Raw genomic sequence first — 144,179 nt, forward strand, 5'->3', positions numbered from 1 at the left:
CAGGATGGACCTTTCATCGACACCCATGATATAAAGATAGATTATCTAATCAAAAAAGCTTAAGGCTGTTTTTCATGCTTGTGATGCAAAAGTAATTGTTTCATCTGTGGTATTGAATGCAGTTGTTAAACTCAAGTTAACTCCTTGATGAAATATCATGGATTTAACTCGTCCCTCACACCAGTGCCTTTCATAGTCAGTCCAGCATCAAACAGATATGTTAGTCTAGATGGTAGATAAACTACTTGGAATTTGAAAAAATGTATTTGTGATATTGCTTACAGTTTTGTACTCTAACTATGGCCTTTAACACCCATTTTCATGATTGAATTGTAAGAATAAAGCATAAATCTATGAGTCATTGCACTGCACATCCATCTTCAAACAAAGCTTTGCTTTTCTCCAGCCAGTGCATCCCTCATAGATACTAGTTTGAACTGGCTGACCACTATAAAATATAAATTAAAAAAACTAAAAAATATAACATATATATATATATATATATATATATATATATATATATATATATATATATATAAAGATAAAAAAACAAGTGTTCATGCTTATTATAAAGCTGGATTATCATTTTTATAAATATTTCCAGTCATTAATTGTGATTATGCTTATATCTTTTGATTTTATGCTTATGATTGTGCTTTTTTGCATCGGGATAATTAAAGCACCACCGGGACATAACTAATCAGGAATCAATTTCACAGTGGCTAAAATTGTGCCATGAGTTTCGGATAAGCCAATACATTTGTCTCAGGGCTCTCTGAGGAATAATCAGGACTATTTTTAAATTCTACAAATCATCATAGCATCAGTTCCCCTCAATCATTTTTCTACACTCTCAGAAAAAAAGGTACAAAAGCTGTCACTGGGGCGGTACCTTTTTAAAAGGCACTATGTACCATTTAATATGTACACTTTAGGTACTTATATGTACCTTTAAAGGTACTGATATGCATCCTTAAGAGGTAAATAAGGTATAACAGTGTGCCTTTTGAAAAGGTACAGCCCCAGTGACAGCTTTTGTACCTTTTTTTTCTGAGAGTGTATCATATGTGTGAAACTTTTTTAATCATAATGTGTGTTTTTCTTTTTTTAAAGAAGTACTGAGACGATTAGAAGAAGTATTCTTGTAAAATACAACATACAACATTAAGAATTTGCATAGAAGTAATCAATAGCTCTCAATCATTTTCAAAACTCTTTGAGTTCATATATATATATATATATATATATATACAGTATTACCACTTTTTTTAATTTATGATCATACCCACAGTTCTCGCAAACTCTAATATTTTAGTGACACTCTATGGTTAGGTTTGAAATTATCTAGTGCAACATCAGAAAGTTACATTTTGAATCATCCGAGTTACTGAATTACATCCAATGCACCCCAATCTTTAAAGGCTAATTCATTATAACCTCATGTGAAATCAACGAACAATTAATGCCTTTCTTCATTTATGTAACCTGAGCACTAAATCCACAATAACTCCAGCAGATAAGACATTTATAGGCACTGGCCACAGATAGTAGAAAATTGCCTGGTAATGGCCCATGAACGGAGCAGGTGCTGGGCATTTTGCTGCACCAAAAGTCAGCTCGTTTTCAAAAAATATTTCACAATACTGCCGATATTCCCTCTCAGCTTGAATCGAACACCTCAGAGTACAGTAAATTTCTCCCCAAAGTTAAATGAGGTGTATAGTAACCAGGGATTATGCCCTGTAAAGAGATGCATTGATTTCACTCTATCAATCGATGACACAATTATGAGAGCAAAGTGAAAAATACGTCCCTGTCATTCACAAGACAGAATACAGAAGACATATTACAGCCGTAAAGCCATCATTTTTATGCATCATTTGATGCTTTACACTATTATGCTTTATACTATTATTTTTTTGTATTCTTTGTAAAGTATTGCAGATAAAAGTTGACTAAATAGTTATTTAGATTAAGGTATTCTGCAAACACTTACTTGTCTATTACACACCCATGTTGTTCAAAACCTGTATGACTTTCTTTCAAAAGAAGATATTATACGTTTGGGGTCCAAATAAAACTGAACACCAAAAGAAAGTGATAGAGATTTGGAAGTTTAACCACCATTCTTTTTTTAAAACTTGAATTGCACACTCTAAGTTCCAAAAAATCAGCAATCAGATTTGTGCAAAGTGGCCTGAGTAAATTGATGTGAATCTAAAGTGTTTCTCCCCCCTCAGTCAGCCTACCTGAGCTGTGTGTGGTTCAGGCACCTGTCCTGAGCAGATCTGCTGAAACTGAAGGCGGTTATATTCTCCTATTGCCTGCTTCTGTTTGTTTCCTAAGAGGATGCTGTTGCTCGGTCGTCTTATAGAGACACACCCCTCCCTGTGGTCCAACCCCTCACCCCCTGTTTTACAAGAGTGTGTGTGAGAGAGAGAGAGAGAGAGAGAGAGAGAGAGGACACAGGAAAAGACTGTCTTACGTATTGGGATGGGTGGACGTCAAGACTTATCTTCTACGTCAAGGATTGCAGTCTCTCAGAACAAGCTAGAAAACTAAAAATACAAGCAAAACATTTTCCCAGAATACCCGCACACTCATTCACAGCGTGTCCTTTGTCCATTCATCCTCTGTGCTGCTCTGATGAAGTGATGCTCCAAGACAATGATGCTTTGGGAGCTGCGTGCAAAAAGCGTGACCATTGGCACTGAAATGGATTAAACTTCAATCTGCACAGTTTTCAATATCTCATTTGCAGTCTTAAAAGTTAAAATGAATATTGATCAAGCAATAAACACTTTAAACTATGAATTTTAGGGTAAATGATTAGGGAAATTAGGGAGGTTAAACCAAACAGACTTGTTTTTATAAAATAGAGAGGTTAATAGGATTAGGAATAAATTTTTAAAATTATTGTATGGATAAAGTAGTTCAGATTGTTTGGCCTTCAAAGAATAAGATGAGAAATATTTGGGATTGTACTGAAATCTCTAATCGTTGAATGCAGACTTTGGTGTTTTGGCAGATCTGAGCACAGTTTGAGACATGAAACTCTAGAAGAGATGTCATATACTGTTTTGCTTTGTTTTGTAGGAGAAAAATATAAAGGCATAGGCAAGTCAATTTGTTCTTCATTTAAAGGGTTAGTTCACCCAAAATTTAAAATTCTGTCATTAATTACTCACCCTCATGTCGTTCCACACCCATAAGACCTTCATTCATCTTCAGAACACAATTAAGATATTTTTGATAAAATCCAATGGCTCAGTGAGGCCTCCATAGCCAGCAAGATAATTAACACTTTCAGATGCCCAGAAAGCTACTAAAGACATATTTGAAACAGTTCATGTGACTACAGTGGTTCAACCTTAATATTATGAAGCGAACGATAATTTTTTTTCTGCGCCAAAAAAACTAAATAACGACTTTATTCAACAATATCTAGTGATGGGCGATTTCAAAACACTGCTTTATGAAGCTTCGAAGCTTTACGAATCTTTTGTTTCGAATCAGTGGTTCGGAGCGTGTATCAAACTACCAAAGTCATGTGATTTCAGTAAACGAGGCTTCGTTATGTCATAAGAGTTTTGAAATTTCAGTGGTTCACCACTGGGGGGCGTGATTTTGGTAGTTTGATATGCGCTCCGAACCACTGATTCGAATCAAAAGATTTGTAAAACTTTGAAGCTTCATGAAGCAGTGTTTTGAAATCGACCATCACTAGATATTGTTGAATAAAGTCGTTATTTAGTTTTTTGGCAAACAAAAAGTAATCTCGTCGCTTCATAACATTAAGGTTGAACCACTGTAGTCACATGAACTGTTTTAAATATGTTTTTAGTAGCTTTCTGGGCATTGAAAAAGAAAATGATCTTGCTGGCAACGGAGGCCTCACTGAGCCATCGGATTTTATCAAAAATATCTTAATTTGTGTTCTGAAGATGAATGAAGGTCTTATGGGTGTGGAACGACATAAGGGTGAGTAATAAATGACAGAATTTTCATTTTTGGGTGAACTAACCCTTCAAGATATTTTTGATGAATCCAAGAGGGTTTTTTTTATCCCCAATTGAAAGCAATGTAATTACCATCATTCAAGGTACAAAGAAGTAGTAAAAACATCATTAAAATAGTCAATGCGACTACAGTAGTTCACCCTTAATTTTTTGACGAGACAAGGATACTTTTTGTTCACAAAAACAAAACAAAAATAATGACTTTATTCAAAAATTTCTTTGGGGGATTAAAAAAAACCTCTCAGATTTCATCAAAAATATCTTAATTTGTGTTCTGAAGATGAATGAAGTTCTTATGGGTGTGGAACGACATGAGGGTGAGTAATAAATGACAGAATTTTCATTTTTTGGGTGAACTAACCCTTTAATCATATTTCTGTATAGGGAAAACAGTTGAGATTAAATAAATCTCATTCACAAGTTTTCTTTGGGGAAGTTTCTTTTTAAATAGGATTTCACTTGAGATTGGTAGTTTCTGCAATCTATATTTATCTTATAGACTAAAGAAAAAAATGACCACTATCACATCACACAGAGTTAATTGACATAAGGTGAAATAAAATGTAATTCACAGTTATAAAAAAATCTTTATATTGTCCAATCATACTAATATTTATTCTCATTTAAGAATAAATGTTTGCAGTCAAACAGGCATCAAGAAAACTATACTATACTAAACACAACGTCCCCTGAACAAGTTTTAAAAAAAATCAATCCTTGTTTAAGACATCTCCAATAATGAGTACTGACAGTCACACCAGTGAGGTGAGAAATTCACAGCACTCTGAAGACGAGTGTGTTTTACACAAAATAGCCTGTAGATAAATGTGCCTGACAGATAGCGAAAGCTCCTTTGCATAGTCTCACAATGAATGGCAGTTTTAAAATAAAACTATTTCATGGTGAAACCACAAAATCCAAAATACAATGTAAGGACCTGAAAGTGTTGAGATTGCTTTTCTAACAGTGAGCCGCTTGTGAATTGAAACCCAGTCTTGTCTGGCAAGTCCAAAACAGCCAAATCAGAACAGGCCAGCACTCTGTCCACAGGTGAAGGGACCAGAAAATTGGCCCTCCCAGCTGTGGCCTCCACAGTTGCTTAAGCCAGATCTTATAAAGTGAGTTTAAGCAGTCATGTGTTTGTCCTTGGGCGGGTATATAGAGAACCTCTGATTATGGTGATGGTAAAAACAGCCTCTCGCTGAGATGACCATCTCGTGATGCTAAGAAGGGCTTCTGGCCCAAATGATGTATCATTGTAGCTCTCAGCTGGATGACATGGAGGGGGGAGATCTGATAAGTGTGTTACAGGATGAGTTGTGTTCGCTGATCTGGCTTCAGCGTGTCACCATGCTGAGGAAATGGAGCCAGAGAAGAAACTCATGCTGAGAGAGCAGAAAGCATTTACGAGATATTCTGGGGATCAGCTCTAGGGTGAGTCTGCGATGGGCAGAACTGTTGGTTTGCATCCGCACTGCTTGATGATTATTGTGTTCTGGACTCAGGGCATGATGCATGGAAGATAAAATGTGCATATTAGAGAAGTCCAAGTCCCACGCAATGCAGTGAAAAACAAAGGAAAGCCTTCAAAAGAAACCCTCAGCAGAATATCCAACCTGATTTAAGTGTTGTTTTTTTTCAGTGATCTGATAATTGGTGCCATCACTTGGCACCTTCTATGATTTAGTGCTTTAAAAAGTAACATAAACATAAATGAACTACATAAAACATGCAAGAATGGATAACAGTCTATATCAGTTTATCACAGTGGCACTAGCAGTTTGCAAGAAAATATTGAATACAGTCATTTTTATGTAATAATTTGAGTAACCTGGTTGAATGGTTGAGTTTAACAATTGTTAACAATCCCATTTTCTCAATTTTTTACAAATATTACTGACTTGTCTTTCTCTCATGTCACATTTTGAAATGTTACATTTTTGTTTTGTAATAGGGAAAAATAATGTGGTAATACAGCTGCATGCAAAAAGTGAGATACATGAGCAATATCACATGAGCAGCCATGTGAAATGGCTGTATACCACACTGTAAAATAAATCCCAGTAAAATTTACGGTAAAAAAACGGCAGCTGTGGTTGCCAGAACTTTACCGTAAAAAATACAGTAGCAACGTAAAAAAAAATCTGTTAAATTTACGGTAAAATAATGTATTTCATTAACTGATATAATGTTAATTTACCAACCTAATGAAGTACTAATATCTGTTTTGTACCTTTATAATACACTGACAGTAACCAGTCACAGTGGTGATGAGAGTCACATGATGAATCAAAGTTCATCACAAGCAGATTTTCCACAAGCTGAGAAGAACAACACTAACATATAGAAGGAGCACACAGTGTTATTCACACACACACTAAACACCATCATGGTAACATGCATGAAATTTTAAAAATGCAATAAACATTAATTTAACAACATTAGATGTAACATAAAACCCTAATGTACATAACTGATTAGAAAAAAATGAGAAAAACTAAGAAGAAACAGAGTTATTTCAACGAAAATATATCAAATGTGAAGTGTCACGCAGGGAATTGTGGGAATGTCAATTTACGGTTTTTCACTGTACATTTTTCCAATGAATTGTTATTTTTCACTTCCAAAAACGGTGAATTTAATGGTATTTTACCGTAAAATTACATTAAATGTACCGTTAGATCTATTACAGTTATTCACCGTATATAGTACGGAAACGTTCTGTAAACCAATTGACGGTTTTTCACCGCAACATTTTTACAATATTTTACTGTTAAAATCACGGTCATTTTTTACAGTGCAGCATGGCTGTGATTCGGCTGTAGATAATCACAAATGCTGATATACAGCCATACACTCTAAAAAAATAGTTCTATGTAGTACTAAAAGTGGTTCTTTGGCTTGTAATCATAGAGGAACCACTTTAAGTGCTGTATAACACCAAATCTTGGTGCTTCAGTGGTTCTTCAGCAGTTCTTCACTGGTTCTTTGGGATGACTGAGGTGCAATACAGCACCGCTACCATATACAGAACCTGTTAAGCCCCTGTATGGTTCTTTAGCGGTTCTTCAGTTGTTCTTTGGGGTGGTTAAGGTGATATATAGCACTACTGCCATACAAAGAACCTGTTATGCCCCTTTAAAGGTTCTTTACGAGCCAAAGAACCACTGTTGGTGCGGTTTAGCACCATTTTTGTTGAAGAAATAAAATGCGATATGGCACCTCTTATGGGTTCTACTTAGCACTATTTGACAAAGGTGCTGTGGAGCACCTTTAAAGATATAGTGCTACATAGCACCAAAAGTGTTTCCCCTATGATTACGAGCCAAGAACCACTTTTAGTGCTATATAGCACTTTTTTTTTTAGATATCACACAGCTACGGGTGTGATATTGCATTTATACAACAGTTTGACGGCATGAGTGTGTAAATAAATAACAACAACGGAGTGTCTTTAAAGGTCCCGTTTTTCGTGGTTTTTTGAAGCTTTGATTGTGTTTATAGTGTGCAATATAACATGTGTTCATGTTTCGCGTGTAAAAAAACACAGTATTTTTCACATAATTTACTTATCTGTATACCGCTGTTTCCACTGTCATAAAAACGGGCTGATGACTTCCTTGTTCTATGAAGTCCCTCCTTCAGAAATACGTAACGAGTTCTGATTGTGTCAACGGTTCCTGTGTTGTGATTCGACAGCAGTTTAGCGCATCTTGCCCAGAAAGGTCACGCCTCTTACCATAACGTGGAGATGCACGCGCTCAGTGTTATTGTAAACATGTCTTTAATTTTACCCTATCAATTTGAGCCGGAATCAGACCCGGTGATTGGACTGCGGGATGAAAATAACAGCGTTTCGACGACATGGCGACAAACGCAACTCTTGTGTATTCCTGTGGGCGGAGGTTAGTCAAAAAACTGTTTTAGTGACGTCATTAAAGAAGGAAGTAGAGGGATGTAGTCCAAACTGGCCGTTCCATGTAGGCGACTTCTGTTAAATAAAATATCTCGCTTGGCATTGAACTTTGAGCTTTAAAATTTTACAGATTTTATTTATACTCTAACAACAACATTACACACTAACTAAAGTTTGAAACATGGGATCACGAAGAACGGGACCTTTAAAACCCTCTTTTGTGCAGAACTACTTTCTTCCGCCACTGATTCAAATCTCAAATTGACAGTTTGACCAAGCCTCCGTTACTAATTCTAAAACGTCACTTTTCAATCTAAACTAGTAATGAAGGAATGTTGAGTCGCTCCATTGAAACTCATTGTATTTTTTAGAGTATTATTAAGAGAGAGAGAGAGAGCATTACCTGTGTCTGATATAACATTCATTCTTCAGGTCCATGTTCATAATATTATATCCATTATAAAAATCTGTTTGAATATCCGCTGAGGAAAGCGATCTTTGTATTTTTACAATTAAAGGCAATAAAAACTACCTGGTGCAGCCTGGACCACTTAACATAATAAACATGCTCCAGCCAATAACCGACAAGAATGATTTTAAATGCGCGTTCATAACTGTTTCAGGAAGCACGGAGGGGAGGGGGAGGAGGAGGAGGAGGGAGGGTCTAGCTAGCCTCTGTTTTGTTTGACAACACTTCGAATGTCAACAGGAAGTTACTCCACCCAGGATCGCTTAGAGCACCTTTAAGGGAATTTTCCATAACAGCACTAAAACAACATCCTTTGTTTACAAAAGTCCCTTTCAATTTAAAAGTCTCTCATCTCTCATCTAATGGCGTATTAATGTAGCTTTCACTCAATCCATATTACGCACTAATGGACCCTTTTTCAATAACAAATACAACATTTTATATATTATATATAATATATAAGAATATTTATTGAACAACAATATTTAAATTAACAACAATAGCCATTATAAAGGGCAACAGAAAATAAACACAATTGAACAATTCAGTCAAACGTACCAAAGCAGAGCTCTACAGGATGTAAGTTATAGCCTTAATGTTAAATTATTAAATTTAACATAGCACAATTTGATTTGCTCAGGAACAAGTAATAGATTAATAAGACCAAAGATTACCTGTTTTATGTACCCAAAATTAATTATATCTCATGTTTAACCACTGTAAGGGCCAGCAGCAAATTCCAAAAGCACTGGCCGAGATGAAGCTGTTCTCAGCGGGTACATGAGCACTGAAAGGCCGCTGATGGCCTGGAGCTCGCATCTCTGAAAACCTCTAAACAAATTGTAAAATAGGTGCTATGATTAAATGTGAGTCACATATTTCAGGTCTAAACAACTACATTCTCACCTAAAAAAACTCTTAAAACAACATTCCGTTCCAAAATAACAGTAGTATTTATATAAAATATGGTGGGTTTGCTCGTCCGCCATGACACAGACTGTGAGAATGATTCAAATGGTGAAATGGTTCCTGAGACGATACTGGTAGGATATTGCATGGCTGGAAAGACCTCTGAGCCAATCAAATTCAAGAACCAGAAAGAACTGTCGTATAAAGCTAAATATTATGTTTTTTGGTAAATAAAATGAATAGTTATTAATAGTTTTTACTACAGTTGATTATGAGTTCAGTATATTGTCAAAATGACACTGCATGATTTTATTTGTTTGATACAGGCATAGACCCAAATTACCAGTTTTAATTGGGGACATTTAATGTGTTAAATTTAACTAGCTGCTTTTCATGCTAGGTTAATTTTAATTTTGTAGATAGTAGCTTATTAAATATATAAATATAATTAAATAGGTCTCACATAAAAAATAAAAAAAAATGTAAAAAAATAATGTTTGTGCCTCTAATGCTTTAAAAAATTCATGAGACACTAGAGTGCAACATATTTACATAATGTTCCACAGCGTAACAGGTTCCCTTGTTAATGATGGAGGTGTACTGTGTTAGATCTGTCAGTTTCATAATGATACTACAAACTTGTGTCTGAAGACTCAATCAGCCATTTTGTTGATTCAACACTGGCAATGTCAGAGTGCAATTTCAGAAACACTCCCAAAGGTCCTTGTACAGCTGTATTGCCTTCCTAGCATCATCAGCTTGATTATAAAGTAAACATTCCCAAGTTGTTTCAACCAAAATCAGAGTCATTGATAAAAATGCACCACAGCAATGAATGCAATCAATCAAGGACCCAAGAAATCCCCAGTATCATTAAAACATGAGACAGAAGAGAGATGCATCATATGCAATCAGTTTGATTAATAGAGCTGCACTGCACTGCTAATCCCATGGGATTATTCCTATATGACGTTAACAGAGCAAGACTGTAAATCACTAAACTTAAGTTACTTACATGTGCTCAGAATCATGAACACTGTTATCAAATTAGCTCTTCATAATGCCTGAGACAATGAGTGGGATTTAAATGACATATTTTCTTAACAAGTACTCCGCTTCTCTGATTTATACGCCTTTGCAGTCATTTATTCCTTTGTTCAGTTCTTTTGTTAATTCATAGAAAAATCATTGTAACTGCAAATGGCATACTTTACAAATAACAGATACAAATGAATCATCTTAAGTTCATTATCAACTTCATTGTTCTTCAAAGGTTAAACTGTTCCTGTAGCTCAACTATGTGCAACACCAAGTTTGATTCCCAGACACACATGAAAGCATGTTGCTTTGTATAAAATTAAATTGCTGAAACATTTAAAAGAATCAGAATTTTCTTAAAGATATGTTCACCCTAAAATTAAAGGGATAGTTCACCCATAAATGAAAATGATCCCAACATTTACTCACCCTCAAGCCATCCTAGGTGTATATGACTTTCTTCTTTCAGCACATCCATCCATCATAAAAATAATCCATACGGCTCCAGTGAGGTTAATAAAGGCAGTGAAGTGATGGGTTTTGTAAGAAAAATATCCATATTTATAACTTTATAAACTAGAATCACTAGCTTCCGGTAACAGCCGTCCTCAGTTAATGTTGAAACAATGTTGAGATTTCAACCACAAATCAATGATAATATCATTGAATCAACATTATGAAATGATGTTGGTTCAATATCACGTTTGCACGTTGGCATTAAATGCTTGAAACAATGGTGAACAAAAAAATCAATGGTAATGCTGTTGAATCACCGTTACACTATGATTGATTCTATATCACTGATGCTGAATTCCTGACCTTTTCAGAGTTTGGGAAAAACCTTTTAAAATATAAATTACACCTTTCCAGCTGAGTCAATTTATTTTATTTAACAGTTTAACACAATCAATTTACAAAAAGATATAAAAGATCAGTCTAAAGGTCCAATCAAGGTCATTAGGATCAATGGAAACTTCCAAGGCAGGTGTGTAGGAGCTAAACATGTAGAGTAATAAACACCTCTGAGCTATGGCCATTACTATAAATTATATCTCAGTTCATATTCCATGAAACTACAAAGCATTCAAGTAACACGTTTATCTTGAAGAATAAAAGAGCTTAGGTTTTTTCAATGGATATTTCTTTAAAGGGATAGTTCACCCCGAAATGAAAATTCTGTCATCTTGTTCAACCCTCAAGTTGTTCCAAACCTGAATGAGTTTCTTTCTTCTGTTGATCACAAAAGAAGATATTTCAAAGAATGTTGCTAACCAGACAGCTTGACTGTAGCCATTGATTTCCATAGTATGAAAAAATAATAATGAAGTCAATGGGTCAGAAATTTTAAAAAATGTCCCACTAGCGCTCGTCCATATAATGGCAGTGAATAGCGACCAGCATCAAGATTTAAAAAAAGAATGATCCCATGCAACACATATCATATATTCCAAGTGTTCTGGGGTATTTGATATAAAATTTAACATATTATTTATTGAAATTCTTGACCTTGGCCATTGGTCTTCAGTGCACGGCTATGCAACATGCTCATTTGTGTGATTCCTGTTAGTGCCGCAGTTCACTCCGTCTCGCCCGGTAAAAGCACACAAGTTGTCAGAAATCAAGATTCACAAAAACGTGACACGAAATACAATCCGTGTACCTTCTTCTCTGAATATATCTGTTGTGTTCGTCGTAACAAGAAGTTATCACGTTCCAGTCTGGAGATATTTTACTCAGTGAAGAAAGTACACAGATACTTTTTTGGGGATTTTTAGGCATTGTATTTCGTGTCACAACTGGGGTGCTAATGGAGTCACACATCGAGTAGCCATGCACTAAAGACCAACAGCCAAGGTCAGGTTTTAGTTAAATAATACATTAAATTTCATATTGTGCACCCCTAGAAAACTTAGAATATACAACGTGTCACATGGGATCTTTTTTTTGTGTGTGTGTCTTTTTTAAAAAGCGTAATGCAAACAGCTATTCACTCAAGCGGGACATTTCTAAAACATTCTCCTTTTGTGGTCTCCATATGGCATTATAGAACAACACCAGGGTGAGTAGTTTATGACTTAATTTTCATTTTTGGGTGAACTATCCCTTTAAATTCCATGTATATTATGAAAGTGATTGTTTCATTTAGATGATGTTATTTGTGGAATCCGACAAGTTTGTCTGTGAGTGTCTAGACCAGCTATTTTTAGGATGCACGAATGTGGAACTATTAGAAAGTTCAAGACAGCTCCAATTTGCCCTTGTCACTTAGCATAGCCGAAGTATAACAACGTCATATCAATTTCTATCGCCAAGGGCGAACTGCAAAAGAGTAAAATGGTTTTGGAGTGGTTGTCAATCAAAGAGTATGAGCTTCATGTTAAAATTTAATTGAAAAAATCATCTCATGATATTTATACAGGGTGCCATTGCCAAAGGGCATTTGCAACATCTTAAAGAAGCCAACAAATTAAAAACATTGTTTAGGTATTCATTGTCACATAGTTCCTCAATTAAGAAAAATAATATCTGTTATGCTTTCCACAGCTCAAGATTATTTGCTATTTCACAAGATGTCAAAAACATGTTTTCCAACATGAGGGTTAATAGCTGGACTATAGTGTGGTCAAACATTAAATCCTCTTGCTCATGATGTCCACGCATATGGGTTTCTGGACACTGACCAAATCGACCATTGTACATTTACACAGGAAAGTGACCATGCTGATGTTTAATGACCATGCTTAGTGCTTTAGAAACTGAGAGACAGTGAGAGCTTGAGATCGGGGCAACAGCATGTGCGCTAAAGCCGGCTCCAGACGGAAGGCTAACATTGGTTGACTTACGCTTTGCACTAAACAGGCTGCCACCAGCAGGCATTATACGGCTACTCACTGTGATTCACCACAGCAAACTTCATCTGAATACATCACCAGCTGATTATTTCATCACTGCTCAATAAACAGATGGGGTTACAGTATATTTGGACTCTGCATTGCCTAAGGATGATTAATCAGACTGACTAACAAGTCCCGATTGTACAGGAGTTTCAGTATATACAAACAGGAATTGTTCAAAGACATTTTAAAATATAAAAATCCAGCATAAAATAGTAGAGTATATGAAAGTTGTCAGTTTGCATCTGCTTTGGATGCTGATTATTGTGCAATTATGTTATCCTGCTATGCATGTGGGTGTTCTTGGTGGTTGCTAGGGTGTTACTATGGTGTTCTGGGTGGTTTCTAGGATATTTGTGGTTGTTAGGGAGTTTCTGTGGTGTTACTTTGGTGTTCTGGGTGGTTTCTAGGGTATTTGTGGTTGTTAGGGAGTTTCTGTGGTGTTACTTTGGTGTTCTGGGTGGTTTCTAGGGTATTTGTGGTTGTTAGGGAGTTTCTGTGGTGTTACTTTGGTGTTCTGGGTGGTTGCTTGGTGCTGATTTACTGGCCAAAGTCAAAAGAGCCCTCCTCTAAAGGCGCTTTTCCACCGTCAGGCTGAACGGTTCTAAGAACGGTAAGGAACGCTTCCAGTTATATTTCCACTTGAGCTTGGTTCGGCGTGGCACAATTACAAACTGTTCTTGGCCTGGAATTCTCAGTTGGCAAAATGAAAATTATCCCATAATTTACTCCCCCTCAAGCCATCCTAGGTGTACAGGTGCTGGTCATATAATTAGAATATCATCAAAAAGTTGATTTATTTCACTAATTCCATTCAAAAAGTGAAACTTGTATATTATATTCATTCATTACACACAGACTGATATATTTCAAATGTTTATTTCTTTTAATTTTGATGATTATAACTGACAACTAAGGAAAATCCCAAATTCAGTATGTCAGAAAATTAGAATATTACTTAAGACCAATACAAAGAAAGGATTTTTAGAAATCTTGGCCAACTGAAAAGTATGAACATGAAAAGTATGAGCATGTACAGCACTCAATACATAGTTGGGGCTCCTTTTGCCTGAATTACTGCAGCAATGTGGCATGGCATGGAGTCGATCAGTCTGTGGAACTGCTCAGGTGTTATGAGAGCCCAGATTGCTCTGATAGTGGCCTTCAGCTCTTCTGCATTGTTGGGTCTGGCATATCGCATCTTCCTCTTCACAATATCCCATAGATTTTCTATGGGGTTAAGGTCAGGCGAGTTTGCTGGCCAATTAAGAACAGGGATACCATGGTCCTTAAACCAGGTACTGGTAGCTTTGGCACTGTGTGCAGGTGCCAAGTCCTGTTGGAAAATGAAATCTGCATCTCCATAAAGTTGGTCAGCAGCAAGAAGCATGAAGTGCTGTAAAACTTCCTGGTATACGGCTACGTTGACCTTGGACCTCGGAAAACGCAGTGGACCAACACCAGCAGATGACATGGCACCCCAAACCATCACTGACTGTGGAAACTTTACACTGGACCTCAAGCAACGTGGATTGTGTGCCTCTCCTCTCTTCCTCCAGACTCTGGGACCCTGATTTCCAAAGGAAATGCAACATTTAATTTAATCAGAGAACATAACTTTGGACCACTCAGCAGCAGTCGAGTCCTTTTTGTCTTTAGCCCAGGTGAGACACTTCTGACACTGTCTGTTGTTCAAGAGTGGCTTGACACAAGGAATGCGACAGCTGAAACCCATGTCTTGCATACATCTGTGCGTAGTGGTTCTTGAAGCACTGACTCCAGCTGCAGTCCACTCTTTGTGAATCTCCCCCACATTTTTGAATGGGTTTTGTTTCACAATCCTCTCCAGGGTGCGGTTATCCCTATTGCTTGTACACATTTTTCTACCACATCTTTTCCTTCCCTTCGCCTCTCTATTAATGTGCTTGGACACAGAGCTCTGTGAACAGCCAGCCTCTTTTGCAATGACCTTTTTTTCAGTCAAACACAATCAGATTTATATTAAAAAAATATTCTGGCTCTTCCAAGCTTTATAATGGGAGTGAATAGTAACCAATATTTTGAAGCCCAAAAAAAGCACATCCATCATAAAAGAAATCCATAGGTTCTCCAGGCCTTCTGAAGTGACGTGATGCAATGCATTTTTATAAGAAAAATATCCATATTTATAACTTTATAAACTAGAATCACTAGCTTCCGGTAACAGCTGTATGCTCATTCACGAGAGAGTCGAGTTCTGGTGTAGGACGTAGACGTAACGTATGTCATGTGTTGGGTCAAAGTTCACTCTTCCGCCGGAATCGACTCGCTTAAGGAAGCCAGTGATTCTAGTTTATAAAGTTATAAATATGGATATTTTTCTTACAAAAACGCATAGCTTCACTTCGGAAGGCCTTTATTACCCCCCTGGAGTCGTATGGATTAGTATGGATTACTTTTTTAATGGATGCGCTTTCTTGGGCTTCAAAATATTGGTTACTATTCACTCCTATTGTTAAGCTTGGAAGAGCCAGAATATTTTTTAATATAAATCTGGGGCCGTATTCACAAAACATCTTAAGGCTAAAAGTAGCTCCTAACTTGCCGATTTAGGAGAAACTCTTAAAAATAATGGGCGTGTCAGTCCTAATTTTAAGAGTCCTAAATTTTTGCTCTAAGAGTATTTCTCAAAGCGTTTTAGCACTAAAACTAGCTCCTAAATCTGTGAAATGTTAGGAGTAGTCAAGAGGACTCCTATTCACTAAGACCAAATCACAAACAGTCCTAATCCACCCAAAGACACTGTACACCATTGTGGCAATAGCGATAGAGCCTTGGGTGCTGAACCTTTTCTTCATAAATGCAATACATTTTGATTTATAGATTTGAATCTACGATGAGACGCCAAAAAAAAAAACTTCAACAAATATTGTCTGATTACCTGTGGCAAAGGTTTCACACTTACAAATGATTGAATAGATAAAAAAAATATATATATATAATAAGCGTATTTAGTGTGCTGTCCAAGGGGATGGAGGGCTCTGAGCTTGGAATTTTGCCCAAACCCAAAGTTCTCCCCGTATCCCCAGCCGAGAGTGAGGAGCGGGGTGGAGGAGGGATGCAGAAAACTGTTGAAGTAACTATAGGCGAGTCGGCTCTCGTCTGTGTATATACTCCTCTTCTTGAGCTGATTAGAAAGACTGTTCGAATGTGTTTCTCCCAAACTTTGTTTATAAAACGTAATTTGTCGCTTAAATTCTGCATTCTCTTGAGATGCAGACATCCAAGAGGCGGACAATTAACCTAGTTCAATTAGTGACAATTAGTCTACATTTTAAAACCTTTATGGCAACAATATGGCAACATTTTATTTTGACTTTGGCAACATTTTTATTAAAAAACATTTATTTGAATAGGGCAACATTTGTATTTTAAAACCATTATTTTAATATGGAAAGTGACACCTCATTCTACAATATTTCCACGATTAAATCGCTGACTCCTCCCCCATCAGCCAATCACTGTGTGTATACTCCATAGCAACGAGGTCAACCCCGCCCTTACTCTTAGCTTAAAGGTCCCGTTCTTCGTGATCCCATGTTTCAAACTTTAGTTAGTGTGTAATGTTGTTGTTAGAGTATAAATAAAATCTGTAAAATTTTAAAGCTCAAAGTTCAATGCCAAGCGAGATATTTTATTTAACAGAAGTCGCCTACATCGAACGGCCAGTTTGGACTACATCCCTCTACTTCCTTCTTTAATGACGTCACTAAAACAGTTTTTTGACTAACCTCCGCCCACAGGAATACTTGCCTTAAAAAAGGGGGTGTGGTCTTGTTGCGCTCCACGGAGAAGAGCAAGAGTTGCGTTTGTAGAGTGTGTTTGTCGCCATGTCGTCGAAACGCTGTTATTTTCATCCCGCAGTCCAATCACCTTTGTTTGGCCTTCCCAGGGACGCTGTACTTAGAGATCAATGGTTGCAATTTATGTTTAACTCGGTTCCCGAAAATTATAATCCACATGTAAAACTATGTGCAGCACATGTTTACAAGAACACTGAGCGCGTGCATCTCCACGTTATGGTAAGACTGGCGTGACCTTTCCGGGCAAAATGCGCTAAGCTGCTGTCGAATCACGTGAACACAGGAACCGCTGGCACAATCAGAACTCGGTTACGTACTTTCTGAAGGAGGGACTTCATAGAACAAGGAAGTCATCAGCAACCGTTTTTATGACAGTGGAAACAGCGGTATACAGATAAGTAAATTATGTGAAAAATACTGTGTTTTTTTACACGCGAAACATGAACACATGTTATATTGCACACTATAAACACAATCAAAGCTTCAAAAAACCACGAAAAACGGGACCTTTAAGACTTCAGTCTATTCCTTAGTAAAAGTTTGTCTCAGCAGCTTTGTGAATAGGTTTCACAAGAGACAAACTCCTAGCTAATACTGGCTGCTTTTACTGCTATTTAGGAGAACTCTTAGTGGTAAGATAAAATGTTTTGTGAATACGGCCCCTGATTGTGTTTGACTGAAAGAAGAAAGTCATATACACCTTGGACAGTGTTGCCAAGTCTGCGGGTTCCTGCGGAATTGGGCTACTTTTAAGTTAAGTTAAAAAAAAAAAAAAATTGGGTTGATTTTTACCCCCGCACATATGATTTCAGCGGTCCAACACCCCCAAAACACCCCCCAGACGTACAAATTCAGTGGAGAATTTGGCTGCTCGATGGAGAAAATAGCATTGGGCTACTTTTGTACTGGCAGACTCTTGGCAACCCTTACCTAGGATGGCTTGAGGGTAAGTAAATTAAGGGATAATTTTATTTTTTGGGTGAACTAACCCTTTAATGTAAGTTAATAATAAAATTAAAAGAAATATCTGATCATCCTCCATAACGGTCGCTATTTACATCTCACATCGTCTGTAAACTCTTGCGTTACCAAGGCATCGACTGACGCGTTTGTATTACATTCCAAAGAGCTCCGTTATCAGTCCCACAGTGGAAAATGAATTGGCATGGAATGGAACAGTTAAACAATGAGAACGGTTTGGCCCGACGGTGGAAAAGCAGCTTAAGTCTTTATGATATTCTGGTCTCATTCAATGCAAGTCTACAGGATTTGTTCATCTGTTTTATCATCTACCAGCGAAAATCATGAGTCTGATTTCTTAGAAGCAATAACACACCGCCTCTTCAACAAGCTTCGATTTGAGCCCGATTTGAGTTGAATTACAATTCAAAGTTTAATACAGGGTCAGAGGTTTTGAAAAAATTTGGTGCTTGCTTTAGTAACCTCTACTAATAAAATATATAAAATAAAAGGGAATTTGTCATTAATTGACTAAATTGAACAAAATGACATGATCATATAATAAAACTATGTACTAATGTTGTCAAACTAAGCATTCATAACATTACTGCTCACAATAGGGTACTCATTTAATTAATCATTCAACGTCACAGCAGACTGTTGTCACCAATGATACATCATGGAAGGCAGTCACTCATCGAACAAATTCTCCTTGAAAATGAATCACCATTGTGCAACAAAACCACACATTTTAGTCAGAAAGCGTTTCTGCCAAACGAATGTGACTATCTGTATCAACATTCGGCCTGTTGGAGCCAAAACAGATGCTGCCAGACATGTGAGAAGAACATGATGTTTGGTTAGACCACGTTTTCAGGACTATTGGACCTTTTAATCTGTTTGCATACTGTACATTCCTCAGAAAAAGTTGTAATAGCATTTGATTTTATTATTTATTTAGTATTCAAATTTTTTTTTTAAACATTTACAAAATGTTCTCAAGGAAAAACTTGATCTTGTTCAAATATTTATGTACCCTTAGTTCTTAATAATGTGTGGTGTTTGCATGTTTGCAGCCATTTATTCAAGTTGTTCTTGATAAAATAATCCTCCAAGTCTTGTAAGTTCTTTGGTTTTCCAGCATTCTCTGCATATTTGAGTTCTGATCCAGTAGCTATATGTAACAGGATAATTTGGGTAAATTTAGTTAAATGTTGTATAGAAAATGTATAAAAATGCATTTTGTACAGATTACAATACAGTAAAACATTTGATTTAAAAAAAAAAAAAAAAAAATGCATCTTACAGACTCTGCAAGTGGTATGTAAACTCATAAACACTGTAAATGGTGTAAGTTAATGCATTCATTTGACGGTCAAGCTATGAAAAATCCCTTTCATTATTTCAGTCATTTTAGCCGCTAATTAAATAGTCATTAGGAGTTGCAGCTCATTTATGATTACCCTGAGGAGAAATGACAGAGAGACTTTTCGAAGGGGCACACTTTGCTGCCTCCAGGCTATATTTAAAGAAAACAGCAATAACTAAGCCAGTGATTTTCTTTTTTTCCAGTTTAGTGCACACTGAATCAAACTAATATATATCAACACGAATCTCATCATTGCTTTAGTTGATTTGACAATTTTGATTTGCATTTAATAATGCTGTGACTATAAGAAAATGCTTTGCCAAGCTCTGCGATGCTGTAATTATGACAGTAAACAAGCAATTATATTTTTTATGTGTTTCCCCATAATCCAGTGTGAAAGGATGCGGAAACACCGGGGTTTGGAACATTGCGAAGATAAGTAGCTTATCTCTCTTTCTGCAGGTGTTTGAGACTGCGATCCAATCAGGGAATTTCAGAAGGAATTCATTGACTCCTGAGCTCTTGTAGATCCAGTATGTTTGTGAAAAAATAAAAGGCATTTAATCTTTTTTAGATTCACTAATATGCCAAACTAGGCAGGAAGTCACTTCAGTGTGATTAATAATGTGTAGCATGAGAATTTAACTCAGTTCTTCTGAGAGAGGTATTTGTAAAAAGAATAATGTGCTTATTTTTGACATGATTTGTCTAAATAATTCAATCATTATTACAGTTATGTGGCTATATTCTGAAATGAATAATGAATACTGTGCAGTATACACCATACTCTGGTATTATTTTGTTTATAAATTATCAATGACCTTATCATATCACATGTTTAATTCATCAAGTGCTAGTTATCATATCAGAAACAAATATGCTTTTTAGCATTTTAATACTTAAAACTTATGTAAAAATGCCTTAACTCTTCACTGTAAACCCTAACGCTTAAAATAATTAATTGGTTTGAGTAGGACAAACTTAAATTAAACTAATTAGTTCAGTCAAATGAACTGAGTATCACTTTTTTTTCACAGTTCACAGAACTGACATATTTTAAGTAAACTGAACTGTTTCATTGTTTTGAGTTTTATGAACTCATTTCTTTTAAATTTAGATGAACTTAGATGAACTTAAAGGCGTCATGAACTGCATTGTTTTATTATTTTATAATGTTTCCTGGGGTGCACTTATAATGTTAGTATGCTTTTTACATCCAAAATTGTCATAATTTTTAAATAAAAGACATTTTTTCCTACCCTGATTTTAGCCCTCTGATTTGAATGCTCTGTTTTAAGGGGCGTGTCTGCTGTGAGACTTCAGTGTAAACGCCCACTGCTGTGATTGGCTAACGTCTTTCCATTTGAAATAGAATTGAAGTATTACTCTCTCTTTTAACGTGTTTTCACTATTACAGCTCTCAAGGTTAACTAATTGTGAAAAGTGTTGCATTACATTTAGATCGTGGTATGAAAGGTTGCAGTGATGAACACTGTGTAGCCAATCACATATGTTGAGCTGAAAGCAGTGATCTCATCATTGCAACTCAATTTCTGTACACAAACAAATGCTTTCATCTTCACTAACAGTGAAAACGCAATATAATTAACAGATTCGTTGAATAAAACGGGATTTTTGCGTGTCAGTTACTGATAAACTCGCGCTGTTTGATTGACAGCTTCAGTGCGTGCTGCTCCAATGATTGTAAAGGGAGCTTTCTTTGATCGCTTTCTTTATATAATTTAATCACTGTTAAATAACAGATTATTTTCATCTATTACTGTTTTACAGATATTCTTTCACACACTTTTCTGCTTGTTCTTCCAGTTTTTTCTGTGTTAGTGGAAACTGCAGCACAATTATTTGAATTGATTTTAGATCAACCCTAAATGGCAGGAAAGAGAAACAACGCAAGTTGACATTTAGTCACTGGTTTGATTTACTGACACACAGACAAAGAACATCTGACTGTACATGAATCATTAATATCAGATCAGGCATTAGAATTAACACAGTTACTTACATGTTTGCATTACTGTCGAGTTCCAGGCACTGCACGATATTTTGTAATTGCTTGGTAGCTCGATCTGGTTTAGCACCACGTAGGCCTATGTCTCTTAGGCTACCTATTCTATTGCATGTCGTGCACGAATCGGTGGGCGCGGCTAAACAGGCAGTGATGAAGTAGGCGTTGATCTTCTTCTGTGGAGGCGGTGCTTGCTGCCCTTTTGACGTCATAGATCCCCACTTTGTAAATCCTATCGATTGCTGGGTCTGGTGTCAATAAAAGCTTTTATTGGACTAACAAGGAAGTTTTCAGTTCTGAAACTTACAGGATATTCTTATAGTATGATGACCTTTTATATGTCAAAAGCTCAAGGAAAATTTGATTTCTCAGTTCATCACCCTTTTTAAGTTAAAAGTTGAATGATTCATTATGAATTAGATTACTCAAATATTTCAATTTAAGAACAATTAAAATGTATGAGTACAGTACAAAATAAAAATCTGCCAGTTCTGCCTACTTAAACTTTGAATTTCTTAACTTAAAAATTTTGATGTAATTATTCGGATTTACAGTGTGGCAGTCCAATCAAGCAATGAATCAAGAAATTGATTTTAAAAAATCTGACATTTTAAATCATTTGTCAAAAGGAAAGTAGATAGATAGATAGATAGATAGATAGATAGATAGATAGATAGATAGATAGATAGATAGATAGATAGATAGATAGATAGATAGATAGATAGATAGATAGATAGATAGATAGATAGATAGATAGATAGATAGAAAATGTAATCATTTTAGTGTATTTTTTTTAAATATCACAAATATTTTTTATCATATGTTTTATCAGTAATTGACTTTTTTTAAGCAGAGCTCTTTAAAGCATGAAATGGATTTATGTTTTTTCCCCTGTCTGTTGTCTTTGATGTATTTATGGCTTATCCAAATGTTTTCCTGCAGCTCCAGACTGATTAATCAAATGGCTTTTAGAGCTCAGTTGATTAGTTTAAGAGAAGGGCAGTATCAGTAAAAAAGCACTCATAAACATACATAATTTTTATAGCAATATTAGTATGAGTAGTGTGCTAGTATGCTATTCCATAAGATTTGAAGATTTTTCTTATATGCTGTCACGACTCACGGGTAGTTGTTCTGAACAAAGCGCATGACAGTAATAATCCAGGAATCTTTAATTCAGAAAAACTCACGAAACCGGATTTCACAACATCTCAACATTGACTAGACAAGAACAAGGACTGCAAGAACACAGGGAGTATAATACTAGAACAAATGAGGGAACTACTAAGCTAATTAACTGGACGACAGATGTAATGAATCATAGGAACAGGTAAACGGCAGAACTAAAAACACACTGAAACAAAGTAAAAACAGTATATATGTTACACATCCATTTTCATAATGTTCTTGGCTGTTTAAAGGGCTAGTTCACCCAATAATGAAAATATTTTCTGGTTCAGAGCTTTATGAATCGAATCAGTGGATCGGAGCGCCAAAGTCACGTGATTTCAGCAGTTTAGCTGTTTGATAGGAGATCTGAATCACTAACTCGAAACAAAAGATTCATAAAGCTCAGAAGCTTCATGAAGCAGTGTTTTGAAATCGGCCTATCAATAGATATTGTTGAAAAGTCATTATTTTGTTTGTTTTTTTGGTGCACAAAAAGTATTCTTGTTACTTTATAATACTAAGGTAGAACCACTGAACTCACACAAACTGTTTCAAATATGTTTTTTAGTAGCTTTATGGATCTTGAGAGTTTCAATGTCATTGCTCTCTATGGAGGCCTCACTGAGCCATCGGATTTCATCAAAAATACCTTAATTTGTGTTCAGAAGATGAACGAAGGTCTTACGGGTGTAGAACGACACGAGGGTGAGTAATAAATGACATTATTTTCATTTTTGGGTGAACTAACCCTTTAAGAACACTCAAAAGCTTCAGTGTTTCACAAACCTGTCATTTAAACATTAATCAGAACAAAAGAACAAGATAAACTGTGTTTATTTTTATTATAATAAATCATAGTCATTATAAGTAGGGAACAAATGACATCAGCACTCTTTTAGCACACTTTTGAGCCACAGAAATTTACCAAGCAATGTATAATATGAAAATCCCCAAAGAGGTTTTTTTTTTTTTTTTTTTTTTTTTAAACTGTGGACCAGGAACTGCTTGTGTGTTTTTTTTATGCTGCTAGGCCAACTGTGAAATTTTCTCTGTACATTCTTGATAAGTCCACTTTAAGACGCCTGTCTTTCTCATTTAAGGTGATTCAAGGAAATCCTCCACGTCGGATATGAGGTCCTTGGGTGTTATCTAGCTGGAAAGCTGAGAGCAATTTGGGTGTAATTTCTAAAACAGCAATCTCTGTAAGTGCAACAGAGCGAGGAATTATGGAAGCATGGCTCGTCTGTATGCTTGGTGCGTGGACATTAAAAATGATTAAATAATTATCTGTTCAGAGACAACTCTTCAAAAAGAAGCAATGAACATTAGAATCCTCAAATGGGACAATAACATTGATAAGAACGGTGGTAATTGCGTTTAGAGAATTTTCTATACGAGGCTTGTTGTAATGAAATTGCGTCATTTGGACAATGCCGCTATTCAAAAAAGCCATTGAGTCTTTCTGTGAAACTGAAGCTTACCTTTTAAACAGGAAGTTTCACCAGTGTCAGACTTAAACCCAACATTACAGTTCGATAATGTAGCTGAAAAACTGCACTGATGCCACATTTGGCGGGGGCACAGTGAGACGGGAAGTTTGACTCTGAGGTGTTCAGAGGGAAGAGGCAGTTTTTCATTTTCAGTTGGACCGTGCTTCAAGGAAAAGGGCAACCCTCTCAGCAGAAACCGCACTACAGATGCCATTCATTTAAGAGCTGCTCGAGTGTGTCATCTCATTCCAATAAAAAGCCCAAAGGTTACTGTCCCAGCCCCCTCCTGTCTCTTTAACACACTCCCCATCTATTTTTTTCTTTTCACAACCACCCTCTGTCCATTAAGTTAATGGACCCATCGTGATGTAGCACACATTTCCAGTTCCCCAGTGTTGACAGATATTCTGGGTTACGATGGAAGTGTTTGATTGTGCATCTAAAGTGTACAACTCAATACTTTCGCACTTACAGACCCCTTTCAGCGCTCCACTTCTCCTAAAGTAAAGTTCTTAACGAGATAAGCCAGTAAAGAATAATGGAGGAAATCACAACAGGCTTAGATGGGGATTCCCTCCTTAAAGAGAAAAAAGGCTTTTTGAACACGTCTTCTTAATCAATTCGTTCCGCCACTGATACAGAATCTTAAAAGGAAAAGCCTTTCAGGATTGTGACATAATTACTTTTTTTTTTAATACTCACTTAAAATGCAGATGTTGCCCGCTAACAACGCTGCAGCATCAGAGACGGAAGAAATCTGTGGTTCATGTGGGAATGAATTCAGATGAGAGGAAAGCTCCATTAGACTTGGGCATAATTGATAATTTCCCTGTGTATGCGTTAATACATCTCGTGGGCTAGCGTGGCTATAATTTATCTGCCTTTCCATAATGCCTCCCAGAGGAACTATTCCAGGCAAATTTTTGAAGCGGAAAAAAAAAGAGAAAATGCAACCCCCTATGGACACACTGAAGCTCGAGATGCCATTGGCTAATAAAGTTTTTATTTTACCCACCAGGCTTTTTACATGGAATGCAAGAACTATGCAAATGAAAAAAAATCAAATAAAAATTCTATACAAGTAAAAAGTCTGTAATAAAATAAGAACAAATAATCAAACTACAAGCAATAGCACAAATATAGAACAGATACAAATTAAATAAACATTGTTTTTCAGATAGATCTAACAGTAGTTATACAGATTAGGTAGATTATAGTTATAGACATTGAATAATGTAGGCATATAAATGTAAAATACCACTGTATAATTTAAATAGATATTACAAAAGTTATGATTTTTGCAGTGAGTCTTTTGTTGTTTGATTAACATTAAAAACAGACAGCAGCAGGAATATTAGGCTGCTGTAACGGTTGGTCTGCTGCATGCACGATGATTTCATAAAGTCTTTATTCAGAATAACAAACACTCAGGAGATATCATAGAGGACGTAGAATAATGCAAACAAAATAAACTGAAATGAGAACCAACAAGGGACTGACAATAATGATGATGAAGATGATTGTATACAATATAATCATCACCTATAGTTACATACAAATTGTATGTAAGGTGATGATTATATTGTAACTATAGAAACAAACGAGGAGATCATCAGAAACCAATGAAACCGGAACTAAATGGAGTAGGCAAAACAGGAACTAACAGAACAGAAAAACAAAACAGAAGTCCACAACCATGACAGTCATTGAATTTTGTTCAGAGTTGTGCGAGAGTCAGTCACAGTTTGCGGATACTATAGAAATGAATGAGAAGTGAATCATACCTGTTGTGCAATTGTCTGTGACTTCTTATAATACAGCATTTTTTTTATGTGTAAACTCTAAAAATAGATCAAAGCGAATATTTAAGAGCAAACATTTTGAAGATTAGCCAGTGGGCTGTTGATTCATTAAATTCTAAACTATTTCCTCACAAGTGTAGTGAACCCTCTCCTCCATTAACATCCATTCAAAAAAAAAAAAAAATAATGGCCTCTTGTCTCCCAGCATCTACGCTGGATGTGGTGCAGTGTGGTGCGATGCAACACGACACAACAAATCAACATTCGTGTCCAACGTAGACACGGTGTTAGCAGGCGTTTTGCTTTTTTCAGGTAAGGTTGAAGGCTTGTCTTCAAGTGGCTTTGCTCTAACTCAATCACAGATGAGTGAAATTGTACAATTTACTAGCCATTGGCTAATTAAATACATTTTTTAGTCACCTCGAGTGAAATTTGATTGCATATGCAAGTGACTTACTTGTAGAGGGTTGTTATGAAACCAAAATTAGCCATATTTATTTAATCCTGAAGGACCTCAGTGTTCTTCATAATATTTTTGTGTTCCACTGAAGAAACTTGAGGTTGAGTAAATGATTTCAGAATTTTCATCTTTGGGTGAACTATCCCTTTAAGACATTCCATTTTACAATGGCTCTGAACACCATTGGCTTGGGAATTTGTATTACCAATAACCTCTGTGACCCTGAGAGATGAATATGAACATGCATTGATCCTTCATCACCATTATTTTCTGCAGACATATTGAATAGATATTGAAGACTATCTTGGTTTTATTGCAAATCATATTTCAGGTGGTTAATCGTTTATGGCTTTCATCTTCAAGAGCTGTATGTCATATTGTTTGCGACATGTGGTGCCACAAAAGCAGTAATGGAAGCATAATTGGCTATTGAAAACAAAGAAAATATGAGATGAGAAAAAACAATGGGAAATGAATCACTGCATGTCTCCTACCTATAAACAGCTCGAGAGAAATGGCCTTTGGATACTGGAAGGATTTGGGTATTGTTTGAAATGATTACATATAGAATAATAAAAAGGTGAGTGTTTCTTTGACTTTACAGTTGAAACATGCTGCACTGATCAGATGATATCTGTGTTGTGATGAAACTGAACAAAAAGCTTTGTTTTAACTTGTTCCCATTGACTGAATTTTCCATTTGAGATGTAACATGGGCCTTTCTCTCACTCAGGCAATCATCAGCTCAGTGAACCGAGTGGACTCACCAGTTCTCTTTCCGTCCTGGCCGGGAGACACGGACGTCTTCCGATGACAGAGCTCTGTGGACGCTTGTCCTGAACACTCTGACGTGGTGATAGGCTTTCTATAGATAGAAAGCACCCCCATGATAAATACTCCCAATCGACTGAACTCAGCAGCTGACAGACCTGAAAGCATTTTTATGCATTTTACTGTTATATTACTGCACTGCAGAGGCTAAAAGACGAGGGCTGTGAGGTGAATAAGTCCAAAGAGGAAATAAATGCCCTGTGATGTGTGAGAGAGCGAATGGATTTAAGATAATCAGCAGAAGCCGAAATCAACATCAGCTCCTAAAAGAAACCAGCAGATTGACTAAAGGAGTGGTGATGATGACTACTGATTAATTAAGCAACAAAGTGCATTAATTAGCTTCTTTTTTTTCTTTTTGTTTAGATATTCCACATATCAGAAAATACCTGAATAGTTCAATCATGATACCTCTTGAAATAGTTTTAGCATGATATTGAATATGGCAATGTTAAGATACAGACATGCTGCTGTGAGCTTGTAAGATATGCTGCTGCTGCTGCATAAATAGACAGTGTTGGGAGTGACGCATTACAAAAGTAATGCATTACAGTAACGTATTACTTTTTGCTGTAACGCAGTAGTGTCAGGCATCACTAATCAATTTTCAGTAATATTTTACTCGGTACATGTTCAGTAACACTTGCGTTACAACACACTTTTAGCCCAAAATTTTACTGTTCAAAAAAAAAAAAAAAAAAACAACCCCAGCAATATCGTGAGACAGATTATTCCACTTTCTAATAAAAATGTCCTGATAATTTACTCACCCCCATGTCATCCAAGATGTCCATGTCCTTCTTTCTTCAGTCCTTATAGTGGACTTCAATTGGCCCCAAACGGTTGAAGGTCAAAATTACAGTTTCAGTGCAGCTTCAAAGGGCTTTAAACGATACCAGATGAGGAATAAGGGTCTTATCTAGAGAAACCATCACTCATTTTCTTAAAAAAAAGAAAATGTATATGCTTTATAGACACAAATGATCGCATCACAAGTGCTTACACCAGACCACGATTCCATATTCTTCAAAAAGCTTACGCTGAATGTCCTACACCTTTCCTATTCTACTTGCGGAAAAAACAGAACTGACGCCGAGTTTGTTCTGTAAGTTGAATAGGGAAGGTGTAGGACATTCAACGTAAGCTTTTTGAAGAATACGACCGATCATTTCGCTAGATAAAGCCCCTTGAAGCTGCACTGAAACTGTAATTTTGACCTTCAACCGTTTGGGGCCAATTGAAGTCCACTATAAGGACATGGACATCTTGGATGACATGGGGGTGAGTAAATTATCAGGAAATTTTTATTAGAAAGTGGACTTTAAGGAATGAAAAATGCTGCAAGTAAGTTCTATTACCTGTTCGTGGTCAGTCAACAGCCGCTTGTGGTGTCCAAGTTTGTAAATAAAGACTAAATGACAGCTTCTGATATATTTGTTTAGCGATTTATTTCATTCATCTTCCTCTCACTGGTGTAACTTTGTATTGTGTGACGTAGTCCAGTGAAGGCGTGTTTAGGGCAGGTTTTACAGAAGTGCCGAGAGGCTAATGGGCCGACAGTGGAAATGTGGCATGATTTCGGCCTCTGTGCTTGCACTGGCCAGTGGAAAAGAGGCTAATGGGTGAAGATGGCAGAAGAAGACTGTATATTCGCGAGATGGACGTATGCGCGTTACTTCGAGTTTGTCTGATAATAACTTTATACCTCTACCATACTTGGATCGTTTGTGATTCTGTCTGTCATCCTTTCTTGCATTGTCTTGAGCATTCATTTTGCCAATTATAAGCTATATAGTTAGTAGTCTGGATAGCCCACAGTCATTATGCTACATCATATCGCCCTCTACTGGATGTAAAATGCTCTGCAGTACATTTTGTCATTTTAGAATGTCAAGTTCTACTTCTGTAGATATTTTGGTGAAAGTAACTCAAAAGTAATACAGGAGAAATGTAACGCATTACAATTCTGAGACAGTAAATAATGTAAGGTAAAGAATTACTTTTAAAGGTGCCATAGAACGGCTTTTTAAAAGATGTAATATAAGTCTAAGGTGTCCCCTGAACGTGTCTGTGAAGTTTCAGCTCAAAATACCCCATAGATTTTGGGGCATCATTAAATATGAGCCGATTTAGGCTGCGGCCCCTTTAAATGCTCATGCTCCCCGCCCACGGAGCTCGCGCTTGCCTTAAACAGCATAAACAAAGTTCACACAGTTAATATAACCCTCAAAATGGATCTTTACAAAGTGTTCGTCATGCAACGTCTAATCGCGTAAGTATGGTATTTATTTGGATGTTTACATTTGATTCTGAATGAGTTTGAGGCTATATGCTCCATGGCTAACGGCTAATGCTAACATTACACACTGTTGGAGAGATTTATAAAGAATGAAGTTGTGTTTATGAATTATACAGACTGCAAGTGTTTAAAAATGAAAATAACGACAGTCTTGTCTCCGTGAATACAGTAAGAAACGATGGTAACTTTAACCACATTTAACAGTACATTATCAACATGCTAACGAAACATTTAGAAAGACAATTCACAAATATCACTAAAAATATCATGTTATCATGGATCATTTATCAGTTATTATTGCTCCATCTGCCATTTTTCGCTATTGTTCTTGCTTGCTTACCTAGTCTGATGATTCAGCTGTGATCCAGACGTTAATACTGACTGCCCTTGTCTAATGCCTTGAACATGAGCTGGCATATGTAAATATTGGGGTCATACATATTAATGATCTCGACTGTTACGAAACAGTCGGTGTTATGTTGAGATTCGTTCGTCGGAGGTCTTTTAAACAAATGAGATTTATATAAGATGGAGGAAACAATGGAGTTTGAGACTCACTGTATGTCTTTTCCATGTACTGAACTCTTGTTATTTGCTATGCCAAGATAAATTAAATTTTTAATTCTAGGGCACCTTTAAATAACAGTAACAAGTAATCTATAATGTATTCCAGTTTGGAAGTAACTTGCACAACACTGTAAACAGACATACATGGATCCCATAGCAGACCTAGGCAGGTGGAGCTGGGGGAGGTGGAGGGTTTCAGAGGAACTCTGATTTCGTGCTGCAGGACTAGCCTACAATAAACAATGAACTGGACTATTTATATGTTAATGAAGCAATCTCATTGGCTGCAGGATCAGCAGAGGTCAATCAGTTTGTGTCATACAGTAATGATGTGATTTCTTTCAGATTGCCATGCAAAGGACCTTGTGCCCTCTATAGTTTCATGACTAAACTAGATATTTCACCTAAAAATATTGAATCTCATGTTTAACTTCATTTCTTTCAGAAAAGCATAGAAAAAAAAGAAAATGTTTTCAGTACAAGTTGGTTAAACATTGCTGTCAAGCTCCAAAAAAGGAAAACATAATACATAAAAACCCCACCATAAAAGCAGTCCATATTCCAAAAAAAGGTTAACTTTAAAGGGGACTTGTTATGTAAAATTCACTTTTACATGGTGTTTGAACACATGTTTTCACTTTTTGTACAATGTGATGTCACATACAGGCCCCACCCACGACCGCTGAAGAACTCTGCCGTATTAGCATAGTTTCTGCCCCAAGTGATGCCGGAGCAGCTGTAGCGACAAAAATGTCTCGGAAGTGAATCCGTGGTACTGCTCGGTACGGCACATCTCCGCTCGCTTTACTTTCGGTTTGCTTTTCCATTGCAGTTAGTATTTCTTCAAAGTGTGAGGAATTATAAGCTGATCGTTATAGTTGCGCTGCCTCTACTGCTGTGGACCACTGTAACTAAGCGTCACTCGAAGTGGGATCCATAAGCAGGCTTTATTAAAAATCTTGTCAAACAGGCAAAGGTCAGATACCAGCAAACCCAGCAACGGAGAGCAGACAAAGACGTCGTTGATAAACATGCAGTAGATCAGGGCAGGCATCCGAAATTTCCGCAAGTTAAAAAATAAATACGACCTCACGTTGTGTCAATCACATTTACATACTGCCTCCGAAACTTTCGTCCGTCATAAAAAAATTCGGATCAGGTTCGATTTTCTGCGTTTTTCGCATCTGTTACTGACTATTTAAATCTAGCAGGTTTGGTGTCTCGTATTTCAAATCCAATGACGCTGATAGTGACGATTCTCTCTGACCAATCAGTGATCTGCAGTGTTTACACGTCACATTTAGTATTGGTACGAGGTGGTACTATTTAAGCGATCCATACCGTTCAGTATCGAACCGTCCCATGCAGTGGAAAAGCGCCAAAAAGTGAGCCATATCAAGCCGTATACCGAACCGTACCATGCAGTGGAAAAGCAGCATAAGAGTGAACATAAAAGTCTTCATTTACTCCCAACATCTGACCCACTGAAGACGCAGTGGAATCGTTTTTTTTAGTGTTAGTTTTTGTAAGGAAATGCGCCACAGATCTAATATACACATGCTTTTGAACTTTGTGTTTTTGAGAGAACCTTGTGTGTATTTGACAGTTTAAACACAACAAGACATGAAAGAAAAGTTAGTTTAATACTCAGGAGATGTAGATATCTGACAGCCAGCTTTCTGTGCATGTGCTTTAGATGTTTGTACTCAGAAAACGATGGATTAGAGGTTTAGACTGATATGGCTTTAAAACACATACAGATTATAAACTTTCATGATGAAGAAGAACTGCAATGTCTGTGAGCGTGATTGCGATATAGATGATAATCAAAACCAAGCAGATGTTTAGTTAGTATTTGGCAGAGTATCCGATGCAGGCAGAAGCTTTGTTGAAAAAAGCACTTTCCTGGAAAGGGGGCGGGGAGCAGCAACTCATTTGCATTTAAAGACACATGCATGGAAACAGCATGTTTTTGCATGCAATCAAAAATGGTGTATTTACAACATGGTATAATAAATGATCTGTGAGGGATTTTGAGCAGAAACTTCACAGACACATTCTGAGGACACATGCGACTTAAATTACATCAGAATAAGAGAAAAATGTTTTGTTGTGCCTCTGGATGTTGGAATCGGAATGCAAAAAATATAGTCTTCGTTTTTAAAGAAAATCATCGTTGAAAACGTCCTTTGAAGATAAACAGAGACGTTTCACAGACTGGACTGATGACACCTGCAAGGATTAGTCTACTATTAAAGCAGGAATTTGATGTAAACAGTAAGTCTACATAATTCACATATATGCAGCTTAGAGGACATACATACATAGCAGTTACACGGCATGAAATAATTATAATTAAAATAATTTAAACCTATAATATTTTACATAGATAACTTTTAAACATAATAATTTTTATTTCACAATTCTACTTTTTTTTCTTGCATTTGCGTGTTTATTATTCCCAGTTCGGACTTTATAACTCGCAATTGTGAGTTTATTTCACAATTCTGAGGGGGGAAAAGTCAGAATTGCGGGATAAATTGCAATTCAGAAAAGACAGAATAACGAGTATATCTCACAATTCTGTTTTTCTTTGTAAGAAATGTGAGATGTAAACTCAGATTTGCGAGAAATAAAAGTCAGAATTGTGAGATATAAACTCGAAATTACCTTTTTTTATTCTTTTATTTCGTGGCTTCCATAGACTTCTACTGCTCAACTGTCATTTTCTGCAACCAGCTAGGCTCCGCCCACAAAAAACGTCATCGCTGTTTGCAAACACCAAATTGGTCTATAGGTCCCCTTTAAGGGATGCAAAGAATTATGTTTACATATATTTCAACTGGGTTTAACAAGTGAATCAGTTGTGCATTTCTGTTTCTGCTTACTATGTCTGCGTAAGGAATTCCTCTCAGAAACTTGCAAAAAATGTAATGAGACTGTTCAGATAAAATTCATGCGAGTGGCTGACCTGTGATCCGACAGGCAGTCTATTAACTGGCTTACTAAACACAGTAATGATGGACAGCTGGCGAGGGTCAGGGTGCTGCCTTCAAATTTAAAGAGAGCAAGACAGAAAGCAATACAAAAATAACATGCTTATCAGTGTAAAAACAAGTGAAAAGTGTAGCTACTGAATTTTTATCATAATTGAACAGATGTCACTCAGGACCAGCATATGGTTTTGTGAATGGTCGGCAAGGACAGTAGGCTACAATGGGCTTTTTTCTGGACAATTGAAAAATATTTTTTATTGAATTTTGATTAAACAAAATGATCCATGCAAAATAAATTATAAAAAAAGCTTGTTCTGATCAAAACAAGTCATGTAAATATAAAGGCAGCAATAAGGGGCAAAAGGCCCCCTGGTGGATCATAGTGATGGTGATTGGCACAATACTTGTTGAAAATACTTTTTATTCAGTATATGTAATCATCTGTCTTCAGCAGGTTTAAAGGGATATTTCACCCAAAAATGAAATTTCTGTCTTTAATTACTCACCCTCATGTCGTTCCAAACCGCAAGACGTTCATCTTCAGATCACAAATTAAGATATTTTTGATGAAATCTAAGAATTTTTTTCTCTCCCATAGAAAGCAACGAAATTACCACATTCAGAGTCCAGACAAGTAGTAAAGACATGGTTAAAATAGTCAATGTGACTATAGTGGTTCAACCTTAATGTTATAAAGCGACGAGAATACTTTTTGTGCGTAAAAACAAAACATAAATAACGACTTTATTCAACAATTTTTCCTCTTCGCTGTCATTCTCCTACGCAGTTGGTGCAGTGAACGCAGTGCAGGAAAAAGCAACAAATCCTCAATACTAGGTTTCTTTTCATTTATTTTGAACAGACAGTAGTGCAAATTACAGTTTGCTCCACCTAGTGGCATTTAGTCCAGCAAACCAGTCCAGTTTAGTAAACAGAATTCCTGATTGCTTAAAACCAAAAATTAAGGAACTGTTGATTTGTTACTTTAATTGGTATATTGACCAATGCTGTACGGTAAAAAACGTCTGTTGTGCTTTGTATTCTTCAAAAAGCTTACGCTGTATGTCCAACGCGCTGCATTCGTTCCATAAGTAGAATAGGGAAGGCGTAGGACATACAGCGTAAGCTTTTTGAAGAATACGAAAGTGCGGTTTTGGCGGAAGCACTCGTAAGGCAATCATTTGCGTTTATAAAGCATAAACAGTTGTATTTTTTTCGAAAATGATTGATCGTTTCGCTAGATAAGACCCTTATTCCTCGTCTGGTATCGTTTAAAGACCTTTGAAGCTGCACTGAAACAACTGGAAACCATTGAAGTCCACTATAAGGAGAATAATCCTGGAATTTTTTCATCAAAAACTTTAATTTCTTTTCGACTGAAGAAAGAAAAACATGAACATCTTGGATGACATGGGGGTGAGTAAATTATCAGGAACATTTTATTTGAAAATGAACTAATCCTTTAACATACAGTGACAATGCTGGATGCACAAAGTTCAGTATTATGTTTTTTAAAGAAATCACAAATCGGCACAATGCCAAATGATTTTGTCTAATTATTACAGCGGAAACAACTTACTCCGCCATTTATGGTCATACAGATAAGAGTAAGACATCATTTGAAACTGTAAAGAGCCTATTTTTGTGTGTATACACTCACAATAAAAACAAAACGTGCTTTTGTAAAATAAAGAAAATAAACAGGATACCACTTTCTACTGTCCTGGTTTCCTTTCCGTGAAGTTTGTGCATCACAAAAATTAATCGAAACTCAGTGTATAGGCTACTAGCTAGCTCTTGCGTGTCATCTGAACTTTTGTTTTGGGTTGGTGCATAGATCATCATCTTTTTCTGCTGTCATTCCTGTTGTGGTGGTTAACAAACAGCATTGCATTACCGCACTCGCCCCCCTCTGGATTGGAGTGTGGATCGCCTGTGACTGACAGTATTCGTCATCTGACTGTATGCGCCGTACCGTGACGGTTCGGGACGAATACATGTACCGTTACACCCCTAATATATTAAAAGCTCAGCTGATGACCTCAAACAGTGTTTAACAAATGCTGTGATAATGTTAATTGCTATTTAGTGTTTTGGTAAAAAAGGGCATATTTAACCTTGGGCTTGTTGTACCTACTAACTAGGAAGTAAGTATTTGATCAGACAGTTCAGTGTTCAAAGCTACTTACCTTCAAAGCCTCAGATGTCAGACATTCTTTTTTTGGTAAGAGGAGAGTAATATATTTACCTGTTTGTTAACCATAGCGACTTCACAAGAGTTGTAAAAGCAAGGACCTGTCTGTGTGCGGTGGAGGAGACTGTCATTGAGGTGCAAGGGAGAGACAGGGGAGCTAATTGGGGTCAAAAACATTTCTGCTGGCGACACAGATGGCAGCCGTCTGGGGCCTGCGAGACTCAAACATCATAGTGATTGTGGCCTTGAATTATACTTCTCTAAATGGATTCTACCTCAAGGACTTGCAAATAATAGCGTTTCGTGAATGTTTTTTAAAATGTATTTATTTTTAAACACTTCCCAACAAAACAGAACGCCCATCAGATTGTTATATATGCAAAATATATGCAATATTATATTTTCTAATATTTTCTATTCCTTAACCTTTAACCTAACACACAAACATTTCCGAATTTTTATAAAGACATTATCATGTTAGCATGTTTATTAAGCTGTTTTCCTCATGGTGACTGGTTTCCACAGTGTAGGTGATTTCAAATGTAACTGTCTTTCTGGGGACATTAGGTCTCAACAGTGTAGAAAAATTATAATAATTAAGTTCTGGGGACTGATTTGTCCCCAAACTATAGCTAAGGAAACACACAAAGCTCTCTTTCTGGAAAAGAAATAACTTGATATGCACTAATAATGTGACTTTTAGAGCTATGTCATCGTGTCTTTGTAGTTTAACCTTCAGATGTGCATACACTGTAATCCCAAAATAAATGTATGACTTTTTCAAGTGGTCTCTGCATGACAGTGAAAGTGCAGTCACATGCTCATAGACGTCACTGAACAGATCAGATCACAGCGTTTTCTCTCCTGTTGTGCTGCTCTGACTGTGCTTGAAGCAGTCTGAGCTCTCAATGCGAGTTTCCTTTATTCCATTTATTTACTTTTTTTTTTTTTTACAGTATTCGTTTTGAACACTTACATAAACTTGTGCAATAATTTGGTGTAGAGCAAAATTCTTGTTTTTTTTAATAGATAATGCACAAAACCAACCCAAAAATGCAAAAATAATCATGTAAGATTTATTTGCATGACAAACTTCTCTATAACGATCTTTGGCAATTGTGTTATTTATTAATTATTTTGTTACCCCCATTGCTCTCCAGTGGGCCAGCATGAGCAGAAAGAAGCAGACAGATCCAAAGGTTCCTGTCCCTCTGTGACGCACATGACGGGAGTCAAATCAATGAGATGAGGCTGAATCAATGAGATGTCAATGGCGTCTTATCATTGCCTGTTGCAGCTTGATGATGATCTCGCACGCTGCAGGCAAAGGACGTCCTGGGTGTCTGGCTATTTTCTATCACTCTTTACTCTGATATTTGAAAGAATATTTAAATATGTTTTAGTTTGTTTAGAAAGAAACAAATTCAGTGTTTGCTGATCCTTTCATACTTTTTAAGGGTGAATTCATAGGGCTTTAAACAATTCCCTGGATGTGTCCAACTATCATTCACTTGCCTCTCACACACTTTGGCTTCCTCGTTGCTACGAGTGAGATTGATGGGGTCTGCAAACTGGCCAACGCTTAATGGGATTTCTTTATCACTGCAGTGATTCACAAGAAAGGCAGTTTGAGGTTTGAACTCGGCTGATGGAGAGAGCTGCCCTATTGCTCTGTGCACCTGGTTAAGGGAAGATATTCTAGATAAACTGCTGAAGAAAAGGTGGAGCGTTTGTCCCATGTCCAGGAGAAAAGTGAATTTCCAGAGCTACTCTCAATAGACATGAGGCTCTTGTGGAGTTTGATACTGCATCTGCTTTTGGGTCATTTACAGGAAACGATGGTTTGTGCTCGATGGTCCCCATGACTTATACTGATGTAATTAAGAGGACACTGAACTTTGTGAAGTTATTCAATAAATGTAGAACTCTATTTAGTTATATATATTACTCTATTGTGTTGGTCCCACTTTTGCTGCCAAACCAGCCCTGACCAGTCGAGGCATGGACTCCACTAGACTCCTGAAGGTGTGCTGTGGTATCTGGCACCAAGATGTTAGCAGCAGATCCTTTAAGTCCTGTATGTTGCGGACTTGTTTGTTCAGCACATCCCACAGATGCTCAATTGGATTGAGATCTGGGGAATTTGGAGGCCAAGTCAACACCTCAAACCATTCCGTAACCATTTTTGCTTTGTGGCAGGGCCATTATCCTGCTGAAAGAGGCCACAGCCACCAGGGAATACCATTTCCATGAAAGAGTTTACATGGTCTGCAACAATGCTTAGGTAGGTGGTACGTGTCATGGACGTGATGTCAGGACCCAAGGGTTCACAGCAGAACACTGCCCAAAGCATCACACTTTCTCCGCTTGCTTTGCTTCTTCCCATAGTGCATCCTGGTGCCACGTGTTCCCTAGGTAAGCGACGCACATTCATGTGAAAATGTGATTCATCAGACCAGGCCACCTTCTTCTATTGCTCTGTGGTCCAGTTCTGATGCTCACGTGTCCACTGTTGGCATTTTCGGCGGTGGACAGGGGTCAGCATGGGCACCCTGACTGGTCTGTGTCTATGCAGCCCCATACGCAACAAACTGTGATGCACTGTGTATTCTGACACCTTTCTATCAGAACCAGCATTAACTTCTTGAACAATTTGAGCTACAGTAGCTCGTCACACGTGCATCAATGAGCCTTGGCCGCCCATGACCCTGTCGCCGGTTCACCCCTGTTCCTTCCTTGGACCACTTTTGATAGATACTGACCACTGCAGACCAGGAACACCCCACAAGAGCTGCAGTTTTGGAGATGCTCTGACCCAGTCATCTATCACAATTTGGCCCCGTCAAACTCAAATCCTTATGCTTGCCTATTTTTCCTGCTTCTAACACATCAACTTTGAGGACAAAATGTTCACTTGCTGCCTAATATATCCCACCCACTAACAGGTGCCGTGATGAAGAGATAATCAGTGTTATTCACTTCACCTGTCAGTGCTCATAATGTCATGCTAATGTTATGGTCATATATATTATGTTAATTAAACATTCTATGCATTTTCTGACATTTTCCCCTTTAAAATTAATATAGACTGATTTTTCTAAAATCATCTTTTTGACCACATGGCTGAAACGGAAGTCAGTTGTTGGCTATTTTGCACTAACCTTCAAGCTCAAAAAATTTAGAATGTTTGGTAAAAACTTGTTTCTTGTTTGAAAAAGAAATGACAAGTACTAATTCACTCATTTATTATTATTGTTGCTGGTTTTTTTTTCTTTTTTTCAAATTGTATGAATTCCAAACTTGACATGATGGCAGGGTTTAAATATTTGTGGGAATGCCACACATATTTAAAAAATCTGGTAAATTAAGTGTATTTGGCATTGGAATGACAAAACTTGCTGTTGACTGTACATTTGGTAGCCCAACTCTTATAAGCAAAATATCATTCAAATCACACCATAACCTCTCGATCACCTCATTCAATATCGCCACAATAAGAAAAGTACCCAGAGGGCTACTCACTGATTTTAGTAGAGCTTACATCACCCACAATCTAATTTGAGTCATTTTGCGTATGGTAAAGGCCCAGATGAGGTTCTTCGTCATAGGCAATGACTCCTCCCCATAAACATGCTCAATTCATTTGACTCCTGCATAATGTGAAACAATATTCTGCCACAGGACTCATTAGAAAGGACCATAAAAACACAGCGATACACCTGCACCACTGAGAGCTCCATATGTACGGCTTCTCTTTCGAAATACACTAATGCAGCAGGCGTTTTAATTCACCAAAAACAAACTTAAGAATTTAATCACTATTCAATAATGGAAAACTGAAAGATGATGTGATCACACTAAAGTAAATGTATAGAGGTGAAATTGTAAAATTTCAAATCCATAAAAGATAAATGGGTCAACCAAAGAAATGTATGGGCCATATTGCACCATAAAATAAAATAACAATAATAATAATAATATATATTTGCAGTGACAATAATGTTTTAATTATTTTTATAAAATGGTTAGTTCCTGTCCTTGACTCTGATTGGTCAATAGCTGTTAGCAATGTAAAAATATGTTTGTTCACATATTGATATTGTTCATTGAAGCTTACTGTATTATGTAGAAGAGTATTGTGAGAAAGATATCGCGTGAACGAGTTTATTACCTGCATTCAGATTTAGCATTTTCCTTCAGGTCAGTCCTAAGTTGATAATAAAAAATCTGTTTAAATGTCCGATGTATTATCTTGTCCTTTTAACATTTAATGGGTTTTTCCGTGACTGACAGCGCTAGTCAAAGCATTTGTTAGTTGCGTCTTGTTCCGTGTTCACATAAATTCAGTCTTTTCAATATAAAAGTCTTCACTACTAACTGACACACTCATAAAAACAGTCTTTGCTGCCATCTAATGGCGTAATAATGTAACTTCTGTTGCTGTTCACGGTCAGGGTCCAGTTTTTTTCCGGTGGAAGGAAGGCTTTTAGTGAAAGTTTACTTCATGAAATTTGCACTGATACATACATGTTTTGGCTTTAGTATTTGTATTGTGTGGTAAGTTTTATAAAAGCAATCAGGCACTCGAGGCTAGTGCTGTATCATGAACCGCTTCACGCCCTTCAGCCGTAACTTATTCATGATACAGCACAGCCTCATACCTTATTGCTTACTTAATTATTTTCAACATTAGGCTATATCATAAATTGGATTAGAACAAAATATGAACTAAATTGAGCTGAAAAATGACACTATTGCCCTTAGAGCTGCTTATAGATTTTGAAATGTAACTGAATTTAAACAACATTGAACTATATCTATCTATCGCCTCTTTTGTTTTTAGTCTTTGACCACGCAAAATGAAGCGAGGAAAAAACTTTAGAGAAGACAAAGCTGAGAAATGAAACCTAACGTCGTGCTGAGTGAGAGAAGATGGTTGCTCACCTCCGATTTTCCGGAAACACATTTCCAATCTACTAATCCTGTTCTCGCACAGTATGAGTCATCTAACACACGGAGCAGCGCAGCTCTGTCTGCATTCTCTACGGGGCAAGAAGGGCAGGAGACCGCATTTCATTTGGAGTTTCTTCTTGAAAAACTGCTGATGTATATGTCCACCTTTTTTTACCGCTGGTTTTCAGTTTTATGATTCATACTTACTTCCTTCAGGTCTGTTTTGTGCACGCCATTGTGTTACATTCTGTGTCGACAATCACACAAACAATCGTCAGATGTTCTGCGTTAGATCTTGTCCTCTCTGTAATGTTGTCGACAGGACCATTCATAAGACTGCACTTCTCTGAGCCTGGGGAACAGTTAATTGATTACCCATGCCACCTACCCCCTTTGAGCCCTCTCTGTAAAGATAAGTGTCGTCCCTGAAATCGAACCCTCTGCCTGCCACGCTTCCGTCTGATTAGCTGCCGGAACAATTATCTTAATCGTGTCATCTTAACGAACCCCACGATAAGCCGCCTTGGGGCCAGTAATCCAGAAGACCTTCGCCTACACGGAATATTGTCCCTTATCGCCCTTCATAATAAAGATGAATTAAGTCGAGGAAAAGACAACATAAAGTTCCCATTGCGGGTGTTTACACTTGTTTGTTATTGACAGTTGATGGTTTATATAATTCATAATCAAGCTATTAAGTTAAATCATCATCATGACTGAGCAACATTTAATGTGTGGAAAAACAATGTTAGGAAAAACAAGTTGAGTAAATAACTAGCTTGCATGCAGAAACAAACCACATATATACAGAGAGAGAGAGAGAGAGAGAGAGAGAGAGAGAGATTAAAAATGTTGATTTTGGTGCTCAAGAATAATTTTTTTTTTTTTATCATTATCATGTTGAAAACCATGAAAGATTTTTTAGAATTATTTGAAGAATAAAAAGAACAGCATTTATTTGAAATACAATTTTTTTCTAACATTATACATTTCTTTGCTGTAATTTTTGATCAATTTAATGTCATTCCTGAATAAAAAAATAATAATTTCTTTCAAAAAACAACACTTTTTACTTCAGAATTCAAATTTCCTGATAATTTACTCACCCCCATGTCATCCAAGATGTTTATGTCTTTCTTTCTTCAGTTGAAAAGAAATGAATGTTTTTCAGGAAAACATTCCAGGATTTTTTCTTCATGGGATTCAATAGGGTTCAACAGGTTGAAGGTCCAAATGTCAGTTTTAGTGCAGCTTCAAAGGGCTCTACACGATCCCAGCCGAGGAATAAGGGTCTAATCTAGCGAAACGATCGATCATTTTCAAAAAAAAAAAACCCATTTATAAATTTTTTAACCACAAATGCTTGTCTTGCACTAGTTCTGCGATGCGCCACGCATTACGTAATCAGGTTGGGAAGGTGACTACGTCACGTGTTCGCAGAGCTAGTGCAAGATGAGCATTTGTGGTTAGAAAGTATATAATTAATTTTTTGTTTTAGAAAATGACCGATCGTTTCACTAGATAAGACCTTTATTCCCTGGCTGGGATCGTGTAGAGCGATTTAAAGCTGCACTGAAACTGACATTTTGAAATTCCACCTGTTGTACCCCAGTGAAGTCCACTATATATATCTTTTCGACTGAAGGAAGAAAGACATAAACATCTTGGATGACATGGTGGTGAGTAAATTATCAGAAAAATTTTAATTCTGAAGTGAACTAATCCTTAAATAGTGTATACTGTAAGATTTTTTCACACATTTGTACAATAAACAAATATTTATCCATAATAATGCAATAGAAAGGACGTCATTAATACTGTTGTGAAGTGAATGTGGTTTGCTGATCTTATCTAATAGTATCTTCAGGTCTGATAGGAGGCGAAAGCATAACAGTGGGGTGTAGGCTGCCCGTGTAGTGGGATTCAAAGCAGATGCCCTTTCCCCTGGAAGGCCCCTCCTCTTGTAGCCACACAGATCACAGGAGTTCCCTCTCAGGCCCGTCAGACCCCTCACGCTCTAACATTTACTCTAAATTACCAAGCTTCAAAGTGCACTGTATGTACCCAGACTGCAATGATTTAGTCATAGATCCTGAAAAAAACCACGAGGATTCAATTTCGCTGTGGAATTTTGCTTACATTGTGATTAATGTATGCGATTTATTCAGTAAGCTGATCTAAATCTAATTTAGGTTTTAATAGGGTCTTTGCCAATAATTGCACTTTTGCAGCAACTCTGAATAAATGATACAATCAGCAAATGTCAAACTGTATTTGCATTTCAGCTGTATTAATTGTCTTGGGTTTTCTCCATATTGTGACTCTTTGTTCTTAAGCAGACATGTTTTCACTGCAACACTGATGAATGAACATGTACGAACAACTTTTTCCTTTTACTTAAAGTACAGTCAAATGAAACTCTCTCAACCTTTATGTATAGGGTGGACCATGACATTTCAGTTACAGACAACGTACTCATGTAAGTGCAGTGGGTGTGATTGTACAAGAACAGTGACTCAGCTTCAAGCAAACTGGAGTGACAAATCTTGACCAAACTTTTTTTTTTTTTTTTTTGGCACTTTTTGACAATATAATAATTCTACTCACTTTTCAAAACTTATTCAAAAAACGTATTCAATGTTATTAATATAGATAAATAGTAGCCTAATGTAATAATAATAATAATAATAATAATTTTGTGACTCATTAATTACTACATTAATATCGTTTGGTCTCACGAAATTGAATTTGGGTGGTTTTATATGAGAATTCAGCATCCTCTAGTGGGATTATAACAGTATTACATAACCTCTATTTATCTAATAAAACTCTCTAATAAAATAATTTTAAATTATATTTAAATTATATTATAGAAAAGCATCTTCTGTTGGAATCTGGCATACAAATTCCCCCTTAGTGATCATTAAAAAAAATATAGTAATAATAGTAATTACAAACGACTGTGATTGGTCAATCTCAACAGCGCTGTGAAAAATAACGCACCACGTGACAACACCGCCCTCGTCAGCAGCGGCTCTAAACAGCAATTTACAAATGAATAATGACACTGTAAATATATATGAAGCAAACAAATATATTTATAAAGATATTTAAAATATTCTATATGTTCTTTCTATTTGTATGGGATGTGTGGATCAATGTGCTTAATATGACCAGCAGGTGTCGCACAACATAAACAAATAAGGAATAATAATAGGAACCGTTGTAGTTATTTGTACTAAGTACAACATTGGCAGAATTTACCCTCCTCAAAATATTCAAAGTAATATGGAAGAACCTTCTCTATTTCCAAAGCTATTTTACACTGAGTTTATGCGAGCATTCGGAATATCCAACTTTATATGGATAGGAATATATTAAAAAAATGTCTGTAAATGACGAAGAAGATGGACTTAAATGGGAAAACTACCGAAATATATCTGACCTCATCACAATGGCATGGACTTCCAAACATAATCAGCTCTTCCTCATCTGAGGATGAAAGTCTGTTCCAGGAGATCAGCTGATCGCAAATGATGTAATGGCAGAGATGCTCTTATTATTATTATGGTAATGATTTCAGTTCTCACTGAAACTGAATGGCAGAATTTTTAGGAGCCTCAAAAAATCTAGATGTAATTAAAAAAAGCTTACAGTACGACTAAGCCCACTACTTCTAATGATAATATTAATGATGATGATAATAACAATCACAATAATATTTATTATTATTATTATTATAGGACTGGTGATTTGTTAATTAATTTTATAATAATTATTATAATTATTGGTGGATGTATTATTAATATTTTTTATTTTTGTCGTTATTTTAGGGACTTTTACTTTGAAAGACGAACTTCCGCTGGGCGTCAAATAGATCACCGTTAGCAGCACTGGCTTCACTGCCTCAGTCATGAAATAAAGCGGCTCCTTATTGCGGCCGTAACATCCACGCTGGAGTCTTTAAATCAGTTCAGTCTTCATTTTCGTGGCTTCGCTAATTCTATAAAATACACACGTCTTGTCTCCGTGATATTGGATATTAACCCTGAAGATTTGCCGAGCTGGATGGAAGTGTAGAGCAGCACCATTGTTTTAATCAGCTCGTGAAGTTGGATCCAGCCTGAAAAGAAACTGAAAATTCAACAAATCCGCAACAGATACTTTGGGATCTCCTACCATTTAATCAACACTTTGCGATCAGATTTCGGAAATAACTGCCAGATTAGGATTTTAACGTTTTTCACAGTCGTTGACATTTAAATTCAATGTGTTTTTCTGTCTTAAAACTGATTTGTTTGGCATTTTGTAAAAGTGCTGCATTGACAAATCAGCATTTGACAGCCTAGCATTAGTATAATAGTCCTGTGTATTGCAAACATTATCTTATTTAATATTTTTTTGGATAAACACTATACGGATCTGCCTGTAGTTCAGTTTACCCAGTTGAATACGATTTTAAACCACCATTTAAATCGTTCAGGTATATATTATTTATTTGTTTTTTATTTTTAAAAAATGCAAAACGTCCATATTCAAGCAAAATGTGGTAGTTAGACTGACCCCGCCAGGCATGAATTATTTAAACCCTGCTTACTTATTAGTTGCTTGGTTTCCTGCTGGACAAAAGTCTTGACATTTGCAGTTTGACCCAGTGTGAGTGTGACAGGAATCCAGGAGGGAGTTGGCTTTGCTTTCGACTCTGTTTTTAATCCAAATAAAGCTCCAGCTGTCAAGACATCCCACTAAACTTTTCTTTTACATTATTAAAACGACAATGTTTTTACTGTGCCGTTCAAAACGCAGAAAAACAACCCATTAAGGACGATGCTGACCATTTTTGGACACGACACGCTTCAGATATCACGAATTATCCGGGACTCCGGTGACAGGCATATCTAGATGAGTTTTATTTGATGAACTCGAGGCTGTCAGTAAGCTTTTGTAACACGTCTTCTCGTGGATATATCGACATACAACATGGGCGACTCTAATTTGAACGACTCCAATGTGAAGGTGGCGGTTCGGGTCCGGCCCATGAACCGGAGAGGTGAGTTGAGTTTCAGTTCTGTCTCTTGATATCACATTACACACATACAAACTGTCTTTCAAAACCTGGTTTAGCGGTTCCTAGACGTTCGAGTCTTTTCTGTGGTGCCTTCAAAATGCTGTCTAGTTAGTCAGCTCACTTAGGTTTTGTGACACGGCCTTTAAATCTTGTGGTCAGTAATGGGGTTCGACTGAGAAAGTCCATCAGATAAGGCAATGCCAGCTGTATTCTCTATATACTGTAGGGCTCAGAACTGATGTTTTTGTGTTGGGTCACATGACCATATTGAGTTATCTATCTATCTATCTATCTATCTATCTATCTATCTATCTATCTATCTATCTATCTATCTATCTATCTATCTATCTATCTATCTATCTATCTATCTATCTATCTATCTATCTATCTATCTATCTATCTATCTATCTATCTATCTTCTTCCTTCCTTCCTTCCTTCCTTCCTTCCTTTATATTTGGGTCAGATACCATGTAATGTACTTTAACTTTTTTATTCAACATTAGGATAGTAGCCTGTTTTTGCCATTTTAATTAAATTCTTCCCTTACTAGTTCATTTTAAATGGGCTGCAATGTGACATGTACTGTATTTTTAAATATGTATACATATGTGTATATTCAAAATATGTAATTATAACAAGATGTTTGAGGTGAATTATATACACTGCTTGAAGTTTGAAGTTTTCTATGACATTGGGAAGATGATATGATAAAAATCTTTCTTTCTCTCTCCATCCGTCTATCTGATGACATTCAATTAGTGTCATAGATGCTGTACTTTTTTTCTAATCACTTTTTCTACTTCTCCAACATTATTTGCATGATTAATTGCATGCATGTCTCTCACATGAAAGGCTGGCATTAAAGCAGGTCTTGCCGTGGGAGAACATGTGTCTTGGTAAATCCACCGGAGCGTGAAATATTTGCTACATTGTAGTGACGTGGTCACGTGTCCCGCTGGAGCGTAACATTCAGTCACAAGACTCGAGCACTGATCGTGTGCTGACAGCCAGTGTGAGCTTTCCGACTCACAAATATCCTTTTGAACAATTCCCAGTCTTCATTTGTAATGTTTGAATTGTAATGTGACCTTCATTACTGTATTATTCCAAAACCAAAGATTTTTCAGACCTTATTTCTGTCCTGTGTCATATGACATGGAGAACTTTTGTTTGAAAGACTAAATGACACTTAACTTTCTGTTTTACTTGCACTCTCTCTGTCTCTCTCTCTCTTGCTCTATTTTGGACAAAGGCAGGAAGGGAGTCTGAATGGACTATTTGCCAACGTTGCATAACCGAGCAGGTTCCCATGGCCAAATGAGTTTTTGGGTCCTTCTACGAAAATGTTCATATTCAGTCCGAAGACTATGTAAAGAGACGTCACAAAACCTTTTAGGTGGATAAAGGGACCTGGAGGTTTAAAGGGTTAGTTCACCCAAAAATGAAAATTCAGTCATTAATTACTCATCCTCATGTCGTTCCACACCCGTAAGACCTTCGTTCATCTTCAGAACACAAATTAAGATATTTTTGATAAAAAAGTTGTCTTAGAGAGGCCTTCATTGCCAGCAAGATAATTAACACATTCAGATGCCCAGAAAGGTACTAAAGTTATATTTAAAATGGTTCATGTGACTACAGTGGTCGACCTTAATGTTATGAAGCGATGAGGATACTTTTGTGTGCCAAAAAAACTAAATAATGACTTTTTTCAACAATATCTAGTGATGAACGATTTCAAAACACTGCTTCATGAAGCTTTGAAGCTTTATGAATCTTTTGTTTCGAATCAGTGGTTCAGATTGCATATCAAACTGCCAAAGTCATGTGAGCTATTGAAATTTCGAAACGCAATGAAGCCTCGTTTACTGAAATCAAGTGACTTTGGTACTCCGAACCACTGATTTGAAACAAAAGATTCATGAAGCTTCAAAGCTTAAAGGGTTACTTCAGGATTTAGCATTAAGCTTTGTATTAGTAGAATACCACCAGTATTTTCGAATTACCGTGCTTTCCCCCTTCATATCAGCCCGAGATGAGAGATTTATGCATTTTTATTCTGTAAAAAAGCCTCCGATGACGCAAAAATCGTCATTTTGCGTCATCGGAGGCTTTTTTGGCCAGAGGCTTAAAACTACAGCCAGTAATAGCAAGTAGTTCGGCATTTTTTCGCCACGCCCATAACATATGCGCGTTTGAGGCATAGGTTTGAGGTTACTCACGGACATAGATCAAAGATTTTATCAAAAGTGGGTGTCACAGTTATATTTTTAAGCTTACAGTAACATTATTTTGTTATAGTCTGCACTACATCAGTGGTTCATCTCGCAAATTTATCGGTCTCTGCAGTCATCTCAACCAATACAGCAACAGGCTTTTGTGGTAACGTTAGCATAAATAGATAAATAGACTAACTCAGTTTTACAGAACAGTGGCTTTACTTTGATAACAGTCAACTTATATGCAACTTATATGTAATTGTCTATCTAACGTTACTTTGCTAAGTTTGCAGTTTTACTGCTACCTACAACACTACATATAGGCTACTGTGTTATCAGAAATAAGAGTCTAGTATCAGCGAGTCTTACCTCTAGGCGAATACGCTTAGGCCGTGTGTCCACCAGAGCGTTTTTAGCCAGCTGAAAACGCTAGGCGCTCTGCTTAAAACGTCCGTCTGTGAGCGCGCTGTGAGCCGTGAGAGCGCTTCTGCAGCGCAGCATTTTTTTTCTGTTGAGACGCTTTGTTGCTATGATACGGAATATCCATGTCACTGTTTACTTGTAAATGATTTTGCAGGAATTTGTTTCAGCCTTAGGCCGTGTGTCAATTTAGCACCATTTCGCTGTAAATGTATGAACTAATGCTGCGTTCACGTCACCTCGTATTTACCGGAATCTTGAAATGACAACACGTGACGTTATATTCGGAGCTGTTCACGTCCTTTTGGTCCTTGAACTGGGAATTATGCGTTTCCATGGCAGCACTGTCGACGCCTAAATGAATCTACCGCGGTCAGGTGGTACAGCGCGGCCACGTGGTATATCTGGGAGCTTTCAGAAAACTCCCAGGTTACAAGCTGTAATTACGAGCTCTACGAGGACGTGAACGCTTTTTACAAGCTAGAATCTCGTAACTACAGGAATTACGAGGCCACGTGAACGCACCTTAACTCACGATTGTAACCGATAGGCGTGGTTTGGGCGTGGCCTCGCAAGGGCAGCGAAACAAGTGCATTCTGGGAGTTGTTGTCTTTCATCCACATTAGTCAAAAATACATTTTCTGCCTTTTCTCAGTCTAGAAAGCTCCAAATTCAAAAATAATTTCACATTTCTACTACATAAATGACCAATTTTAAATACACATTCATCTTTCCAGGGGTGAAGTACCCCTTTAATGAAGCAGTGTTTTAAAATCGCCCATCACTAGATATTGTTAAATAAAGTCGTTATTTTGTTTTGTTTTGCATGCAAAATGTATTCTCGTTGCTTAATAACTCTCGTTTTAAATATAACTTTAGCAGCTTTCTGGGCATTGAAAGTTTTAATTATCTTGCTGTCAATGGAGGCCTCACTGAGCCATCAGATTTTATCAAAAATATCTTAATTTGTGTTCCGAAGATGAACGAAGGTCTTACGGGTGTGGAACAACATGAGTAATAAACAACAGAATATTAATTTTTGGGTGAACTAACCCTTTATCTAGTTAATGTTTTACCAGTTCCTCACATTAGTTGAGGACACCAGTTACCTCATTCCCTTCTCACATGGCAGTTTCACGTAACTAACTCAACCATGATGCGTTAATAGTTTTACTTCCATAAACTGAGGCAAATAATTATGGAAATGTGCTTCGGGGCATTGTCACAGCCTTTTGTTCACTTATGGACTTTGTGTTATTGTTCAGTTATTCTGTCAGTCTTTCCAGTTCATCGCTGTTGCCAGCATTACATGTGCTTATCTCTGACACTCATAGTGACATAATGCAGGAAATTCAGATTTTTGGAATGGCTGGATGTGGTAAATCCAGATGGGTCTCCTTATTGGACATTGGCCACCAATGCTAGGAGGAAACCAGTTGTTTCCTGCTCCAACAGGAAGTTGTTATAGCTAGTGTGGATTCGGAGTGCATCCTTTCCAAGGATTTCTGAGTCAGCTACAGATGCTTTCCACTTCCCCGTTGTTGTCAGCAGGAGATATTTGGTGCTTTCAGACATGCTTTAGCCTGCCGTCGAATTGGGTGTGTTACTATTAGGCCATGCCTTGTGTTTGTCATTAGTCAGTGCATCATAAACTTTCAGCTGACTGAACTACAGAACTTTATTTGGTATCCCATTTATTGGACAGGAAGCCGCTTTAGCAACTGTCTGCTGCTGACAGTGTTTGAGGGAATGCTGTTGCAGGTTCCTCCCGCTGTTGCTGTCAGAGGGATGACTCTGGCCAAGCTGAGAGTGAGACATGAGCCAATTCCAAGGCTCAACATTAAGGATGACCCAATGGCACATGGCCAGTGTGAAAGAGTTTCTTGCCAGTTCATGGATGTCATTTGAGCCATACTAGCTCTGTTGTCACTACATCTTTAGTGTTACAAAATAAACATGGTGGTCATACATTATCCCACTTAATACATGGCTACTTTCTAAATAAACAAATAATTTTACATGATAGTTCACCTAAAATGAAAATGATCCCATGATTTACTCACCCTCAAGCCATCCTAGGTGTTTGACTTTCTTCTTTCAGACGAATACAATCAGAGTTATATTAAATAATGCCCTGGCTTTTCCAAGATTTATAATGGCAGAGAATAGAGGATGAGATTTTGAAGCCAAAAATAATGCATCCATCCATCATAAAAGATAACCAACCTCCAGGGGGTTAATAAAGGCCTTCTGAAGTGAAGCGATGTGTTTGTGTAAGAAAAATATCCATATTTAAAAATGTACACACGTTGATTTACTTAAAGAGTAACCCCTGATGCAATGTAGGAGTATCGTAAGCTTAGATGTCTGTCTCTGTTCAAAGAAATAGGGCTGGGCAACAAACTCAAGCTCCTCTTCTCTTATAACGAAATCCTCAGACTTTTCTATATTAAAAAATTCTCATTTTATACTTCTAATTCATGACCGGTGTTTTGTTCTGCACTTCGTCAATAAGTCATGCGTTGGGTCAGAGTTCGCTCTTTCTCTGTAAATCATTGTGTACAGCCATCTGTTGGACGCTAGTTATTTTAGTTTTTAAAGTATTAAATATATATATTTTTCTTACACAAACGCATCACTTCACTTCAGAAGGCTTTTATTATCACCCTGGAGCCGTGTGGATGTCTTTTATTATGGATGGAGGCACTTATTTGGGCTTCAAAATCTCATCCTCTATTTACTGCTATATTTAATATAACTCTGACTGTGTTCATCTGAAAGAAGAAAGTCATATACACTTGGATGGCTTGAGGGTGAGTAAATCATGGGGTAATTTTCATTTTTGGGTTAACTAACTCTAATTTTATTTTAAATTATTTTAGTATGTGAGAACTGTGGAGTCAGAGATATGAAACTAGAATGGGGAAGTATGAAATCACTTATACTATTTAGTGGTTATTTATACACTAATATTTTACTGAAGATTGAAAATAAAAATCAGTAGTAAAATGAATTGTAATAGTTTTTTTTGTGACTATAATCATTTTTTTTGGGGTCTGTATATATATATATATATATATATATATATATATATATATATATATGGTTGCACGACTACTGATTTCTGCTAGTCGATTTCTTATCAAAACAATACTCGAGTTACTCAACTACTTGTGGTTCATGCTACTGTAAATGAAAAGACTTCAAATAGTTCTTATCAATAAATGTTTATTAATTCATAGCCTAATGCAGCAATTATAAGTAAACTCTCAAAACATAATTATCATATTACATATTTTAATTTTCATGTAACCATGAAAATTTTCATGTTTTCAAAGCCAAATAAACCTGTGATAACCCGGGTTGCATCAACAGACGATGATCATGTATCGACAATAGCCAGAGATATTGACAAAAGCGTCAAATATTGGCAATATTAAAGGTGCCATCGAACGTTTTTTTACAAGATGTAATAAGTCTAAGGTGTCCCCTGAATGTGTCTGTGAAGTTTCAGCTCAAAATACCCCATAGATTTTTTTAAATACATTTTTTTAACTGCCTATTTTGGGGCATCATTAAATATGAGCCGATTTATGCTGTGCGGCCCCTTTAAATGCTGACGCTCCCCGCCCACGGTGCTCGCGCTTGCCTTAAACAGTGCCTAAACAAAGTTCACACAGCTAATATAACCCTCAAATGGATCTTTACAAAGTGTTCGTCATGCATGCGTCGGATTATGTGAGTATTGTATACTGTTATATTGTTTACATTGATTATGAATGAATTTGAGGCTGTGCTCCGTGGCTAACGGCTAATGCTACACTGTTAGAGAGATTTATAAAGAATGAAGTTGTGTTTATGCATTATACAGACTGCAAGTGTTTAAAAATGAAAATAGCGACGGCTCTTGTCTCCGTGAATACAGTAAGAAACGATGGTAACTTTAACCACATTTAACAACATTAGCAACATGCTAACGAAACATTTAGAAAGACAGTTTACAAATATCACTAAAAATATCATGATATCATGGATCATGACAGTTATTATTGCCCCATCTGCCATTTTTCGCTATTGTTCTTGCTTGCTTACCTAGTCTGATGATTCAGCTGTGCACATCCAGACGTTAATACTGCCTGCCCTTGTCTAATGCCTTTCATAATGTTGGGAACATGGGCTGGCATATGCAAATATTGGGGGCGTATACCCCGACTGTTACGTAACAGTCGGTATTATGTTGAGATTCGCCTGTTCTTCAGAGGTCGTTTAAACAAATGAGATTTATATAAGAAGGAGGAAACAATGGAGTTTGAAACTCACTGTATGTCATTTCCATGTACTGAACTCTTGTTATTTGACTATGCCAAGATAAATTCAATTTTTCATTCGAGGGCACCTTTAAGAGGATTTGGCATTTCCAATTAATGTAGGCCTGTTACATTCTTCTAGTCTATTATTATTGCTATTAGATTAGGCTACTTTTATTTTTAAATTAATATTAATAAATTTGCCCCGCAATAATTTCATAGCGCATCACTGCATAGGCCTAACTGACATGCTGTCAGGATAATAAAAGATTAGGCTATTAGCTCATCTTTGAAAATGTTTTAAACATTTTATTTAGGTCTATTATACAATGAATTATAGGCCTATAATTAAAATTATTAATAGTCTATAATATTTCCTAACACTGACTGCAGTCATCAATGAAAATTAAGAGCAACTTCAAGCACCGACTTAAAAAATACAACCTGTTTAACACGAAATACTATTATTCTCATTTGTTTCACTATATACGGGCACAAGAAAAATAATGGAATAAATTAAGACAGTTATATATGGTTATCAGCATATTAGGTTGAAATTCATCTCTGAGAGAATATGGTCTGTTAATGCAGCATCAGACGGCTCCGTCACTTTTTACTCTCACTTTGAATAGCCTACTAACCGAGGTTAAGCTTTCACCGGCATAACTCTTGCGCAAAGTTTGAACGTTGCTTCTTGTGTGATATCCATTGGCTACCCTTTTGGTTTAAAACGGAAAGATTTACAATATTGTGACGTAGGCTATCTCTCTCTTTGGTTGAAGTAGTCGATCTCTCGACTAGTCTATGCAAGCCCTAATAAATAAATAAATAAATAAATAAAAATAAAAAAAAAATAAAATAAAATAAATATATATATATATATAATATATATAATATATATATATATATATATATATATAATATAATATATATATATATAATATAATATAATATACACATTGCTGATGAAAATGGATTATTGGGAATGAGTTTATTGCACTTTCACACTGAAGTCATTTCAGTTTTAGATAAATCCAGATTTGGAGCTTTTTGGTAAGCTGGCAATAATTGCTAAAATGCTATTAATAAGATTCCCATATGGCATCTAGCATGTGTAGAATCATAGCTTCAGTTTCACAGAGTGTCTCCCCTGTCAAGGGAGATATAATTTGGTTGTCCTGAAATGGCCTTTAGTGTCTGAAGGCTTGTGTCTCTAAAACTGGTATGCCCTGAACACTTTCCATAGCTGTGAGAATAGTGATGGTTAATATCAAGAAACCTCTGTGTCAGAATGCTGGTCTGAATTCAGTCCTCAAGCATCTTCCCCTGCTGTGAACCCCCTGCTATTGATTTCAGCCATTTGTTCTGCATAATCAGGATAGCTGGGAATCCAATAGGTCATAAGATTGTCTTATTAGAGTCATCTAAGGGCAGAGATGGGACAAACATATTTTGAGCAACAGTTACATAGGATCAGTTTAGTGGCTTTGGATCGTTTTTAATTTTCCAACAACCTGTTTATTTTGAGATGATAAAGCACAAAATAAAATATTTGTTTGTTTCGTATTTGTGGCTGTCTCAAAGTGTTTTTTTTTTTTTTGGTTTTTTCCCAACAGAAAAGGATCTGAACACAAAATGTGTTGTGGAAATGGAGGGGAATCAAACACATCTTTACCCAGCAAACCTGGGAAAAGATTCCAGGTAAGTTGAATTTGAAAGTCATGACTTTGTGTTCATCAAAGAATCCTGAAAAATGTATTACGGTTAACATACCACAACTGTTTTCAACATTGATGATGATGATAAATGTTTCTTGAGCACCACATTAGCATATTAGAATGATTTCTGAAGGAAATGGACTGGAGTGTATTTGGCACAGAAATACTCCATCATACGTCCAACTTTTTTTGAAACTTTTTGAAAGCCATATTTAGTGAGAATTCATCTCTTTAACAGTGTAAATAGGTCAGAATGCATGAAATGGCATTAGACCCCCCCTTTAAATGTACATAGATTTGTGTTGCAGCTCTCCTACAATAGGTTTACATACATCCAAGGTCAAAGAATTTTCTCATAATATACTTTGCACATCACCTCATTTATTAAAGAGTCTGAAAGCAGTTCAAGTTTCTCTAAAATTCAAGTCTCTCTAAACCCTGCTCTGCTCTGATTGGTCCAATGGCCCAATCTGTTGTGATTGGTCTACCACTTACAGTGCATGTCAGAAATGAATCGCCTATTACCATGAAAATCTGAATTTCAGCTCCAGAGGCTTCCTCAGCTCTTGATACATGGTGATGCAAACAGATGAAAATTGTATTTGCATAATAGGGCACTTTAAATTGTAATATTACTGTAATATATTATTGCTGTTTTTACTGTATTTTTGATCAAAGAAATACAGCCTTGGTGAGCATAAGAGACTTCTTTCAAACACATTTAATTAGAAATGTTGCTGACCGCAAACTAGAAAATTTGCTGACATTGTGGCTTTGTTCGAAATGGCATACTACTTACTATTTATGGAGTATGTAGTATGCAGACTTTCTGTATGGAAACAATACCCAATGACCTACAACTATATTTGCATATGGCTATGGTAACTGTATCCCACAATGTTTTTCGCTTGACTTGGCCATTTCCAGAGTAATGAGTGAACCAGAAGTAATATCTGCCGCTGTTTATAACCTCTTTTTCTTGACTTATTTGATCTGATTGAGAGTAACACATTAAACTGAATTGGGATACTCAATTTTGGATTAAAAATGCCTAAGATTATGAAGAATTGAAGCATTTGTGGAATTAAACATCTATGTTTTATTTCCCATATAATAAAAAATATAGCATATACTGTTTAAATATTATGAATGCATAATGGCTATTGCTTCACACACTGTTTTTTTTTTTTTTTTTTAAATGGTAATATTAAGTGTGGAGCATATTGCTTTCTTGTTTCGATTTGTTTAGCTTCTTGTTTTGTTTCGGATATTACGTATTTTGGACCCTTCATTAGATAGCTGAGAGCAGGGTCTTTGAGAACGGATGTATTCTTGTTGGTTTCGGTCGAGCGGCTCGTACGATGGGGGCTGAGGGAGAACAGGAATGTGGACGTGCGGTTCTCTTTAACGTAGCCTGCTGTTCGCTCCGTCCTGCCGTGTGTCGGGGCATAACTCTCCTCCGTCTGACTTCCTCTCTTTTTCTCTGCCCTCCGTTGTCACGGAAACGCAGAAGGAGGGTTAACCCTAGGTCATCCATAGCTGAGGAGCTCTTGTGTCTGGAAAAAGGGGAAAATTCAAGCTAGCTTTAGCATCTGTCAGCCATAAACATTTCCTCTGACTTTTATGGCGGGTACACAAGAGAGCACAATTATTTTTTTTTGCTGCTTTTCTCTTGTCGTGGAGTGCAAACAAAGACAGAGGTTGAACAGGTTTTAAACTTGGAAGTGAATGGACGAGCCGCCTGCTGCCTTCGAACAACAGACAGTTTAATTGCAGCGCTGAGTTCATGTGTCGTGCCGCGCTGAATCGACGGCCCTGTTAATGGCCCCTGCAACGCAGATGCCTCAAATGGCAAGGTTCACATGACCAAAATAGCTTTACTTATGCAGATTATTGCTGGCATCTCATATTAATTATGATCTGTCAGGCGCTACAACACATTCCAGACAATCATTTTTTTGATGGCTACACATGGCGTGTTTATATGTCAGTGTATATTCGTCTTTCGCTCCTTTGTGTGGTCATACCGCTCTCAGCATGTCCGATGGCATCACGTATTCAGGCTGAATGAATCTTAGTGCCTGTCCATTTGCTTTAATGTAATGACATTTGAAAGGTTTTATGTTTGCATGCAGCTCCTAGGGTTGTTTTGGATGGAATGAACATGAGCAAATAAGCTTAAGAGCAGCATCTTTTCCAGAGGCTTGTATATGCCTGACAAATCAATGTATTTATGACTATCTTTATGAATTATGATAGAAAAAAAATCCCTTTCAGGTACTGTAATAGTTATAGAGACAAGTAATTGCTTGTCACTCCCTACTATTTTAGTATTAGAGTATTTTACAGCTGTGCCCTTTTATCTCTATCACAGATTATGTTCTTTTGTTAAGTTAAGGAGTTGCTGGCACATCAAGACTATGACCATCCCACCTGAACTCGAGACAGGGCGTGTTTTGGGCTTGCAGGAAGGCAGTGAGACATATACTCACAGTCAGATTGAGGTCAGATGTGTTGAGGATAGGGATGGGCTGTATGGCAAGAAATATAATCACAATATTTGATCGAAATCTATATTTATCATGATATCATGAAATTACTGAAGCCTGGATAAACCAGAGGGTTCTTTAATTAAATTTTTGACTCTAGTTTAATAACAATTATAAAATGGTTAGTTCCTGTCCTTGACTCTGATTGGTCAATAGCAGTGTCTTATTCATGATAAAACACGGCTATGACCGCTTTAACCAACGGTTCTGTCTATCACCAAACGACACCCTTAGCAACCACTCTTAGCAATGTAAACTGTATGTTCTCAATTGATATTGTTCATTGAAGCTACTGTATGACGTAGAAGAGTATTGTGAGAAAGAGATTGAGTGAGCGAGTTTATTATCTGCATTCAGATTTAGCATTTTCCTTCAGGTCAGTCCTATGTTCATAATAAGCAATCTGTTTAAATGTCCGATGTATTATCTTGTCCTTTTAACAGTTAAGGGGTTTTCCGTGACTGACAGCGCTAAGTCAAAGCATTTGTCAGTTGCGTCTTGTTCCATGTTCACAATAATTCAGTCTTTTCAATTTAAAAGGCATCGCTACTGACTGACAGACTCAAAAGGACAGTCTTTGCTGCCACCTATGGTGTAATAACATATCTTCTGTTGCTGTTCACGGTCAGGGACTATTTTTTCCGCCGGAAGAAAGGCTTTTATTTAGGGCTGCACGATATATCGCAAAATATGAAAAATAGCATTGAACTTGAACGCGATTATCACTTAAACGTGATTCTTAGTGCGATTATGAATTGCAAAGGCTGCGATTTACTTTATGCGTGGCTTGTCAGTGAATTATGGCTCCAAATGCTAATCCATCTGAAAGCACTGCGAGTTTGAGTCGCTTATAATGTACATTTGAAAAAGCAACATGCGTCAAACTTCTTTTCGGACACGAGAAGCATTTATTAACATCTTGTCCAACAAAAGACAACATTTAATAACATGTTTTTACTCCAAACTCACTTCATAACGGCAGTTGAACGTCCTTCTGTGAGATGATGTGGCTTCTTACACAGAATAAGGCAGTCGTGTGTTTATTAGTCATGTTTAATTAATCAAAGCATTTCAATCTTCTGTTTATTCAGCTACAGCGATATGATGCGTGTTATCTTCTTCTGCTGCAGGTCATATTTTGAGTTTCGCGTCTTCGTCGCGTTTAAGCAACCCAAACCACTTCCATATAATTAGTTGTTACCTTTTTTTTCCCAAAAAGAGCTTATCATTGTTTTAGCGCCCAGCCCTAGTTGAGGACTCGGAATTGTTTCTAAGAGCAAACGGCAAACCCTTGTCACATTTTGTGTCATTTGTGCAGAAACATATTAAGTCTGATTTAGATAGTTGCCCATCCCTGATTTAGACTTCAGTCCTGCAGGGCCATTGTTCTGCACAGTTTAGCTCCAACCATGGTAAAACTCTCCTGCCTGTAGCTTTACAGTAATCCTGTAGTCCTTGATTGGCTTGTTAAGGTGTTTGATTAGGGTTGGGGCTAAACTCTGCAGGACAGTGACCCTCCAGGACCAATGTTGCCCATCCCTGGTCTAAATCATAAATGTCATAAATGCTGTAACATCTGAATGCTATTTTAACATTTGATTTTTTTTTTTTTTTTTAGTTTTTTAATGCACTAGTTGAATAGGCGTCAGAGGTTGGTAAGTAGGTGGTAGTTATCGTAAGATTACGATTTCGACGTTGCTGGTTGGTGGTTGGTTCTGCTGGCTATTAAAGGTGCCCTAGATTCAAAAATTGAATTTACCTCGGCATAGTTAAATAACAAGAGTTCAGTACATGGAAATGACATACAGTGAGTCTCAAACTCAATTGTTTCCTCCTTCTTATATAAATCTCATTTGTCTAAAAGACCTCCGAAGAACAGGCAAATCTCAACATAACACCAACTGTTACGTAACAGTCGGGGTGTACACCCCCAATATTTGCATATGCCAGCCCATGTTCCCAACATTATGAAAGGCATTACACAAGGGCAGCCAGTATAAACGTCTGGATGTGCACAGCCGAATCATCAGACTAGGTAAGCAAGCAAGGACATGATCCATGATATCATGATATTTTTAGTGATATTTGTAATTTGTCTTTCTAAATGTTTCGTTAGCATGTTGCTAATGTACTGTTAAATGTGGTTAAAGTTACCATCGTTTCTTACTGTATTCACGGAGACAAGACTGTCGTTATTTTCATTTTTTAAACACTTGCAGTCTGTATAATTCATAAACACAACTTCATTCTTTATAAATCTCTCCAACAGTGTAGCATTAGCCGTTAGCCACGGAGCACAATCAAACAGAATCATGCAGAATCAAATGTAAACATCCAATTAAATACTCTACTTACGCGATTAGACATGTTGCATGACGAACACTTTGTAAAGATCCATTGTTGAGTGTTGTATTAGCTGTGTGAACTTTGTTTATAGCTGTTTAAGGCAAGCACGAGCTCCGTGGGCGGGGAGCTCGAGATTTAAAGGGGCCGCGCTGCATAAATCGGCGCGTTTATAATGATGCCGCCAAATAGGCAGTTAAAAAAATTAATGAAAAAAAAAACTATGGGGTATTTTGAGCTGACACTTCACAGACACATTCAGGGGACACCTAAGACTTATATTACATCTTTTGAAAACATGTTCTGGGGCAGATTTAAAGGTTTTGGAATGACAGGAGGGTGAGTTTCTTGTTTTAAAGGGGACCTATTATGCAAAATTCACTTTTGCATGGTGTTTGCACATAAATGTGTGTTGACAAGTGCGTACACAACCACCCTATAATGATAAAAATCCAACCACTCCTTTTTTTTAATCCCCATAAATCATAAGCAGTGTCTCAGAACAAGCCGTTTCCAGATCCCTGGCAGTGTGACGTCACTTTAGCCACAGGACCTGCCCATGAATGTTGACAGACACTGCCGTTTTAACATAGAACCGCCCTGAGCGAGTTCACAGCGAGTTGTACACAGTCCGCCATTGCTGCACTAACGAGAACGTCTCCCAAGAGTTTTAGGTGTTCTGTAGCTGGATGGATGAATCCACATAGCTCTCTCCATTTACTCCCTAAATCTGAGCCTCTGAAGATGAGGTGGATTCATTTTGTTTTTGAAGAAAATGCTCCCTCAACTTTACCTAAATTCGTTTGTCTGCGCGACTCATTTCGCACCGGACTGCTTTGTGAACAAATGTCAATACAAAGGTACAATACAAAACAGAGGTTGTGCTAAAAATTTCTTACTCAAGGATAGATCAGTGAACTGTTCATGATCCAGCTTACAGCCTCCAGAGTGATATTGGATACGCCAGTAATGAAGGTGAGAGCACGGATATATATCGGAGATTTACGGATATAAAGTTTACCAGTTTATTAAGCACCACCCGAAAAGGCATAAGGTCTTTATATATTTGTTTACTGTTAAGGCTGATTTATACTTCTGCGTCGGACCTACGCCGTAGGCTCTGCGCCATAGGCTATGCGTCTGTTTTCATTTATACTTCTGCGTCGTTATCCGCGTTGACGTGCATGCAGACCACTAGTAGGCAGTGTCCGCGGTCATGTTGAGTATCAAAACAAAAGCTGAAGAAGAAGCAGCTCGTCATGTATGTTGTCAGAGACGCTTACAAATAGAAGCGGCAGTGAAGCGGCAAAAAGGTAATGACTTTTGTTGCAGTTTGCCTGTATGTGTCCGTTAAAACAGTGTTTTTTTCATTCATATGGAAGTGGTAAACGCTCGATCTTCTCTGATTGCTCTGTGCCAGTTTTTTGACCTGACGGAGGGGTTCTAGCAGACCAATTACAGCGCTTGCGGTCCGCATAGAATTGACGCGCTGTTACATTTTTGAAGAGGTGCACGTCAGGCTACGTCGTATGCTATGCACAGCCTGCGCCGTAGCTAAGACGTACACTCGACACAGAAGTATAAATCAGCCTTTAGTTGTAACAAGTATTTCTGTGTACTTCGCTATGAATGTTGACAATAATGCAAGGGAGAGAGAGAGTTTATGGATAATATTTTTATGTACACTTGCACTGTTTTATTAAGCTCTTACAGTGATTTTCTAGAGCGAAAACAGGCGCTTCATATTTTGTGTGAAGTACAATAAACATCATAAAACTCATCGGTAAACAGGCTTGTACTTATATATTGGATAAAAACAAGAAGTCAATAAAAGTTATAACTAATTATACTAAACTATACCTGTTCTATCTCCATGCAGCATATATTCACAGTTTCTGACATTTATAGTGCGTCCTGACACCGGAGATAAGCTCTTGAAGCCCCGCCCTCTTAGGCTGAGCACAGCAGCTCATTTGCATTTAAAGGGCCCACACTGAAACGCTGTGTTTTTGCTCACCCTCAAAAAGTGGCAATTTTAACATGCTGTGAAAAATTATCTGTGGGGTATTTTGAGCTAAAACTTCACATACACACTCTGGGGACATCAGAGACTTATTTTACAACTTGTAAAAGGGGGCATAATAGGTCCCCTTTAATTACCAGAACCTTAATTTACAGTTGTGCTGCTTCAGCTGAGGAAAATCATCTCTGTGTCATGTGTAAAACAGGGCCTAGAGTGCATTGTGTTGCCCTCGGCCTGCTTGAGTGCATTAAGTTCATTCACGAGGCCATGTCTGTTGGTGCGCATACATTTATTAAGAAAAAACTAGTGGATCATAATTTAGGTCAAAAGCACAGAACGTCATCTATCCCAGTCACGGGCTGTGCATTTGCAAGCAACCGAAGCGGAATCACATTTTTTAAATTACTCTACCTCAGACCTCAAGAGCTGAAGGGTAGTTCATGTGGGTCTGGGTGCACGTTCAGGTTGCCTTTCTGACCAGTCTGTCATGCCAACGCTGACCACGAGGTGTTAGACTGTATTGGGCACAACCCTCAATCTCTGGCATACTCGCACTGACAGCTGTCACCGTAGCGTACGTCACTATCCCATGAAAAAGCTGCAGTGGACCATAATCAAGGCTCATTCCTTCCTCCCCGTTGTTCTCAGACTTGAGCCCCTGCAAGAATGCAGACAAAGACATAGGGATTTACAGTCCTGGCCTTGCGTCGACACTTTACTTCGGAGGGGTCGATACACTCTCGAAGGAGAGATTTAAACTGTTCTCCGTAGAAAATGCTTTCCTGAAGCATTCGGACCTATTAGGAATATTAAGATGGTCTGATGAGGCAATGAGTGAATCCATTAACTTGCACGAAATGGAATCGCAAGCATGTTTCTGGAATGCTCCCTGAGTTTGCATGAAAGCCTGATTGAATACGGCAGAATTAAATGTGTGTTTGATGCCATTCAAAGACAGATTGAGGCCAGTGGCTTGTTTGTTAGTCTGCAGATTCAAATCAACCACCACTTCTTAGCTTGTATGTAAAGGATTTTCCCTCCAGTGGTTTCAGTGTGGTTTTTATATTCTGCCTGTGGTGCTTTGGTCTAGGTTTCATTTGTATACTATTATAGCACCAAGGCAGAGTGGTGATTTCCTCATTGTTTCCAGCGCCAATGGAGTGATACAGAAAGTGGGGGAAGGGACGACACTGTTGACACAGTCTTTCATTGCAGCCTCCTCCCCTATAGACAGTTCCTTGGATAATAAAAGTGCATCTATTAAAAGTAGTAACCATTTGTGGTGAATTTCCTGTTATTATGTGGTAAATGTGTTGCAAATAAAGTCTTTATTTTTTAGCCACTGTATATTCTTGTAAGGGTGGTAAACATTTAATTATTCATTTTGTCATTTGACATATCACTTCATTGCTCACGCAGAAAAGATTTACTAAACTGGTATGCAGTTTTGTTTATAGATTTACAGAGTTAACCAAGATCATGATTATTGCATTGTTTTAAGTTCTTTTTATTTGGCAATTATATTTCCAGAAGACCACACCACTAGTTTAGTTTCTACCTATATCTAGGGCCCTATGATTTCCGCAGAAATCCACGGACAGAATCGCAGAATCCAGTCATAAAAACGGAATTTACTATATAACGCGGAACGTCACGTAATTTATCATATTTTTGATGAATGAATTAAATGCAGGTCAGTACACTTAAATGAAATCACGATATAGACTAGTGTCTGTGAATATTAAACCGCAAAAAGACTATTTAAATATGAATCCTGCATGCCTGTATGCCTCTGAAATTAATGGCGCAGAAGCGCGGTTTCATTTACCACACGCACTGAAGCACGTGTTACACTCGCGGTGTTTTCATCCTCTGTTACCTCACCATATGAGGACATGAATGCACAAAATTCATCTCCAGAGCTGCTCTGATTGATTTCATCAGCATTTTACTGCTTTAAGAAAATCTATTGCCATAAACACACAGAAACTCAAAGCTCTTGGCAACCTGTCAAAATAAAAGTTCGATTTAACTTGATAGAAACATATTACTGTTGTACAGTAGAATTTAGATACGTTTCAATGTAATAATAATACTAACACTAACACTAATAGACTTAATAATAATAATAATAATAATAATAAATTATTCAAACTATATTTTTAAGGAACAATCTCAGTTTTTCTTCCATGTTTTAATTTTAACAGTAATGCTCTGTTGTGCAGCACTTTGTTTGATAAAGAAAGTTTAATTGCACGATTAAAAGATAAATTAAATTAATGTTATCCATTTATTTGATTGCCAGAAAAATTAAAATACGCAACAGAATTTCTGAAAAAACAAAACAAATCATAAAAATACATTTTTTTTTAATTAATAAATTTGTGACATTCCTTTTTGATTTATTAAAATTTAATTTAACCATTAATATCAAGTCCAAAAAATTTAAATGGAAAAAAACGGAATCCAGAAAAATGAATCATTTCTTTGCACAGTCAGTGATTTGGTTCGAAAGTGATTCAGTAATTCATTCACTTATTGTTCATGTGAAATCTGTGTGTGGCATTTTACATGCTTTAAAATCTGTAATTACTTCAGTCTTCAGTGTCACATGATCCTTTAAAAATCATTCTAATATGCTGATTTGCTGCTCAAGTAACATTTCTTATTATCAGTGTTAAAAACAAATGTGCCGCTTAATATTTTTGTGTAAACAAAAATTCTTTGAATAGAAAGTTCAAAAGAACACAATTTGTTTGAAATACATTTTTTTTGTAATAATGTGAAAGTTTTAAACTTTTTTTTTTTTTTTTTTTTTTTAAATGTATCCTTGCTAAAGAAAAAGTCTATTTCTGTTAAAAAATCCCAAAAATCTTACTGACTTTGAATGGTAGTGTATTAAAATATTAGTTAGTAGTATATTAAGTAGGCTGATCTTTTTAGTATTCTGTTTTGTGAAAAGCATTTTTCTGGACTTTACTCGTTTCTTTAAACATTGTTACTTTAAACATTCTGTATTTATGTTCAGTAATAATTTTGTTAATGCTCGTCCAGCCCTAACTGCAAGACTTGTGGTTTGGGGGAAGGGTCTCGAGAGCTCAGAGTCTGTGCTGCATGCTGCCAAACCGTCACTTTCTAAATGAATGTTTTTGTGTGTGCGATTTGCTAAAAAAAGTGAGAGTTTGTGTCTTCCCCAGCAGCTGTGGACTCTGCTCAGTCAGTGCTGCCTCATATCAGGAACCCTCTGACTCACTCCGACGAAAAACAATGTCATAAAGCAACGTACAGGATTACTCGCGAGGCTACTCGATGACATCATGAGAGAACTCGTGTGATTAACCGCACCGCAGCGCTGATCCCAGTTCTAGCTTGGGTATCTCTCAGCGATTGGTCTCACCTGTCACTAAGGCATTTTTGTGTAATAACAACCACATGCCTCTGTCTCCTGTAGGGAAGCAGGCACAGGCGTAGAGACAGAGTATTCGCATTTTTCATTTGTACAGTTGGCTCAGGGACGATTCCAATCGGTGCAGATGTACAGGACAGCCGTGTTAGGAAAACACAGAGTGATGCATTGTGGGTTTATTCGAGCACTGTTTGGAAACCAGACTGGGAACTTGGGAGCAGCTGCCAGCTTTCCTGAGGTTGTCATTGGGTTGTCATGGCCGCCGTCATTGGACAATCAAAAACATGGATCTAACTTTGCTCTCTTAACAAAGCACCCATTTTATTTTCTCCAGCCTAAACACATGAACTGTTTATTTTTATTTTTAATTTTATTTTATTTTATATACATTTTCTTTTATTTCATTTTCTTTTATATTTTTTATTTTATTTCTTTTTATTTTATATTTTTTATTTTATTTTAATTGTTCTTTTTTTTTTTTTTGCAAATTTTATTTTAGTTGATTTCTTTTTTTTATTTGCTTCATTTGATTTTATATTTATTATGTCAGAGTTAGTGCTGTGAAAAAATAAAAGTTTGTGTTTACATAATATGTGTATTGTGTATATTTACATTCATGTATTTATATATATGTATATACATGAATGTGTGTGTGTATTTATATATAGATAATAAATATACACAGAACATACATTATAAACAAACTTTTATTTTGGATGCGCATAAAATTTAACGCATACATTTACACTAAATTAAAGTAGGTACGGAAGAGGATTAGGGCCATCTCGAGATTAAAGTTGTTAAATTTCGAGAAAAAAGTCGAGATAAAATGTTGAGAATAAACTCGTTAAATTACGCGAAAAAACTCGTTAAATTTCGAGAAAAAAGTCGAGATAAAATGTTGAGAATAAACTCGTTAAATTACGCGAAAAAACTCGTTAAATTTCGTGAAAAAAGTCGAGATAAAATGTTGAGAATAAAGTCATTAAATTACGAGAACAAATTCGTTAAATTATGAGGAAAAATGTCATTAAATTTCGAGAAAAAAGTCGAAAAAAGACGTTAAATTACGAATTTGTTCTCATAATTTAACTACTTTTTTCTCGTAATTTAATGACTTTATTCTCGTAATTTTAAAGAGTTTATTCTCAACATTTTATCTCGACTTTTTTTCGAAATTTAACGACATTTTCTCATAATTTAACGAATTTGTTCTCGTAATTTAACGACTTTTTTCTCGTAATTTAATTACTTTATTCTCAACATTTTATCTTGACTTTTTTTCTCGAAATTTAACGACTTTTTTTCTCGTAATTTAATGAGTTTATTCTCAACATTTTATTTTGACTTTTTTCTCGAAATTTAACAACTTTAATCTCGAGATGGTTTTATTTTTTTATTATTGCTTGGCCCTAATCCTCTTCCGTAAGTAGGAAACACCCTAATTTACATAAATTAGTCAAAAACGAAGTCCTGAACAGCAGCTTTTAACTAAATATTTTGCTCCAAATAAGACAGTGCAGATACTCATTTATTTGAACTTATTCCTTCAAACAAACCAACCAAATAAACAATTCACTAAAATGATTTTGACTTCTCAATCCTACATTAACAAGAGTAGACTGTTTAGCAGAGTGGGTTTAACATTGCATGTGCAAAACTATACAACTGTGTTCAGAATGATGATGGATGGTATCATTTAATATGATTAATTTCCATCTTTGTCCATTCCGTCAGAGCCTATATGTCATTGTATTTGTCAAGTTGACGAATCAGATATGATAAAATGTGACCAGAGATATGGTTGGTATAGGCTATGCCAGATAGTACAAGGTCAAAGTCACTAGGGCTTGTAATGGCTGTTTGGAAAAGGAGGTGCCACCGGCGGGAGCTGCGAACATGAGCAGTCTGGGTGTAGCACACAACCCAGTGAACTCCTTTATGATTACACGCATACCTACTACAAGCTGCACCCTTGGCTGTAGAGGTTTGGTGGAGACCTCCTTCTTTAGAATAAGTAATCTGTCCTTTAGGTGTCTTGGAAAACATGCAATATTTCCCTGCAATGCTTGAAATTTGATTTGTTATACCCTGAAAGTCATCACATACAGTTTATGCCCTGCAGTGATAGATGAAAGGATAGGGAGAGAAGATTTTGGGAAACTGATAGCATGGAGAGACAGGATAATTTTCTAAGAATATCCACATCTTTATTTCAAGGTCAGAATTGAGGGACTGTCACTCAGAAATGTTATTTTCAGTGATACAGATGTACAGCTGCTGTGTGTTTGTCCACCCTGTTTGCTCAAACCTCCTCCGGGAATTCAAGATGAAGCTCATCCTGACACATCCTTCAAGGGCCAACAGTTCTCAGTTCTCAGCATGGTGTGACGGGGGGACGTCATCGTGCAACTTATTATACCACAAGTGTGGCATGGCCTGATTTTAAACGACAAGCTGAGCCTGGGGTCGTTGGAACTGAATCTAGGCATATTTTGCCCCAGCTTTCCATCCCTCGCTTTTTCATTTGCTCACTGTGTACTGCATGGCTGTACACGCTTCGGTGATTTCCATATGCTGTCATGGATGTAGATTTACTAGATTGGGATTATAAAAAGGGTCGCCGTTGCTGAAGATTTTGTTATATGTGCAGAGGGCATGAATAAATAGGGAATAATTGCTCATCATGGAATATATCTTTAGTTATGAGATTCTTAAAGTCAGCTTGAAATTGTAATTGACGCTATTAACGTTTTATACACGTTTTTGACTTATTGATTCATCGGTGCATTTAGTCAGCCCATTATGGTTTGGAACGGAGTTTGCATTTTGCATTAGTGATTTTTCATTACCCATAGAACAACATCAGAATTGAATTAATTGGCCCTGGAAAGGCACAGTGCTCTGTGAGTGATTAGGATCATTCAGTATGCTCCCATAGTCTGTCATTGATCCTTATATAGGTCATTGTGTTCACAGAGTGCTGTGCAAAGCCATTGAGGTGCCCTCTACAGATAACACAACATTTGAGTCAGGGCTCCAAATGCGTATTTACCCTGTAAACGGCAGGGCTTTCTCAGTGAGAGACGGTCTGTTTGTGTTCAGGTCCACTGAGCAAAGTACAACTGATGACATGGATTCGCTCAGGATGTGTGATTGTGTGCAGAGCCGGCAGTTCCTAGTTCCCGTTTGAGTGCGCTCAGGGTGTTGACATGTTATTTTGGTCAGCTGTGAGTCAGTGGGTCCACTGAATTTGGACTTTTTTTTTTTTTTTTTTTTTTTTTGTCGGAACGTTCTGGGATAATTCATATATATTATAGTATTCCAGTGTACTATAAGAATACAATGGTACTGAATCCTGGTATATGTACAACATGGTGTTAGTTGTATTATCATGATATCACATTAAAAAAACATGTTCTTTCATTATTTTATTTTATTTTAATTTATTCTATTCTATATTTAATTTTATATACAGTAGTCAACATTTAAAGTGGATCAAAACCTTTTATCAAAGTTGTCCTTGAACTTTTTTGATCCACTTTAAATGTTGACTACTATATTTATTATATATTTATTTTACATTTTACATATTTCTTCTGAAATGATGATTTGTTTTTTAACAAACTCTATTTTTCGTCTTTTTTCTCATGTGAACCCTCTCCTTGGATCATCTTGCAGCAGGGGTCAGCCAAAGGTACAGCACTTATTTCTCTTTGAAACGAACATGAATGCATCATAAAAATATGAGTTTGATATGAGTATAACAAATGGAAACTCAAAGTAACCATATTTCTGTCTTTTTTTAAGACCTTCGCCTATGACTACTGTTTTTGGTCGATGGATGAGTCGGAGACAGAGAAGTTTGCTGGTCAGTTTCTGAAAACATTTCTTGAAGAAGCCACTTTGTTTGTTTCTTGGTTCAGGATCAAGTATCTCATCTGTATCATCTTGTTATGATGGTGCTTGTGCTGCTGGTGCTAGTGAAGATAAGGTTTTGTTTACACATCAAGATCATCTGTACTAACAAGGTTTTTCCAGAAAATCTATGTGTCACCTTGAAGTATACAATACAATACAGATAAAGTTTTGGCACTTTTTCTTTGGGGACAAAGTGATTCCATACAAAGGAATTTGGCTTTAAGACAAAGGCCAGGCCCTTTTTATTTATTTATTTATTTATTTATTTTTTTATAAATGCATCTGCGTAAAACATAAGCAAAGTTTTGTTTACAGTCTGCTGTATTTTGTTGCTATATGATCTTTTAGCAAAATTATATTGAACCATGTACAATGAATCCTATTGGTTAGTGACATTATTATTTTATATAATATAATAAAATATAATAAATATATATATATATATATATATATATATATATATATATATATATATATATATATATATATATATGCCTGTTTTAGGACCATGACCTTAATTTAGCTTAATTGTCATTTTAGGGTAAAATATTACTTTGATATGTTCTTGGCAGGTTTTGTGAGATTCACCCCTAAAGACTTAATCTTAACTGTCATTCATATTTTTACAGGTCAAGATGTAGTGTTTCAGTGCCTTGGGGAGAGTCTTTTGCACAATGCTTTTCAGGGTTACAACGCCTGTATTTTTGCTTATGGGCAGACTGGTGAGTAATATTTTGTACACAGTGACCTTTGCTCACGTTTTAAAAACACTCTGAACATAACCATTCATTTTTTTGTAATCCATTTAAGTAATTATTATTTATATTAAGTAGCATGAGATCATTTCTTGTCTGCTGTGATCTCATTTCCCTCAGGCTCGGGAAAGTCGTACACCATGATGGGTTCGGTGGACCAGCCCGGTTTGATCCCCAGACTCTGCAGTTCTCTGTTTGAGCGGACCATACAACACCAGCGAGAGGAAGAGAGCTTCACCGTGGAAGTCTCTTATATGGAAATATATAACGAGAAAGTCCGGGACCTGTTGGACCCCAAAGGGTGAAGCCTTTTGTGTTATGTTCAATCTCTGAGCTGTACTCTGCTGTAGATGTCGATCTTACACAATATATGTTTGCTTTGTTCCCACAGTAGTCGACAGGCCTTGAGAGTGAGAGAACATAAAGTTTTGGGGCCTTATGTCGACGGTCTGTCCAGGCTTGCGGTTGAAAGTTACAAGGTAACAAAATCTTTAATGGGAGAATGACATGCCCTTCACACAATCATTGACCTTTCACCTCTTTTTTTTATTTTATTTATTTATTTGTATTATTATTATATACAATAGACTGTCATTCGTTTGGTCATCATGTGGTTAATTTATCCCCTCTTTGGGTCTGTAGTTGATGCTGAGCAAATCCTGCTTTAGGAATGTTTGTAGCCAGCTCACGAGATGGCATGTGTCACTGCTGAAATTTTTGCTATTATGGAACTCTTAGTCATTTAAAAGCCTGCACAGAATTTCCTGAAAGCAGATTTCCACAGATTTTTGCAGAATTTGATGAATGGAATGTTTTCATTCAAAGTGTTTTTTTGCATATCCCTCACCTGTACACCTGTGAAAATTTGATGTTTATCTGCTTACCCCCAACGCATCCAAGATGTAGGCTACTTTTATTCTTCAGTAGAACACAAATGATGATTTTTAACTCCAACCGTTGCCATCTGTCAATCAAATAATGGGAGTGAATGGGAACTTGGATCAATAAGAGTTGAAAAACCTTGCATAGACAAATTCAAATTAAAGCCTGCGGCTCGTGATGACACATTGATGTCCTAAGACACGAAACGATCCGTTTGTGCGAGAAACCGAACAGTATTTATATCATTTTTTACCTCTAAAACACCACTATGTCCAACTGCGTTCAGCACTCGCTTAGTGAGGTCTGATCGCGCTCTGACAGCAGAAGTGATGTCTCGCTCTCATTGAAGTATATGCACGAGACATCACTGCCGTTGTCAGAGCGCGGTTGGAGTTAAAAATCATCATTTGTGTTCTGCTGAAGAAACAAAGTCACCTACATCTCGGATATGCTGGGGGTAAGCAGATAAACATCAAATTTTTATTTTTGGGTGAACTATCCCTTTAAATATACTGAAGTATACTGAGTTTAATTGGATTTGATGTGTTAAATATTTTGGATTAACATATTTTTCCAAATCTAAATCCATTCTGTAGAATTCCACAGATTCCAGTGTAGAAGTCAGTTCAAAACCTAAAAACAGGTTACTTTGCAGTAACCATATTTCATTAGCATTGTGTCGGCCTTATTTTTAGAGGCCATATTCAGGACATCTTCCTGCTTTTTTTTTCTTTTGCTTTTTTTTTTTGGAACAAAAATAATTGTGTACATAAGTGTGCAGTTGTTCTGACCTTTCAAATACGTCTGAGATTCTAATCATGTCCCTTTTCCTACCCAAAGGACATAGAGTCCTTGATGTCTGAGGGGAATAAATCCCGCACTGTGGCGGCCACCAATATGAATGAGGAGAGCAGTCGCTCCCATGCGGTTTTCAATATCATCCTCACACACACACTGAAGGACCTACAGTCAGGGGTAAGAACACACTTAAACACACTGTTCTGAAGCTCAGAACTGATTTACATAGATTAAGATTTAGATACAAGATAAGACACTTAAATGGGTCAAACTCTACACGTTTCAAGCATTGTCTAACTTTCTTGCACTATAAAACTCATTAATCATGATAATTTTACACCTTTTTCCATAATGACATACAGAAAATTTTCCAGAATTTTATGTTTTTGGTACGGTTCCTTTTCAGACTTCTGCATGTAAATTACATCTTTTCCAAATCCATGATTGGCTTTGCTTACCAGCATAGTTGGTTCAAGTTTCTGAATACTGAATGAAACATTGATATGCAAATGTAGGTGGTCATATGTTAATATATTCTTAACTTTACAATCATAATCTCTAATTTACTTGTTTTTGCAGCTCCTTATTGTAAATAGTCTGGGTGGCCTGCCTTGGGAACATTGTTTTGTTAGCATCAGAGTCTGTCCTCAAACTCTCTTATTTTAAAAGAGCCAGGAAACTGTTTTCCCTGATGTCTTATTTAATTTATGAATAGTCCTGCTCCTGCTGTTTGCTGATAAAACTCAGATCTTGAATGTTCTTGCAAGGTCCTTGTGAAATAAAGCTAAGTACTGCAGGAAGGGGAAGGTTGAGAGATGAGTCATCATGTCCAGCCCTGATGATCTCATTGATGGATGTATTTGATTACCTTTTGTCCGCTGATGTGGACCTGTGCCGGCGCAGTCCAGTGTAAAGTCTGAAATGTTCCTCTTAGATTTATATGACGCAGCCCTTGCTTTTGTTTCGTTCACTTTAGATCATTACAGGTCGTTTCCTATTTATAATATTGCATAAGTCGTTTAATTCATTCAGCTCCAAAGATCTCAGCGACTATAGCTGTCAATCAAAGCATACAGCTTTGGAACGAGTAAACTGTGTGAACTTTACCAGTAAGTGCACTCTCAGCCCACGGTAAGCTTCTCTTATCGGCTTGATCGTGAGCATGGGAGAGCTCATGCAAATGGCAGGAAAATTGATGAATAAATTATAAAACGTCCGAGTTTAGATGTCAACTGATCTCCTCTGGCGCTGTCCTGGTGTCACTGCGCTTTTCTTTTGTGGCGTATGTCATGATCACCTGACTCGACTCGTGTCCAGTCCCTAATCTATAATTCATCAGAGCCTTGACTGCACTGGTCACTTAACAGGTGCAAGACTACAGCAGAGATCTAAACTTAGCATGTTGTCACTAAAACAGAGCCATGATAAAGTTTTAGCCTGCATATACACACAAACCGGGCCCAGCCCTTATGTATGTGGTGTTTGTCAGCTCAGCCATCGATAAGTAATGATGTGTGTATTTTTCCAGCGCAGTCATCAGTGCTTACTTTTGCATGCTGTGGTTTCCCATGCAAACAGCTCTGTGGGGAAGAAAGAAGGGCAATGGATTATCTCTGATTTCCATATTCTTTTGTTTTAAATATTTAACATATCATGGAAAACTTTTTTTACATTGTCTTTGCCTGGTCATGCAAACTTGCCACTGTCCAATGCTAGCAGTTCTACCAGGGTGTTGCTATGCAGTTTCTAAGGTGATTTGAGGGGTTAAGGCCCCAACATACTTCAAACGAAATCGAAGAACGAACTGATGTGACGTCATTTAGAACAAAATCAGGCCAAAACGAAGTTTGTTTTTGTTCTTTTTGGAAGTTCGAAATGGCTTGCCAAAGCGAACTTTCAGGAAAAGTTTGCTCCAGCTGCAAAACACCTTCGTACTACCATTGGTCCGTGACGATAACGTAATAGGAGGTGTGCGCCGAGGCTCCGCCTTCATTTACGTGGAACTCTTCTCTCTAAATCATTTCATTACTCGAGTTCGTTGAGGTAAGATCTCCACGGGTGAAAACATGAACACACTGGATAGCCGCTTTTATAGTACAAAATGAAGTTGTGCTTCTGATGAAATGAGGCACGGACACTGTTTTTCATGTTTGATACTGTAAAGTTGTTTGCTTTTAAGCAATCTATTGAATAAAGTGCTATATAAATAAACATGACGTGACTGGAGTGCTCATTTGCAGAGCTCGTGCTAACATACCAATGTTATGATCAGACGCTTTTCTTATGCTTTCTATAAAAATGCTTGCTGTTTTCTCATTTTTGTTGTGATTACTGAGAAGAAAGTGTACAGCACATATGGTATTTACATATTCATCTAACCATCACTCTCAGCAGTGTGGGTGACGTCAGATGTTCGATTACAGTACATCGCTGGTCACGCATTTCGAACTTTGTTTTACTCCTAAACGAAGAACGAAAAAGAACTTTGTTTGAAGTATATTGTGCCTTTAGTGCATAGTATGCGTTTGCTGAGTTTTTCTGGTTGGTTGTCAGGGCGTTGCAATGCAGTTGCTAATATGTTCTGAGGGGTTCATGTGTAGCAGTGTAGATTGTAGGGTGTTCTGGGTGGTTGTCTGGGCATTGCTATGCTTTTGCTATGGTGTTCTGAGTGGCTACCCTGTAGCTATGCTGTTGCCAGAATGTTCTAAATGTTTTTATGGCAGTTTCTAAGGTGTTCTGAGGAGTTAAAGCATAGTTATATAGTTGCTGGAGTGTCCTGGGTGGTTGTTAGGGTGTTGCCATGTAGTTTCTAAGGTGTTCTGAGGGGTTATGCATGGCTATGTGGTTACTAGGGCATGGGTGCTTGTCAGGGCTGGTGTTTTGAGGGGTTAATGCAAAGCTATATGGTTGCTAGAGTGTCCTGGGAGGTTGTCAGGGTGTTGCCATATAGTTTCTAAGTTGTTCTGAGGTGTAAACACATGGTTGCTAGGATGTTCTGGGTAGTTGTCAGGGCATTGTTATGCAAGTGTTAAGGTATTCCGAGGAGTTAATTCATAGCTACACAGTTGCTACAGTGTTTTGGGTGGTTGTCAGGGTTTTGCTATGTGTTTTCTAAGTTCTGAAGGGTTAAACGTATAGCTTTGTGGTTGCTAGGTTGTTCTGAGGAGTTAATTCTTAGCTACACAGTTGCTACGGTGTTTTGGGTGGTTGTCAGGGTGTTGCTATGCAGTTTCTAAGTTGGTCTGAGGGGTAAACACATAGATGTATGATTGCTAGGGTGTTCTGGGTGGTTGTCCAGGCATTGCTATGCAAGTGTTAAGGTGTTCTGAGGATTAATTCATAGCTACACAGTTGCTAAGGTATTTTGGGGTGTTGTCAGGGTGTTGCTATGCAAGTGCTAAGGTGTTCTGAGGATTAATTCATAGCTACACAGTTGCTAAGGTATTTTGGGTGGTTGTCAGGGTGTTGCTATGCAGTTTTTAAGTTGTTCTGAGGTGTAAGCACATAGACGTATGGTTGCTAGGGTGTTCTGGGTTGTTGTCAGGGCATTGCTATGCAAGTGCTAAAGTGTTCTGAGGAGTTCACATGCAGAGGTCATTAAAATATATAGAAATCTTAAAGTTACAGTAGCAAGAAGAGCCTGTTAATTCTAAAGGTCAACAAGAAGGTGGAAATGGGTCATTAAAAAGTAACTTGAGGCAATGTAAGTGGACTCAGTGGGTAATAAAATAATAAAATGCTACAAAAGTACAGAATATGCCTGCTTTAAATAGTTGATTACAGATTAACGAAATGAACTCCAGCTCTATATGATTCTGTATTCTCAGCCAATGTGCATGTGGAGCCTGGAGCTTTTGCAGCACAAGGGCTCTCTTTGTTGTTGTAATGCACTGTAATCTCGGTCCAGCTCCCAGCCCCCCTCACGACTTCCCACATCCCTTATGCCTCCCGCTCGCATCTCTCTGCCTCTCCTCTTAATTAAACCTCATCTCTGATGCTCAAACAGGGGGATTGTGTACAGTAAGGTCTGATGCTGGGGTATATAAAGGAGCTCCACCCCACATACTGGTCCAATGCTGTGCAATAGAGAGGAGAACAATGGATGCTTGTCCATGGCCCGCCATAGCCTCCCTTGCCATTGTTCCTGCGTAATATAGGACAGCTCACCAGAATTTGTCCAGCATGGTCATTCATACACAAATTTAACGTTTGAAGCTGTTTCCCTGGATTTCTAGGGAGGACAGACAGGCTTGACAGCCATGGAAATGTTCAGTAGTGAGGGATTATTATGTTGCTTTTTCCTTTAATTATTAGTTCCCGCCACTGTTAGTTTGCTATTTATTTCCAGTATAACTAGGTGGCATTCATGGAAAGATACACATAATAAGGTCATGTGACATACTATTTAAAAAAAAACAGTAGGCGGTGTATACTGCGCAGTATGCTAGTATTACAGTATGCTAGTATTACATTTTGAACATACTGTTTCTCATTTCTTTTTTTGGATTCTCTTTCTACAGACGAGTGGGGAAAAGGTGAGTAAGCTAAGTTTGGTGGACCTGGCAGGAAGTGAGAGAGCTGCAAAGACAGGCGCTGCAGGCGAGCGGCTTAAGGAAGGCAGCAACATCAACAAGTGTGTGAACTCTTGTCTTATTCTGCATGATTACCTTCTTTGTCCTTTTTCGTTTAGTCTGTTTTGTCTTGGTACTTTTTTTTTTACTTAATGCACAAACCTACAGAAGGTTTGCATGAATCTTACAGAACCTGTCAAGAACAAGCCTAGTCATATTGGATCCTAAAAAAATAACTTTTATTTAACTAAGAAATTAACCTAAAGAGGCCTAAAAAAAGACATTAGGGTTTTTTTGCATTAGGAAATAATTTTAGGACATAATATTTTTATTTTTATTTTTATTTTTATTTTATTTTATTTTATTTTATTTTATTTTATTTTATTTTATTTTATTTTATTTTATTTGTACAGTTATTATTAATTAATTAAAATGTAATCAATTTAATTTCAGTATAATATATTTAGTAGATTTAAAAAATAAAATTATATAATTCAGTAATTCAGTTAATAATTAAAGATTATATTGTTTTGTATATTATATTGTATTATAATATATTATATTATATTATATTATATTAATTGTACAATAATTATTAATATTTAATAATAATAATTGGTAATATTTTATTACTTAAGTGTATTACTTTGATATATTAATTAATTAGGAATATAATAATTAGAAGGTCAAAAAATCTTCATTTTCTTTATGCATAACTTTTGGGGTAAAATGCAACCCAGATATGTTTTTGTGAGATTCTTTTGCTTGAGTCTCTGAATGTCTGAGTCACCTCAGAATATTTTCCTATGGCACTGAGTTGAGGCGTTTCCTTTTCTGTTGGACGGGTGCTTTGCTTTTTAAAGGGCACATGCAGTATCATGGAAAATAACTGTTTTGAAATACGTCTGATCTTTTATGTACTCTTCATTTACAGTGTGACGCTCCTCTCTAATACTGTGTCTGGACATTTTAGTCACCTAAGAATGTTTTTTGTAACATTGATTTGTGGCGTTCTTTTTTCTGTGGCTGAGAGAGGACTTTTCTAATGTGGAGAATCAGTCTTGTTAAAATGGTTACATCGAAGGGCACCGTTTGTTCTGAGGAAGGTTTATAAATCTGGTGAAGGATTTTTGGCCTGCCGGTGCATATTTCTGTGTGATGTGTGTCTCGGTCTGTTTCTCTCTCACTTATTTTTTTTTTCTTTCCAATTCTATCTTCCTTTTCCACACTGGACAGGTCTTTAACCACTCTGGGTTTGGTGATCTCAGCCTTGGCAGACCAGGGGGCTGGAAAGAACAAGAACAAGTTTGTGCCCTACAGAGATTCAGTGCTGACATGGCTGCTCAAGGTACGAACACTCATTCTGTCCAGTAAACACTAGGAGGGGGAATTTCCACAGTATTTTTTTTACTTTTTCCAATCCACTGTCTCTCACACACACACACACCTTTAAATGTCTAATGTCCGTCCTTCTGGTGTAACCGCAGGACAGTCTGGGTGGAAACAGTCGGACTGCCATGGTTGCCACCGTGAGCCCTGCGGCAGATAATTACGATGAGACGCTGTCAACGTTACGCTATGCAGACCGAGCAAAGAGCATCGTCAACCACGCCGTGGTCAACGAAGACCCCAATGCCAGGATCATCCGGGAACTGCGAGAGGAAGTGGAGAAATTGCGAGATCAGCTGACGCAGGCTGAGGTAGGCACTTTTTATCGTTTTTTTTTTTTTTTTTTTTTTTTTAAGTGTTGTTGCAAAAGGTCAAAAACAATGTGTTTAAGAACCTGTCATGTTCCTCCTCAGTCTATGAAGGCACCAGAGCTTAAGGAGAGACTGGAGGAATCTGAAAAATTGATACAGGAGATGACGGTCACCTGGGAAGAGAAGCTGAGGAAGACTGAGGAAATTGCACAAGTAACGGCCACAACATTTTGCACTGTTTTGTCTGGATCATAATTTTGTTTATGTCTGGTTACTCTGTTATTCATGTGCCATAACACCAACAGAAGTGGACACTCATGTTCTTCTTGCATTGGGTTTTGTTCTGCATAGGAGAGACAAAAACAGCTGGAGAGCCTTGGCATCTCTCTGCAGTCTTCTGGTATCAAGGTTGGAGAAGATAAGTGCTTCCTGGTCAATCTCAACGCTGACCCTGCCCTTAATGAACTACTGGTTTATTATCTAAAGGTAATGCACAAGCAGGACGTTTTTGTGTAAGGTACTGATGGTAGTTTTGTATATTGCTGGACAAGTTTAAAGGGTTAGTTCACTCAAAAATGAAATTTCTGTCACTAATTGCTCACCCTCATGTCATTCCAAACCCATAAGACCTTTGTTCATCTTTGGAAGACAAATAAAGATATTTTGATGAAAGCTCTCAGATTTCTGACCTCCCTATATACAGCAAAGTCCTAACCAATTTCAAGGCCCAGAAAGGTAGTAAAGACAATTCAAGTTAAAATGGCACCAAATCAGCCTACTAGAAGAATAGTTCAGTCTTGCCATCACACTTTTTTTGGTGCCTAATATCATGAACATCATGGTATAATAATATAATGACACCTTGCCAAAGGCTTTTTGCCGAAACATTGGTGAATAAACTGTCTGCAAGTGAGTGTGCAGTCATATTTTTCATATACGTTTGGATTTATCCTTCTTGGCTTGCACCTCAGATGGAGTGCATTCGTTTTTTCTTTTAGAATAATATAATGTACCTGGAGCCTGTCTTGGTACATTTGGTGCTTGAAATATGGCATCCATTAAGTTTTTGTAATTGTGCCATAATGGATGTGGTCTGTGTGGTAGTAACAGTGGTTAATGCTGGGATGTTTTGCAGGAACACACTAAGGTTGGATCAGCAGATTCCCAGGACATCCAGCTGTGTGGAATGGGGATCCAAGCAGAGCATTGTGTCATTAACATCACACCTGAGGGAGCTGTCTTTATCAACCCTTACAGAAACTCAAGGTAATGCTTTGAGTGTTATAAATGTTTGAGATGGGTAAACCAAAAGTAGGGATGCACCGATACTACTTTTTCCAGAATGAGTCAGATACCGATACTTTCATTTTTGGTACTTGCCGATACAGAGTACCGATACCTGTATATCCATTGCATTTTGTAATTTTTTTAAAATATTGGGTGGAGAAACCAAAAGAATATGAATCAAATTAGTTTCCTTGTTTCATTTAGCAAATAGATATTTTCTTCAGTTATTTTCATGGCTAATTATGACTGTTAAAATGTATTGTAGGAGCTTCTGTTACTTTAACTTTTCATTCTATTCTATTGCCCTATCTTATTTTCTCTTTCATTTAATAGCACAGTGAATATTTAGAGCTCCAGCAGGGCTCAATACTTAGGATTTGTTTTTGCTGTTGGCCCAGTTGGGCCAGTGGTTCAGATTTTTAGATACCAGTGAAACATCACAATTTTCAGGTGCAAAAATTGAATAAAGTAATCAAATGTAAAATAACACTGCATAGTCTTCACTGTATAAATTAAATATAGATTAATCCTTATCAAAGTTACCAAAGTTATTCACTCAAGAGCAGTAGGTGATTTTCTTTTTGTTTTTTGTTATTTGAACATTGACGGTGCAATATGTAATATTTTTGCAGTAAAATATCCAAAAACCACTAGGCCAGTGTTATATATTTTGTTCACTTGAGTACTTATGATATCCCAAATGTTTCCAACTATTTGTAAATCGTGAGAATATTGCAATTTTAACCAAGGCTCTGGGACGTGTGAGGAGTCGCCTGTCAATTGCGTTATACCTGCGCTACCCTCGGTTACCCTCGGTTTCCGGTTTTATTTTGTAGAAACCATGGAAACACCAAAGACGCTTTAATATATTACACATTTTAATAGACAAGGGAACAACTGTTTTGATATATTTATAGACAGAAAACTAATTGTTGTTATATAGCTCAACACGTTTAGTCTTATTGTTTAAATCTAATTTTCTTGATTTTTTTTTTTTTTTTTGCGAGTAACGTTACCATGCTTTACCATGCCTCAGAGAAAAACACTATTTTGTCAAATAGCTAACATAACATAATCAGATGCAGCTTTATTTTTAGTAACAGTAATACAGCATTTTCTCCATCATACAATGTTTTAAAATTAATTGCATGACAAGCCATCCAGCATTAATATGATATTCTAAAATCGATCAGTTTACTGCAGTGTGCAACAAGTGTTTCATAGCATCCACTGAGCGAACGCACAGAGTAACGTTATAAAATCATTTTCAACACACTCAAATGTATCATATGATAAAAGAGCTTGTTACCTCATACTCATGACCTGAAAAGCGGAAGCGGCGCAGGCGACTGTGGCATAATAAAAGTTCGGCTGCTCGTGAGGCGTGAGTTGCGCAGTCCCACCAGCGGCCTCGTTCAACTCCCACAACACTCGGTCCTGCTCTGCTTCATACTACAGTAATGTTAATAATCGCATCCATGAACATGTTTTCTTCCCGAGTCCTATCCCTATTCTTTTGCACCGTCCGTTGAGGTCGAGACCACATGTCCCAAGATTCCGCGCTCAAACTTGACGTCATCAAGCTACGCCATTGTTTTGAATAGACCTCTAGCGGACAGATATCCAACATACTGCACCTTTAAGGACAAAGTCAGCAGTAGGTTTATTAGGCTGCTGTTACTTTAAGAGCTGCATGTATCCATCCTACTGTTACACACACGTTTTCTTTCTCAACTGTTTATGATTACCAACTATGTTTCACAAGGACACTGGCCGATGCGGGCATTTTGAAATAATTCTGTGTGAATTTGTCCATTCAAGCGCAAGAAGACTCGATTTAATAGGCTATTCACGCGCTGCCTGAGAGGCAGCTTTCTTGGCACGTGCTTTGGATGTTTGTGCTCAGAAAACATCATGTGATTACTGTATCGCCTTCCTGTAATAATGTAGGAAAGCACTCGTTTTACATAAATCATGTAACAGTTCATGTTTCACTTACAAATACAATTTAGTTTTAATCCAAATGACTCATGTGTGCTGAGTGAGTGATCAGCAATCAAGAGCATGCAACAGAAATGTGCTTCTCTCTCTCTCTCTCTCTCTCTCTCTCTCTCTCTCTCTCTCTCTCTCTACACACTGTACACTCTGCATGGTATCAGTTTTTGGTATCGGAGTATATTAAGGAGTACGAGCACAAGTACACAAGCACAGTATCAGTATCTGTATTGCTTCATCCCTAATCAAAAGGTCATAGGTTCAAAGCCCAGAGGGGGCCAGTCCATGAACTGGAGAGTGTTTAACCAAAGGCTTTCTCTGCACTATGCATGCATACTGCATTTGACAAGTGCTTTTATCCAAAATAATAAGTTAGTACTATAAATGAAAGGATAAAAAAAAGTGATGAAATACAAGCAAATCTTCATCTCGGTTTAGGTAAATGTTAAATATTAAGTTATATAAAAGAACCTGATGTTGCCTCTGTTGCAGAACCTGTGTGAACGGATCTCCAGTCACCAGCCGGCAGCAGCTTCACCATGGTGACCGTATTCTTTGGGGAAACAATCACTTTTTCAGGTCAGTTAGAGTTGTTATTACCCCAGACTGAAGAATGTCACACTGCGGCTTTCTGTATTTGTAAATGAAAGTGCATTAAGGTTATTTTCTTTAACGAAGACTCTTTATATTTGTGTCTTGTTCAGAATAAACCTACCGAAGCGGCGCTTACGGGGTGAGGAAGAGGAGGGTGAGGGAGGGATCATGAAGAACAGTAACAGCAGTGAGCAGCTGGACGGAGAGGGAGACACCGCCAGTGAGGTGTCCAGTGAGGTCAGCTTCAGCTACGAGTTTGCTCAGACTGAAGTCATGATGAAGGCTTTGGGCAGCAACGGTGAGTTTTAGCCATTAAGCTATATTATGAACAAAATGCGTATGAAATATATGACTTCATGTTAAATCTTTTATCTACACAACCATTCAAAAGTTTAAAGTCAGTAAGATTTGATAATGATTTTGAAAGTCTCTTATGCTCACCAAGGCTGATCAAAAATACTGTAAAAGCAGTAATATTGTGAAATTATTTAAACTGTTTTTCTCTTTTAATATATTTTAAAGCTTTTTTCACCTCTGACTGCAAAGCTGAATTTTCAGCTTCATTACTCCAGTCTTCAGTGTCACATGATCCTTCAGAAATCATTCTAATATGCTGATTTGGTGATGAAGAAACATTTATTATTATTATCATTGTTGAAAACATTGTTTGCTACTTAATGTTTTTGTGGAAACTGTGATACACGAAAGTCAAAAGAACAGCATTTATTTCAAATGGTAAATATATTTGTAATTTTACTAAATATTTCAGTCAATTTTGATTTAATGCATCCTTGCTGAATAAAAATATTAATTTCTTTAAAAAAAATATTACTGACTCTAAACTTTTGAAAAGTAGTGTAAAACATAATGCTGCTATTGAAAATATGGGCACTTATTTTGCATTTAAGGGAGGAATGTTTCTCATTTTACATGTGAAAAGTTTAGCCAATCAAAACCGAGGTAATTTGCATAAAGTCTTAAAGGTACAGTAGCAAAAACAAAATGGTGTAAAACATTACTGTTTTTGTTATCTAACAGATCCCATGCAGGCTGTTTTACAGTCTCTGGAGCGCCAACATGAGGAGGAGAAGCGGACTGCTCTGGAGCGTCAGCGGCAGATGTACGAGCAGGAGCTGCAGCAGCTGCGCAGACAGCTGACTCCAGACAGGCAGAGCATGCAGATACCGCAGTCGCAGCCCTTGCAGCCGCACTACCGCAGCTTGGAGAGACTGAGCCAGGGAGGAATGTCATCGTCACCCAACGCCCAGAACCGCCTGCGCCAGTGGAGTGAGGAAAGGTGAGCTTTACCTTTTCGTTGGAAAACGAATGTGTTTTGCCCTCACACGGAGAAATTCGTTACATGGTGGGTTTGTTGTAATGCTCTTTTTGTGATGATGTTAGGGAGGTGGTGCTGACACGGAGCTTCCGGAAACTGAGGGAGCAGATCGTACGGGCTAATCTGTTGGTGCAGGAGGCAAGCTTCATTGCTGAGGAGCTGGACAAAAGAACAGAGTACAGAGTTACTCTACAGATCCCTGCTGCAAACCTCAATGCCAACAGGAAGGTCAGGCACCTTTTAAAGCAGTGCACAGGAGAAACACAGCATGGAGGGTGTGACAGTCTGTTTAATTCTTTTGTTTGTGCATGCAGCGAGATGCTGTCCTGAGTGAACCCGCCATTCAAGTGAGGAGGAAAGGCAAAGGGAAGCAAATCTGGGCCCTTGAGAAGATGGAAAACCGGCTGGTGGACATGAGAGAGCTTTACCAGGAGTGGAAAGACTTTGACGAGGACAACCCCGTAAGCTCTTTTTCGTCAAAGAAGTTTTGCAGTCTCATAAAAATGAAAAGGTGACACTATAGATGTGGTCTTGCTCTCCATCTCATAGGTGATGCGCTCATACTTCAAGAGAGCCGACCCTTTCTTCGATGAGCAGGTGAACCACAGTTTAATCGGGGTGGCCAACGTTTTCCTCTCCTGCCTGTTCTATGATGTAAAGCTACAATATGCAGTTCCCATCATCAATCAGAAAGGGGAGGTGAGGATGATGCATTCAGATCTGCCAGCAAATATGATCAGTGGCTTGACTCGCTATGGATAATTCATGATAACTGACTCGATTCATTTCTGAAGGAAATTTCTTCTGGATTATGAAGTGGGATGTAAATTAAATCAAGTGTGAATTGATCTGTGAAATTGAATCTAATCGAGTCATCATATCAAGCATGAGACACAGTTCATCTCCAGCGGGCCACTGATGTGTTGTTCACACTTGTTGCTGGTGTCAGGTTGCCGGGCGACTGCATGTGGAGGTGATGAGGATGGGTGGAGGGTTTGATGACAGCGTAGCTGGAGGAGATGACAGTGACGGAAGCCCGGATGGAGATGTACAGGAACGCAAGCTGGTCTGTATGGTGAGTAGTGAAAGTTCACAAAAACAGTGCGGTTAAGGTTTGAGAAATTTAAGTCACTGAAGATTTTGGTTTAAATTATATTTTAAAGTAATTATTATATTATATTATATTATATTATATTATATTATATTATATTATATTATATTATATTATATTATATTATATTATATTATACCATGCAAAAGTTTAGGGGACAATTTTTTAAAAGAAGTCTCTTATGCTTACCAAGTCTGTATTATTTTGACATTTGTGTTGTGAAATAATATTACAATTTAAAATAACTGTTATTTTATTTGAATATGTTTTAAAATGTAATTTATTCCTCTTATGGCAAAGCTGAATTTTCAGCATCATTATCCAGTCTTCACTGTCACATGATCCTTCAGAAATCATTCTAATATGCTTAATTGGTGCTCAAGATACATTTCTTAATATTATCAATATTGAAATCAGTTGTGCTGCTTAATATTTTTGTGTACATTATTATTTTTTTAGGATTCTTTAATGAATAGAAAGTTCAAAATAACAGCATTTATTTGAAATAGAAATCTTTTATAACATGATAAATGTTGTTATAAATGTTTATTGTCACCTTTGATCACTTTGTGTCCTTTCTGAAATATATTAATTTCTTTTAAAAAAAAAAACATATTGACCCCGTAATTATTTTACTCCTGTCTCTCAAACAGATTAAGATCCTGCAGGCTACAGGTCTCCCACAGTACCTGTCCAATTTTGTCTTCTGTCAGTACTCTTTCTGGGACCAAGCAGAGCCTGTTATTGTTGCCCCAGAAGTAGATCCATCTGCCTCCTTCTCCAGCAGCAAAGACCCCCACTGCATGGTGGTGTTTGACAGCTGTAAGGTACGAGTCAAGACGTGTCCTTTTACAAAGCAGATAGTAAATTAGGTACAATGTGTTTTATTCCTAGGTATCCTATCAACAAATTGTATCTCTAATCAGGGCCAGGCCAAGCCTTTATGGGGCCCTAAGCAGAATTTTGTTTGGGGGCCCCTCTGTGCCACCAATTCAATTGACTAGTGTCAATGCTTGATTATTCGCGCACTATACAGTGCTTCCCACAGGTTTGAAATATACTTGCGGTGGTAGCCGGGTGAAAAATCCTCCTATTACCCACGACACAAAAATGGTCTACTACATGTGACAAACAAATAATGTGTGATTTTTAACAGTATTTTTATTTATTGAAATTAATTTTAATTACATAGCATACTATTACATTTAATTACATACTAATATTATGCATTATTATGCATTGTAAATTATGCAAAATTACAACATTTAAATGGTTATCCTTTTCCTATGTTCTCCTTGCTATGTCATATAGTGTCTCTCTCAGTGAATGGGACACAGAGTTTACTAGTAAAATTTATATAATGAATGTTATGTGTCAAATAATGTTCTTAGTCTTAGTTCTTAGTTCCTGTGGAGGAGACTACAATAATTTACAATGAATTAAATGGAAATCAAATTAAATATAATTTATTGTGTAACCAAAATACCAATAATGCCCAAAAGAAAAAGAAAAAACTTAGCGTGTGACTTAATTATAAACAAGCCCAAAATACACCGGGACTCTTATTTTGAAATGTCTGTACTATATTGTATTGCAGGCTGATCCTTCAGATTCTTACAACCGTATAAAACATTTTATATAAAGGCCATAAAGTAGACATTCATTGTAGTAATTCATCAACTTGAGTTCATTAGCAATCGCTTGGCATAAATCTGTGCTTTTCATTGATTGAGAATCACTTTGAAGCAGTCTGAAGCGCTGTTGCACGTTCTACATGCTTGTGCAACAGCGCTTCAGACTGCTTCAAAGTGCCTTGTGACTTTGCAAAATGCAGCGCCTGTGGGAATGTTAGCAGGAGTAAACTGTTCTGACGCACACATAACGAGCAGGTACGGAACGACTAGTTAATCGATCGCGGATGGTTTCATTATCTTGGGTGGATATAAATGTATAAGAGGATAAAAAATAATAAAAACGAAAATGTGTCTCCAAATATACTTGGGCGGCGGTTAATATACCTGGGCGGCCCGCCCAAGTAAAGTCTATGTGTGGGAATCACTGCTATAAATCTAACACACCCATTATCAATTTTAGTAGGAACAACATGAAAAGTGAGTAAATAATGACACAATTTTAATTTTTGGGTGAACTATCCCTTTAAGGACAAGGGCAGCATGTTTACTATTAGGCTGCTGTCGCTTTAAGACCTGCACGCATCTAATATACAGATGCGCATCCGATTTTTCTCTCAGCTGATTACTTTCACTTTAGATGTAAACCTTGTGTGTATTTGACAGTATTAGCGCAATCAGACGTGAAAGATAAAGCTAATCGGGCGCTGTTTGACAGGCTTTATTTGCACATGCAAATAATGAACTTTTGTGATTGCGAGTAAGTTCAGTGTCCTATGAGTGTAACTCTATTGCTGCATTAACATGTGATGCAAATGTACGTCGAGTTGTACTGTATTGGGACGCCAGAACTGCCACTGATAGAATGCGTGCTGTAAAAATCAAGCTGTCATTTCATGTGCTCTTGGGGGCCCCCTGGTGGCCACTTAGTTCACTTACGCCTTGGGCCATCTCTGTCTCTAATGGTGATCCTGGAAAATGTTGCTTGAATGAATCTTGTACATTTTTTTTTGAACTATTATTACCTTCAGCTTTTAAAACTGGTTAATTGTGCATCTCTTTCTTAGTTTGTTAACAAAGGATTAATCAAGAAAATATTAACATGCATTTACTTTTGTTATACTGTCTGTACTGTAGGAGCATGCTGTGACTGTGACAGAGGATTTTATAGAGTATCTAACAGAGGGTGCCGTGGCCATCGAGGTATTCGGACACAGACAGGCTGATCCAGGCAGGAACCCTGCTTTGTGGGACCTTAGCATAATCCAGGCCAAAACACGCACATTACGTGACAGGTGAACACAAAATTGTACTGTAATTGTCCAATTATGCTAATACAAACTTAAGAAATGGTAGAGAACATTGTGTGCATTAGGCATCTAGTATCTGATGTTCTGCTTCCTTCTTTTTGGACTTGGTTTGACTCTTATTTGTCCTCAGGTGGAGTGAGGTAACGCGCAAGTTGGAGATGTGGGTGCAGATTCTGGAGCTGAATGAGAACGGAGAGTACATGCCCGTGGAGGTGGTGCCAGCAAGAGATGTTCGCACGGGTGGAATCTTCCAGCTCAAACAGGTCAGACACCTCATGTTCCTGCAGGCTTATAAATTATATTACAATCAGAATAAAGCACAGCATTATTTATATTTGTTTTTTCATACCTTATGACTCAGTTTTGGGGCTTTTTTTAGTCACATGCTCAATATAGATGGTAACGAGGTGTTTTTGAATGCTTGCCTTGAGCAAACTCTGTATTGCTTTTTTATTTTTGTAGATTTATTTATGATTCCTAGGCATGTGTACTTTGTATTTTGCTTATGCTCTGTTATTCTATCAACACTGTGTTTAACATTTCACTTTAAGGTTTTTGCCATGGGGTAATAACAGTTTTTATGTGTCTTTCTCAGGGCCAGTCTCGGCGGATTCAGGTGGAGGTACGTTCAGTGCAGGACTCCGGCACAATGCCTTTGATATCAGAGATCATTCTGGGAGTGTCTATCGGCTGTGTGGAGATCAGGCAGGTGCGGATGACCAAAAACAATGAGCCACAAGAGGTACATGTGCTTTTTTTCACTAGAGCTTTTAACATTTACAGATTCTCGGATATCTCTGACATATTCAGACATGCTCTTGCTAATGTTTATATTGTTTTTCTTTGTAGCCTGAGGGTGATGAAATGGATAGTTATCAGGTATGTTTGGTTGTGATGCAATACATCTATGACATTGACTTTCAATTGCTAATAAATATCATAAATAAATTATTATATTATATTATATTATATTATATTATATTATATTATATTATATTATATTATATTATATTATATTATATTATATTCAAATATTAAGTAGCACAACTGTTTTCAACATGAATAATTAGAAATATGTTTACTAAATCAGCATATTAAAATTATTTCTAAAGGAATATGTGACACTGGAGCAATGCTGCTGTAAATTCAGCTTTACCATCACACAAATAAATTGAATTTTAACATATATTTCAATAGAAAATGAGTTTTCGTGGTGTGAGGTGCAGTTTTGAATCTGGTCTGCATCATTTCCTGATCCCGTTCCTGTCTCTCCCTCCCACTTGTTTCCTGTCTCTTCTCCACTGTCCTGCCCATTAAAGGCATGAAAGGTCTATTAATTAGCAAAAAAAGATGCCAGGCAAAAGCAACTTTTGTAATTATGCATTTGTCCATCATCCTGTAGGAGCGTGATTTAGAGCGTCTGCGACGTCAGTGGCTCACCGCCCTCACTAAGAGACAAGAATATCTGGACCAACATCTTCAGACTTTGGTCAGCAAAACAGGTAAAAACCAGACACACATTTACTGTTTTGTAGTCTCAGCTCAGTAATGGACTACAAAAGGGTGCTTCCTCTATTTAAAGGCACAATATGTAAGTTTTGTTTTTCTGATTTAAAGGTCCCGTTCTTCGTGTTTTTTTGAAGCTTTGATTGTGTTTATAGTGTGCAATATAACATGTGTTCATGTTTCGCGTGTAAAAAAACACAGTATTTTTCACATAATTTACTTATCTGTATACCGCTGTTTCCACTGTCATAAAAACGGGCTGATGACTTCCTTGTTCTATGAAGTCCCTCCTTCAGAAATACGTAACGAGTTCTGATTGTGCCAGCGGTTCCTGTGTTGTGATTCGACAGCAGCTTAGCGAACCTTGACCCGGAAAGGTCACGCCTCTTACCATAACGTGGAGATGCACGCGCTCAGTGTTATTGTAAACATGTCTTTAATTTTACCCTATCAATTTGAGCCGGAATCAGACCCGGAGAACATAGATGAAGAAGATCGAGTAGAACCTGTGCAAACACGTCTTTTGCAGGATGTGTCACAATGGTAAGCTGTTTATTTACAGTAGGTAACGTTACATAGGCCTAAACATAGAACAATGATTCGCGTGGCTGCAGCTAAAGCCAGCATGTGGTTAAACCGTAAACAACAGATATAATCAACAAATAATTTAAACTGATCATAACAAACACAAACAATCGATGGTGGCCGGTTGAATTACTACACTTTTTAAAAGTTTTGGTCGGATAAGTTTCAATTGCCATCTAGTTAACAAAGCTAAACAGCGTTGCCCTTTGTGTGATAAGTTACAGAAACTGTTAAACGCACCAACGTAAATAATAAAATACACTTACCGGTTGTGGTCCACAAACAACGCCTTCTCCAGACAAAGAGGGAACTGCTCCATCTTTCAAAAATAATCTTTGTGCGAATCCGGCATTAAACTGACTGAGATTGAGGAAGCTGTCCTCAGTAAAATGTGCTGCACATAGTTTAACATGTGGATTATAATTTTCGGGAACCGAGTTAAACATAAATTGTAACCACTGATTTCTAAGTACAGCGTCCCTGGGAAGGCCAAACAAAGGTGATTGGACTGCGGGATGAAAATAGCAGCGTTTCGACGACATGGCGACAAACACACTTTACAAACGCAACTCTTGCTCTTCTCCGTGGGAGCGCAACAAGACCACGCCCCCTTTTTTGTGTATTCCTGTGGGCGGAGGTTAGTCAAAACACAGTTTTAGTGACGTCATTAAAGAAGGAAGTAGAGGGATGTAGTCCAAACAGGCCGTTCGTTGTAGGCTATTTCTGTTAAATAAAATATCTCGCTTGGCATTGAACTTTGAGCTTTAAAATTTTACAGATTTTATTTATACTCTAACAACAACATTACACACTAACTAAAGTTGGAAACATGGGATCACGAAGAATGGGACCTTTAATGTTTGTACCATGCCTCAGAGACAACACTGTTTTTTTCAGGTGGCTAACATGGCAAAATCAGAAAGTGCTTTATTTGTAGTAACAGTAATACAGCAAGTAATATTTTCTCTGCCATACAATACATTTAAAATGAATTGCATGCCATTTAGCAACAAATTCATCCAGCTTTTATTAATATGACATTCTAATATTGATCTATGTTACTGCAGTGTGTGCAACAAGTGTCTCATAGCAGCCACCAAGCGAACGCACAGAGTAATTTTATAACATAACTTTCAACACACTATTACACAACTATTAATACACAAACGTATTAAGTATGATTGTTTTAAACAAGTGAAAAAGCTCTGCGTTACCACACCATTTTTTTTTTGTCAAATAAAGTGACAAAAAAGGCACTCAAGGCTGTTTTATTAGAATGAAATAAAATAATGTGATTTTAAGAGATCAAACGTAACCGTAACAAAGTTCAAGTTCTGGGACGAAGGAGGCGAACATTAAATGTGACTTTAATCGTAAAATAAAAAAAAAAAAATGAAAGGAGCGGCACTAGTGGACGACTGCTGTGTATAAGCATAATAAAACGTAAAATGTCCCAGGTTCTTGGCCCTTCCCTGCTTCATACCACAATAAAGTTAATAAAACTTTAATACATTAGCTGACCCATGAACATGATTTCTGCCTGAGTCCTGTCGGATTGCTTTCCATCATCTGTGGATGTGAAGATGACAACTTCCATGATTCCACGCTCATTCACAGGGTCATCAAGCTACGCCTTTGTTATTTTTTTGAAAAAGCGACCTCTAGCGGCGAGACTTGCATGCTGTGCCTTTAATTTGATGCTAATTAGCTTTGTTCTGTCCTTGTTTGGGAAGCTTTTGTGTTTGTTTGTTACTATTTGTATCACATCATGCATTGGTCTAAAATCCCACTCCACATATTGTTGTTCCTTTGCCGATCAAAATGTTGCATAATGCATACTCAAAAGCGGGTGGAAAATATTTGACATTTGCCTGAATCAGAGCTACATTGGGCAGCATTGTGTCTCTGCATGTCCATTTTTTCTTTTCTTTCCTTTTTTTTTTTTAAGCATAAAGCTAAAGCTGTGAGAAATCTTGTTAGCAGAAGGTTTCAAGCTCTTGGTTTCTTGACAGCTCTGCTTATAGTGTATTTATCATGATCCAACAAATGTTACTCAACAGAACAAGTCATCTTCAATTTTTCAATAAAGTTTTCTCAAATAAATTATAGTGTACAATGTTATTATAATATTAAATAATTCTTTTATAGAGAGATGGAAGGACTAGAGCTGAATATAAATATTTAATTGGGATGGGCACTGACTCATTTTACGATTCTATTTGATTTTGATTCACAAGCTTGTGATTCGATTCAATTTCAATTTTATTCAATATCGGTTAATTAGGGACTGTCAGGTACAGTACATGGCAAATTTTCTCAAGGAAAAAATATCTCACAACTAATGCTGTAAACTACAGGGAACCCCAGTTGGAACTAATTATAATATTACAGGTTAAAATTATCTGATTTGTAGGCTACTTACATTTAAATGACACATAAGGAAGGTTTTGTAATAACATTACAATACATTTTGAAAGACAATTATGTTTCTACTTTTTTTTTTTTTTTTAATATAAACATTTATATTTTACGGAAGAGGATTAGGGCCAAGCAATAATAAAAAAATAAAACCATCTCGAGATTAAAGTTGTTAAATTTCGAGAAAAAAATCGAGATAAAATGTTGAGAATAAAGTCATTAAATTACGAGAAAAAACTCGTTACATTTTGAGAAGTCAATAAAATGTTGAGAATAAACTAGTTAAATTACGAGAAAAAACTCGTTAAATTTGAAGAAAAAAGTCGAGATAAAATGTTCAGAATAAAGTCATTAAATTACGTGAAAAAACTCGTTAAATTTTGAGAAGTCAATAAAATGTTGAGAATAAACTAGTTAAATTACGAGAAAAAACTCGTTAAATTTTGAGAAAAAAGTCGAGATAAAATGTTGAGAATAAAGTCATTAAATTATGAGAATAGTCATGAAATTACGTGAAAAAACTCGTTAAATTTTGAGAAGTCAATAAAATGTTGAGAATAAACTAGTTAAATTACGAGAAAAAACTCGTTAAATTTTGAGAAAAAAGTCGAGATAAAATGTTGAGAATGAAATAATTAAATTACGAGAAAAAAGTCGTTAAATTACGAGAACAAATTCTTTAAATTATGAGAAAAATGTTAAATTTCGAGAAAAAGTCGAGATAAAATGTTGAAAATAAACTCATTAAATTATGTATTTAACGTAATTTAACGAATTTGTTCTTGTAATTTAACGACATTTTATCTCGACTTTTTTCTCGAAATTTAACAAGTTTTTTTCTCGTAATTTAACAAGTTTATTCTCAACATTTTATCTCGACTTTTTTCTTGAAATTTAACGAGCTTTTTCTCAAAATTTAACAACTTTAATCTCGAGATGGTTTTATTTTTTTTATTATTGCTGGGCCCTAATCCTCTTCCGTAATCTTTGGTGGCTGTCATAAAAACATGCTTCATTGCATGACTTATTCAAACATTGAATGTTGAAGAATATTAAGCTTAAAATATAAAGTAAAAATACAATGACTATGCAGTATACTGCTTTTATTTAGCAAAATGCTCCTCCTTAATTTTTATTCATTTTTCAAATCAATGTGATAAACGAGTTAGGTCAAAAAGTAGTCAGATTATGTTGCCTTTAATGTGTAAAGTAATGGATTACGTTACTAACTACAATTTTTGTCATGTAATTTAGAATCAGTAACCGACTACAATTTGTAAGTAATCTACCCAGCACTGTATATACATATATACATACACACAAATATATTTATTTTATAAATTTGTGTATATACATTGATGAAGGGACTTCTGTGCAGGAATGGCTTTTTTAAGTATGAAATAGAAATTAGCGGAAACATTGTTGACTCTCTCTTTGACCAGATAAGTCCGAGGATGACGTGGAGAGGGAGGCCCAGCTGCTTGAGTGGCGTCTGACGCTCACAGAGGAGAGAAATGCAGTGTTGGTGCCCTCTGCTGGCAGTGGAATACCAGGAGCTCCTGCTGAGTGGTACGACACTGCTACAACCATACTGAACAATTTGCATTGAAACTGAAGAGTTAAATGCAGTGTTATAGATAGCTGGTATACACATGTTGTCTGTCAGAGAAGGTTTGAATGAAATTTAATGTAAAATCAGCTTAGTTTTATGCAGCTTGCTTTTTAGGGAGGTTGTTATAATCCTTAAACGATGTGTTTTGACAGATTTATATTTGGATTTGAGGCTTTGTTTGCTAAATGAATGTCAGTATCAGTTAAACAGTTTTTACAAATGTGTAGTCATGAGTATTTGGGCCATGTGTTGGATTTTATGTCTGTCTTGGCAGGGTACCAGTACCTGGGATGGAAACTCACATTCCAGTGCTCTTCCTCGACTTGAGCGGTATGTTTTCCCTGCCTGCTGAAGAACAGCAATGTTCTCTGCAGAAATGCAATGTCCTCTGTGACCTTTCTTCTATTACTCCCAATTGCAAGCCTTATTTATCTTAATACCCATTTTCACACTTGTTTCTCCTTTGTTTCTGTTCTCCGTCCCTCCAGCTGATGACTTCAGCTCTCAGGAGAACCTAGACGTTCCTGAGGCGGGCGGCTGGGACGCTATGCTCAGCTCAGAAGATGAAGATGAATTTTTTGACCTTCAGATTGTCAAACACTATGACGGAGAGGTGAGAATGTGACCCACGTACCCTCGGGGCTCTCGCAGGCTCCCTAGTTGTTTTTGAAGGAACATATTAAAACCTGTTTTACTTCCAGGTGAAAGCCGAAGCCACTTGGGATTCCACGGTTCACGAATGTCCGCAGCTGAGTCGAGGGGCCGCCCCAGATCAGAGAGTATACTTGATCGTCCGCACCGTGGTACAGCTCAGCCACCCAGCAGAGATGCAGCTAGTCCTGCGCAAACGCATCTGTGTGAACCTCGCTGGACGACCGGTGCGGCACAGTCCAATTTATATGACCTACAACATTATCAGAACTGTAGAAAAGTCCTCTCACTTTTTTGCCATTAATTAAACTTAACATACAACATGTTTTTGGTGCTCAGAAATCCAGTACATTTAAATAAACTGATAGTTTTTCATACCTATCTCTGCATATTTGTTTTTGTTTAAACAGGGTTTTGCCCAAAATTTCTTGAGAAGAATGTCCACCAGGAGCACTATTCCCGGCTGTGGTGTGACCTTTGAGGTTGTCTCCAACATCCCAGGGGTAGGCATAACAAATCTCCTGGTTTTTGTGTGTGTGTGTATAATGCATTAGTAGCTTAATTATATGTTTTTTTGTTGTTGTTTTTTTTTTGTTTTTTGTGACCAATGATAATATACATTCTCTTCAAATTCAGAGCAGTGTTGTTATTGCGAACTGAAACTAAAACTATTAAAAATCAATTTTCATTAACTAAAATAAATCTGAATTCAAAAAAAAATATAAATGATGCCTTGGCAAATAACTGAAACATGTTAAATATAAATTAAAGCTAAATACAAATAGTACAAAAAAAAAAAAAAAAAAATGACAAAAGCACATAACAAAATTACCAAAACTTAAAATGAAAATATACTGAAAATATAAAAATGAAAGCTAATTCAAGTTAAAGCCTCCCTGTAGTCAATAATTCTATCCTTTAAAACTCATCTTTGACACATTTAAACATTATTTTTCCTGTGAAAACAATTTCTTCATACCTTAAAATAGCTTGAATGAAACTCTACACCCTTGCTTCATTTAGTATACGTGGATCTATGAATATGCTAATTAGCTCCGCCTACACTCATTCGCACAAGCTCAGAGATCCACTCGGTCAACTTATTGAGGTAAAGTTGCACAATGGTATCGTTTTTTACAACATTGGACACAAACATATTTAATTAATACGATTAGCCTTTTGCTTGACTACAGCTAATAATGTGTTGCTAATGTTACACAAACAATGTTCCTGTTTGCGATTTCAGAGTCAGATGCCTTCTAATAATCAGCATCCTTACAAACTCTTTGAACAACTCAGAACGTTGGTAGAGAAAGGCATATAGTTCATCATAACATCGTAATGTACATCATGCACCTGCTATATTGCTAAATCTACCCGATTTTTCATAACAATAGAACAACAGAAAAATAACCTGGCTTCTCGAGACTCTCCCTTTTTCAGAGCGCTCATAGTTAATGATATGATATACCAAAGCCTGCCGGCACGTTGACGTGATTGGTTACAAGGCAGATTGTGACATCAGAAACACCAGCGATTTCAAACCGTTTTTGAAACTGTCTTTAGGTCTCTGCAGTTTTAAAGAGAAAATACTCGGCAATGGTGTTGGCATATGAATTTGCACATGGTATGTTTTAAATTTTATTAAAAACACCTAGACATAGACATATTAACAACATTAAAGGGTTAGTTCACCCAAAAATAAAAATTCTGTCATTTATTACTTACCCTCATGCCGTTCCACACCTGTGAGACCTTCGTTAATCTTCAGAACACAAATTAAGATATTTTAGTTGAAATCCGATAGGCTCCGTGAGGCCTCCATAGGGAGCAATGGACACTTCCTCTCTCAAGATCCATAAAGGTACTAAAAACATATTTAAATCGGTTCATGTGAGTACAGTGGTTCAATATTAATATTATAAAGTGATGAGAATATTTTTGGAGCGCCAAAAAAAAACTAAATAACGACTTATTTAGTGATGGACGATTTCAAAACACTGCTTCAGGAAGCTTTGGATCATAAATGAATCAATGTGTTGAATCTGCTGTTCGGAGCGCCAAAGTCACGTGATTTCAACCGTTGGCAGTTTGACACGCGATCTGAATCATGATTCGACACACCGATTCATTTATGCTCCGATGCTTCATAAAGCAGTGTTTTGAAATACCTAAATAAGTCGTTATTTTGTTTAAATGGCGCTCAAAAATATTCTCGTTGCTTTATGATATTAATATTAAACCACTGTACTCACATGAACCGATTTAAATATGTTTTTAGTACCTTTATGGATCTCGAGAGAGGAAGTGTCCATTGCTCCCTTTAGAGGCCTCACGGACCTATCGGATTTCAACTAAAATACCTTAATTTGTGTTCTGAAGATTAATGAAAGGTCTTACAGGGTGTGGAACGGCATGAGGGTAAGTAATAAATGACAGAATTTTCATTTTTGGGTGAACTAACCCTTTAAAAACTTGATTTTCACCACAGGGGGACTTTAAATACTATAATAGTATATGAATAGTACTAAAATTCTAAAACACTGATTCAGAAAAAAATGTCAGTAGATTTCAGAATTGAAGCAAGGAGAAACTTCAGTGTTCTTAATTTATCAATAATCTTAAAACAGTCTATTTATAAGCTCATATGTATCACTTCCAAACTCTTGGCAACAACTAAAGGCCATGTTTGTTGGCCATTACCCACAAGAAATATACTTGAATCAGGTAAAAATGGACACCTGGTTTCTTGAGCCAGTTTGTTTACGAGCACCTGTCTTTTCTTGGCTGTGTACGTCAGCAGGACAGTCAGAGCTCAGAGGACAGGGAGATGCTGGCACGTGTGGCCGCCAGTGCTGAGAACCCCAAATCCTCAGACAATGAAGCTGCCATAGAGAAGTACCTGCGGAGCGTCCTGGCTGTGGAGAACATCCTCACACTGGACCGTCTGAGACAGGTCACCCAGCTACCTCCACTAATATTTTTGAACTGATAAATCTGCATTTTATCATCTCTTTCTAATGTTATAATCATTTGTGTGTGTTTTTTTTTTAATCTGAATTTATCAGGAATACTTGGTTCAGTAAGGCAGAAAACCACCCTTAGTAATAATATTTAGATCTAATTCGTATTTTGTCTTTGATGAATCAGTCAAACTGATTCACAAAGTGTTTGTAAATCACTGTACTTTGGGAATAAAACAGAAGGTGAGTAATATGTTAAAAGCACAAGATTGAACTTGTTCTGTATAACCTTATCATAGTGATAAATAGCAGTATTTTAATTAAAAAATATATTTATTGGGGTTGTAATGGTACACCAACATGGTGGTTCGTGGTTCAGTACGTACCTCGGTATTAAAGTCACAGTTCAGAACGGGTTTAGTACAGCAAGGGGGAGAAAACTAAACACACAAATAGCTTTTTTTCCTTCTTTTTTATTAAACAGTGGTTTATTAAAGAAATTGTGTCTCTTTATATAAATTCAATTATAATTAACATTTTCTGAAGGATAAAAAAAATCTATCTCCACTAATGCTGTAAACTATGTAAAGGGAACCCTTTCTTGCACATTACTGTAATATTAAAGGTTACAATTAACAACAGAGCCCAAACTATTCAATTCAGTTGCTCCCCTATGGAGTTCATTTCTCTAGTGAACTAACATGTTGTGGACACTAAATTACTTGCCTGAGGTAAATGTAATGCTATATGAGAGATTATTCTCAAGCTGTTTTATTGATGTCATTCTGCAGTTTGAAACGCTGGTTGAGACTTGAGAGATTACACGTAAACATATCTATGCATATGTAAGGCCCGCCCAATCGGCCCAATGGCGGTTTCCCACAGGACGGGGAAGGTTTCTTGCGCATTCCGTCTTTTCAGCGTGGCAAAGTAGTTTAATTCCAAGTAATCTTTTATCTGACTCCATTTTATTATGACCTCGAATTTAGTTTAGAATGTCAATTGATTATTGGTCATTTGTATAATAATTTGGCTTTACATTTGAATATTCTATTTAACTCTTTACACTTATTGTACTCGTTCATTCGGTTCTCAGTGTCGCACAGGGTCCTCGCACTGGCCATTCATTAATATGCGGGCCCACGATCACAAACTTGCCAGTCTTGGTCACTAGACAGAGGTAATTGACTGTACTAATAGAGTGCCGCTCTCATGCTTGTTTTCTCTAAAAGTATTTGGTTTAGTCACCCATAGATCTGTATACACTTGAATTAAAGTAACACTAACTCTAGTCAGAGGTCACAACCACTACTACAGATAAGCCGACCAATATTACTTCTCTTATAGCAGCTCCTGGTTTGGTTATGCCATGGTTTCCCAGATAAAGCTCACTCTATTTAGGTTGGTCGATCAACATTTTGTTGTCCTAAACGGAAATTCCATTTTAGCCTTTACAGTCTAAGTACACTTGAACTAATGCCAAGCATTAGTCGGAGCTCTAAAATCACAGTTGGTGTGCCCTATGCTCCACTCAACTGGGCTTTAGTCCGTTACTAACCTGACGCAGATTTGCGGTAACAATGGATACATCGTAATCTACTGAAGTCAATATTTTCAGAGTAAGTCAGAATACAATCAAATGTGACAATTTATTAGTCAGGTAAATGTATCATGCCAATTACATAATCAGTTCAAAGGTGATCAATACAAAACATCAAATGCTCAGAAATAGAGTAAGATGCATACCTGACATGAAAAATACACATTGCTGAGTGTCCTGGACACTCAGCAATGTGGGCTTCATCTGAATACAGAGTCGCCCCGAGCCTTTTGCAACATTTCTTTAAATACTCAGACCAACCCCCAATGTGGGGCATGAACTTACAATCAGAATTTGCATTTACTAGGGCCACAGACCTAGGGGCTTCGCACCTTGCTGTGGAACAGGAGGTAGTTTGGATGAAAGACCCTGGAAAAGGGGCACACCCACAGTTGCAACCAAAGTATCCCTAAACTCTTAAAACTTTTAATACCTTTGGTTTACTTCCATGTAGACGAGACCATTGTACCAGTTGCACTGAGACATTTCAGACGATACCAAACATTGTATAGCATTCTTTGATGATTGTTCACATTAAACCAGATAGATTTTGGGTGAATTTTAGGTCATCTCTGCATGTAGAGAGAAGAGATGGGGGAAGAGGGTGAAGGAACTGAAATGTAGATTAAGGCAAATGCTGAGGTGTGATTGACTCAGTGTGATTGCGTCCGGAAGGGGATGCTAATTTTGCAAGAGAGAGTTCAAATGTTAATTTACTTTGTTTTCTCAAAGAGTAGACCTTTTAAGACATCAGTCTTACACATAGATTGTCTGTTCTTCTGCGCTTTTTCCTGTTGTGGCGGTTAGCAAACAGCATTGCATTACCGTGCACGCCTCCTCCTGGATTGGAGTGTGGATCGCCTGTGATTGACTGTATTCATCATCTGACTGTATGCACCAAACCGGGACATCTGTACTGTGACAGTTTAGGACGAATACATGTACTGTTACACCCCTAATATTTATACATGAATGCTACCCAGGGACTTCTTTGAACAAATAGTTGAACCAATTAAAAAAACAAAACAGAAAAAAAAAACTGTTAATTAAAATGAACAGTCCTGTGAATCAGTCCACTAAAATGAATGGCGACTTCCCAGTGCTGTCCAGTCTTCTCTAGTTCAGGTCATGATGTTGTTTTCATCATGTAAATCAGATTTTCTATCATGTGCTGCAGGAGGTGGCAGTGAAGGAGCATTTGGCAGGTAAAGGCAAGGGCAGCAGACGCAGTCTCAGCTCTCCTAGTGTGCACAGGGTAAGTGCATCTGGAGCCTTAAATTAATCTCAACAGAGAGAAATGTTAAGTACACTCAGCATCATCAGAGTCTGGCACATTGTGTATTCACACATCATCTCTTCCTCTAGTTATCTGGAAGCAGACAGGATCTGTCACTAAACTCAGTGCTGGATGACAACAAGGTAAGTTTCTAGGGTGAAAAAGGACATATGGTCCACCACAGGAAACAGTTTTTATGTAACCTCTGATATCCAATTTGCTTATGTAAGAATCGATGGGAAAGTCAGCAGGATATCTTCGGTACATCCTCCCAGTTTAGCAAAACACTGCCACGACCATCCAGACCTCCGACACCTCCTACACAGAATCAGGACCCTGAGCAAGGTACGACATAGCGATCACTCTTGAAGTGAGCGGTTCACAATTTTCCTGCAATAAAATAATCGCCCTTTTTCCAGCATGACCCATTCTTTATTTGTCTTTTCTTTCAACTTTCAACTCTCTGTTCTCTACTGCAAGTGTTTCTCATTTCTGCCTGAACATTTCTAACCTGGTTTATGAACTAGTAATTTAACTTTTATCTAAATCAACTTCAGGTACGCTTATTAGAGGGAAAATATTAGACCACCTTTTGGTTACCACTGAATCTCTGTCTTGTCCAACTACAGCTTCTTTTTTCACTTGTCTTTGTGATCTGTCATAAAATGTCAATGTGACATTTTTGTATCAGTGTGACATTATTTTCCAGCTTCATGCACTCCTTTTATATATTTTCTACATCTGTCTTTGTTTCACCATCGTTGTTGTCTCTCTCCACACCTCTACCTTGCTGTTTGCCTCCTTCCCAACCTGCCCACAGGTTTTTCAGGGCTTGCTGCTTCTTATATCTCCCCAGTCAAGGCCCTTGTCCCTCAGATGCCCAAGCTGCTCAAGTCCCTGTTCCCTGTGCGTGACGACAAGAAAGATTTGAGACCCTCTCCACAGTCACAACAGGTCTGTACTAATTTACTTTTCAGTCATCTTTTTTTTTCTTTTTTTTTTGACATTACAAAGTGAAGTGAGTGATATGGCGTATAGCCAAGTATGGTAGTGAGTACTGAACACACACACTGTGAACACACACCCAGAGCAGTAGGCGGCCATTTTTGCTGCAGCGCCCAGGGAGTGATTGGGGGATAGGCGCACCTCAGTTGTGGGTAATGAGAGTTGAAGAGAGTGCTTTTACTTTACTCCCCCAACCTACATTTCCTGCCGATACTGAGACTTGAACCCGCGACCTTCGGGTTACAAGTCCACCTCTATAACCATTAGTTCCACATCTGCCCCATTTCAGACATTTTAATGAGTAAACCATGCCCAAACCTCGCTTTGGCTGCCTGGGTGAGTCTCATGTTACCTGTCAATAAATTTCCAGGTCATATTTCACCCTAAACCAGAAGAAAAAAATATTTAAAAAATTATAATAAATAAATATGCAGAAATATTTATGCATAAATAGTGATATATTACATTTTGAAATCAAATTATGCATAGATCATGTGGTATTTGTTGTAGTGCATTTCATTTATGCTGATATTACAGTAGTTTTACAAAAATGAGAATTTGGTGGTAAAATGTGCTTAATTGGCATAAGTTTGAAAATACAAAAAAACGTAATGGTCCTAAAACTAGGCTTTTTTTTTTTCATATGTTCCCTTTACAAATCTCTCAAATTGTTGAATTTATTCAAAAGACAAGCGGGATCTATGCTTATAAACATTTCTGCATGCAAATTTCAGTCAACAGTACCCTCCATGGGTACATGATTCATGCATAAATGTAAAAAACTGATGTGAAGCATCCGTCATAAAAATAGCCAAATTAGCGCTTGCAAAGCCTTTCAGAAATATGCTGCATTTAGATGAGTAAATCATATGTGGTAATCAAAAAGGGATGTGAATGCTCTTGACCGATTTAATTTGAGTCAATTTTAGATTCTAGTATAATGTCGTTCTGTCTTCATGCCTCCTCATTTCCATATAGACAGAAATTCCATACGCTACTACATTGCCAATATATCCGTGATATATTATCCTTCTTGTATTAGGCAAATTAAGTCTTTAACTTAAGCCTCATTGCTTGGTGGTGGATTTTTTTGTGAGAAAAACAGGCTTTTTTGGTTTTCCTTGATTAAAACTGTGTCCTCATTTTGTCAAAGTAAATCATGTCAGAGAAACCTGATTATATGTTAGGCAGAAGTCCATAGATAAACTCCAGTGTTTAATTTCCCCAAGATTAATTGTCAAGCCATAGCCTTTCATCACATCTCCTAGCATGCCTTCAACGGAGGCGTAGAGGGAAAAAAATATGACAGTAATATTTCATCGTGTACACCACTCCTCCCCTGCACGGAGACTTTTGATCTGTCAGTACTTTAGATCAAACGTAATCCAAAGGCTCCCAACATAAAAAATGAACACGTGACACTTAAATCAAGCTTTGTGCCGCCTCTTTGAAAACCATTACTGAAATCGTAAAAACAAATTTAATACGTTCCATTCATCTCTCCAGCATATGCCACGAATAATGATGCAAACGGCCAACAACCCTGATGAAGGAAGAGTAAGAATAGAACCAGTAAGTATATCTCCACTGTGATCTCATGCTCTGTCTTTGGCAAAATTAAATAAATATGAATGATGAATTGGCTTACAGACTTGTATTTTGTGAAAATATAGCCTAGGAAGATATTTTAAGACCCCAATCTTTCTCTCCTGCATGTGATGTAAATTGCATGCTATTAAGTCTGTGGTTTTCCTAGCATGTGCTCTCTGTGTGAGAGTCAGATGATAGGTTGAGGTGTAGTTAAATATTCCTTGTGGTTTTGGATGTGATTCCCAATAGGTCGCAGTAATGGGGAAGAGTCCTGCTTCAGACAGACATTCAGATGCTCCTGATGCCCCGTCCTCTATGCATGATCCGCATGACCTGCCCCTGAGCCCCATCAGTGAGGCCTCCAGTGGCTATTTCTCTACTAGCGTCTCCACTGCCACCCTTTCCGATGTCTCCATAGCTTGCGGGGACCTTACCCCTACTCCCAATACCCAAGCTGGCCCCGTAGCATCCAGGCAAAAAGGAGATGACATTGAAGACTGTCTACTCACCCGTGTTAATGCCTCTGCTCCTGTAGAAGCTGGGCTAAGATCTGACAGGCTTAGAAAAGAGGAAGATACCCAGGCGGCCCACAGAAATGGCGTCACCACCTCTCAGCAGGAAGTACAGCTAAACGCAAACCCTCCCCTGATGTTGAGTACCTCCACAGACAACCCTTTCTCCTTCCAGAAGGTCAAAGCCAATGAACTCAGGTCTTTCAGTAACATTCTTGCAGACGGTGGCGGAAAAGCAACTACAATGCAAACGCAGCAAATTAACAGCCTGGAGAAGCTGGAGATAACCTTTGAGGATGTAGAACCCAAGGAACTTGCTTGGCTCAAGGTGGGAGGGAGAGTGACTGTCGGAACCAGTAAGTCCGGCACGGTCCGCTACATTGGCCCAACGCACTTCTCTGAGGGCGTCTGGGTCGGCGTTGAGCTGGACACTCCCTCAGGTTTGTCAAGTTTTCCATATCCGACAAGTTTTCTGAGATTTCTTCTCCAGTTTCAAATTGCCAGCTTTCAAGGCCTGCTGCAACTAGTCATTCTTTAAGTATTAATTAAAAGGGAATAAAATAGATTGAATGCCTTTTGGAATGACAAGTCTTAACTACGTTTAGAATACAATTTTAACAGTAACACTTAAAATGCTTGTAGGAATTTGATGGTTCATTGGTTTGAACCTAATATGTGTTACTTGTCACTAAGAAAGGAGAAATCAAGTCAAGTCTTCTGTTAGTCTTCCAAGTTTTCTAAGATGCTGACACCTTCTTGGTGAAGCCAATTCACAGACCTTGTTCCTCTTGTATCCTTTGTCCACCAGGTAAGAATGATGGTTCCATTGAAGGCCACCAGTACTTCCAATGCAACCCTGGTTACGGGGTGCTAGTCCGTCCAGATCGGCTGACTCAAAGGGAAGCTTCCAAAAGGCACACCGAAAATCGTCGCAGCGGGGAGTTCAGTCAGCAACTGAGGGGAGGAGCTGGCACTGCCATTCAGAAAAGAGAAAATCGCAAATCCTGGACCAGCTAATTGACATTGAGCTGAGCAGGACCGAACCTCCATAACTGAGCTACACTTCCACCATCAGAATCTAACGGAGGAGGTCACCTCCATCCATCACTGTTCTTGGGCTTTCCATGGAGGTGGTACAACATTCCCTTACAAACCCCTCAATCAGTTTCGGTGCTATGCTAATGTGTAGCATGTGGGAGTGCTATGTATTTTAACATGCTGCTTCAGCTATGTTCCTTGAGATTTGTTGGTTTGGTAACTCAAGAAAGCCTCCACGAGTTGACCGTAAATTAATCTTCCAGGTCTTTGGGATCAACCCATCATTCTTGTTTGTGCCCTGGTTTTATCAAGAGTCCATTTTTGGACTTGATACTGCAAATTATGCTTGATTTATCTTCTCTGTGCAGTCGGTAATCGATTTTGTAGTTTCCTGAATGTGCCTTTTAAGTCAACCCATTTCTTGTTTGTCATCCCTCATTGCACCTTTGTAACACTAGTATAAACGTGGTAAATGGTAGACAAGTAAGAGATTATCTCAGGGATTCGATCAGAGTTATTGGATATGTGTTCATCTCTAAGCCACTATCAAGGGGGGTTGCATATATTTCAAGATGGGTGTTGCCCTGAGCAGGTCAATGCAGGTAATTGATGTCAGTTTTGTCATTTCGTGAAGTACTACTATTACTTGGCCAGTGATTGGATGACTAAATCCACAAGATTGAATATTTTATTTGGTTTGGTGCCATTTGAAGGCTTGCCTATCAGTATTTAAGAAGGAAACTGCCCACTTGGTGTGTATCCTTGATTGCACGTGGAGAATTTTTAGACTTGACTGAATTGGCACATTCAGGCTTAATTGACTGGCTTAATTAGTCTCTCTCTTAATGGTTTTGATGATTGGACTGAAAGAAAAAAAAGTATTTTAGAGGGCTTATTTACAATCTGATGGGTTGGGGCACGTTTTAGTAAGCAGCCTTTTAATTGGAACTGGGTTATTGAAACTACTTCAACATAAAATTACTTTGTGCTGCAATTTAGTGACAATTTAACATAGCTCAGTTTGATTGGTTTCTAAAGGACTGTCTTCCACAAGAAGGTCACGGTAAAAGCACATTCCAGTTTTGTGTATTGGACCAACTACTGGCAATACCTACATATTTATTCAAATTAAAAGATCTAAAAGTGATTTCATTAAATATTTTTAGCATACTGTATACTGCATACTGTGGGCACATTTATATAGTTTTTAATAAGGAGCATTATACCATACAGATATGATGCTCATTCACATCATGATGGAGAGAAAAGACGTGTTATTTCGTTCCTTTTATACTCTATTTTCGTGGAAATCCTTGTGATTTCTGAAGTCTAATGCAATATCAAATTATTAAAATATATTTTAATGGTTGTAGGTATGTATATTGAATTTATAAAGTGTAAAAATCCCATGAATGGAAAATTAATTTGCACATTTGATTTATAATAGATAGCTTATGTGCCCAAAGGGTACTTAGTTTTGTTGTAAATTAACTTAAACTAACCAATGATCCACTGTAAATCTGCTTTTCACTGGATTTGGTGCTCGTGTCAAAAGCATTTCAAAATTTTGATCCGAGAAAAGATGATTTCTCCAGTTTCAAGTTGCCTTGAATTTGTTTTCCTGTAGAGTGATGTCTTGATGTTTGTGTTCAGTCATAAAAAATTGGGTTGAGATCTTCCCCTTTTTTTCTTTTTTCTTTTTTTCTTTTAAATGTATCTTGACCTGTGCCTCATTCATCATGAGAAAAAACAAACGCACACATGGAGCATGACTTTGTTGCTGTGATTATCACCCCAGTGATTTTAAGGTCTGTTGGGTCATATTAGCAACTAGTCATTCTTGAGTATTAATTTAAAGGTAATACAAGAACAGATTGATTACCTTTGGAATGACAAGTCTCAACTAAGTTTATTTTAATAGATTTTCTATTTTAGCAATAACGCTCATGACGCTTGTAGGAATTTGATGGTTCATTGGTTTGAACCTAATGTGTTACTTGTCACTAGAAAGGGGAAATGAACTTATTGAAGAATTTTCAATGAGCTGATCCCCTTCCACAGCCCCATATTTCAGTCATAGAAACTTTAAAGTTGGTGTATACTGGTGTACTAGGTGTTTATTTCATTTCCAAGTGCAATTTACCATTTTTAATTTTTATCATTAAAAAGGTTGAATGCATTCTGCATCCATTCTGGTCAAAGTCAGCAAGTCTTCAGTAGCAATGACACCTTGATCTGTCATAAAGTGGCATAGAACCAGAGCCATATCCGAGCAACCCCACAGTGGCCTTTTGAAGTCAAATACTAAATACTAAATACAGGTGTGGATATTCATGCTCTCCTGCTGTTTAAAATCCTTCCCATTAAGGGCACCAGGAGAAAAAGGTTTTGAAGGAAGCTTTGGGCCGTGCTGTTTACACAGATGTCAGACGAAGCTCTTGGCAGGAAGTTGCTGCTCTACTTTTGTAGTTTTTTTTTTTCTTTTCTTCCCCTCCCTCTTTCTGAGCAGTAAGTGTACGGCTCCATCTTTCACCACTAGTCTGTGCCTCTTCCTGAGGTTTGATTTTATGTCATGAAAGTTGTCCTGCACATGGAGTGTTTGTCCCCAAGTATACGAGTGTATGTGTGTTTTGTATATAGTTGCATCTTGAGAGTTCAATCTGAGCACAAGGCTGGGTTTGATTAATTTAATTATCTGCAATTCTATGCTGATATCCAAAGAATAATCATGTATAATAATTCATTTATAATTTCTTTTATATTGACTGTACAATAATCTGGCTGTAAAGGTAAAAATAAAAAGTGAATTGATTTACACAGTTGTCTTATCATTATAGTTATTGTTATCATTGTCATCTTATAATTTAGGTGGCCTCGTTTGCAGTTTTAGGCCATATCTAGTTGGTCCGGGGTCATTTTTTCTCACATTTATGGCATGTATATGAACTTTTTTTTTCTTTTTCTAAATGTTATCTGCCTTCAGCATTTTGAAACCATAACACAACACATTTTGAGGATGTCAAATTTTCACTCCTACCAACTAAAAGAGGCAAAAGTTGTCTGATGTAACTATTTTAAAGTTACATAAGATAGGTAGGGAAGGAATTTGTCATTAACAGCTTTTTTATACTATGCTGAAATAAAGTATGTTTTTGTGAGACTGGGGTCTTGAGGTATGGTCCCCTGCAAAGAAAGTTAAATTCATCAATCTGGTGCACTTTGAGAGTTCAATACCTCTATATTCAATATTCTCCTACCCATGTTCAGTGTGCAAATTGAACAAAGAAAAGCATTGAGCATTGACTTGTACCTGAACTTTAAAGTGGGCTCAAACCTCTTTTTAGCATCTACATTACATTCACACTGGTGTTTTAGGATGCCAAAAAATTAGAATATAATAATTTTGTCCTAGTTTCTTCACTTCCAAGAGATGAACCCATAGCTTTTATTTTGACGGAAATTTGAAAATTACATTTGCAAGTGTGATACACACAAAGTATGTATACAATTGTTTGTTTTTCCCTCTTTCTCTGAATCTGTATATTGTTATAAGTTCAATGATTGCATTGTTTTCTTATGCAGTGCTGATATGCAAATTAATAAATGTATATTGATTTATGTGGACAGAAAAAAAGGACCCTTATTTTGATATTCTGGCTCGGGAGTCGCGAACGGACTGGTGAACTGCGCATGCTCCCTCATTATCAACAGACGAGCTGTGAAAGAGCAGATGGGACTCTTGCGTTCTTTTCATTTTATGCTGTTTTACAGGTAAACAGTAATCTGTTATCTGTTAATAATAAACCTCACAATAATAATCGGAAATGGGCTAATTTCCCGTAGACTGGAGTGAGACGTCTCGAGCTGTCGAAATCTTGTTTTTGCCGCTTGCTTTTGTGGCGTGAAGGGTCGCTCTTCCGGTTTACAGCACGAAATAAACAAGAATGAACATCAGAAGGTATGCTGAAAGATACAGAACAACTTACCAAAGTCCGTATCATGTCACATGTAATCGCTTAATCACTTCTTCAATCACGGAAAGACGTCAGTAAAACCGCTTTTAAACATATAACGTCACATTTACCTCAGAAAAGCCATTCGGTGTCTACAAACTCCTTAGCTTGAAAAATGAACTTTAGAAAGGAGCATTTTGCTAAATATATGCTCTATATTGCATATTCTTTGTATTTGTACTTAACCTGTTCTTCAATATTTAATGTCTGATTAAATCCATTTAAATCCATTTCACCATTTAAATATGTATATATATTTTTAAAAAAGTAGTAATTGTCATTGAAAATTTATTATAACATTATTATAAATTTCTTGTGTGTAATTTAAATGTTAGTAGCCTACAAATCAATTAATTTTAAACTTTAATATTATAATTATGTACCAACTGGAGTTCCCTGTATAGTTTACAGCATTAGTTGATTTTCTTTCTTTTTTTTTTTTTTTTGATGAAATTTGCTATGTAGGCTGCTGTACCTGACAGGCCCCAAATTAATCAATATTGAATTGAATATTCAAATTGAATAATATACAAATTGAATCAAATTGTCAAATTTGTGTCAATGTCCATTTATAGCAGGGGTGGGGAACGTTGATCCTGGAAGGCCATTGTCCTGCAAAGTTAGTGTCAAATGTTTTTTTTTTTTTTTTTTTACTTGAATCAAATTGTGTTTTTCCCAGAGTGCACCAGAATGCTTTGTTTACGGGTTAAAATCACAAAAAGTTTCTTCTGAGGTAGGATGTCCCCAGACCCTCCTCCGTGGATTTATTTCATAAACGTTACCTCAGTGCTCAATGCTAAGGATTTTTTCTACTGGCCTGGTTGGGCTAGTTATTCAAATGTTTACTTCTCCTGCCAAATATTTGAATGGCCCCACCAAAAAAAAAAAAAAAAAAATAAAAATAATAAATAAAATAAAATAGGCCTAGTTTTTGTTTTAGTTGTTTTTGATCCATGTGAACTTAATAAATAAGGTTATGACACCAAAAACTATTGGCCTAACTCACATTTATATTGTTAAAGACAGTAATAAAATAAGAACAAATAATCAAATTACAAGCAATAGCACATAAATACAACAGAGCAAACATACAAGTACAGAAATAGTATGTCAAATGTAAAATACCACTGCATAGTCTTCACTGTGTAAATACAGATTAACCCTTATTAAAGTTATTCAGTCAAGAGCAGTCTTTTCTCTTTTGTTTGATTAACATAAAAACAGACAGCAGCTGGAATATTAGGCTGCTGTCACTCTCAATATACTGTTACACATGCATCTCATCTCACGTTTACATTCACTTAAGACATAACTATGTTTACGATGATACGCGACAAGACGGGCAATTTTTGTGTGAATATAGCCGTGCAAGCTCAGAGAGATGTATTCGCGTGCTGTGAGACGCGGTGTTCTGGACACGCACTTTGGTTGCACACACAAAACTTATCACAAAGCGCGCAAATACCAAACTGAGAGACGTGGGTGCATGTGCTTGAATATTTAAGTTGGCAAGGCTTAAAAACGTGCAGATTATCAACTTCCATGAAGGCACAGCACTGGCCCGATCGGGCAAATGACAGATTCGTCAGCTTGCCTGGGTGTCTTTCACGTTGGCAGTCCTTGTTGAGCCCTGCACTTTTTCACCACTTGTGAGTTTGCAGGTCTGTTATTAAGGACCCATGTTCAAATTCTGACTTTGTGTCTGATTTTTTGACAAACAACATTGCAATTGAACTTGACAGCCAGTGATCATGTTATTCAACTGCACACATTTTGATATATAAATGCCTCACATTACTTTATCATCTTCAAATAACAATCCAGTTACAACTTCAGACTTTTTAATATAATTGATATTTTGCATATAAACATATAAAATAATATAAAAAGTACAATTAGCCAGTGTTTTTCAGCTCATTAAGTCTTTATTCTCTAGAAGGTACAGTTCTAAATAAAAACAACTTAAAAACAAAGTTTGAAAACGAACCAAAAAAAGTGTCAAAACAAAACTTAAAAAAGTAACAAAGCATATGCGTTTTATACTACATATTAATTACAGAACAGTCTACTGTCCAAAAAAGGCACTAAATTCTGTAATAAGAGATACATGATTAGACTATTTCAAGTTAATACAACAGTGATATATTTTTAATTTTTTATACTCATAGAATATATTTATACATTTTTAATATATTCACATATTGAACATGGACAGATTAAAAACACAGTCAAAGTGTTCCCTCATTCTTTCACGACAGACTTCTGTTCCAAACACATTCCAACACTAGCTTAATAAAGACTTCTGGGTAACTCACTGGGCACAAGTCCATCACACTGTGCCTCAGTACTGTTTCTAAGAAAGCGTTTAATGAGGGACTCTGTCTGTATCCTAGAATAAAATATACAAGACTACATGATTGCTGTGTAAGCTCGATACATCACGTTCGAATTTAGGTTGGCAATGACTTAAAAGCACATTTCAGGGACAATTCTAACTTTTTCTTAGCTGAATGTATGATTGGCAGTTTGCAATACTGTTCATTGTCTGGCTATAATAGCATCTAATATTTTAATGGACGTTCAGTGAACTAAAGAAAATAAAAGATCTTTGAAATGTGAAACCGAGACCAGGGCTAGTTGTCACATTGGGGAGTTATCACAACTACTGCATTTCAGAAAATAAAACATTTTGAGTCAAAATTGCTTAATTGCTACAGTGATGCTCCATGCTGGATTCAAACCATCCAACCATTCCATCACATTTGTCTTTAACAGCCACTTAACACACTTAAACCACATTTGCATACATTCAGACTACAGTCAGTTATATAATGAAAGTCAATTTAAAGGTACAGTACTATGTAACTTTTTTCTTTTCTTTCAAAATTAACAAAATTTAAACCAATACATCAAAGCCATCATAGCCATCCATATGACTTTCTTCTTTTTGATGAACACAATTGGAGTTATATTAATAAATATCCTGATGCATCCAAGTTTTATAATGGCAGTGAATGGGGGCAACGAGTTTGAAGCTCAAGAAAGTGCATCTATCCATTATAAACATACTCCACACTGCTCCGGGGGGTTAATAACGGCCTTCTGAAGCGATGCGTTTGTGTAAGAAAAATATCCATATTTAACAAGTTATAAAGTAAAATATATAGCTTCCGCCAGATCGCCTTCTGTATTCAACTTACGAAGAAAATGTAACGCCTCTCGCAGTTCAAAACACTTACACTACATCTTACACCTTCTCTATTCAACTTACGAACAAAGCGTAACCGGCGCGACGTCAGTTACGCTTTTTTTGTAAGTTGAAATGGAAGCTTAGATATTTTATTTTTTGTGGAGTACGTTTATGATGGATGGATGCACTTTTTTTGAGCTTCATACTTGTTTCATGTTCACTGCCATTATAAAGCTTGGACACGTCGGGCTATTTATTAATATAACTCCGATTGTGTTTATCAGAAAGAAGAAAGTCATATACACCTAGGATGGCTTGAGGGTGAGTATAGCTTGGGGTAATTTTCATTTTAAAATAAACTAATCCTTTAAGCCTAGAATGTTTTGTGAGCAGTAGGATAAACGTATTCATCCGCACAGTCATGCAGAGCCAAAGCACAACTAAAACAATGTTCTTCCGCAAAATAAATGCAGGTTTGTTTTTAACCACTAAAAGGCCAAAAATTACATAGTGTACCTTTTTTAACTTTTTCAGGTTCAAAATTCAGGTTGGGGCAAGTTTTATAGTTTGTAATTTTATTACAATTTCTGTTAGCCAAAACATTAACATTAATTTAAAAATTTTGCTTGATATTATACTTTTTACAGATTACATTTTTTCTGAAAAGCCATTAAGCGGTTTATAATAATATAATTCATATAATATAAACACAAATATGCTGTGTTAATACACAGCAGGTTGCCATTGTGACAACTTACCCCACATAGTGTCACAACAAGCACTAGTCTGTAAGGTTTGCGTCTTAACTTTCAACAATAATCTCACGCTAACAAATAGTCATGGAGTAAAAAGTGTGTCAACTAGCCCCGGTCACCTCTATAAAGGAAAACATATTTGAACCTTTCAACCAAATTACAAGGCATAACTAGAAAAACAAAGTCTCATTTGATGATTTTTTTTTTCTGCTTGGCAGAATTTAAGATGAGAAATTACATTTTCAATTAATATTCTCTCTGAACATAAAATATTCCTCTGATACATATTTTACTCTTGGTACATTTATGTTAAACTTATGCAGATTTATGGAATAAATGTATCTAGGAACATTAGCGTTAAATTAAACAGCATCACCCACAGTTAATTTTCACAGAAATTATGTGTTGACAGATTTGCCATATTCTGTCATTTAAGTGCTTAGAAATACTTGCATTAAGGCTGAAGCCCAATATAAATTTTCAAGATTCACGTTCAGCTGCAACTGGCGTTTTAATTACGAGCTCATTTGTTAGCTAGTGGCGATCTCATCTATATAAATCTGCTCAATAAAAACAAAGGCGTGTTTATGAGTTGAAATGGTGTTTCAGACATTCTGAGAGAACTTTTGAAGCAGCTGATACTTTTCACAGGTTTGTCATCTGATAGCTATTTTGATAAGTCTAAAAAAAGCTTATTTGTGACTGCAATGATATGCATTACACACAGAAAGCAGCTTCCTAAAAGGCAGAGAAAAGACAGTAAAAGGTGGGAGAGGGCCTGTGGTTAGTATCTCCTTTCCTTTTTTAAAACAAGCACCATAATTCTGAAGCACAAATGAAAATAACCTGAATTAGTCATCCCTCTTACCTTTCTTTGAAACAGTACCAGATAAAAGAAAGAAAAAAAAAAAAAAGTATGTTGGGGTAAAGAACCCAAAGCACCATAACCCTCCCCCTTAAAGTGACAATTTATGATTATTAAAACAAAAAACAAATAAGCAATTACATGGGATATTTATTAGAGTGGTTAAATCCACTTTAATTTCGGAAATAACTGTTATTAATCCCCATGGAGGGGGAGTTATCATCACTTTCCAGAGAAACCCCATATTTGGACACGAGGGCAAACACCAACAGGTTTTTGTACTGGAACGTCGTCATCCTGATTGTCAAGTGTTTTCCCGTTCGCTGAGACAAAGAAATTCCCAATGCTACAACATTTTCCAGCCGTGTGCTGCTGAAACGTTTGCACAGTTATTGGCTGAGTAGAACACTTTGAGGTTATATACGTTCAAATAAACGGCTGTTGTCTGATTGCTTTTAGAGAGGCCTGCAGAAGAGCCCAACTGATTTTCTAGTCTGCTAATGCTGAAATATAATGGCACAATCTTCACGAGTAGGCTTCAGTTTCCAGGCGGCCCTCGATGCCTCCCTGCAGAGATGCACAGTTGTGTAGCGGCAGGAACATAAATAAGCTGCCGCCAGTAATTAAAAGTGCAATACGTAATTGCTGAAGCCAGCAGGCCGGTTATGGTATGCAACTATACAGTCCTGTGCAACTTCTACGGTGACAACCAGGGTCCAGAATTAACGTTAGGCCAATTTTATGGAAACAAATACTTAATTCTGGTCATAAAACGGTATTTTGTTTTACTTAAAACATTCTTACCTCAATTATAATTAAATTATTTAGTAGTTTTCCCCCATATTAGTGACAAACAGCGCCATCATCCCAGAAAAACTTTAGAATTTTTCAAGACCACAAGTCGCAACAGATACCGTTGACTGAAATCGCTTACATGTTCAGTTATGAGTTACGACTAGGGCTGCACAATTTATCGCACGATACGAAAAATAACATTGAACACGATTATCGCATAAACACAATTCTTAGTGTGATTATTTTTTATGCGCAGCTTGTCAATGATGTATGACTCCAAATGCTAATCCATCTGAAAGCGTTGCGAGTTTGAGTCGCTTATAATCTACATTTGAAAAAGCGACACGCGCAAAACATCTTTCCAGACATGAGAAGCATTTATTAACGTCTTGTCCAACAAAAGACAACATTTAATAACATGTTTTTACTCCATACTCACTTCATAACGACAGTTGAGCGTCCTTCTGTGAGATGATGTGGCTTCTTACACAGAATAAGGCAGTCGTGTGTTTATTAGTCATGTTTAATCAATCAAAGCGTTTCAATCTTCTGTTTATTCAGCTACAGTGATATGACGCATGTTATCTTCTTCTGCGGCAGGGCATATTTAGTGTTTCTGTGTGAGAGCGCCCTCTGGCTTTCAGATGAAGCAGCATTTAATACTGATCACAGAGCCGTACAGCTCTGACAAGCTGCGCATAAAATAATCGCAGCCTTTGCCAAATCGCATGCGGTTTAATCGTGATAAATCGTGCAGCCCTAGTTACGACCAATCGTCCAACAACTGATTTTTTACTTTATTTATTTATTTATTTATTTTTGCTTTTAGTTTAGATATTTTAGCGGTGATGCTACAGTTAGCATTCTACACCTTGGCTCGTAAGACATTTTGCATGATGAAACCTTTTCCAGAAAAGTTGCGTCTTTAAATTCATCTTGTTTAAAGACCATCACCACAGCAATATACATATTCAGAAAGATTTGCACCGTGTATCGCACTGTTTGTTTGTTTTTTGAGCATTTTAACCATTTTTAAGATGACATATGAAGGTAAAATAACTTTTTTAAAGTTATTTAAACGTAAAAACTTTTAAAACATTTTTAAAACCACGTCTTAAGACCCCTTGTGTTCTATACAATTCCAATGCGCTTCATCTAGAGCTGTTTTTGAATTTCGCATTTTATGCAAACGGCCAAAACAGCGTGTTTAAAATCTACCTAATTATACAGGACTGATTAATAAACTAGTCAATTTTGGAAAAATGTGGTTTTACACATAAACTATGTTGCATTTCTTAACAACTACCCAGTAACTTTGTTTTATTAACTTGAAAAAGCCGCTGGTATGCATTTGGTGGTAGGCGAGTGTTAATTTTGGACCCTGGTGACAAGTGTACAAGTTCAAACGCAACTTCAGCAATGCTGGACTGCACATACATAAAGAAATAAGTTAAGAAGTGAGAGAGAATATGCTTCCCAACACACTTTCCCTGGAGAGGCTGAGGCAGTGAACATTTAGTATGATACTGACCTCTTAAATCCTGCAAAGAAGACTTCCTGAAAGAAGGAAAAACTGAGAGACGAAATTCACTATCCAAGTGTGATATGGCAGGGTGATATGTCGCATGAAGTTTTTAGTGAACGTGTTTCATCAACAGTTTAAACGCAGCGCCTCCCCGACCTGCTGCGTGTATGAGAACGATATTAACGAAAAGACTACTGAGGCGTCACATGTAGAAGGGAGGTGGAAGGAAGGAACGTTGGGTTAACAGTCTTTATAACCTCCGCATTCACTTTGGTCATCCACGACCTGGCCATATTCCTCAATCACAGTTCAACTGTCTGGCTTTATTTTCGTAACCCCACATTTCTCCTTCGGCTTCCCTCCGTGCTCCACGTCGAAGGGAAGATTCTCACTCGTCATCCAGCACCTCTGTCTTGATGTCACTGGTGGCTCCGCCCTGCCTCGCTAGTGCCAGGATGCTGTGATTGACAGCGGCCATCTCCACTGCCAAAGCTATAGGGTCCTGGTGTTCGTTTGGGCCGGCGTTGTCGTCCTATAAGGGAGTAGAGAACCAGAGATTGGTCTGAAGCCCTCTGCTTTTGCCCCGAAAACCTGTTTGAATGACTCTGTATCATTAAAAGAAAAAGGAGCATGAAATTGTTCATACAAACCACAATATATCGGCCGATATTAGAGGATAATAATTTAATAACACTGTTAAAGGGGTCATGAACTGCATTGTTTAATTTTTTTATAATGGTTCCTGTGGTGCACATTTTTACATAAAAATTATCATAATTTAGAAAAAAGGGCATTTTTCCTACCCTGATTTGAACACTGTTTTAAGGGACGTGTCTGCTGTGAGACTTCAGTTTAAACGCCCACTGCTGTGATTGGCTGACATCTTTGCATATGAAATAGCTAAGTATTACATGTTTAACTCTCGGTTAACTAATCGTGTAAGATGTTAATTATATTTAGATCTATGGCATTATATTTAGATCGTGGGATGAAAGGTTGCAGTGATGAGCATGTAGCTGATCACAGACATGTTGTTGAGCGCACGAATTTAGGGATCTCATCATTGCAACTCGATTTTTGCACACTAACGGATGCTTTCATAACTAACAGTGTAAACACGCTGTAAATAAGAGATTTGTTGATTATTATGGGAACCTTGGCAAGAATGCAGAATTCAGTCACTGATAAACTCGCTCTGTTTGATTGACAGCTCCAGCGACTGGAAAGGGAGCGTTCTTTGATCGCTTTCTATTTATAATTTAATCGCCGTTTAAATAACAGATTATTTTCATCCTACTAAGAGAAACAATGTGAAGTTGACTTAAGTCATCACTGGTTTGATTTACTGACACACAGACAAAGAACATCTGACTGTACATGAATCATTATAAATCAGAAATCACTGGTCACAGATCAGACATTAGAATAAACACGATTACTTACATGTTGTCGCATTACTGTCAAGTCCTTAGCATAAACGTATTTTTGCAAAGCCTGCTCCAAAATTGTGACTGATTTACCAAAGAATCCACAGTGAAATGTACCCCATAAAAAATAAATAATGTGATCCTGTGCTCTTCTCTCTTCCTCATCTCACTAACGCCAGTGGGCGGGGCCAAAGTTGCAATGGTGAAATAGGTGTTTATTTTCTTCTGCAGAGGCCATCTATCTATTACGTCATAAATAGGCACATTCCAGGACGAGTCATTCGCTGGGCTTGGTAACATTAAAGCTACAATATGTAAATTTTTCGCCACTAAAGATCACTTAATCAAAACAAAGGCGTAGCTTGATGATGTCTTTATTTCGCGGAATCATGGGATGTGTTGTTTTCACATCTACAGCCAGTGGAAAAGAATAATTTTTTTTGTCGATGAATGTATTCATTCAAACAGTCTAATAAAACACATAATATATTAAAGCGTCTTTGGCGTTTCCATGGTTTCTACAAAATGAAACCGGAAACCGAGGGCAACGCGGGTATGATGTCATTGATAAGCGACACACGGACACGCCCCGAGTCCTGGTTAAAATTGCTTATTTCTGGATTTAAACATTCTTGGACACAAGTAAACAAAATATATAACATTGTTCTAGTGGTTTTTGGATATTTTAATCTAAACATTTTACATATTGTGTCTTTAAAAGCTGTTTTTGGACTTACAAGGAAGTTTCCAGTTCCGAAACTTACAGGATATTCTTATAGTATAATGACTTCTTCAAAAAGCTCAAGGAAAATTGGTTTTCTCAGTTCATAACCCCTTTAAATGTTATCTTTAGCAAATCTCAAAATTATTAAACATTTTTTATACTGTACATTATAATGCTGTGATTCCGTAATTTCTTTAAAGCTTTTAAAATGTTTAGTTTTAGTTTTTAGTAATTATTAGCCTTAACATGACAATAATCTTTAGGTAATTTTGTCCATTTTTCTTCAATTTTGGCCATTTTTCTTGGCCATTAAATTAAAAAGATTTTAAGATAAAAAATTACCGTTTTATCTTTTTTTTTTAAATATAGGCAGTCCAAGCAAAATCATGATTTATATATATATAAAAAAGGTAACACTTTATTTTACAGTGCCATAGTTATGTTACATGTACTTATTATAGTAATAACAGTAAATTATGCATAATTATCCAACCCTAAACCTAACTGTAACTATAGTAAGTACATGTAGTTAATTCATAGTACTCAGTACTTATTTGAGTAATTACATTGTAACTATGGCACTGTAAAATAAAGTGTAACCAAAAAAAATAAATAATCCCTTACCATTCCCAAAACTTGGTCAGCAGCTACTGGCTCACCGTAGTCATTTCCATCAATCTCATCGCTGTTGGAATGACCTCCCGGGCTTTGGACATCAATCCCATGACTCTCCAGGATTGCTGCTTCTTAGAAAAAAACAGACCTTGCCATAACATATCTGAGCCCATTAGGATGTACCTAACATGATGGAAGTTTTCTGAAAGGCATTTTTCTGTAAATTCAATATTTCTGATGAATGCATATTTTGAATGAGACAGCTGCAGCACAGTGATAACAATGCAATGGAAATAATTACATTGTCCATATTCAAAATGCATTGTTGCGTGTAATTCGAGCTTGGTCTGTCCCCAGAGGGCTTCAACATTACCTATGTTGGCTCTTCTCTTAATTTCCTTCCGTCTGTTGGCAAACCAGTTGTAAACTTTCAGAGACGTGACCCTCTCAAGATCTGAAAGCTTCTTCCCTTAATCAAATCACAGCAGAGCTCATCAATAATGTCTGGGGCCACGATAACAGGCATTTACACATGCATTCATCTTCTTTATGGGGGCTGTGTTTATCCTACCTGGTTTTTGAATAACTGCATTGCAGGCGTTGGCAATTTCCTCACGTTTAGCTTCGTCGGGGTACTGGTTGTCATTGAAATAACTTGAGCAATAACATAAGACAGCAAAAGCAGATAACATGAAATTATCACACAATTCACACATTTGATAGCTTTATTTAAAGTATTAATTATTAATAAAATGTTAACTAATTGAAATAAAACAATGGCATGTAGCCTTAGAGTATCTGTCAATTGAGAAAACTTTTCAAGTAATTAATGAAATAAAGTCAATAACAAAAAATGAATTAAAAGATAAATTAACACTAAATAATGCTAATGAATAGAACTTTTTATTTGTTAATGTTAATTTTGACATTTACTAATTCATTAACAAAGTGTGCTTTATAATTATTTTTCATTTTTAGTTCATGTTAACTTGTGTAGTTCACTAATGTTAACCAATGGAACCTTATTGTAAAAATAAAACCTACAAAAATGTACTTTCATTGGATGACCCACAGTAACCTGTCCTGGCCATTCACACAATTTACCACATCCTCTCACCTTTCCATCACCGCCAGACACTCTTTCCTCCAGGTGAAGCGGCTTCCACGCCGCAGACGAAAGCTGCCCTGGGTGCTGCTAATGGGAGGGGGTGTTTGACGCCACTCCACAATGTCCTCCAGGGCCATCGGGGTGGGCCGCATCGCTAGTGTTGCACCTGGGACACAAACATGACATGTCATCTCAGATGAAGTGTCATAAGGAAAACAGTCTGTGTGCTTCTGAGGACAGACTTTCTGGTAGCCTGTTCACTGTGTCCGGAAGCAAATGATAATGAGAAACTGGTGTTCTGGGGTTTGGGTCATGATCTTCTAATCTATTCACTGAAAGTCTGATATCTTCCCTCAGATCTGCCTGGATGAAACTGACAGAGCACAAGATCACAATAATTATTCATGTTATGGCTGTTAAACAATACATAGCTGATATTACATATCTTGTGTATATAAATTCAAAATAAAACTAAATATATAATATTATATAATAATTCTAAAAACAATCAAATAAATAATTTTGAATGCTTCAAGTGAATTTAGGCATCACAACATTATAACGTAAGTATGGAAAATAGATATTCATTTCGACTGCAAAAGATTACATTTAACAGTGTTAAATTATTAGCGTTTTGAATGATTATTTTTAGGGGACCATTAGGTGATGACTATAGAGGCTTGTTTTCGCTATGAAAATTTTGACTTGACATTTTTCCTCAGAACTGCATGATATAAACTCGCAATTCTGACTTTTTTTTCCTCAGAACTGCATGATAAACTCGCAATTCTGACTTTTTTTCCCCTCAGAACTGCATGATAAACTCGCAATTCTGACATTTTTTTCCTCAGAACTGCATGATAAAGTTGCAATTCTGACTTTTTTTCCCTCAGAACTGCATGATAAACTCGCAATTCTGACTTTTTTTTCCTCAGAACTGCATGATAAACTCGCAATTCTGACTTTTTTTCCTCAGAACTGCATGATAAACTCGCAATTCTGACTTTTTTTCCTCAGAACTGCATGATATAAACTCGCAAATCTTTTTTCCCTCAGAACTGCATGATAAACTCGCAATTCTGACTTTTTTTCCCCTCAGAACTGCATGATAAACTCGCAATTCTTTTTTCCCTCAGAACTGCATGATAAACTCGCAATTCTGACTTTTTTCCTCAGAACTGCATGATAAACTCGCAATTCTGACTTTTTTTCCTCAGAACTGCATGATATAAACTCGCAATTCTTTTTTTCCTCAGAACTGCATGATAAACTCGCAATTCTGACTTTTTTTTCCTCAGAACTGCATGATAAACTCGCAATTCTGACTTTTTTTTCCTCAGAACTGCATGATAAACTCGCAATTCTGAAATTTTTTTCCTCAGAACTGCATGATAAAGTTGCAATTCTGACATTTTTTTCCTCAGAACTGCATGATATAAACTCGCAATTCTTTTTTTCCTCAGAACTGCATGATAAAGTTGCAATTCTGACTTTTTTTCCTCAGAACTGCATGATAAAGTTGCAATTCTGACTTTTTTTTCCCTCAGAACTGCATGATAAACTCGCAATTCTGACATTTTTTTCCTCAGAACTGCATGATAAAGTTGCAATTCTGACTTCTTTTTCCCTCAGAACTGCATGATAATGTTGCAATTCTGACTTTTTTTTCCCTCAGAACTGCCTGATAAACTCGCAATTCTGACATTTTTTTCCTCAGAACTGCATGATAAAGTTGCCATTCTGAGTTTTTTTCCTCAGAACTGCATGATAATGTTGCCATTCTGACTTTTTTTTCCTCAGAACTGCATGATAAACTCGCAATTCTGACATTTTTTCCTCAGAACTGCATGATAAACTCGCAATTCTGACATTTTTTTCCTCAGAACTGCATGATAAACTCGCAATTCTGACATTTTTTTCCTCAGAACTGCATGATAAACTCGCAATTCTGACATTTTTTTTCCTCAGAACTGCATGATAAACTCGCAATTCTGACTTTTTTTCCTCAGAACTGCATGATAAACTCACAATTCTGACTTTTTTTCCCTCAGAACTGCATGATAAACTCGCAATTATGACTTTTTTTTCCTCAGAACTGCATGATAAACTCGCAATTCTGACTTTTTTTCCCCTCAGAACTGCATGATAAACTCGCAATTCTGACTTTTTTTTCCTCAGAACTGCATGATAAACTCGCAATTCTGACTTTTTTTCCTCAGAACTGCATGATATAAACTCGCAATTCTTTTTTCCCTCAGAACTGCATGATAAACTCGCAATTCTGACTTTTTTTCCCCTCAGAACTGCATGATATAAACTCGCAATTCTTTTTTCCCTCAGAACTGCATGATAAACTCGCAATTCTGACTTTTTTTTCCTCAGAACTGCATGATAAACTCGCAATTCTGACTTTTTTTTCCTCATAACTGCATGATAAACTTGCAATTCTGACTTTTTTTCCTCAGAACTGCATGATATAAACTCGCAATTCTTTTTTCCCTCAGAACTGCATGATAAACTCGCAATTCTGAAATTTTTTTCCTCAGAACTGCATGATAAAGTTGCAATTCTGACATTTTTTTCCTCAGAACTGCATGATATAAACTCACAATTCTTTTTTTCCTCAGAACTGCATGATAAAGTTGCAATTCTGACTTTTTTTTCCTCAGAACTGCATGATAAAGTTGCAATTCTGACTTTTTTTCCCCTCAGAACTGCATGATAAACTCGCAATTCTGACATTTTTTTCCTCAGAACTGCATGATAAAGTTGCAATTCTGACTTCTTTTTCCCTCAGAACTGCATGATAAACTCGCAATTCTGACATTTTTTTCCTCAGAACTGCATGATAAAGTTGCAATTCTGACTTCTTTTTCCCTCAGAACTGCATGATAATGTTGCAATTCTGACTTTTTTTTCCCTCAGAACTGCCTGATAAACTCGCAATTCTGACATTTTTTTCCTCAGAACTGCATGATAAAGTTGCCATTCTGAGTTTTTTTCCTCAGAACTGCATGATAATGTTGCCATTCTGACTTTTTTTTCCTCAGAACTGCATGATAAACTCGCAATTCTGACATTTTTTCCTCAGAACTGCATGATAAACTCGCAATTCTGACATTTTTTCCTCAGAACTGCATGATAAACTCGCAATTCTGACATTTTTTTCCTCAGAACTGCATGATAAACTCGCAATTCTGACTTTTTTTCCTCAGAACTGCATGATAAACTCGCAATTCTGACTTTTTCCTCAGAACTGCATGATAAACTCGCAATTCTGACTTTTTTTTCCCCTCAGAACTGCATGATAAACTCGCAATTCTGACTTTTTTTCCTCAGAACTGCATGATAAACTCGCAATTCTGACTTTTTTTCCCCTCAGAACTGCATGATAAACTCGCAATTCTGACTTTTTTTTCCTCAGAACTGCATGATAAACTCGCAATTCTGACTTTTTTTCCTCAGAACTGCATGATAAACTCGCAATTCTGACTTTTTTTCCTCAGAACTGCATGATAAACTTGCAATTCTGACTTTTTTTTCCTCAGAACTGCATGATAAACTCACAATTCTGACTTTTTTCCCCTCAGAACTGCATGATAAAGTTGCAATTCTGACATTTTTTCCTCAGAACTGCATGATTAACTCGCGATTTGACTTTTTTTTTCTCAGAACTGCATGATAAACTCACAATTCTGACTTTTTTCCCCTCAGAACTGCATGATAAAGTTGCAATTCTGACATTTTTTCCTCAGAACTGCATGATTAACTCGCGATTTGACTTTTTTTTCCTCAGAACTGCATGATATTAAACTCGCAATTCTGACTTTTTGTTGAAGTTGAAGTCAGAATTGTAAGATATTCAGGAGATATAATTGTGAGATATATATTCTTCATATAATGCAATTTTGACTTTATAACTCACAATTGTTGCTTTTTATACTCCCAATTGCAAGAAAAAAATTGTCTGAATTGTGAGAAAAAGTCGCAATTATCTTTTATTTATTTTTTTCCGTGGCAGAAACAAGCTTCTATATGACAGAGGTAATGTAAATAGGGGAAATTAACATGCACACAATCAATAAATTAAATTAAATTAAACATATCCAAAAATAGGATACATTGTTATCAACCAATAATATCTTTTGATTTTAGGGGTATGCTTAGAGTTAAAGTTAAAATGACTGATAGAAATGTTAGAACGATATTGTACGTCCTGCAATAATAAATGACATTGGTGTTGGGTATTACCAGGTGTAGTTTTCTCTAGTTGGTACCAGCGGTAGAAGGCTCTTTTCTTCTGCTCGCTGAGATCTGAGCCCTGCTGGAGCAGCCAATGAGAGATCCGGCTCTGACTGATACCTGCAGAGAAAGACACACAGCATATAAGGGCAAAATCTGACTTGCATATGTCTCTCTAAGGCCGGCCTTGACAAATCCCTCAACCTTAATAAAAGGCAGCCATACAGCTGATATTTCTTTCATAACAAAATATCATGGTGTGCTTTAACTGCTCTCTTTTTCATTATACAAAATAAAAAGGAAAAGTCACCTTATATATCACAATATATTTGTTTTTCAATTTGGAAAACAAAAAGCCAAAGCACACTAACCTGTAACTTGGGCAACTACTGCCTGTGATATTCGCCGATTCCCCAAGAATGCTTTAATCTCTTCTTTAATTATAGCACTGTCCATTCTACAACAGAGAGAGAGAGAGAGAGAGAGAGAGAGAGACACTGAGACTAAAAAATGACATCAAATGGAAAACAGCTATACTATTTTTGGTAACATTTTTTTATATAACCATTTATTACAACAAAATGTCCCTAATGCATATCTTTAAAATCACCATGAACTTCAAATAGAAAATACCTTATTTATATGGAATATTTTAGTATTTATTATAGTAATATTTATTCATAATAACTTCTACCACCTGCAGAGACATCTCTTCTCTGATGATGCATTTACTGACATGAGGAGTCATGCAGAGGACAACCTGTCACTCACATGACATCACAGCAATAGCAAACCACAAAGATAGACATAATTAAAGTGTTAGTTCACCCAAAAATGAAAATAATGTCATTTATTGCTCACCCTCATGTCGTCCCACACCCATAAGACCTTTGTTCATCTTTGGAACACAAATTAAGATATTTTTGATAAAAATCCGATGGCTCAGTGAGGCCTGCATAGCCAGCAATGACATTTCCTTTTTCAGAATGCCCAGAAAGCTATTAAAGACATATTTAAAACAGTTCATGTGACTACAGTGGTTCATCTTTAATATTATAAAGCGACGAGAATACTTTTTGTGCGCCAAAAAAACAAAATAATGACTTTATTCAACAATATCTAATGATGGGCAATTTCAAAACACTTCTTCATGAAGCTTCGAAGCTTTACAAATTATTTGTTTCGAATCAGTGGTTCAGAGCACCAAAATCACATGAATTCAGTAAATGAGGCTTTGTTACATCGTAAGTGTTATGAAATTTCAATAGTTCATGTGATTCGAAACAAAAGATTCGTAAAGCTTCGAAGCTTCATGAAGCAGTGTTTTGAAATCACCCATCACTAGATATTGTTGAATAAAGTCACTATTTTGTTTTTTTGGCGCACAAAAAGTATTCTCATCACTTTATAATATTAAAGTTGAACCACTGTAGTCACATGAACTGTTTTAAATATCTTTTTAGTAGCTTTCTGGGCATTGAAAAAGAGAGTGTTATTGCTGCAGGTGCAGGCCTCACTGAGCCATCGGATTTTATCAAAAATATCTTAACTTGTGTTCAAAAGATGAACAAAGGTCTTATGGGTGTGGAACGACATGAGGGTGAGTAATAAATGACATAATTTTCATTTTTGGGTGAACTAACCCTTTAAGTCCCACCCAACATTTTTTTCTTGTTTCTTGTTCGAGAAGCCGTTTTACTCATATATATATATATATATATATATATATATATATATATATATATATATATATATATATATAAGACTATTGTTACTATTGTAACTTCGGTTTCATGCCTACTTTAACTATATGTTGTCATATGAACAACGAGTCAGTACTAATAAAACTAATCTAAGTCTCACGAACCACAAATATACAGTTTATTTCAGTTCAGATACGACCAAAGTTAATGAGTGAGTCAGATTCAGTATTAATGACTGAGTCATTTTAGCCTGAGTTCATTTGTGATTCATGTAAAAGAACTGTTCATAAGAGTCAATTGTTGAAACATTGAGTTTCAACATTTCTTCTTTTTCAAGTTCAACACATTCACATGAGAATACAATGAGTGTTTTTTGTAAACAAAACTGAACCAGCACTCGATTCCCTACCATGATTTCACTTTCCCCCTTATGAGTTTATCACCCATCTGAAGAGTTTTCCACTGACCTCATGAGCTCCTCAACTTTGTCATCGATGTCCACTTCCTCATCGGGGTTCTCGATCGCAAAGGCCCTCGAGGAAGCATTGCTAACAGCGAAGCGGGGCGGGGAGAGCTTCCCGTTGGGCATAGAGGCGAGGCCTTCCCGTCCGTTTTGGACCATAGGTGCTACTACTGGCATGGGTGTGGGGACCATTGGGGGCGGGGAGGTGTCATAGCTGTTGCTAGGAGATGGTGAGAGGCCGTTGCCACGGTAACCGGTCTGCGTGGCCGTAGAGGTCGTCGAAGAAGAGGCTGCGAGGTTGTTAGTGGAGGTAGTGCAGGAGTTGGAAGAGGTGGTGGCGTTGCTGCTGTTGCCGTGGTTGACGCCGGCCGCCCCGTTTCCGCCATGGGCGTGCCGGTGGCCGAACTTCTCCACGTGCTCGCGGTCCAGCCGGTCGAGGGTGTCCAGGGCGTGCAAGATCTCTTGCTTTGTCATGCCGCTTCGACGTAGCCGCTGCAGCAAGTCGATCTGCTCAATGGTAAAACGAGGCTCATCTGTATAATGGGACATTCTGCCAAGAAAAAGAGAGGGCTGCTGTATTAGATAATTGATGTTGGAGGAAATCCTCAAACCCGTGCTGATAAAACACGACACATGGCTGCATAATGTATAAACGTCATAATAACATAGCCTAGACTAAAAAAAAACAATGCTTTAGTTTAAGAAATGCAGCGGAGGAGGTGTAGCAGGGGCCGCATGCGCTTGAGCTCTAACTAAAGTGTTATTTATCCAAGAAAATGTCAAAGTCACCACACCTTTATCGACCAATCATTGCAACAGAAGTGCGGAGCCTGTCTGAGGTCAAGGCAAAGACACTGCATGCATTACCACAGAATTTTTAATAGACTTTAAACAGCAGAAAGCTGGGACACGTGAGGAGGGGGAAGGAGGTTAACTTTAGGGAAAACTGCCAAGAAAAATTCCATCTGAGGCGGCCAACCTACTTTCAGTCAAGAAGCTGAGAATGAATCTCCGTACAGGCATTTGTCTGAGAATAGTCCTCCCAATGCCAGGCATTTGACTGTTGCCCACACACACATGCTTTGCTGAATTGTTATCACGTAACACATTGTATTTCAATTCATTTGCTCAATGCCTGAGTTTTGAAAGGAAGCTACAACTTATGACGCAGCAAATGCAAAACTCGTGCCAATGCAATATGCATTCCATATGGCAGAGCGCAATCAAGTAAAGGAGAAAATGGCAGGCTCCTTTTAACAAAATGAAGATTTCAACTTCCCTGCGACATGTTCTTTAAGAATAAATTCTGCTGATAAGCGAGTACGACTGTCTCCTGGTGTCTGCGCTGCATAAAATGAATAAAAAAAGATTTCTGCTCACCCAAGCACCCTTAAAAAGCTTCAAAAGGTTTAATTATCCAGAGACATCAGATACAGCAAATCAGCAAAAACAACAATAAACCCAACCAGGAGTGTTGTTGAGGATTCATTCGGTATCAGATCAGTCTGTAATTTTTATGTATCTCCTAAAGAACAATACATTAATCCTGTAACAAACAAGCATTTAGTGGAAGCCAAACAATGTCAAACACAGTCATAAAACAACTATTGTCCCATCAATGTGTGCACCACAGGCTGACAAAATCTTTCTTATATGAGAATAAAAAACATCCCAAATCTAAAAATGTCACCTTAGACATCAAATCTGGTTTTGAAATAATCATCACCAAGCTAGCCGATAAACCACAGTGACACAAGAATTCAGAATAGCCCATATGGAGACGAGTTCAACCACAGGCACGCACAACCGCTTCTTCTGAGATTAAACTGTCACTTGATGACAAACCAACTCGGTTAACTGGCCTTCCCACATGCAGTTATGTAGGACTAGTAAGACAAATAAATGTTAAATAAATGCAGCACTACTTACAACATTCATTAAGAAGGATGCAATCTTGCTATATCAAGCATTAAAATGCAAGGCTACTGGTGTGCATGCAATTTTAATAACGTTTTAATGCACAGAGGAGTTTTAGAGTTTAGGTTGCTCATTGTTTCTTTTTTTATTTGCATAGTCTTATCATAGTCATAGTCTTATCGGACATATGCATGGAAGCATAAAAGCATCTATAGATTATAGTTATTAAAACTATAGCAGTTTTCGGAAACTCATCTGTTTTGCAGCAGCTCAAGATCAAAGTTGATTTTGTCCATATGCCCTGGTTCCCTTCATCAGCACGGCATCCAAAATAGCCCAAATCTCACTTTACTTCTATTCTCCACAATTTTAAACACTTCTTACAGCCCATTTGTTTCATTTGTAACTTGCGGCGATCTTTAAAGTATCAGTTTCCCTCTATAGACAGCTGGTAATTATTAGACGTTCATGCCCACTGATCAATGCAAATAAAGCCCTTCCAGAGAACTATCGTCTGTAGTACCTGATGCCCACTGTGGTTTTAAAATTAAAATTATATTTATAAACATTCTGTAGATGCTTATCATTAAGCACAAATTAAGATATTTATGATGAAATCAGAGAGCTTTTTATCTTCCATTGAAAGCAACGAAACTAGTAAAGACATTGTTAAAAGTAGTAAAGACAGTGGTTTAACCTTAATGCTATAAAGCAACGAGAATACTTTTTGTGCGCAAAAACAAAACAAAGACTTTATTCAATTTCCTCTCTACCCTGTCAGTCTCCTACGCAGTTTACGTTGAAGACCCATTGCAGAGCTTCCAGGTTCTACATCAGAACGCCGGCTCTGTATTGGCCGGCTCCTGCGTCAGCATCACACGCATGCGTCATGCTGCTCACGTGAACAAGAGTCTGCGTTTGGACGAAAACACGGAAGCGCTGCACTGCGTAGGAGACTGACAGGGTAGAGAAGAAATTTAATAAAGTTGTTATTTTTGTTTTGTTTTTGTGCACAAAAAGTATTCTCGTCACTTCATATCATTAAGGTTGAACCACTGTAGTCACGTTGACTATTTTAACGATGTCTTTACTACTTTTCTGGACCTTGAATGTGGTGATTTCATTGCTTTCTATGGGAGATTAAAAAAAAAACCTCTCAGATTTAATCAAAAATATCTTAATTTGTGTTCTGAAGATGAACGAAGGTCTTGCAGGTTTGGAACGGCATGAGGGTAAGTAATAAATGACAGAAATTTAATTTTTGGGTGAACTATCCCTTTAACGTGACACAAATAAGATGAATATTTAAGTCACACAAAACTTCTGTTTGAAAAAAAAAAAGGTGTTTGAGATGCCATTTAAAGTTTTTAGGTTCAGCTGCATATTGATAACATTTTTTATTTTTAAATTAAGATATTAATAAACCTTAACTACTATGTACTTACATTTAAATGAATCATTCGATAGGCCTATTGATAAAATGCACTTATATTTCTGTAATTACATTTATTATTACACTGTTGATGTTGATTCATCCCTTACACCTTAACCCACCCTTAAACCTACCCATACCACCAAGCCTGTCCCTAACCTTACCCATGTCCCACCTCAATAGCAGCAAAAGTGTTTTGCAATACAGTATGAACACAATAAGTACATTGAACTTATTTTTTGATGTAAGTACATAGTAGTTAAGGCCACCTATTATAAAGTGGGACCAAAAGTAATATAATCCATAAACGTGTTTTTGTCAAGTGGGCTTATAAAGAATTCTTATAATGTAACCCCTATTCCCTGCTCCTACTTAGCCTACTAAGCCAATTAAACCTCATATAATCCTCATTTAAAGCATTAACTGCTCAAACACATTCTTTTATTTTATATATATATATATTTTTTTTTATATATCATTTTACTTTACCCCACATTATTTTCATTGTGGGGACAAACTGGGCACTGAGAAAATGAATTGATACGGCATAAAAAAGGGAAGTCTCACAAGCTTGCTGCACTGGGAAAAATATGGAGTTGATAGAAAGAAACTAGTGCAGAAAGACGCTCAGCCAGTGAAAATGCAAGCTGTCCTAAGGTAAGATATAAGAACAGGTTGGATGGACCACGGTAAGACTAGAGGAACATCCAGACTGACTTTGGTTGTTGTTAGATGGATGCTGAAAAGTGTCAAATACTAAAACCGTAATCCACATTTTAGCTTGATCAGCAGTTATTGCAGTTTGTTAGGTTGGTAAATCAAAAATTATTCGAAATTGATGTAATGTATTTACTCATTTTAATGTAATGTTAAGACTTTACAATAAAAAACAAATCATGATGAGGATCCACATGTATTATACTTTCACTCTGGATTAACAGTGTTTGCAAGTAAATTTAAGCTATTTAATTTTGAGACAAAAATAAAAATTGGTGCTTTACTATGGATTAATTGTACATTGCAAGCACTATAAGACTATTAAACCACTCACATACAGTAACTATAAGAAAACATGGACAATTTAGTGTGTTAAGAGTGACATTTTCCTTAAATAAAAATAATTGCAATTAAAAAATAAATAAAAAAATCACTGCATGAACTATCGAATCAAAATTTACTATACGTCACCTTAACCCATAAATATATATATATATATATATATATATATATATATATATATATATATACACCCTATACCAAAATGATATAAGATGCTGACAGCACTTTCTTAAAACACAAAACATAATAATAATAATATAGAAATACACAATACATAGTCATACTAATATATGAAATGAGATAAGCATCAACACAACACACCAATGTCAACACAGTGTCAGTTGTTGCACAGTTGCAAGCATTTCTTTTCTAAACCCCTATCCCACCACAGAATGAGAGCAGATGTGACTTCGCATGCGATGCGAACCAGCAGTCGAACCGCGCTCGTTTCCAGCCCGGGTGTCATTTGCTCGTCAATGCATGTTTCATGTCTCCAGACATATTTAACAAATGACGCCTTTCTTATAATTTGGCATCTCAGACTTACCTGATTCTGATTGTGCGCGTGCGGGGCCTCCGTGCACCACAGCATTTATTCAACTCAACTGACAGTGTTTCCGTCCCTTTTAATCCCCGTCGCCAGACATGTACCAGCAAAATAGGACGATGTCCGACTCTCCCGCTACCTTTCCCTAATTTGATTTCATTTCAAGGCAAAAACTGATTCGCCTTTGTCTGACTGACAGAAGCCATATTGATATTAACAGAAGCGCTGCGGTGGTTTCATGGGAGTTGTAGTTCATCTCGGCGGGCGGGAAAGTGACACTCAATGGGAGTTCGCCGAGCGCCGGACTACAAATCCAGTGGAATATGGTACAGTTTCATCCTCGCTCATTTTTCACCAACTGCTGCAGGAACAAAAATGTTATTTCTGACTTTTTATTCGCTTAAGACATGACGACAGGATGTGGGATTTTCTGCTTATATTTTTCAAATTTATTTTCTGAAATATGATTTTATTAAAAGCTATTCATGCTGATGTATGCATATTTTTCCAAAAATATTTATAATCTGGAGTCTATATATTTATTATTTGTTCCACGTAATAATTTATTTATTTATTTATTTAAGAAAGACTCACTTTAATTCCATCAGCTATTCAATCATTTTGTGGAAAAACTGTCGGGGGAAAAAACAAAAACAAAAAACTCAAAGATAAAAACGTTTGATTGTACTTGATAAAATCAAATTTCTGTTAACACCTGCATAAGGGATCTTCAGGGTTTTTTTTAACATCCTGGCGCCCTCTAGTGGACATTTATCGCAATTGCCATGAGTTGACCTAGCATAGAAATACCTCTTACAAGAGTATCCACCAAAATAGCAATAATAATTATAGGCTAATTATTATTACTATTAATAATAATAATAATTTATAGTAATAATAAAAATGACAACTGTAGTTATATGGTGTTATGGTTGAAAATATAAGCTATCGTAACCTCGTGTGAGAAATACACACCAAAGGGTTTTGTCCATATATATATATATATATATATATATATATATATATATATATATATATATATACAGTCCAAAAGTTTGGAACCACTAAGATTTTTAATGTTTTTAAAAGAAGTTTCGTCTGCTCACCAAGGCTACATTTATTTAATTAAAAATACAGTAAAAAACAGTAATATTGTGAAATATTATTACAATTTAAAATAACTGTGTACTATTTAAATATATTTGACAAAGTAATTTATTCCTGTGATGCAAAGCTGAATTTTCAGCATCGTTACTCCAGTCTTCAGTGTCACATGATCCTTCAGAAATCATTCTAATATGCTGATTTGCTGCTCAATAAACATTTATGATTATTTTCAATGTTGAAAACAGTTGTGTACTTTTTTTTTCAGGATTCCTTGATGAATAGAAAGTTCAAAAGAACAGCATTTATCTGAAATACAAAGCTTCTGTAGCATTATACACTACCGTTCAAAAGTTTGGGGTCAGTAAGAATTTTTATTTTTATTTTTTGAAAAGAAATTAAAGAAATTAATACTTTTATTCAGCAAGGATGCATTAAATCAATCAAAAGTGGCAGTAAAGACATTTATAATGTTACAAAAGATTAGATTTCAGATAAACACTGTTCTTTTGAACTTTCTATTCATCAAATAATCCTGAAAAAAAATATTGTACACAAATATTTTGTACAATTGTACACATTAAATGTTTCTTGAGCAGCAGATCAGCATATTAGAATGATTTCTGAAGGATCATGTGACACTGAAGACTGGAGTAATGATGCTGAAAATTCAGCTTTGCCATCACAGGAATAAATTACTTTGTGAAATATATTCAAATAGAAAACAGTTATTTTAAATTGTAATAATATTTCACAATATTACTGTTTTTTACTGTATTTTTAATTAAATAAATGTAGCTTTGGTGAGCAGACGAAACTTCTTTTAAAAACATTAAAAATCTTAGTGGTTCCAAACTTTTGGACTGTACTGTGTGTATATATATTTGTGTGTGTGTGTGTGTGTGTGTGTGTGTTGTCACAAGAAATATCCCAGTATAAAGTACAGTTACACAAATGAGTGTTTTTATATATTGGTTGAGTTCAGTAAATTTTGTGAATTTGTCTAATGCAAAGTAAATGTACAACATCATATTTTTGTACTGTTAAACACGTGACTACTGTAAAGGAATTCAGCCAAAAGTTAATTATATAATGAAGGTATATTTTAAAAGTTAAACAAGGGTATTTTTCATAAAAATCAGGCAGATTTTGTTGGAGCAAGTCGTCACATTGTTTTTAATACAATTTTATTTTAATTTTTTAAGAAGAGAAAAAAATGTATGGTCACGGTCAGTGAGTTTGTGTTCAATGAACAGTAGGCCTATTCATTGAATAAAGCTTATATGGAGCTTTATGTAGCCTATGACACACATACACAGACATGACAGGCCTGTGTTTTAAAATCAACTCACAGACAAATAATAACTCAGGTGTTCTGGAGTCGATTATATGTGCAACAATATGGCTGTTTTGGATCATTGACTTTGCATTGATCCACTCACTAATTTTGACAGCACAGAATGCTCAAACGAACAAATACGAGATTATGCTAGAAAACATCTATTTTTCTGTTTGGAAATCCATTAAATTACTTGCTGGCTTTCACATCACCTCTGATATCCCCTGATGTGAGCTCAGGATCTGACTCTATCAACACTAGTGGGTGTGAAAGCTGGCGAGGGCCGCAGGTCTGCTGGTGACAGATAGAGGGAATGTCATGACATACTCTGACATGACAGGCCTCTGTAAGGAAAGCAGATCAGTTTAGCTCAAAGGTAATTAATAATTGTATTTATAGCAAATTTTGACAGAACTGAATCAGTTTTATGGCTGATCAAATGAAATTGTCCAGCAATCAATTGCAGAGTATAATTTAGTCATGATTTCTATAAAGAGAATATGATACAGTTTTACTTGATTTGATTAATATCAAAATTTGGGAAATTAATTATCATTCACACACAATATACCAAATATCACTTCCTATAAATATTCAGTAGTTACAAAATGGCATAAATAATAATGGCATAATAATGGAAGCGCAGTGTTGCCAAGTCTTCAGTTTTCCCGCGGCATTGGGCTACTTTTACACTGTAGCTGCGGGTTGTATTTTTCAGTCCGCGGGTTAAAGCGACACCCCCCTCCCCTGGAGCTCCATTTTTACCGCCTTCCTGGAACTCGGACAATCGCAACTTCCACTTCATGTCCGACTTTAACTGGAAACACTTCAGGATTTTCAAAGTCGTCATCTGGTTGGTTGAATCATAGACATATAATAAACATTATATTTTTTATTAAAAATAATTATTTATTATAATGTCTGTGGGTTGAATTCTACAGGATGTCCAGGAGACGTGTGTCGCGTTCTTTAAAGGGATAGTTCACCCAAAAATGAAAATTTGATGTTTATTTGCTTACCCCCAGGGCATCCAAGATGTAGGTGACTTTGTTTCTTCAGTAGAACACAAATGATGATTTTTAACTCCAACCGTTGCGGTCTGTCAGTCGTATAATGAATGGCAATGGTAACAAAATCTATGAGAGTCACAAAAAAAAAAAAAAAAAAACATGCACAGACAAATCCAAATTAAACCCTGCGGCTCGTGCCGACACATTGATGTCCTAAGACACGAAATGATTGGTTTGTGCGAGAAACCGAACAGTATTTATATCATTTTTACCTCTAATACACCACTATGTCCAACTGCACTGAGCGCGCGCACGGCATCCGCTGCGTGAGGTGTGTGTACGCGCTCTGTAGGAAGTGATCTCTCGCGCGTATTCGTCACTCATTGTTTACACAGTGCACACACATTGTAGGTACAAAATGATACTTGCGCTTATCCGGATTGTTCAAACCGACTTAAAACTAAAAGATTACGTTCTCTCGCGCGAACTCATTCAGGAGTGGTGACTTTCCACGTATTCCCAACTTCTGAGCCTCCTCGTCTGAAGTTATGGTTGATTGCTCTTCGGCTGGATATCAACACATCCATTAACGTACTAAAGTTGTTGAGGGTCTGCAGCGATCATTTTCACCCTGATACAGGAGAGGATCACTTACGACTTAAACCATCAGCTGTGCCTATGTTTTCCCACATCCAACTGAGGTATGTGAACAAGATCTTTGTATGTGTCCTTTTTATTTGTAAAGCTGCCCTTATGAAAAGTAACAAAATAAAATAAAGTTTTGATGTAATAAAACCATGTTTTTTAATGGTTTACTTCTATTTGTATAAAAACTGTTGTAGCCTACTACAGGCTCCATGTTTAAACTATGCCAGAGCGCGTACACACCTCACGCAGCGGATGCCGTGCGCGCGCTCAATGCAGTTGGACATAGTGGTGTACATTTATATTAAAAATGATATAAATACTGTTCGGTTTCTCGCACAAACCGATCATTTAGTGTCTTAGGACATCAATGTGTCGTCCCGAGCCGCAGGGTTTAATTTGGATTTGTCTGTGCATTTTTTTTTTTTTTACTCTCTTAGATTTTGTTACAATTGCCATGCCATTATACGACTGACAGACTGCAATGGATGGAGATAAAAATCATCATTTGTGTTCTACTGAAGAAACAAAGTCACCTACATCTTAGATGCCCTGTTGGTAAGCAGTGGTCACATTAGGTAATGTGACCACTGAATGTTACGATCATAGGTTGCGATAGAACACAAAGAATTACAAAGAGTAAATAAAATAAAGTAAATAAAAATTTCACATCACACACATTTACAAGATTTCCCAGCAAAACTGGCAAAGCATATTTTATTATAATTGCTCATGCATTACACCTATACATACAGTCATTCATTTCAAAATAAACAAAGCAGGTTTCAAAGTTCAAGATACAAAGTGCTGGAGAAAATGATCTGATGTCCTGCATCATACCCATTTTGGCATTGCACATATTTCATGGACAGTTCAAAACGATATTGTTCGTTTTGTTCTGTGCACTTCTCAAACGTTTCAGTTCATCTGAAATACCTGATAAGCAATTCAAGCAATCAATAGGCTGTTGAGTCATGAATTTTATACAGCTGTTTAGACAGTCTGAAGTGTCTGCAGTACAACATCAGGAAGCAGATGGCATGCGAGCTGTCTGGCTCTCATAACTGTCATACCTTATTCCTCTTGCCCATATCTACATACCTGCACAGTGAAGAGGATAGTAAGCTACTGGTGGATGAATGTAATTTGCATCACCTTATCACTTGGTTCAGCAGACCTTCAAAAGAAATGCTCCATTCAGAAGCTATCAAAGACCAAATGTCTGAGACCACAATGAAAATATATTTTATATGTATGTAACCATAGGGTCAGTACGATTTTCACTTATGCTCACCAAGGCTGCATATATTTGATTAAAAATACAGTAAAAACAGTAATATTCTGAAAGAATTTTCAGCATCATCATTTTTCAGTGTCACAAGACCCTTCAGAAATCATTCCAATATGCTGATTTGGTGCTCAAGAAACATTTCTTATTATTATCAATGATGAAAACAATTGCTTAATTTTTTTTTTTTTTTGTGGAAACTGTGATACATTTAATAAAAACATTTGCAACATAAATGTCTTTACTGTCAGTTGTGTAAGGAATAATTGAGGACGGGCCGTTGAAATCTTAGAAAATAATACACACCCAAGGTGGTAATGCGGCCAGGATGTGAAGTTACACTTCGGGTGTGCATTATTTTTTAAGAATTCAGTGGCCTGGACTCAATTATTCCGCTTATACTACGGTTACCACACCTCACTGTTCCGTTGTTGTATTTCAAGACATTTGTCAGGTTTTTGTCCTTAAAACACTCTTGTGTGTGGGACTAAATTTCTTATGCATCGCATCCCAAGCCTCCGTTGCTAAATCAAAAAGAACATTTCAGAACTAGTAACAAAGGCTTGAGCCAGTGATAGCAGAATAATACCACTGATATATTAGGGATTTTAAAGGGTTAGATTCATTTGTGCTTCGAATCTTCCTGAAGCAGTGTTTTGAAATCGGCCATTACTAAATAAGTCGTTATTTTGTTTTGTTTTTTGGCGCACCAAAAATATTCTCGTCGCTTTATAATATTAATATTGAACCACTGTACTCACATGAACCGATTTAAATATGTTTTTAGTACCTGTATGGATCTTGAGAGAGGAAATGTCATTGCTCCCTATGCAGGCCTCACGGAGCCATCGGATTTCAAATAAAATATCTTAATTTGTTACTTCTGGTCGCTGTTGACTGGAACGACTGTTGCTTAAAGTCCCTATTAACACAGTTGAGAGAGAGAGAGAGAGAGAGAGAGAGAGAGAGAGAGAATAAGCAGCAAATATGAATTAGCCTAACTTGAGTCTGTAGGCCTAACGTTACGTCTCTAACGGCAGCAGTGTCTCTACTAATAGCGAAACTAAAAGTTTATCTATCTCAAGAACTGCACCGTTATTACCTCGCTGGTGAGTCATGTATCTTTTAAGTTGCTAAATTATTTTACTGATTAATAGGTTGTTTGCAATCACGTGGTTCTGGTGACACGCGAAATACCGGTGGAGGGCAAGCCGTGAAAATTAGAATGGAAGAGATGGAGAAAAGTCCTTTCTGTGCTGGTTTAGAAAGGTATAAACAGAAAATCACAACATATGTTGGACGTGATCTTTATGTTATGAAGATGAGCTACTTTTCCACTGAATTGAAAGACTTGATTGCCATCGAGGAGGTAGATATAGAGAATGTGAAGCTGCCGTCACGCCGCGTTCAGTTCTAGTCTGGGTTTGTTTATATCGCGCTGCCTTTCTACTAGTGAAATTAGGGCAGTATTTTGATTTTCTGTCGTGATTGTGAAAAATGTCGCCATTGTAGGTCATTTATGCTGAATCGAGAATTGCAACAGGAGCTCACATCATTGCCTTTTATATGTGTAAAACACACTAAGGGAAGCAGGTTGAGGAGGTGACGGGGAGACGCCTTATATCAAATCTAATAACGTCACTGATTTAACCCACTCCCTATTACTCAAAATAATTACATAGTTGAGTGTTTTTGAAAGTGTTGTCTTTGTTGTTGAATCGACTTCTGTCAGCTTGTTAAACATTTATTTATTTGGATATTTCTACCATAAGATGGCTGAAGCAGCAGCGCGCGACACTGTTCTCATGGTAACCAGATCAACATTGTGAACGGAATACTACAAAACTTAAGTGAAAACATCAAATTATCATTCAGTGGTTTAAAATAGCTTCTCTTCCCTGCAAACGATACCATGAAGAATGTGAATATTTAACCAAGTTAAAAACAAATAAGGTAAGCAGGTATCCATATTCATTTCAGTATCAGCAGACGCAAAACGCTATTAAAGGTGACAACTTTTAAAGTTAAAAAACGATATAAGTTATAAAAAACGGTATAAGTTATGTAAGTTATGTAAAACATACGAATTTCGAGTTTTTGATAGGATTCCTATATAGAAAAATCACCCCCTGCCCTCCAGACTCATTCGCGCTGCTGCTGTGACGTCATGTGCAAACAACCTATTCGTCAGAGCAGTGCCGACCAAACATTTCTGTGCGAGTGTGTGTCCGTGTGTAACGTTACGTTTGAAAGAGGGAGAGAGCGCGAGAGTATGCGCTTTCAGGACACAATAAAATGTATTTTGTGGCAATAACCATGACAATAAAGTTTTCATCTTATTGTTTACTATATTTATTTGCTTGATCAGTGTCATTGTGGGTTGTTTCATTTGCGGTTGTAGGCTGTAGGACCTATTGAAATAACTGAAAACATTTGGCGAAGTGATATGGAACTGCAATGCGGTCCTAGAACTACTTTAGTCGTGCATTTCCCCGAAAATAACTGCACACCTTAGAACGTTGGTCAACCAATCAGATTCGAGCATTCAACTGCCCCGTAGATCAATTTAAATGCATCCTTGCTGAATAAAGCATTCATTTCTTCACATAATAATAATAATAATAATAGTAATAATAAAAAATACTGACCCCAAACTTTTGAATGGTATATGTATACTTAAAGGGTTAGTTCACCCAAAAATGAAAATAATGTTAATTATTATTAAATATTATTAAAACACTGCTTCAATTAAGCTTCGGAGCGTTATGAATCTTTTGTGTCGAATCATGAATTCAGTTCGCGTGTCAAACCACAAAACTGCTGAAATCACGTGACTTTGGCGCTCCGAACCGCTGATTCGACACAAGATTCATAACGCTCCGAAGCTTCATGAAGCAGTGTTTTGAAATCGGCCATCACTATATAAGTCGTTTTGTTGTTTTTTTTGGTGCACAAAAAATATTCTTGTTGCTTTATAATATTAATATTGAACCACTGTACTCACATGAAACGATTTAGATATGTTTTAAGTACATTTATGGATCTTGAGAGAGGAAATGTCATTGCTCCCTATGCAGGCCTCACGGAGTCATCGGATTTCAACTAAAATATCTTAATTTGTGTTCTGAAGATGAAAAACGGGTGTCTTACGGTTGTGGAATGACATGAGGGTGAATTACATTTTTTTCATTTTTGGGTGAACTAACCCTTTAAGATTCAGGACTATTTCTAGGTCACTAATCAAATTAGTAAATGTGTGACTGATCATGTGACTCTTTGTACAGTACAGATGTTAACAAAATGCTCTTACACTCATAGTTTAACATATTTATGTATGAATGCTAATTATATATTCACACTAGTGGTCTCAGACTTTGTAGATTAGACTTTGTAGACCCAACTGTAGATCTACGAATATGGCATCTGTGCAGTTTTATTTTTATTTTGGCATATAAAGTGCTAGTTTGGCCAGAAAAAAAAACAGATTATAACATCCTCCAATCATATAAAAAAAGAAAAAAAAGTTTGAATCAAAAGATGGTGCAGCAAAACCTTTCTCGGCACCTCAATCTTAGAAACAGACCTGAGCTTCAGTTCTCCATTTTCATTACCTTTAGAGCAGCAATGGATATTTCAACTAGCATTCAACACCTTAGAGACTATGTACAAGCCTACATCTGTATTATAAAAGTAACAGTAGCTAAACTATAGGCAGTGCAATCTGGCTTTTTCATAAAGTCATTGTGATAGTTTGTTTGTCAAGGTAATATTTATCTGTCCGCACTGGTTTCTGCAAGCCTATTATTCATTATGCCCAAGGCTCCGACGCCACCAGAGAATCCGTTGTGCCTGTTTGTTGACCCGCCTGGCCGGGGATGACCGTTGGCAGTCTCAGACAATTGTTTCTGCATGATCGCCAAGTTGACCTTATTAGCAGCCAGGAAGTCTCTCATGGAGATCATCTCTCCAGACATCCTGCGTCCATCCGTCTCGCTATCATTCACTGCATCCGTGTCTATGGATATGTTACGAACACGTGTTCGGAGATGGCCCGGCATGACTGCATTCCTACGGGGCCGGAGAGGCCTCCCGGGACAGTTACGGCATGGTAACTTAAGCTTTTTCAGGAGCCAGTTGAGCACCTGTTTGATAACAATGGAAATGACATTGAATAGCGAGTAAATGCAGCAAACGCCCATTAAAATGAAGAAAAAATTGACGATTCTGTAGATGGTCTGGTTCTCGTAATTGGCCCGCTGGCTGCTGACCATATCCCCGAAACCAATAGTGCTGAATGCTACAAAGCAGAAGTACAGTGAATCCAAGTATCCCCATCCCTCGATTGAGGAGTACATGGCCGAAGCACAACAAGAAATGATTATTGCTGCCAAGCAAAGAATCAACATCACACAATACACCGAGGGCTTCCATCCTGAAAGACTGTCTTCGCGATTTATCCTCGCATTGCTCGAGTCTTGTCTGCTGTCGTGAGGTAAAACTCCTTTGCGTCGCCGTTGGACTTCATGGCAGGACTTGAGCACAAAAGCCAACACGGTTATTATTCTTTCCAAGAACAGATTGAAAAATAAAATGGTGGCTGCACAGCCAATGAGGCCATAAAAGATCAGGAAGATTTTGCCACCGAACTGTGGCAGGTGTGGTCATTCCAAACCCTGTAGGAAATATGAGAGGAAGAAATGTTAATTTATACCCATACATAACAGAATAAACAATATTTGCCACAGGCTGTTTATTGAGCTGATGTTTTCTTCTTCCTCAAAGCTGGAGAAGAAAGTGTTGCTATTGGTGACAGATCCTGAAACATCTCCCACCTTTCGCTTGTCACGCTGATTGAAATGCAAATAACAAGTGGATTGCATTATTATTCTCATAGATGTTTTCCCCCTGCACATAAGAGCCACCATTGAGATGGACATTGTGAAGACAAGCACATCCTCAGCTCAGGTCTGAAGACTTTGTTATCACATGAATTTCATAAGGTGCTTCATGGTGTAATTTGTTCACTGAGAAATGAAACGAAACCAAACTAAACAGTTAGATGAACTCCATTTGACAAAATAGCAAGACAATGAGCTTTAAAGGTCTTCATGGTTTGGATGATGTTTGGCAATATAATGGCTTATAACTCTACAATAAAACAAGGTCATTAAATCACATAATACATGGTCTCATTTGATAGAAAACCTAGAAGAAAATTGATCATGTTTGGAGGTTCTTATGTAAAAACATTTGCTGAGAAAACTCCAGAAAACTGCTCTGCAATTTATTGATTTATTTTGTTATTATTCATGCTTGACATGTTAACTATTAGAAATGGCAGGTCATAAAATCCTATTTGGGCTTGTTTACAATCATGTCAAGTGCATCTGGGTCAAATTTTGTGATGATATCTCAAAGCAATCAAAAGTCATGGCGCCATGGTAGCTCTTTTATCAAAAGTCCTAAAACCTCTCCATACAAGTTTTTACTGAACATAGAACTAGTTGCATGTGTAAATGCCACAAAGCATAAAAATACTTATAATTACATAGAACATGAGTGATGATCCTTCCAGCGCTGTTTCAGCTGTGTGCTCCTATTCTACGCCAAGACCTGTCAACCTGAGCGATAAATCGAGCACGCTACAGAAGTAAAACGGTGTCTAAATGTTCTAGACACATCGCCCATACCCACCATATTGGCGCAGCCATTTGCATGCTAGATAACCAGTGTGGTGAGAATAACATGGTTCATAAACTAGTATATAACCTAACTGAAGCTATAGGTTGTGAAATAGTTAGCTTATGTACAAGCATAGCATACATCTACCCAATTAGCCTCCTAGCTTAGCTTATATTATATTAGGTATGTTTTTTGCTTCCAATATCTGTTTCCAGTTTGTTTTATTATGCAATACGTAGGCATTCATTTTATAATTTAAGCATGTTGTTTCTGCACTTAATGTAATAAACATCATACAAAAGTGAAATGATAGTTATAATTAGTCAAGACATCAAGATAACTTTTAATCAGGCATCACTGCCTGGGTCCTAAAGGAGACCTGATTCCTGAGGGGGACTGGATTTCTCATGACACCGGTATATTAAATTTTGCAGAGGAAAGTGCACACAAATCACTCGGTTTCTCTGTCGAATCGGAACCTCTTTATTTTATTTCATATTCATTTACGGATAACCGTGATGTGATAGTATGAGTGCACACGTTTAGTATTTGGTTGTGTTGTGAGCACGTGTTGTCAAACTGAAGATATTTTCTTAAATTGCTAGTGTAGTGCGTAGGCCTACATGTGCTTTCTTTAGTCGCATTGAGCTTTCTCGGCCACTGTACAATACCCATCTGTGGCCGATCGATCGGAGCATCCCTAACACCTGTGTTTTTGTGAGGTTGTGGGATACCCTTTGGGAAATTTTCCTGTAATTATTGAGGATTACAGGCAAGGGGAACTGGGAAGTTATGTAAACATCTTTCATTGCATTACTTTAACGTTCAATGCAGCGTTTTATTAAGTTTGAATAGTAAGAAAAGAGAATAAAATATATAGAAATGTATAGAAAACTGAGAGGAAAATGTTTTCGACTGACCTCATATAAAATCCTTTGTAAATCTCAGTTCTTGAGGTGTTAGGTCTAAAACTGTATCAGGAGCAAAGTTTTCAAAAGCTGCAAAGTTTCAGGTTAAGCCCAATATATTCACTTCAAAATCCTTTATAATAAATATAAAGCTTAGGCTATATATAAACAATAACTTTACAGTTATAGCCGCATGCAGACTAAGTGACCTGCATCAAGTCTAATATCTCTCCTGCTGCTCAAGGTAACAATTTGCAACACTTTACATTAGTGTTAGTGCATGTTTCATATATAAACTAAATTCAATGATTTTATTCATTTTTAATAATAAAAACCTAATACAAATAAAAACCAAATACAAATTGTATTTACAAGTATCTCCACAAACAGATAAACATAAATACACAACAACATGAACACTAATGTAAAATGTGACCACAATTCCTGTGGTTGACTTGCATTAGTCAATAATGAATGATAGCTTTATTATTTTTTTGTTGTTGTTGTTTATGGATACACTGACATACATGAATTCATCTCATTTATTTATTTATTTATTTTTCTGGCAAGACTGAAATAGCCTATTCACTGGATTAAAAAGTGTGATAACTCACAATATTGTTCAATATTATATAAATTATTATTATATTACATAAATATATGTTCAATATTATATAATTATTTGATAGTTATTGGCTTTAAATTAGCCTATAAACACAATATCATTATACTACTTACAAATGTAAATAAATTGTGAATATAAAATATATTGTGAATGTAGGTATATTAAAACATCTAAAACAACATACATTTTAGAATATTTCCTTAGTCAAGATATATTTAATGTTTTTATCATTCTTACCGATGGTGGAAACGACAGTACCGACAAAATAAAAGGCTCCAGTAAAATCCCAGCGTGGTCTGAGCGTGTCCACCCGTATTCCTGCCATGTTCGCCTCTTCATAATGTCTCAAGAACTTCTCCAGATCACTTTTGTTGAGATTGTACTTTTGGCTGAAAAGCTCAAACCTCTGTGCCCACCTTTCCTTCGCCTGTTTCTCCTTGGGATGCTCCAGGGCTGAAAACACCGCGGCTCCGCACAAGAGATAGAGGATGATGAGGAGCAGTAACATTATGAACCTGGCATTATCTTCATTAACATGACCACAACAGCACGCGCCTCTACATGCCATTATGTGACTACTGCTGGACAGGACTGGTAATAAAGTCTCCACATTTTACAGTTAACGGTGGTGGGCATGCAACTGTAAGAAACTTCTCCGTCTTCCATTATTCTTGGGCTGCATGTACACCAAATGTACTGCATAAGAGCAATGATGATGATGAGAGGCGCTCATACCATCCTCTGAGAATGGATTTAGTGCCGGCTGAAATCCTGATAGATGAGATTGTGGGTGGATCTGGTAGTTCAGCTCTTCTCATGTGATGCATCTCACTGGGTTTAATCACAAAGCATGTTTCGTATGCCTTGTTTCAATGCACTTCAGTCGCTGGTACCTCCATCAGGTGGCTGCTTGCGTGAGTTATGGAGAATATCTTAATATGCTACTGGATTAAAATACATGCGTTTTTGCATGAGCTAGACCTGCTTACACATAAGCTAAACTCGGAAGAACTCTGGATGGAGACATTCACGATGTGCCTCAAGTTCAGTATAGACAAACCTCACAAGAAGTGCACGTTCCGTTCGATTGCCAGAAACTCTCGGAGCCTCGACGCATATGGCAAGCTATTTAAACAATTACACTTTAAAACAATTTTTCCCCCCCTTAATTTACTAGTATTTCTATTAAGAACTCCAATAGTTACTAGTAGGCCTGGTCGTTTTCAAATGTGCAACTACTACTTCAATTAATCTAATACATTAATTGCAACTAGTCACAATTCTGTTACTGGTAACAAATTGAATAAGATATCATCAGTGTGTATTCCAGTTGTACTACCAAATACTTAAGTATTCACATTTATACTTTTTCAAAAAGTAAAAAATATTGTTTTAAATAGCACTAAATGGACACTAAAGAACACTAAAGTACAATACCGCAGCTAGGTTGCCAGCCACTTACTGTATTTTTACAGGATTATACTGCTTATAATCACTTTTGTTGTTAAATTGTGTGTTACGGCAAAGGAAATGGAAAACAACACTGAGTTTTAAAACATTTAAGGAAAAAAACGCAGATAATAGGCCTTTTATGAACACAATCTGAAATGTCAACATTTAAATGGGACCTATTATGCCCCATTTTACAAGATATAAAATAAGTCTCGGATGTCCCCAGAGTGTGTATGTGAAGTTTTAGCGCAAAATACCCCACAGATAATTTATTTGTAGCATGTTAAAATTGCCACTTTTTAGGGGTGAGCAAAAACACAGCGTTTCAGTGTGGGCCCTTTAAATGCAAATGAGCTGCTGCGCTCAGGCCTAAGAGGGCGGAGCTTCAAGAGCTCATTCTCTGGTGTCAGGATTCAGTCAGGACGCACTATAATGTCAGAAACTGCGAATATATGCTGCTTGGAGATAGAACAGGTATAGTTTAGTTCAATTACGGTTATAACTTATATTGTCTTCTTCCACTATATTAGTACAAGCCTGTTGTACCAGACCCCGTCCGAATGATGGCCAAAACTTTACAGATGAGTTTTATGATGTTTATTGTACTTCACACAAAAGATGAAGGGTCCATTTTCACTCTAGAAAATCTCTGTAAGAGCTTAATAAAACACATTGCAAGTGTACATTAAAATATTATCCATAAACTCTCTCTTCCTTGCATTATCATCAACATACACAGCGAATTATACAGAAAAACTCTTTACAACAGTAAACAAATATGTAAAGTCCTTATGCCTTTTCGGGTGGTGCTTAATAACTTGGTAAACTTTATATCCGTAAC

At 36.9% G+C, this 144,179-nt stretch overlaps 4 protein-coding genes across 12 annotated transcripts in view; 1 reads left to right on the forward strand and 3 right to left on the reverse strand.

Annotated features, from left to right (window-relative positions):
• Nucleotides 1-40,887, reverse strand: part of pnoca (prepronociceptin a) — a 54,656-nt gene extending 13,769 nt beyond the window's left edge. The window contains exons 1-3 of one of the 2 annotated variants that reach the window (XM_048190746.1): nt 40,593-40,887; nt 40,412-40,508; nt 40,196-40,293 (exon numbers count right to left, since the gene is read on the reverse strand). The gene's annotated coding sequence lies outside the window, so the exon portion shown is untranslated. Of the gene's footprint in view, nt 1-2,249; nt 2,394-40,195; nt 40,294-40,411; nt 40,509-40,592 lie in introns of those variants that run through there. The other variant, XM_048190748.1, reaches the window with a different exon arrangement.
• Nucleotides 40,888-44,066: 3,179 nt separating this feature from the next.
• Nucleotides 44,067-105,720, forward strand: kif13ba (kinesin family member 13Ba). Of its 4 annotated transcripts, none has more exons than XM_048190749.1 (40): nt 44,067-45,254; nt 53,836-53,920; nt 67,940-67,955; nt 68,069-68,129; nt 68,809-68,901; nt 69,055-69,235; nt 69,326-69,413; nt 70,657-70,791; nt 75,135-75,247; nt 76,422-76,533; nt 76,673-76,885; nt 76,988-77,098; nt 77,237-77,371; nt 78,021-78,151; nt 80,660-80,746; nt 80,872-81,059; nt 81,800-82,058; nt 82,163-82,325; nt 82,412-82,558; nt 82,647-82,796; nt 83,047-83,172; nt 83,862-84,035; nt 85,977-86,134; nt 86,280-86,412; nt 86,745-86,891; nt 86,999-87,028; nt 87,552-87,651; nt 92,101-92,227; nt 92,545-92,600; nt 92,759-92,883; nt 92,972-93,148; nt 93,332-93,424; nt 95,722-95,877; nt 98,662-98,739; nt 98,850-98,903; nt 98,991-99,105; nt 99,581-99,714; nt 101,272-101,337; nt 101,605-102,307; nt 102,676-105,720. In XM_048190749.1, the coding sequence occupies exons 1-40, from the start codon at nt 45,185-45,187 to the stop codon at nt 102,882-102,884; spliced, it is 5,499 nt and encodes a 1,832-aa protein (XP_048046706.1). In that variant the 5' UTR covers nt 44,067-45,184; the 3' UTR covers nt 102,885-105,720. The 4 variants fall into 4 exon arrangements, with proteins under 4 accessions (XP_048046706.1, XP_048046708.1, XP_048046709.1 ...); XM_048190751.1 differs by having other exon boundaries at nt 67,943-67,955; XM_048190752.1 differs by having other exon boundaries at nt 44,068-45,254; nt 99,617-99,714.
• Nucleotides 105,721-112,966: 7,246 nt separating this feature from the next.
• On the reverse strand, nt 112,967-129,708 carry hmbox1a (homeobox containing 1a). Of its 5 annotated transcripts, none has more exons than XM_048190757.1 (9): nt 129,286-129,708; nt 124,335-124,880; nt 122,536-122,621; nt 122,174-122,284; nt 117,932-118,088; nt 117,386-117,468; nt 117,188-117,283; nt 116,824-116,945; nt 112,967-114,639 (listed from the first exon to the last, which is right to left on the reverse strand). In XM_048190757.1, the coding sequence occupies exons 2-9, from the start codon at nt 124,877-124,879 to the stop codon at nt 114,541-114,543; spliced, it is 1,299 nt and encodes a 432-aa protein (XP_048046714.1). In that variant the 5' UTR covers nt 124,880; nt 129,286-129,708; the 3' UTR covers nt 112,967-114,540. The 5 variants fall into 5 exon arrangements, with proteins under 5 accessions (XP_048046714.1, XP_048046715.1, XP_048046712.1 ...); XM_048190758.1 differs by having other exon boundaries at nt 116,824-116,939; nt 129,286-129,706; XM_048190755.1 differs by having other exon boundaries at nt 112,967-114,580; nt 116,824-116,942; nt 129,286-129,703.
• An 8,073-nt stretch (nt 129,709-137,781) lies between these two features.
• Nucleotides 137,782-143,470, reverse strand: kcnk13a (potassium channel, subfamily K, member 13a). Its single transcript, XM_048190285.1, is given in 3 exon segments — nt 137,782-139,314; nt 139,316-139,344; nt 142,124-143,470. Coding segments are annotated over 3 exon segments (1,233 nt in total). The 5' UTR covers nt 142,455-143,470; the 3' UTR covers nt 137,782-138,441.
• Nucleotides 143,471-144,179: the final 709 nt, after the last annotated feature.

This window comes from Megalobrama amblycephala, linkage group LG5, assembly GCF_018812025.1.
Source record: "Megalobrama amblycephala isolate DHTTF-2021 linkage group LG5, ASM1881202v1, whole genome shotgun sequence".
Lineage (NCBI taxonomy): Eukaryota > Metazoa > Chordata > Actinopteri > Cypriniformes > Xenocyprididae > Megalobrama > Megalobrama amblycephala.

Bases quoted from the DNA above. Each gene is read 5' to 3' on its own strand.
- kif13ba (XM_048190749.1), top strand. From the start codon at position 45,185: ATGGGCGACTCTAATTTGAACGACTCCAATGTGAAGGTGGCGGTTCGG. The intron at 84,036-85,976 runs GTACGAGTCAAG...TCTGTACTGTAG, and splicing joins TGGTGTTTGACAGCTGTAAG to GAGCATGCTGTGACTGTGAC. The intron at 92,228-92,544 runs GTACGACACTGC...CTGTCTTGGCAG, and splicing joins CCAGGAGCTCCTGCTGAGTG to GGTACCAGTACCTGGGATGG.
- hmbox1a (XM_048190754.1), bottom strand. From the start codon at position 124,879: ATGTCCCATTATACAGATGAGCCTCGTTTTACCATTGAGCAGATCGAC. The intron at 122,622-124,334 runs GTCAGTGGAAAA...TCTCTGTTGTAG, and splicing joins AAAGTTGAGGAGCTCATGAG to AATGGACAGTGCTATAATTA. The intron at 117,284-117,385 runs GTAGGATAAACA...GATTTGATTAAG, and splicing joins TGCAGTTATTCAAAAACCAG to GGAAGAAGCTTTCAGATCTT.